The 144,179-nt window shown below is 44.4% G+C and overlaps 1 protein-coding gene across 1 annotated transcript; it reads right to left on the bottom strand.

The window, feature by feature from the left end:
* Positions 1 to 36,101: 36,101 nt before the first annotated feature.
* On the bottom strand, positions 36,102 to 137,365 carry LOC105490618 (coiled-coil domain containing 3). The gene is made up of 3 exons (XM_011756427.3): positions 136,848 to 137,365; positions 134,014 to 134,188; positions 36,102 to 38,137 (listed from the first exon to the last, which is right to left on the bottom strand). Exons 1-3 carry the CDS (start codon positions 137,219 to 137,221, stop codon positions 37,874 to 37,876), a joined length of 813 nt encoding a protein of 270 aa, XP_011754729.2. The 5' UTR covers positions 137,222 to 137,365; the 3' UTR covers positions 36,102 to 37,873.
* Between the last annotated feature and the right edge of the window lie 6,814 nt (positions 137,366 to 144,179).

The following is a 144,179-nucleotide window of genomic DNA, read 5'->3' as shown; positions in this document are numbered from 1 at the left end:
AAACTAAAGAGCTTCTATATGGCAAAAGAAACTACCATCAGAGTGAACAGGCAACCTACAGAATGGGAGAAAATTTTTACAATCTACCCATCTGACAAAGGGCTAATATCCAGAATCTACAAAGAACTTAAACAAATTTACAAGAAAAAAACAACTCCATCAAAAGGTGGGCAAAGGATATGAACAGACTCTTCTCAAAAGAAGACATTTATGCAGCCAACAGACACATAAAAAAATGCTCATCATCACTGGTCATCAGAGAAATGCAAATCAAAACTACAGTGAGATACCATCTCACACCAGTTAGAATGGCGATTATTAAAAAGTCGGGAAACAACAGATGCTGGAGAAGATGTGGAGAAATAGGAACACTTATACACTATTGTTGGGAGTGTAAACTAGTTCAACCATTGTGGAAGACAGTGTGGCAATTACTCAAGGATCTAAAACTAGAAATACCATTTGACCCAGTGATCCCATTACTGGGTATATACCCAAAGGATTATAAATCATGCTGCTATAAAGACACATACACACGTATGTTTACTGTGGCACTATTCACAATAGCAAAGACTTGGAACCAACCCAAATGTCCATCAATGATAGACTGGATTAAGAAAATGTCCTGGCTAACACGGTGAAACCCCGTCTCTACTAAAAATACAAAAAACTAGCCGGGCGAGGTGGCGGGTGCCTGTAGTCCCAGCTACTCGGGAGGCTGAGGCAGGAGAATGGCGGGAACCCGGGAGGTGGAGCTTGCAGTGAGCTGAGATCCGGCCACCACACTCCAGCCTGGGCGACAGAGCGAGACTCCGTCTCAAAAAAAAAAAAAAAAAAAAAAAAAAAAAAGAAAATGTGGCACATATATACCATGGAATACTATGCAGTCAGAAAAAAAGGATGAGTTCATGTCCTTTTGTAGGGACATGGATGAAGCTGGAAACCACCATTCTGAGCAAACTATCACAAGGACAGAAAACCAAACACCACATGTTCCCACTTATAGGTGGGCATTGAATGATGAGAGCACTTGGACCCAGGGCGGGGAACATCACACACTGGGGCCTGTCATGGGGTTGGGGACAGGGAGAGGGAAAGCATTAGGAGAAATACCTAATGTAAATGACGAGTTAATGGGTGCAGCAAACCAACATGGCACATGTATACCTATGTAACAAACCTGCATGTTGTGTACATGTAGCATAGAACTTAAAGTATAATAATAAATAAACAAATAAATAACCTATAAGGGAGTGGGCTATGCACTCCCTCAGGGTCTGAAGGCAGCATCTGAAGAAGGCATGTACCAGTCCCACATTTCCTTGCAGGCTGACGGTTCACCTTGGAAATTAATGACTTTTTAAAATTTATAAAATATGATTTTAAATTATTTACCATCAGGAAAGCTGAAATGAACAAAGGTTGACATCATATAACCCTGGCTTAAGGTCGCCAAATTTTAAGAACGTAGACTCATATAAATATGTAATTTATATACATAACAAGTAATTTTTTCACTGCTTCACAAGTTATTACAGGTAACCAGTAAGGAGAGTTGACCAGAATACTGCCAGCACTGCTACAGAATAAGATTTGGGGCCACGTTTGGTGAAAACTTATGGAGGCAGTTGAGTTGAACGGTAGACTGAGAAGTTTCTCATCCGCTATGTTTTTTATCATCTTGCAAAGTATTCATCAAAAACATTTCCCATAAGAAAAATGACTAGATAGCATCCTTAATTTTACCATCAAGGTAATGATTTTTTATTACACATCAAACAATGAAGAATATCAAACCCTTCAGATTTCTCACAACTAATTCTCTTTCTCAACTGTTGAGGCTTTTTCATTGCAGGGATTTTGTCATGTTTAGTGTTTTTAAAATACAGTTTTCCCTTGAAATTGTTGACAGCATGAAGCAGTGAAAACATATCTGCTTCAATAAGCGAATTTTGTGAGTCATATTTTTTAAAAATATGTTGTTAAATTTAACCAGTGATGTGTTGTTAAACCCACTCTCCAGAAAGAAAAAAGAAAAGAGAGAAAAAAAACAGAAAGTCCTGATTTGTTGTGTTTGCCAGTTTCTGTGGTGTAAATCCTCCCACTGTGGCTGATTTCAAGTGACCAAAGTAGCGTCACTAAATGCAGAGTTGGGAAGAGATGTGCATGGTTGATTCTCACAAGTTGGTATGAGCCAGGAAGAGCAGGATTCAGGACACCATGGATTTTAACTACACACGAAAAGATGCATGCAGTCTATATGTGAGGTCTCACAAATATGTAAAAAGAACACCCATGTTACTCCACCAAAGTCACGAAACAGAACATTACCTGCACCCCAGTAGTCCATTGCATGCCCCTTATAATCTTCTTCCCTGTTAACCACTTGTCACTTTTCTGCTATTCTTTTTATACTTTTTTTTTTCTTTTTTATCCCCTAAGTATGCATCCCTAAATGTTCTGATTTAATTTTGCCTGTCTTGAACTTTATATAAATGAAATCGGCCAGGCGTGGTGGCTCACACCTGTAATTCCAGCACTTTGGGAGGCTGAGGCAAGTGGATCACCTGAGGGCAGGAGTTCGAGACCAGCCTGGTCAACATGGTGAAACCCCGTCGCTACTAAAAATAGAAAAATTAACTGGGTGTGGTGATGGATGCCTGTAATCCCAGCTGCTCGGGAGACTGTCAGGAGAATCGCTTGCACCCGGCAGGTGGAGGTTGCAGTGAGCCAAGATTGTGCCATTGCACTCCAGCCTGGGCAACAAGAGTGAAACTCCATCTCAAAAAAACAAAAAACAAAACAAAAAAACAAAACAAGGAAATCATACTCTATTCTTTTTGTCGATTTTCTTTTTTTGTTTGAGACAGGATCTCACTCTGTCACCCAGGTTAGAGTACAGTGGCATGACCTTGGCTCACTGCAACCTCTTCCTCCTGGGCTCAAGCCATCCTCCCACCTCAGCCTCCCCAGTAGCTGGGACTACAGGCACGCACCACCACATCTGGCTAATTTTTTATTTTTAGTGGAGATGGAGTTTCACCATGTTGCCCAGACTAGTTTCAAACTCCTGAGTTCAAGCAATGTACCCACCTTGGCCTTCCAACGTGCTGAGATTATAGGCATGAGCCTCTTTTGTGTTTTATTTTGTTCGACATTATATTTGTAAGATGTATCCACACTGTTGCATCTAGTTATAGTTCATTATTATTTTTTTCTTTTTTTATTTTGAGACAGGGTCTCACTCTGTTGCCCAGCCTGGAGTTCAGTGACACAATCATGGCTCACTGCGGCCTCGGCCTCCTCAGTTCAAGCAATCCTCCTGCCTCAGCCTCCCAAATAGCTGGGACTACAGGCACATGCCACCATGTACAGCTAATGTTTTTGTATCTTTTGTAGAGGTGGGATTTTGCCATGTTGCCCAGGTTGGTCTTGAACTCTTGGGCTCAAGCGATCCGCCTGCCTTGGTCTCTCAAAGTGCTGGGATTATAGGTATGAGGCACTGCGGCTGGCCTAGCTCATTCATTTGTATTGCCACACAGTATTACAACACAAAAATACCCTCAGGGATGTGCTGGAGGCAGCTTATACAGACTCATGAGCATTGATTGTTAAATGTTCACAAATTTTGTAAGCTAGTTAATGTCATGTTGGCAGCTTGAAATTGGCCATGATGAGTGTATTTGCATCATGGAAATTAGCAAATGCTACAAATCAGGGCTTTTTCTCCCTGTTGTTAAACATCTGCCGGCATGCCACTGAATATACAATAATATATTTATCCATCCCACAGTAAATGGGCATTTGGTTTGTTTCCAGTTTTTGACTCTGAATATTCTCTTCCATGTATACTGGTAGACGTGTGCTCACATTTTTAGAGGACAGCATAGAGCCCAGAAGTGAAATTGTTAGGTCATGTGGTATGCCATGTTCAGTTTTAGTTGATAATGTCAAAGAATTTTCCAAAGTGTTGGTACCAATTTACATAGAGTCCTGGTTTTGTTGGAGAATTCTTATTACTCCTGTTATTCCTATTACACCCATGATACTGCTAGAGTTTCAAACTTGAGCCAGACGAATGGTTGTATACTTAGATATGATTATGGCTTTAAGTTGCATTTTCCTTTTTTTTTTTTTGAGATGGAGTCTCCCTCTGTCTCCCAGGCCAGGGGACAGTGGCACAATCTCGGCTCACTGCAACCTCCGCCTCCCAGGTTCAGGCGATTCTCCTGCCTCAGTCTCCCGAGTAGCTGGGATTACAGGCATGCGTTACCATACCCTAGTAGAGACGGGGGTTTCACCATGTTGGCCAGGCTGGTTTTGAACTCCTGACCTGAGGTGATCTGCCCGCCTCGGCCTCCCAAAGTGCTGGGATTACAGGCGTGAGCCACCGCGCCCGGCCGCATTTTCCTAATTTCTAATGAGGTTGAGCACCTTGCCTTATGTTGTTTGGCTCATTTGAATTTTTTCTTGTGTAAAGCACTTGTTCAAGTTTTTGCTGATTTTTTTTTTACTGTATTTTTCTTATTGGTTTTTCAGCGTTCTTTATATATTCCAGATATTCTAATATAAGTGTCTGGTGTTATACATTTCCCTCTATTTCTTTTTATCTCTTCCCTGAACAAAAAAATACGGTCTATGTTTAATGTGGGTACAATTGTACAGACTCTAGGTTTATTATGATCTTGTGTGTATGACTTTTGCTTGGCCCCATTTCACCTTCTCTGGAACCACTTTGTTTCTCTGATCCAGAGTTACAGTTTTAATATGAAGTGTAGAGATTCCTCCATTTCTCTGAGACTCAAAGGGGCATGGAGAAGAAGGGAAATTCGGCTTGGATTATGCATGGAGTCCTGTGCTCCAGTCCTTGTCCTGGCTCAGATTCATTCATTCATTTATTGAGACAGAGTCTTGCTCTGTCACCCAGGCTGGAGTGCAATGGTATAATCTCGGCTCACTGCAACCTCCGCCTCCTGGGTTCAAGTGAGTCTCCTGCCTCAGCCTCCTGAGTGGCTGGGATTATAGGCGCATGCCACTACACTTGGCTAATTTTTCTATTTTTAGTAGAAACGGGGTTTCACCATGTTGGTCAGGCTGGTCTCAAACTCCTGACCTCGTGAGCCACCCAACTCAGCCCCCCAAAGTGCTGGCATTACAGACATGAGTCACAGTGCCCAGCCAGCTCAGATACTTTTAAATGCCCTAGGCCTACTTTCTCTAGCCAGTCTAATTCGTTCTATTGGATTCTGGAAACTTTCTGAAAACCCAGCCCAGTGCCCTGGAAGACAGCAATCCTCATTGTACTTTCTGCAGATGGCTCATTACAGGGTAATGGCAAAAGGAAAGAAGCAAGAGATTGTTATATGATCAAAAGACATACCTCTCCCCTAAAGCTTTCATTTATTAACGAAATGGTACCACATTGTACTTATAGGAGAGGTTGTTCTTCATCTGAGATACCTGAAAGGTATCCTTGTCTGTAGAAACACACAAAATGAACAAAACAGGAAGACAGTATCTATGTAAAGCTTCTATAAAAAGAAAACAGAGGCCAGACATAGTGGCTCATGCCTATAATCCCAGCGCTTTGGGAGACCGCAGTGGGTGGATCGCCTGAGGTCAGGAGTTCGAGAACAGCCTGGCCAACATGGTGAAACCCCATCTCTACTAAAAATACAAAAATTCGCCGGGCATGGTGTTGGGTGCCTATAATCTCAGCTACTCGGGAGGCTGAGGCAGGAGAATCGCTTGAACCCGGGAGGTGGAGGTTGCAGTGAACCAAGTTCATGCCATTGTACTCCAGCCTAGGCAATAGAGCAAGACTCTAGTTCAAAAAAAAAAGAAAGAAAGAAAAAGAAAAAAGAAAAAGCCACTCTCATTTATGGCTAGTAGGAATCCAAAATGCACAGTTGCTATGGAGAGGAATTTGGCAATATCTAGCAAAAGTACACGTAGACTGCCCTTGACCTGGCAATTCCACCTCCCAAACAAAGTTCATGCCAGGAGTTTTGCATAAGGTACCACTGTTTGTTGAAAGACTGGAAAAAACAGGCCAGGCACAGTGGCTCACACCTGTAATCCCAGCACTTTGGGAGGCCGAGGCGGGTGGATCTCGAGGTCAGGAGATCGAGACCATCCTGGCTCACACAGGGGCTCGCACATCCCTTCTTTACTAAAAAATACAAAAAAATAGCTGGGCATGGTGGCAGGCGCCTGTAGTCCCAGCTACTTGGGAGGCTGAGGCAGGAGAATGGTGTGAACCTGGGAGGTGGAGCTTGCAGTGAGCCAAGATCGTGCCACTGTATTCCAGCCTGGGCAGGAGAGCGAGACTCCGTCTCAAAAAAAAAAAAAAAAAAAAAAAAGACTGGAAACAACCCAAATGCCCATCTATATAGAAGACTGGTTGAATACATTTTGGTTCAGAGTATTTTGCACTGATAAAAAAAAAAAAAAAAGAACAAGGAATATCTCTCTATATTTTTGTGGAGTGACCTCCAGGATATATAGTTAAGTTAAAAAGTAACGTGGTTATAAGTGTACGTACATTATGGAGGAAGAGAATACAAATACATGCTGTCTTACATTACAGAAAAGCAAAGATAGACCAGAAGCAACAGAAAAGTTAACCTACAGAGGAAGGAGGAAAGGAGGGGAAAAGTCATGAATAAAAGCTGGACTTCTGTGAATATATCTAATTTTATAGATTTGACATAATTATAAAAACCAGATGTAAAAATTTTAAAGTCATCTCTCAAAACTTAAAATGAAAACAAAAAGCCTACAAATGAAGAAAAAAAAAAAGCCTACAAATGAATTGGTGGTATAAAAACACAAAGAGGAATTATTCTATCCCAAGGTACTATAAACAGTTGACTGTCATCCCTATTGGGATATACCACGAAGACAAAAAATACTGCAAAATAAATCTTAAACATTTCTCAACAATCATATTGTTGATGATAGTGTTGATATCAGAGACTGTTACATATGTACTGTGGAAGAAAGCAAATTCTTATCTTGTGTCATTGGGAACTGGGATTTTTACTACCTGAGAAAGAATCAAAGAGGTTGAGTAAAAGATAGCTTGAATTTGAAATGGAAGTATTAATGCAAATTTAAGATGCATTTCATTTTTAAAAATTTGTGTATTTCCTACTCTTTCTTCAGACAAAGTCTATAAACAGTAATATAGCCAGTAGCAGTGAACACCGCCAGTGCTCAGACTATGGTATCTAAATGCTGTTTCTGAGTATGAAAAAACATAGTGTCTTAGAGAAAAAGTTGATTCCAGGAATTGTACTAAATGAGCCCAAATGTCTCCTCATAGAAGTTGTCGATAACTACTTGGGTTTTGTCAAAGGATTTAGAAGCTAAATTACCTCAAGGTAGATAAACAATTGATGGAGTTGGAGGTGGTTCTTTATAGAACTATTCTAATAGAATTAGCATATTAATATTTGAAGCCATAATTAAGAGACCTGAGCAATAATCATCAATGGCTGCTAACATCACAGAAAAGGAGATAAGCAGATGTTCTATCCTGCCTGATAAAAATCACAAATATGAAGTAATCTTATTTAAACATATGTCTGAATAAGCCTTTAGCTGCAAGAACCAATTTATATGAAATAAAGAGTCAGAGGGCTAGGATAAATTCTAATCTCTCCTAAGTAGTGAGTTTGGATATGGAGCAGGAGTCTATCTGGTCTTTCTGGAGGGAAGGGAAAGAAGAGAGAAGAAATTTAGGAGCTTAGCACAGGAGCTCTCTTTGCCAGTCTGTCTCTCACCTTCACCTCAGTCTTGTTACCATCAGAAGAGACATGAAAAGGGAGAAAATGGTAGTTGTGGTCAACTCTGTGGTCAGCAGTGTTTACAGTGGCAGGCTGTTTACAGCAGTGAAGAGGGATGCCTTCCCTTCTCCGTTTGCAGAGGCCAAGTGGGAAAGATTGAACTCTCAACAAAGAATAGTGTTCTTACTGCCAGAATGTGTTTTGCTGGCATAGCTAGGCCTGACAACCACTTACTCAGCTTATCCTATGACAGGCCTACCTAGTTGCTGGCTGCAGACTTCCCTTAGTCAAATCCTGCCTTCCATGGGCCTATGGATAGCAAAATCCCCCAGAACCAAGGACAAAATATCATTCCCACTGTCAGGATTTCTGGATTTCTTTCTTTTTTCTTTTTTCTTTTTTTTTTGAGATGGAGTTTCACCCTTGTTGCCCAGGCTGGAGTGCAATGGCGCCATCTTGGCTCACCACAACTTCCGCCTCCCTGCCTTAGTCTCCTGAGTAGCTGGGACTACCCTACCATGCCCAGCTAATTTTGTATTTTTAGTAGAAACGGTTTTTCACTGTGTTGCCCAGGCTGATCTCAAATTCCCAACCTTAGGTGATCCACCCGCCTCCGCCTCCCAAAGTGCTGGGATTACAGGCGTGAGTCACCGCGTCCAGCCCCCACTGTCAGATTTTTAATATTTCTCAGTGTTTTGCCCTTTCATGTTATTTAATTAATGTATTAGTCCATTCTCGCACTGCTATAAAGAAATATCTGAGACTGGGTAACTTACATGAAAAAAAGTTTCATTGACTAGCAGTTCTGCAGGCTATACAGGAAGCGTGGTAGCATCTGCTTCTGGGGAGGCCTCAGGAAACTTACAATCATGGCAGAAGGCAAAGTGGGAGCAGGCATTTTACATGGCAAGAGCAGGAAAAAGAGAGAGAGAGCAGGCAGGTGCTACAGACTTTTAAACAACTCACGAGCACTCACTATCATGAGAATGGCACCAAGGGGATGGTGCTAAACCATTCATGAGAAACCCCCCACCATGATCCACTCACCTCCCACCAGGCCCCATCTCCAGCACTGGGGATTACAATTTGACATGAGATTTGGGTGGAAACTCAGATCTAAACCATAGCAACTAATTTATTTATTTGAGACAGGGTCTTGCTCTGTCGCCCAGGCTGGAGTGCAGCGGTGCGATCATAGCTCACCGCAGCCTCCAACTCCTTGGCTCAAGTGATCCTCCCACCTTGGCTTCCCAAAGTGCTGGGATTATAAGTGTGAGTCACTGTGCTCAGCCTACACAACTGTTTTCAGCGGGGGTGGTTGTTAGGACATTGACTTGGCTGCTTTTTTCTTCCTAGAAATGAAAATAACAGTGTCTTGAATAAGGTAAAAGTTTATTCTTCTTTTATGTGAAAATCCAACTGCTAAAAGGAGTCCAGAAAGATAGGACAGCTCCCTTTCAGGAAGTCTTCTGAGGACCTAGGTTCTTCCTATTGTGTTGTTCCACCATCCCGATAATGATGCCCTCTCTACCTGCATGGTCAAGAAGAGCTCAACACCATCACCTCCAGCCAGTGAGAAGGGAAAATAAGTGACGGACAAACAGCTCCCATTTAAGCATCACTTGCACTCATCCCATTGGACAGAACTTAGTGTGCAGTCACACCTAGGTACAAGAAAGGCTGGCAATTGTAACCTACAGCTAGAGAGCTGAAACTTAAGGGGTTGTAAAAATACATGAAAGAAGGGGCTGGGTGTAGTGGTTCATGCCTGTATTCTCAGCTCTTTGGGAGGCGGAGGTGGGCAAATCACTCGAGGTCAGAAGTTTGAGACCGGCCTGGCCAACATGGTGAAACTCCGTCTCTACTAAAAATACAAAAATTAGCCAGGTGTGGTGGCATGTACCTGTAGTCCCAAGTTATTCAGGAGGCTGAGGAGGGAGAATTGCTTGAATCCAGGAGGTTGAGGTTGCAGTGAGCTGAGATCATGCCACTGCACTTCAGCCTGGGCCACAGGGTGAGACTTTGTCTCAAAAATAAATCAATAAATAAAATAAATGGGAGAAGGCAATAAGGTCTGTTGGGTGCTAACTAACAGTCTTTTCCGTAGCTCATCAGCCGAGTTGCCTGGGGACAACATTTGGAGATGATCAGAGAAGTGGACTGACTTCATCCTAACTCTCTCTCTCGTCTCATTTTCTCCCCTAAGTTTTCTCTCCTTTTCCTGTATCTGATCTTATCTGCTTCTCGGTTGCTGATGCTCCTTTGGGATAGCAGGTCTTTAGAGGTAGCTAGGGTCACTGTAAATATATACAATTTTTTTTTTTTTTTTTTTTTGTGAGACAGAGTCTCGCCCTGTTGCCAGGCTGGAGAGCAATGGCACTATCTCAGTTCACTGCAACCTCCGCCTCCCGGGTTCAAGCAATTCTCCTGCATCAGCCTCCTGAGTAGCTGGGACTACAGCACGTGCCACCATGCCGAGCTAATTTTTAATATATACAATTTGTATTTGTCAAGTCTACCTTAATTTTAAAAAGAAAGAAGGGAGAGAAGAAGGGAAGGAAGAGAGAAACATATAGCCAACGCACATTTTCTCAGAGCCCCCAGGTGAAGCATTCACCTTATAAAGTAGGAACCACAGAAAATCCAAGGATGTTCTTGAGGCAAATTCTAGCCCACTGTGTTTTGTGACCTTAGTCCTTTGGTTGCGTGGTGAGCATGGAGGACTCTCGTTTTTATTTTCCTGATATTTGGGTTTTGAACTTGGAAGATGAGACAGGAAGAAGGAAGAGAGGTTAGTGAATGAGACTGGCCCATCTTCTGTTAAAATCACCCAGGGAGCTTCAAGATACCACCATGGTTGAGAACCACTGGCGGAGCTTGCCAAGGAGACACTCTACATTTTGCATACCCAACTGCACATGCTAGTAGACAAGAAAGGCAAGAACCACCACAACCCATCAACCCATGGTGTCTCAGCTCAGGCAGCTCAGATGTACCTCACCCAGGCCCAGGAGCCATCTATAAATGCTTACACACGCTAAAGACCATTGAGGATATGAGACAGAAACCAGAATCTGGTGAGGTAATTCAGCTGCCTGGGAAGGAAATGAGTGCAGCGAATGGGATTCCTGTTTCAGTTGCTACATCTGGCCAGGATGTCTCTGTTCTCTCTTTTGAGCAGTTCTCATGTCCCTAGGGCCACCTCTCATGCCCATGTATCGTCACCAATGGAAAGGGAAGAGATGTGGAGAGTTGGAGCTGGTTTCCTGAGGGGCACCCATGTCTGCGTCATCTGTCACCTCTCTCGGGTGCCTGGCTCATTGCTAGCGGTGTCCCTCATCTTACGAAATAAATGGGGGAAGGACAGAACGTTGCTGTTTTAGGGCTCACTACAGTTTGGTCTGGTTGCTGTGACCGAACAGCTGAGCTCCTGTGAGGAGGAGGAAGGGCTGGTTGGGGGCCCTCAGAGCTCAGAGGACAGTGCAGGGCACTTCATTACGTCCCCACCATACAGCCTTCCAGAATGCACAGTGTCCACTTACATGGGCTCCCGGGAACCATTGCTTCCTTGTTTTCTCTCGCCTTCCTTCCTTTACACCCTTGCACCCTCCTGGTTGATTCTGGGTCTAGCTGGCCTTCATTCTTATGTCTGAGTCTGGGCCACCCATGCCTGGCTGTACCCTGGAAGGGCCATGGCTGGGCCTCAGGCAAGACGCCCCCTCAGGACCCAGCCCCTCGATTTCCAAGACTTTCTTCATGCTGCGTGATGTCAGGGATCACTGTGCCCATGCGATGGACGGGGCAGGACGGGGCAGGACGGAGCAAGGAAGGGACATGACGGAGACAGGAAGTAAAGGAGTAGAACATCATCCCGCCTCACACCCTCCCTGTGTGACAAAGGAGAGGGCCTGGGTGACAGCGGGGGGTGACATGCACCAGAGAGCCAGAGCCACCTGCAAGAGCATCACCGAGCACCCCGGGTGGAGCCGCAGGGGAGGGCTGCAGGCAGAGCACAGTCCTCTTCTGGGAATTCTTAGGAAAGTGGGTGCAATTCATGGACTTTCACAGAATTTTCCATTCTGGGAGATTCGTGGAAGAGAAGCGTATGTTATTTCCATTAAAGAACATCTCTGGGGGACTTCAAGGTACTCAAATTATAGATCCATTCTTCCATGAATAAAGCCACATTTAAAAAAACGTGCAGTAGGAGACACACATCTTTAAGGGAACCATTTTATAGAGTGAGTAATCCTGCATGAAGGCAGTCCCCTTTGGGGCAGTGAAGGGCGTGTTGAGAAGTGCAAACCTCTACAGATCCCACATCTGCCAAACAGCACGCTCCCAGTACAGAGCTTTCTCCCTTTCATGTCTGAGCAGTTTCCATTTGTTTGTTTGTTTTGAGATGGAGTCTCGCTCTGTTGCCCATGCTGGAGCACAGTGGCATGATCTCAGCTCACTGCAACCTCTGACTCCCAGGTTCCAGCTACTCTCATGCCTCAGTCTCCCTAGTAGCTGGGATTATAGGTGCCTGCCACCGCGTCCAACTAATTTTTGTATTTTTAGTAGAGATGGGGCTTCACCGTGTTGACCAGGCTGGTCTCGGACTCCTGACCTCAAGTGATCCACCTACCTCAGCCTCCCAAAGTGCTGGGATTATAGGCATGAGCCACCGCACCCGGCTGGTTTCCATTTGTTACGTCCATGCCCACTGCATATCTCATTTCAGTAAACATCGGCTCTGTTTTTGTGTCTGTGACCATTCGTTCATTTCCTCTTATTCTGAAAATGACCTTCTGTCTCCTTCCAGTTGCTTCCCTCCCAGGAGCCCAGGGCAGATCTCTGCTCGTGTGGCTTGTCTTCCAGTTACAATCTCCACTAAGGGGAGATTTTGTCTCTCTTTTACATAAAAATCTCCTCGAATCTATGACATGGGCAGGCTTCCATGCTGCTCAGAGTGTGGTCTGTGCCAAGAAATAAACACGGAAATTGAAGGTAAACATCTAGAAAGTTTTTAGCAATTCGACATTGCCACAACACCCAAGGGGGCGATTCTGAACATGACATGATATTGCCAGACACCAGCCCTGCTTCTGTAGTAGGGGACCTTGGAGCTGCTAAGGCAGCGTGGTGGCGACAATGGCTCCCGTGACATGCAGGTGACTGCACCATAGCTCGAGATGTAGGAGGTAGAACGGCCTTATGTCTTGGTTTGCCTGGGACGGTCCTCTTCATCACTATGGTCTCAGCATAATTGGATGATGATGCCCCCTTTCCACTCTTAGAAGTATCCCAGTTTGGCCGAGTGTGGTGGCTCACACCTGTAATCCCAGTGCTTTGGGAGGCAGAGGCGGGCAGATCACCTGAGGTCAGGGGTTCGAGACCAACCTGGCCAACATGGTGAAACCCTGTCTGTACTAAAAATACAAAAATTAACTGGACGCGGTGGTACATGCCTGTAATAACAGCTACTCGGGAGGCTGAAACAGGAGAATCACTTGAACCCAGGAGGCAGGTTGCAGTGAGGTGAGACTGAGCCATTGCACTCCAGTTTGGGCAACAAGAATCAAACTCCGTCTCAAAAAACAAACAAACCAACAAAACCATGATTCAGCCCACCAATGGCCTCAGGTTACTGTGTATACAAGGTGTTTGTGGAATAGTCCTGGTCTCCCACAATTTCAACTGATGTCCAGAGTTAAAGGGCTCTAAGTAAGTACCCCACCTTCTATAAAGTGTTGCTAAGCAAAGCCCCCAATGCTGAGGCTTTGATACAAAGTACCATTCCTGTACCTTCCCCTCAATCCTTTTGTTTTGTTTTGTTTTGTTTTTGAGATGGAGTCTCGCTCTGTCGCCAGGCTGGAATACAGTGGTGCGATCTTGGCTCACTGCAACCTCTGCCTCCTGGATTCAAGTGATTCTCCTGCCTCAGCCTCCCGAGTAGCTGGGATTACAGGCATGCACCACCACGCCCAGCTAATTTCTGTATTTTTATAGAGATGGGGTTTCACCATGTTGGCCAGGCTGGTCTCGATCCCCTGACCTCATAATCTGCCCACCTCAGTCTCCCAAAGTGCCGGGATTGCAGGTGTGAGCCACCACGCCTGGCCCCCCTTCATTTTTTTTGCATCAGAAGAGACATGAAAAGAGAGAAAATGGTAGTTGTGGTCAACTCCGTGGTCAGCAGTGTTTACAATGGCAGACTGCAGAGTTGAAGAGGGGTGCCTTCCCTTCTCCCTTTGCAGAGGCCAAGTGGGAAAGGCTGAGGAGCAAGAAAGGGAGACCAGCATTTCTATTTCTCAGTTGGGTTCCAGTTTGGGCACCTGCCTGTCGGCCATCTGCCCAGTAGGAAGCACTTCCTCGATAACCGTGCAGCCGTGCCCAACCCCAGTTCATGCGGCTCGACTGTGGATTTCTCTCTTTAGTATGAGGGGTACTTAGCAGAGTATTTTTTTTTTCAGATTTGACCTTTAACTGGCAAATTCTGGGTCAGGAAGAGCGCCCCTCAACATTTTTTGATGCCAATCCTTTCCCCCCGAATCTGCCACTAGTTACAGTAACTCAGCTTGGGAATCAAGGCTTTCCCACTTGAGCAATTGGAGGGATGCAGGGTCTGACAGGAGCCCAGAGGCCATTCAGAGGATGGGCAGCAACAGTGCCCTGGCTCCAAACAGGGCAGCCAGGTGCAAGGTGGGCACAGAGCTTAGCAGAGAAGGTGGGTTGGCAAGGCCAGGTGCGTGGCAGGAGTGGCAGGGAGCCTAGTGGGCTGTGGGGAGTAGAGGTAGTTCATGGCCAGCGTAGAGCTGAGAACATGGAGAAAGAACCGCAAACTCTTAATTTTTCTGTAGAACTAGGCTGGTGCTCAGAGCTGCTGGCAGCCTCAGCTGGAAATCTGTTTACCCAGAGAACGAATCATCAGATAAGCTTTGTGGTGGAAGAGAGCCATGATTCTCAGTCTAAATATTGCAATTAGAGGGAGAGGCAACGGGAATCCAATGGAACTTGTGTCCGGTGAAGCTCTAGTCAGCCTGAAGCAGTGACTTGGGTCTAAGGTGAAGCCTTATTTATGGAGAAGTGATCCCAGGCAGAAACAGCTATTGGCCAGAGTTTTGGAGAAACATGAGTTGACTCAGAATTAGGCCATGAACTGAGGTTATTATTTGCCTTTTTTTCCCCCCTTGATTTTTTGTTTTGGGTTTTATTTAAATTATGTTTGGTAGAAAGAGACTTACAAATAGGCAGATTCTTATTTTTCTTAACTTTATCATGTGAGTTCCATTAGGAGATATAGATGACTAAGTGGTATTGTGGTTTTTATGAACATATTAGGGTTCTCCAGAGAAACAGAACCAATAGCATCTATTTTATATATACACATACACACATATGTATGTGCATATATACACATGCATTTATATTGATTTTTTATTTTTTTGAGACAGGGTCTCATTCTGTTGCCCAGGCTGGAGTGCAGTGGCACCATCACAGCTCACTGCAACCTCAACCTCCCAGGCTCAAGTGAGCCTCCCACTTCAGCCTCCCGAGTAGCTGGGACCACAGGCATGTGCCATCATGCCCAGCTAATTTTTCTATTTTTTTGTAGAGGTCTCCCTGTGTTGTCCAGGCTGGTCTCAAACTCCTGAGCTCAAGCCATCCTCCTGCCTTGCCCTACCAACATGTTGAGATTCCAGGCATGAGCCACCATGCCTGGCCTATTTATATGTATTTATATATGTATATAATATGTAGAGCTTTACTGTGAAGTATTGCCATGCAATTATGAAGGCTAAGAGGACCCACAATCTGCCTTCTGCAAGTGGAGACCCAGGAAAGTCAGTGGCATAGCTCAGAAGCCTGAGAGCTAGAGACCTAGTGGTGTAGATTCAAATCCAGGTCTGAAAGTCTGAGAATGAGGAGCACCGAGGGAAGGAGATGACCCACCCTCCAGCTTCAGCAGCCAGGTAGAGAGCAGATTCCTTCTTCCTCTGCCTTTTTGTTCTGTTCAGGCCCTCCGTGGATTGGGTGATGCCCAGCCACGCTGGGGATCTGCTTATGAGTCCACCAAGCCAAAGGCACAGGAACATCCTCCCAGACACAACCAGAAGTAATGTCTAACCAGCTCTCTGGGCGCCCCGTGGCCAGCTTGACACATACAGTTCCCCATCACCGCGAATCATGGATTGGGAGCTGTGCTTTGCTGGCGAAGCAGCTCTCCGTGGGGAACAGTAAGCTCCGATGTATAGCGTTGGCTGATCTTTGTGGCATAAATGCTCCCACTTCAACTCATTTCAAGCTCTCCCACGAAGTCACTGAGCGGGGAATGGGCCGAGATACACACGATCAACTTTCCCAAGCCAGTACAAGCTGGCTCCAGCACTCCCCAGTGGGGACCAGACGTCTGAGACCAAACGAAACGTTTAGGCTCGCAGTTGTCACTACTGTCTTAGAGTCGGGTGGAAGGACAAATTCTGGGATTCTGTATTTTTGTGGTAGGTGTTTTTTTTAGTTTTTCTTTATTTTTTGCTTTTTGGGTTTTGTTTGTTTTGAGATGTAGTCTCACTCTGTTGCTCAGACTGGAATGCAGTGGCGCAATCTCAGCTCACTGCAACCTCCACCTCCCAAGTTCAAGCAATTCTCCTGCCTCAGCCTCCCAGGTAACTGGGATTACAAGCGTGCATCACCACGCTTGGCTAATTTTTGTAATGTTTTTTAGTAGAGACGAGGTTTCGCCATGTTGGCCAGACTGGTCTTGAAATCCTGACCTCAGGTGATCCACCCGCCTCAGCCTCCCAAAGTGCTGGGATTACAGGCGTGAACCACCATGCCTGGCCATATTTATTTATTTTTTGAGACAAAGTTTTGCGAGTTCACCCAGGCTGGAGTGCAGTGGCCTGATCGTGGCTCACTGTGAGGCAGGAGAATAAGGCCTGGAGGCAGGGAACTTAAGGGCAGCCAACCCATGCTGACTTCCTAGAACTAAATCAAAATGAAAGCACTTTAGCAACGACAGGAATGTGAATGTCTTTGTAACTTCACTTCATCCTCTCTATTTACATAGACCACACACACCAAGTAACATCCTCTCCATTTACAATAGGGTACATTCTGAGTAAATGAGTCTGTAGCTTCACTTCATTCTTGGTTACATGCCAGGTAACCAGTGGGAAACCTCTAGAGTGTTGAAACTCCAACAAGGTCTGTAACCGGGGCTCTGGAGCCCCTATACTTGGGCCACTCCCGTTCTATGGAATGTACTTTCGTTCTCAATAAATCCTTGTGCGTTTTGTCCCATTTTTTGTCAGAGATGCCGAGTACCTGGACACCTTCTACCGATTACAACTGCAACCTCTGCCTCCTGTGTTCAAGCGATTCTCCTGCCTCCGCCTTTTGAATAGCTGGGATTACAGGTGCGCGCTACCATGCCCAGCTAATTTTTGTAATTTTAGTAGAGCCAAGGTTTCACCATGTTGCCCAGGCTAGTCTTGAACTCCTGACCTCAAGAGAGCTGCCTGCCTTGGCTCCCCAAAGTGTTGAGATGACAGGTGTGAGTCACTGTGCCCGGCCAGTGTTGTAGAAGTTTTTTTTAACAACTACCTACTATCTCTCCTGGTTCTAATAGTAATTTTTTCCCAATCATCTAGGGAGTTGGAGAATTCAATCCAATCTCTCGTGGAAATTTACATCAATCTAACATTCCTCAATCTGGAAAAGATCTTATGAGTCTTCTACTTCAAACCATTCATTTCAAGATGTGGAAACTAAGGCTCAAAGAGATAAAGTGACTTATCCAAGATCCCAGGTAAAGTTTCCAAAGAAATCAGAACTAACATCTAGTTCTCCTGGTAAGTGTGTGTGTGTGTTTCTACTACAATTTGCTACTCCTCAAAGATGTAGAAACAGGGGCCCTGCCTCTGAACAATACATGAGAGGGAGCCCATATATTGTTCTGGATGGGTTAGAGGTGGACATCAGCCACCAATGTACAGTACATTATTACCCCTCTTTACTTTTGCTATGGTAAAGGGACAAGGAGTAGCAACCTGGGAGGAAGAGAAATTAGCTTTTGACCATAAACCTATAGCATTTGCCTCGAAATCAGTTTGAAGAAACCGTGACAGAACTCAACTCTGGAGCCCCAAGTATGCGTTCCTTGGATCCAAGGAAAATCATGCCTTCCACCAAGCTCTGTAAGAGGCAGAATTGCATGGCACTTTATAAATCGATAGGGGATTTTTGTTTGCTTGCTTGTTTGTTTGTTTCTTGGGAGCTAGAGGTGGTAGCAGGGTCAGCTGCAACAAGATGGTGGTGAAAAATAGCGAGTACAAGGGGAAAAAAGGAAGCTGCACATTTCTTCCCAAAATACAGAGGGTGCCTTGACCTTAAAGTCACCAGGGGCAGAGAGAACACCTCTCCCTGGCAGTTGATTTTGACTCAAAGTACAAAACAGCTGAAAGACGAGAGGCAACAACCGGCCATTGTTTGAATCTACAGACATTCAAGTGAAGTTTTGTCTCCTCTGCATTTTTACATAATGCTAAGAAAGGCTGGGATTATCAAAGATGGAAACTAAATGATCTCAGGATAGCCTCCTCACTGTTCTTTACAACACTAGCAGCATTCTTGCCCCTCAGTAGTGCTTACCCTGAGAAGCAACCATTTTCCATCCTTGATACTCAGCTCAGTGCAGCCCTGACAAGCTCTGAGGGCAGGAACCGATTTTGTTGGACCTTCTTGAGAACTATTGGCTGAGGAGTGTGGGAGCCTCTGTGGACTGTGTGGGGTTCGTGTTAACTTCGACAGTTGCTTATAATGGAGTCAGACTAGTTTTTTCATATCTAAATTGATTTCATTATTTTATATTCTCAAGTGGAGAATGAAGTTTGGGTAAAAGCAAGTCCTGGCTACATGTCGAACTCAATCATCAGCCTTTCTTCTCTCCGAGGCTCCTTTCTTTCCCACGCATGTGGTGAAGATGCATAGGTTAGTTTCAGTCTTTCCCAAGTGGCCTGTCAGCTGTGCTCCTGGAGTCTGTGGGCTCTCCCTTCCCTCCGGGATCCCACTTTACTGCCAGCTGGGTGCTAACACACCCTTTGATAGGATGGCATTCCCTGTCCCTGGTTCCAGTGGGGAGATGGGACTGCATTAGTAATTAAAAACTTAATTTGAATTAAAGTCTCCTTTTTAGTTTAATGTAGTTTGAATTAGGTTTTCTAACATTTGGAACCAAAGAATCTTGACTGAGTTCACTTCACTGCTATATATATTTAGCTTGTTTCTATCAACCCGGCAGGTATCTATTTCTCACGCGTGGCACACTCAATGTAATTTATTTCTTTTCACCCTCTAAGTGAGCTCTATGTGGATTTTTCCATGTTTCCACCTGTTCCCTAGTGGCTGCTACTAAAGGGTATGGATAATTAAATGAAATTTCATTGTAGGGGGTGAGATGGATTTTATAGTAATGTGCTAAATATGACTTTCCTCAGTGTCCAAGACAAAAATCATTTAAGAAGTGAAGCCTTCCCAGTAGATCCACTCAATGGCATATTCCAGTTCCTACCCGTTTTCCAAAGTGCTTCATCTCTACAATCTTCCAACACCATATGAACTCTCTACCCACCTAAAGTGTATCCTGCAGTGCCTCAGCCCCTAGAGACAGCTCCCCAAATAGTTGCTCTTATTAATATTCTACTCTGCAATTAGCTTGATGGCTTTGGAAGCAGACAGTTCAAGGTTCACAAACCTAGCTCCATCACTTACTAGTTATATGAATGAGGAGGAAGTTAGCCTTTCTGACCTGTATTTTCCTCATCTGTACAATGGGGCTCCATTTTTTATTGTAAAATACTTGCTCCAGGCCAGTTGTGAAGATTCAATAAGATAATAAAGAAAAAAACAAACAAACCCAGAACCTGGTGCAGACTAAATTATAGCCCAGGGCCTCACACTGGGGGGGCCCCCTCCACATGGGTCAAAGCCATTAGGTATAGTCCTGTGTTCATTTGACTGTTGTTAGTCAGTCAGAGTGCACCTTGTCCAGTGGTGCTGAACATCTTTTTAATAGCATTGGATTTAAACCATGCTGACCTTATTCTAGCCTTCAATTTCTTCACTCACAGTACCCTTTTAAGGAAAGAACAACTTGGCAGTATCAAATAAGACCAGCTGCCCTAAATTAAGATTTTAAACATTTAGTTTAGTTCTAGTTTGAAAAGGACCAAATGTCTCCCAAAAACTCTCTGATGTCTGGAGAAGTATTTTTATTTGGAAAGGGCACCATTTTGTTCTCTAAATGCCTTGAAGTTGGCTATTCATAAGATATTGCATTTTTAAATTAAATAATTAAAATCTAAGCTGTTTTCCAATTGCTCCTGATATGGTTTGGCTCTGTGTTCCCACCCAAATCTCACCTTGAACTGTACTCCCATAATTCCCACATGTTGTGGTAGTGACCTGGTGGGAGATAATTTGAATCTTGGGGGCGGTTTCCCCCATACTGTTCTTGTGGTAGTGAATAAGTCTCCCAAGATCTGATGGTTTTATCAGGGGTTTGTGCTTTTGCATCTTCCTCATTTTTCTATGGCCACCACCATGTAAGAAATGCTTTTCACCTCCCGGTATGATTCTGAGGTGTCCCCAGCCATGTGGAACTGTAAGTCCAATTAAACCTCTTTTTCTTCCCAGTCTTGGGTATATCTCTATCAGCATCAAGAAAAGAGACAAATACAGCTCCCTACGATTCCTTTTTAAGATGTGGTTTTCCCTGGGATGTCAAGCTCAGTTCTACTGAGGAAAACACATCTCCTGGGAGAAGAAATGGGTTTTTAGGGGTGTGCTCTTTCCACTTCTGCTATATTGTCTTTGCTTTTAGGGATAATTAAATCAATAAAAGACATTGCTAGCTGGGTGTGATGGCCCATGCCTGTAACCCCAGCACTTTAGAAGGTCAAGGTAGGATTACTTTGAGTCCAGGAGTTCTAGACCAGTCTGGGCAATATAGTGAGACCCTGTCTCTACCAAAAAAAAAAAAAAAAAAAGAAAAAAGAAAAATAGGCAGGTGTGATGTTGCATGCCCATAGTCCCAGCTACTTGGGAGGTTGAGAAAGGAGGATCACTTGAACCTGGGAGGTCCAGGCTGCAGTGAACTATGATTGTACCACTGATACCCCAGCCTTAACGATAGAGACCCTATCTCAAAACAAAACAAACAAAAGAAAAACATATTGCTTTTTGATTCTTGGGCGAAGGCCTATAAGTTAGAAACTTTCGTCCATCCTAGGTTCATTGGAAATGTCATGCAGAAATGATAGCTTGTAGAGAGGATGAAGAGGAGTGAAGGAGATCGATGAGTTTGGAATCAGCAAATGAGGCTCAAGTGACCTGAAGACCCTTACTGGGAGGGTCCCTGTATGAAATCAATGCCAGACACCATGGGCCGATCACCCACTAATGATCAAGCATGTGGGAAGTTCTTACCATTCATGACCTCATGGACCCTGACGCTTTTAGTCCCATTTCACAGATCCATTCCAGGGCTGTCTGACCCGAAAGCCTGGCCCTTTCTATTGTACTAGCCAACCTTTCTAGGACTGAGATGAGACAACTACAGTGCAGGTCTACTCGGAAAGTCACCACTTCTGCAAAAAAAGATCTCACATCTTCCCATATCACTCTGTACATCATTCTGATGGCTTTGGTAAACAGGGAGGAAGCTTTGGGTAATGGAATGAGCAAACCCTCAAGGCCCTGGGGGCAAGTCTCAGCTCTTTTTACTAGTTGCATGACCTTGTGATGATAATAGCTGAATAAACTGAACTGTGTACTCCCAAAATTTGTATTTTGAAGCCCTACCCGCAACGTGATGATATGGCAGGTAATTAGAGTCAAACGAGATGTAAAGGTAGATGCTAATGTAATGGCATTGGTGTCGTTATAAGAGGAGAAGATACCAGAGAGCTTGCTCTTTCTGCCCAGGCAGAGGGAAATGCCATGTGGATGCATAAGGAGAAGGTGGCTGTCTACAAGCCAGGAAGAGAGCCCTCACCAGAATTTGAATCTTCTAGCACGTTGATCTGGACTTCCAGGTTCCAGGACTGTGAGAAAATGAATTTCTGTTGTTTAAGCCACCCAGTCTGTGATATTTTGTAATAGCAGCTCAAGTAGACTCATACAGTGGTGAATACCATTCTAAGCACTTTAGAGACATCAACTATCCTAATGTATAACTATGAGGAAGATATTATCACCTGTATGTTACAAATGAGAAGCCAAAAGCTTAGCGAGGCCATATGCCTTAGGGGTGAAAAACAGTTTAGATAATACACAAAAAATACCAGCCCCAGCAGAAAGAGATCAGGATTGGCCCAGTGCCAAGGATGACAGAGATTGAATGCAAAGGGGAACAAGGAAAGTTTTGGGAGTGATGGAAATATTCTGTGTCTCATTGTATATCTTGGAGGTAGTCACATGGGTGTATATATTTGTCAAAACTTATTGAGCTATAGAGTTAAAATGGGTATATTTTACTGTATGTAATTTATGACCCAAAGATGATTGAAAATTTTTTAAAAAGTGGTTGTAGCCAAAAAGAAAGATAGGAACTAGAGTTAGAACATTTGTGTCTGAATTGAATTCCAGCTCCACCACGTATTATTTATGTGCTTTTGATCAAGTTATTAATCTCTCTGGGTCTCTCAGCCTTCAGTTTTTCATCTCTTAAATGGTAGTAGTGTTTTCTCAATATACATTTTAAGACTGTTATGAAAGCATTTCATACTATATTTTATTCATTTTTACATTCATCCAACAAGCATATAAAGAGCACATACTGTGAGTCAGGCACTGTTGTTATAGGCAGGACAGATGCACCATTCTGGGAAGTACAGCAGGAAACCAAACAGAAGGGGGACAGGAGACCAAGATAGGGGGACTGCTTGAGCCCAGGAGTTCGAGACCAGCCTGGGCAACAAAGTGAGACCCTGTCTCTATTAAAACACACACACACACACACACACACACACCCCTATGTATGTGTATGCATAAAACTGACAGGGACTCTGTGCCCATGGAGCTAATTTTCTTTTTTCTAAATAAGGGATTTATTAGCTTTTTTTAAAAAAAAAAAAAAAAAAAAAACCTTTTATTTTAGGTTCAGGGGTACATGTGTAGGTTTGTTATATTGGTAAACTCTGTCACAAGGGTTTGTTGAACATATTATTTCATCACCCAGGTACTAAGCCTTGTACCCAATAGTTATTTTTTCTATTTCTCTCCTTCCTCCCACCTCCACCCTTTGGTAGGCCCCTGTCTCTGTTGTTCCCCTCTGTGTATCCATGTGTTTTCATTATTTAGCTTCTACTTATAAGTAAGAATATGCAGTATTGGGTTTTCTGTTTCTGTGTTAGTTTGCTAAAGATAATGGCCTCCAGCTGTACCCGTGTTCCTGCAAAGGACATGATATTGTTCCTTTTATGGCTGCATAGTATTCCATGGAGCTAATTTTCTATAAAAGGAGAGGAAAGACCACAGACAAGTAAAATCACAATTGCAGGTAGAAATACAGTCTATGAATGAAATTAAACAAAGCCATGTTATTACCTAGGGAATATTTTGGAGAGAATGCACAGGGAAAGGCTTCCTGAACCTTCAGGGGGTGTCTGAACCAAGTTTTAAGGAAGGAGGAGGAGATCATGCAAGGATCTGAAAGAATGGGTCTCCAGGCAGAAGGAATAAGAAGTGCAAAGGCTGGAATGAGCTTGGGCAGTCAAAGAATAGAAAGCCCAGTATGACTGGAGAGGAGTGAGCCAGGCCGAGGGTTAAGGAACAGGAAGAATAGTTCGAAGTGGGTTTGTGATGAGCATGGATCAAAGGCTATGTTGTGGAAAATTCTTCATGGTGGGGACAACAATGGAAGCCAACAAACTTGTAGGATGTCACGACACTAGCACAGGCACCAGGGCTTGGACCAGGCTGGTGGTCTTAGAGAAGGAGCAAAGCACGTGGACTCTGGATACACGCTGGCGATTGGGTCAGCTGGGCATGCTGCTGTATTGAGGGAGGGGAATAAGAAAGAAAAGACTCAATAATGGCTCTGAGTGGTTTTAACTTCTACAACTGGGTAGATGTTGGTGCCCTCTGCCGAGGGAAGGAAGTGTGGAGCAGGAAGCCTAGCGCTCTGGTTTTGACTTGCTAAATTAGACACGCCTATTAGACAACCGCGTGGAGATGGCAGGTCTGCAGCTGGATATGAATCTGGAGCTCAGGGGCAAGTTCAAGGCTAGAGATGCAAGGAAATGCCTAGAGCAACATACAGCTTTTTGTTGTTACCTCTCCTTGCATTCACTCCAAGAACCACCACTTCCTCCTGTCACCTTCTAAAGTATATTTCATTCTCCCTAGATGCCTACAGGGGTGGGAGCTCAAGTGTGGGGGCAGGAAAGTGAGGTGAGCACAGAGGTGGTTCTCATGGTTCTCAGTAGACACGAGACACGATAGCCAGTCACTGCACTTCAATGAGTAGTCTCTTTCCTGAAGGATCATATATATTTGCAGGCTCCCTGTAAGGAGACAAGGTCTAGCTCTGTCACCTAGGCTCGAGTGCAATGGTGCAATCACAACTCACTGCAGCCTTGACCTTCTGGACTCAAGCGATTCCCCTGCCTCAGCCTCCCAAGTAGCTGGGACTGAGTCGTGTGGTGCATGCCACCATGCCTGGCTAATTTTTGTGTTTTTTGAATAAACAGAGTCTTGCTATGTTGCCCAGGCTGGTCCTGACCTCTTGGGCTCAAGCAATCTGCCCACCTTGGCCTTTCAAAGTGCTGGGATTACAGGTATGAGCCACCACTCCTGGCCAGTCCTTCTCATTTTAAAGACTACCTTCTGGTTGGGCACAGTGGCTCATGTCTGTAATCCCAGCACTTTGGGAGGCCAAGGCGGGCGGATCACTTGAGGTCAAGAGATTGAGACCATTCTGGCCAACATGTGAAACCCATCTCTACTAAAAATACAAAAAATTGACTGGGCACAGTGGCTCACGCCTGTAATCCCAGCACTTTGGGTGCCTGAGGTGGGCAGATCACAAAGTCAGGAGTTTGAGACCAGCCTGGACAACATGGTGAAACCCCGTCTCTACTAAAAATACAAAAATTAGCCAGGTGTGGTGGCGGGTGCCTGTAATCCCAGCTACTCAGGAGGCTGAGGCAGGAGAATTGCTTGAAATCAGAAGGCAGAGGTTACAGTGAGCCGAGATGGTGCTATTGTACTTCAGCCTAGTCAACAAAGCAAGACTCCATCTCAAAAAAAAAAAAAAGAAAGAAACACAAAAAATCAGCCAGGTGTGGTGGTGCGTGCCTGTAGTCATAGCTACTCGGGAGGCTGAGGCAGGAGGATCACTTGAACCTGGGAGGCAGAGGTTGCAGTGAGCCGAGATTGTGCCGCCCCACTCCAGCCTGGCAACAGAATGAGACTCCTTCTCAAAAAGCAAACAAACAAACAAACAAACAAAAAGACTACCTTCTAAGAAGCACCTTCTTGACCATCCTATCTAAAATGGGTCTTCTCCCTTAGCTTCCACTCCCATGGTGGCATTTCCTCACCCAGCACAATGTTGGTTTCATTGAAAGCAGTCATTTGTAATGATAATCACTAGTTCAAGTTCATTGTCTCTCTCCACCTTTGGAGAGAGGGTTTGACTCTATATTGGAAGGAGATGTACCTGTCGTGGCAATCCTTGTCAGCCAGAGCTAGCATAGTGCCTGTCACACCCTAGGTGCTCAATAAATGTCTGTTGAAGAACTTAATGAGCTATATGTGAGATATCATGGTTCAGAGTGCATTCATTGAAGCTCCAAGCATGGGCTGAAGCAGCCTTATTCCAGATCACCAGGCCCTTAGCCCAAGACCAGAAATGGGTTTTTAAAGATGGCACAGGGAGCAATTATCGGGGAGTGTGGAGACAAACAACATGGCAAATCTCCAAGCCCTGCCAGGCACTGGGCGCCATTTGCATTCATCACTGAGCACCACGGCATATGCAAGCTTGTTAGCAGGATCATGGGCCAGAGATGGATGGATCCACTCCAGCCTCCTGCTAAGCTCCTGAAACGAAATATTTTTGTTAGTGTTTTGAATTGTTCTCATGAGATGTCATGGCCGGCAAGCTGGAAAACCGTGTGGCTCTTTGCCAGTTGCCTAGTTTTAAATCTAGTCTTCCATGGAAAATGAAATTGAGAAAGAATTTAAGATTTCTAATTGGGATCTGTCCCCTGGAGGGGAGAAGGCTATTTTTATGTTCCAACCCAACACACTGGAGAGATCTGGGAATGCAGCCTGTATCCAACTTGTTTTTTATTTTTTTTTAATTTTTTTTGAGACAGAGTCTCTATTGCCCAGGCTGGAGTGCAGTGGCACAATCTCAGCTCACTGCAACCTCTGCTTTCTGGGTTCAAGCGATTCTCATCTCAGCCTCCTGAGTAGCTGGGATTGCAGGCATGCTTTACCACACCCAGCTAGTTTTTGTATTTTTAGTACAGATGGGGCTTCTCCATGTTGGCCAGGCTGGTCTGAAACTCCTGACCTCAAGTGATTCGCCAGCCTAGGCCTCCCAAAGTGCTGGGATTACAGGCGTGAACCACTGTGAGAGAGACTGGAATGAGAAGCTAAGCACTAGCTGTCCTCCAAAGAGGAAGCCGGAAACATCACCCAGGTCTCAGCTTCTCAGCAAGGTTTATCATCCAAATCTGTTCAGAGATAGGAAGAAGGGATTCAGTGGGTCCAGATAAGGAAGTAGGGCTGGGCATGGTGGCTCACACCTGTAATCCCAGCACTTGGGAGGCCAAGGCAGGAGGGCCACTTGAACCCAGGAGTTCAAAATCAGCTGGGGCAACAAAGTGAGACCCCATCTGTACAAAAAAGTAAAAAAATTAGCTGGGCCTGGTGGCCCATTGTTGTGGTCCCAGTCACTCATGTGGAAGATGTGGGAGAATCACTTGAACTCGGGAGGTCGAGGCTGCAGTGAGCTGAGATCGTGCCACTGCACTCCAGCCTGCACAAGAGAGTGAGATCCTATCGAAGGGAGGGGTGGGGAGGGGAGGATTCAGACATTTGTTATCTTGAAATAACAGCCTCTTTCTATGCTGAAGAGTATTAATTTATGCATGTGAAGTACCCAATAGGAAGGCATGAAGGCAAAGGAAAAACCTACATGATTTCCATTACTGGAGAAGAGGGCAGAGTTCATGAGTGAAGAGAAATCGTGATGAATGCAGGGAGATGCTAGAATTTGTGTCTCTTCTGAAATATTGTATATGCCTCTTAGTAAGGGAGAAACCTGTCTCTCCCTCACTAAATAGTGTGATAAAATGCTAGAAGGATCTGCTTGTATCAATCACAGTATCTTGGGAGAAAAGGGAGGGGTTAAATGTTTGCAACCCAAGGAAACAGGAAACAGGAACTAGTGGCTCCCCAAGCCCAAAACCTCAATGGTATTTGATTATTTAAGAGCTGGAAAACGCTGTGTATGACACATCACTCGGGCTTGTTGGCATTTGGTATCTGACACCAAAACGGTCAGGATGAGTTGAGGATCGGGCCCCTGCCTCAGAGATGTAGAACAGTTCTTTGTGAAATGCTGTCTGGTTACTTTCTGGGTACCCTGATTTGTGGGTGATAATGTTCCCTTTTCCCACCACCATCCAACCCTTGAAAGTCCCACTATAAAAGGAAAATGAAAAAGAGACCAATGGCATGGGTTGAAAAAGTGCAGCCACAACCGACAGGATTTTTAAAGCAGAAACAGGTTCTGTGCGATGCGAGTGAGCACTGTAGGAGAATCCTACCGTTCTTTCATATGCTTCCTGAGCCGGAAGCTTTCCCATTCTTCACGTTCCCCACCCCAATCTGGGTCCCTGCTCCGTGCCAGGGGGGCCATCGGCCACAGTGTGGAGGTGAGGAAGGGCTGCGGGAGCCCAAGCCCTTGCTTGCTGGGGTTCAGGGTGGGATGGAAATTCTACAGTGATGCCAGGACAAATATTCTACTCATCATCACTGATGCTCATGGTCAAAACAAGAAAAAGTTGTGGAAACAAAAATCATTTCTCTCAACATGATGTGTTACTTTCCTCTCTGAAGTGCCCCCTGGTGAATAGTTCTTGGCATCAGGCAGGCTGGGTGGATCTGAAAGGTCTGTGCCTCTGGGACACAGACAGGGCTACCTGGATGGACGCCGGGGAGGCCAGGCCAGCCCCTCCTTCCAGCTGATGCTTAGAAAAACTTTCCACGTGGCCTTGGGTTGGGTAACCCAGAGATCTGCGGCAGCCTGCCTCTTCCAAACTAAACACTCTGGTCTGAGTTGTTAACTCCAACTAAAGTAATGACCTTGGGGAACCCAAAGCAAAATCAAACTTATAAAGAAAACTGGTTTTAAACACAGGCCACAAACAACAGTGTGGCATTTAGGCAAAGCTATCCCTTGGAAGAGATCCACGCACTTGAGCAAGTATGAAAAAATCGGTGCCTTCCACGTATTTTCAGGGGCCATATTGGAAAGCAAGATAGATGTGAAGATGGATGGGTGGGTGGGTGGGTAAACGGACGGATGGATGGACGGATTGATTGATTGATTGATTTTAAATTTATTCTTGGGGAAATGAGTGCAGAGAAGCTAAGTCATCTCTAGGCATCATAGCGAAAGCACTTCTGAGGAAGAAGAATAAAAGTCAGCACTGTCCTTTAGCCTCTCACAGCAATGGCCTTCTTAAGAAACATTCTTTGTCACTGTAAATTTCCCCACTGAGCCCAGGTAGCCAGCAGAGAGGGTGCTATGACATGCCTATTTGTGTCCCCCTAAAATACCCATGTTGAAGCTCTACCCTGCAATGTGATGGTATTGAAGGTAATTAGGGAGGCAATTGAGTCATGAGAGTGGAGCCTCACGTTGGGGTTAGTTCCCTTAGCAGAAGAGACAGGAGGCCGGGCACAATGGCTCACGCCTGTATTCCCAGCACTTTGGGAGGCCAAGGTGGGCAGATCACGAGGTCAAGAGATCAAGACCATCCTGGCCAACACGATGAAACCCCATCTCTACTAAAAATACAAAAAAATTAGCTGGGCTTGGTGGGGGGTGCCTGTAGTCCCAGCTACTCGGGAGGCTGAGGCAGGAGAATTGTTTGAACCCAGGAGGCAGAGGTTGCAGTGAGCCGAGATTGCACCACTGCACTCCAGCCTGGCAACAAAGCAAGACTCTGCTCAAAAAAAAAAAGAAAGAAAGAAAGAAAGAAAGAAAGAAAGAAAGAAAGAAAGAAAGAAAGAAAAGAAAGAAAAACAGGAAAGAAACTGGTTCTTCTCTCTCTCTGCTCTCTGTCATGTGAAGACACAATGAGAAGATGCCATCTGCAAACCAGATTTGGACTTCCAGGCTCCAGAACTAAGAGAAATCAGTATTAGTTATTTAAGCCACCCAGTCTATGGTTATAGGCAGCCTGAACTAAAACAGAGGGCTATTTAAAGAAGGGATTTGAGTTTGGATTGGAGTTGGCCTGCAGAGCCCTTAGAATTCCTTTTTATCCTGGATTTCTCTGTGCTTTAATTGAGTCTCATACACTCTTTGTTGGATGTTGGACTACATCAGGGAGACCGTGGATGACTTACCAGTGCTTCTGTGATTCCCAGATACCTTGGGGGGTTGCCAATTGCCCCTCATAAAAATACCAAGCCCCTAGTGGTGGTGGAATAGAAATAGTGGAGACAGTGATAAAACTATGTTTGTGGGTATGTACTTGCCTCACCATAGGCTGTGCTTTTATAAGGTTAAGTTGAATTATGAAAGCCCAGGTGTGGCAGGCCAACTAAGCTGGCTCCCCTAGGTCCTCAGCTCCTGGTATTCATGTCCCTGTGACTTTCCTGCCCATTGGGCATGCATGGGACCTATGACTTGCTTCTGGTCAGCAGAATATTGCAAAAATGATGGCACGTCACTTCCTCGATGAGATTACCTAAGATTGTGACTTACATCTTGTTGTAGACTTTCTCTTTTGCCCTCTTAGTCTGCACACTTTGATGAAGCAAGCAGCCATGCTGGGGAGGCCCACTTAGCAAGGAACTGAAGGCAGCCAGCAGCCAGGGAGGAATTGAGGGCTTCAGTTCAACAACCTGCAAGAAACCAAATCCTGCCAGCCATCATGTGAGCATAGAAATGGATTCTTCTCAGTCGAGCCTTCAGATAAGACCCTAGCCCGGCCTGATATCTTGATTGCAGGCTTGTGACAGACCCTGATGCAGAGAACCCAGCTATGCCATGCCTAGATTCCTGAACCATAGAAACTGTGAGATAATAAATGTGTGTTGTTTTGAGCCGCTAAGTTTGCAGTAACTTGTTAAACAGCAATAGATCATTAACATATCAGTCTAGAGTGTTTGTATCAGTTTACTGATATTCAGAGCTACTCCAAGGGCCTTAACTTGTATCTTCTTATCAAGGGGACTCCCCAAATAATTTTTCCCAGAATAAAGTGTTTATTCCAAAGGGAAAGAACCTCTTTTACCCTTAGAGCAGTGATTTTTCAATCCTGGCTGCATAGTATCTTTATGCAGAAGGCAGTTTGTTTTGTAGTGCTTTGCTTCATTTTGTTTTTAATGTCTATGCTGGAGGCCCATTCAGGTAGGAAGGGGGAAGCTGGCAGGTGCCCTTTCATTTACAGCTCCCAGTTGTTCCGTTGGGCAGCCAGGGTTGAGAACCATTAGTTTAGAGTCACATTATGTAATTGTCTGGCACTTTTATAGTGGCAGTTTTGTCCCTGTTTCCAGCATCTAAAGGTCCAGAAATATTGAAGTCTACTCCCAGCATACCCAGCTACACAATAAAGACATGTTTTTAATAAAAGGACATTTCTCTGTCTGGTTTAAATATTCTCATTTTATTGGACAGGAAGAAATGAAATGTCAGGCCATTTAGTTCATGCCCAAGCATCTGGCAACTGGAGATTCATCTCGTAGGGGCAGAATAATGCAGCCAACTTGTGATCTTTCAAGGGAAGCAGGATTAGTTGGAAAAAACAGATAACAAAAATGTTTCACTTTAGTTCTCTTTTTTAGCCTCCTTTCTGAGCCCTTAGCAAAAGTGGAAGAAAGCTGCAGACAAGCTAATTACAGTTTTACCCCTTCGCTATGTGCAGCCTCTAGGGCCAAAGCCAATATGATCTGGAGACACGCAGGGAGTGGCAGCAGGAGGGCAAAGGGGGGAGAAAAGCAAGGGGTTTTCTAAAAAAAAAGAAAAAAGAAAAGTGTTTCTCCTTCCTTGGAGAAACATTTACTGGGACACCAAGAAGTGAATTTGCCATGTAGCCATCTTATTGTATAGTCGGTCATTCAAGGTGGGGAGCCAATGCTACTATTGGAGGATGTTTTGCATGATCTTATAGTCCAGGAGAGTTGGAAGCTAGAAAGAGTTGGAAGCTAAAAAAATCTTTAGATATAGAACAAACAGTTTTGAATCATAGCAGTTCAACAGCTAGAGGATTTAGCCATGAAACTATTCTGGTGTAGCAGTTTTCTTGAGGCCAGACACTGACGAGACCCTAGAACCCAAGGAGTGATTGTCATGGCCCCTGCTTTTGGCCAGGGCTGAGGCAAGATGTGAGGCTAGGATGCAGAGGAAGAGGAGGAAACCTGAGTGGTGAAGAATCCTTTGTCTCCTTCACTCCACACCTCCAGTTCTTACGATGCTGGCAGCCTTGGTACCTGATGCTACCATCTTCATCCCTTTATTCTTTCCTCGATGAGCATTTAGTTTGTGTCACAGTGTGCAGGCCATGAAGATCAGAAGTGAGTCAGCCACAAGCCCTGTCCTCATGGAGCTCAAAAATTATTGAGAGGAACAGACACAAGAGCTAATTGGAAAGAAATGTGGTCTAGAACAAAAGCGTGCCCCAAATGCTATAGAATTACAGAGGAAGGAGTCATTGATTTCAATTAGGGGGTTAGGGAAGACTTCACCAATCAAGGTTTCAGTGATACTCAGTTGTTGCACAATGGTATGAATATGTTTAACACTATTGAACTGCACTCTTCAAAATGGTTAAGATGGTAGTTTTATAGTGTATGCTTTTTTAAACCGCAATTTCACAAATTGATACTTAGCAAAACTTTCCAATTGGGCTTAGACTGGATAGCCCCCGTCTTCTCAATAGCTATCCACTTCTAAACTATAATATTTTAAAGAATTACAAAAGTTGCTTTGAGGAATGAGAACCATGATAGCATTTGGGCAAGATTTTTAAACTTGAGTAGGATTTTCTCAGATAGAGGTGGACAAAGAGAGGCCAAGCAAAAGGTAGAGAAAATGGTACAAGTAAAGATTGGTGCTGGGTAAGTTGCATCCAGTGAGGGTTTATATTGACGAAGGGAAAGCAGGAGGAACTGAGACAATGATTTCCTTTTATTAAGATAAAATTTGCATAAAAAATTCACCATTTTAACCGTTTTTAGGTGTATAATTAAGTGGTTTTCAGTATATTCACAGTGTTGTAAAATACTACTGCTATCTAATTCTAGAACATTTTATCACTCCAAAAGAGACCCTATACCCACTCCTCATTCATGTCCAGCACCTGGGAATTCCTAATCTACTCTCTGTCCCTTTCTTTTTCTCCTCTCCTTCTGGAACTCTCAATATGTGTATGTTGGTCCACTTGATAGCATCCTATACATCTCTTAGGCTCTGTTCATTTTTCTTCATTCCTTTTTATTTCTCTTTCTCAGCCTTGTTAATCTATACGTTCACTGATTATTCTGCTTGTTTGAATCTGCTGTTGAACCCCTTGAGTGAATTTTTCAGTTATTTGTACTTTTCAACTCCAGATTTTCCTTTGGATTCCTTTTTATAATTTCTATCTTTTTGCTAATATTCTCCATTTGGTAAAATATTATTCTCCTGGTTTATATTTTATTTACTCTTTATCTACTTTACCATTACTAACAAATTGAAGTTCCAGGGTTTTCTCTTGACCTTCCCTGACACAATAACCTTAACCCCACGGTTCAGAGAGCCAATGTGGGCATCTGCCCAATGCCAAGAATATCTATTCTGACTACTTACTCAGGAGCTGGGGAAAAGAGCCACAGAATGGGTTTACAGACTCGTGAAGCTTAATGTGAGGTGGATTTGTGCCTGAGCACCATTTACTCTCTGACCCCCATAAGCATCCCCTCTAACTGTTGTCTCAGTAAGAGCTCAGCACCAGTATCAATAATCTCTTGAAGGTTTTAGGATTTCCTTTGCTGTGGTGCACAGTTACACTGGTGAGCATCTGAAGCTCCCTTTCTAGTAAGTGTAGGAAGATCTATAGCATCCTGTAACATTACCACAATGCCTTTCTTCAAGGGTTCCTGACCTCCCTTTGATCAAGGGGCTCTATGAACTCTTAGGTCTTGGAACTGGTTGAAGGGCCATGACTTTCCCATACATGTAGGCTCAAGTCAGGCTTCTGTCTGCCAGATCTAGATTTCTCTTTTTTTGAGAGTCTTGCTTTGTCACCCAGGCAGGAGTACAGTGACGCAATCTCGGCTCACTGCAACCTCTGCCTCCCAGGTTCAAGTGATTCTCTTTTCTCAGCCTCCCAAGTAGCTGGGATTACGGGCACCCACCACCACGCCTGGATAATTTTTCATACTTTTTTTTAGTAGAGATGGGGTTTCACCATGTTGGCCAGGCTGGTCTCAAACTCCTGACCTCAAATGATCTAACTGCTTGAGCCTCCCAAAGTGCTGGGATTACAGGCGTGAGCCACCATGCCTGGCCTAGGTCTCCCTCCTTCTTTCCCACCCTCCCTCCCTCCCTTCCTTCCTTCTTTCCTTCCTTCCTTCCTTCCCTCCCTCCCTCCTTCCTTCCTTTTCCCTCCCTCCCTCCCTTCTGTCCTTTTCTTTTCTTGCCTTTCTTTCCTTCCTGCCTTTCTTTCTTCCCTTCCTTCTTTCCTTTCTTCTTTCTTTCCTTCTTTCTCTTTCTTTCTTTCCTTTCTTCCTTCTTTCTCTCTTTCTCTCTCCTTCCTTCCTTCTTTCATCTTCCTTTCCTTTCCTTTCTTTCTCTTCCTTCCTTTCTTCTTTATTTCCCTCCCTCATTTGCTCACTCTCTTTTGCTCTCTCTTCTTTCTTCTGTCTTTCTTTCTGGTATACAAATCAGTCCAGCCTTTCCTAGGAGGTCCATCTGTTTTTCAGTCCTAGGAACTCTATGATCAACCATTTGGATGACTTCCTTGGCCCTGCTTCCTATTACAATGACCACATCCACTTTGTCTCTGGAAGTTGAGCATGGCTACATGGTGTTTGTACCCTAGGACCCCATAATCCACACTGAGCTCAGAGACCCAAGTTAATGGCAGCATCTCCCACATTCATCTCTAAGCTTCCAAGTATGACTGCCTCTGTGCTTTTCAAGGATGCCGACACATGATACTTTCTAAAGTGAATGTGTTCCAGGTCTTCTCAGGTGTCAGGTTAGGAACTAGCTGACTGAGTTGCAACTTGAACCTTCCTGTCTCCCTAATCCTTTGGATCGTTTTGTCTAAATGATACCTAGCAACTTCTGGCATCTCATTTTCATTCAGCATAGGTTACCATTGAGTCCATAGTTCAAGTAACTGAGCAAGAACCACCTCCAGCTGCCTGAGTGAGCTAGTACATTGAATCCTGACACTATCAAACACACCCATATAAACAAATTCTGCACACTCTAAATTTAGGTTTCCCCTTGGCTAATCTAGGAAAGACACTAAGTATCCATTCCCACCATATAACCCTTAGGCTTTAACCACTATAAATTGGCAAAATCTAGAAATTACTTTGGTGTGTAAGCAGTTTTCTGAGTGTGACTTGGTGAATTTCCCTATGTCCAATTAATCTAATTATATATCTAGAGGTAAAGATGGAATGGTATCATGGGCAGGGCCAGTTTCACGGGCCTTTGACCATGCAGTCACACAAAGCATTGTGCTTCAGAGGGTCCCACACTTGGTTTAATGCTTTGCTGTTGCTTCCTTGAAATTCTCAATTTTTTAAATAACAGGCTGTGAATTGTCATTTTGCACTGGGGTCCTGCAAATCATGTAGCTGGTCCCGAGAGTGGAGCGTGAAGACAATTGGGCTCTTTACACACAGTAAGTATCTCAGGAAAGGCCATGTGCGGTCCTTAAGCAAGGTAAGGACAGCTTCATCAGACAGGGAGGGAGCTGCTGTTTCTGCTAGCAGGAAAGCCCAGTAGGGTTTATGAGTTGAGGGGAATTGGACTGAATATATCTATTAAGATTTTTGAGGTCCCCCTCATTTCAAGTGAGTTACTGAGATTTTTCTATGAGTTCTGGTAAGGCTATGACTTCAACCTAAGTTGCCCTACATCTGATGTTTGGCTTTGTTGGCTTTGTGGTTAAATAAATGGACTTTCTGGGGGTTTTGGCCATGGCTTAGGTCAAGAATTTTTTGTTTGTTTTGTTTTGTTTTCTTTTGAGATGGAGTCTCACTCTGTTGCCCAGGCTGGAGTGCAGTGGTACAATCTCGGCTCACTGCAGCTTCTGCCTCCCAGATTCAAGTGATTCTTCTGCCTTGGCCTCCTGAGTAGCTGGGACTACCTACCACCACGCCCTGTTAATTTCTGTATTTTTAACAGAGACAGGGTTTCACCATGTTGGCCAGGCTGGTCTCAAACTCCTGTAGGTCAAGAATTTAAACCCATGCTAGCTATGGCCCACATGCTGCTATCTTGATTTCTGGAAACTGCAGTTTGAAGATTCTAGACTCTACCTGGCTCTTGTTATGTGAGTTTGGAAGTCTCCTGGGCTCCTCGTACCACAAAGGGAAAGTAAACAATGGCCTGGATCTCGGAGATAGTGTCCAGACAGGCTGGCTACAGTGAGTCAAGGTCTGAGTAATTATTAGAGTGTGAAGCATAATATATTTCTACAATTAACAGATGACAAGGGCAGCAGAAGATGACAGTGCAGCAGATAACAGGGGTCTGGGGAGTCCCCTTTGGCAGCAGATCTCAGTGTACTTTTCTGAAGACATCGATTAATGTCGCTGCTTGTCCCTTGTGAGGAGCCAGGCAGGAGAACACTGCTTTTCTGCAGGTGTGTTGAGAAACGGAAACCTCAGGGCGAGATGGGGTGAGGCCACATCCAGACAGGGACAGCAGAGCAGGCTTGAATTCAGGCTCCTCAATGCCCCAGGTGTTACTCACAGGCATTTCCCCAGAGGATCTAAATCGCTTTTCCAGGCCAAAGCTGGAAATCCTGAAATCTCCCTGACCCAAAAGAAACACTCATCATCTCACTGTTGTGGTTGAAATCGCCGCTCGTATTTATTGCAAAAGCAGAACAGAATGCACCTGTAGGGGTGCAGCTTCCACGGTTCTCCAAGCACGGGCTGTACATCACCCTTAGGCTGACCGTTCCCTTGCAGGGGAGCAAAACTGCTTTGAGGAAATGTCCCCAGTAGGAATACACTAGAAGACGCACCTGCTATTACACCACGCTATGGAGAATACAGCTAATGAAGTGGTGGCAGAAGCTTGGCTGTGTGAGTGCCCTGGGGTAAAAGTCTCTCTTCTGTCCAGTCCAGAGCAGAGCAGAGACTTCTCCCCCTTGGATAGCAGCCTGCCACCAAGACTCAAGCGGCATAAGACTCATCTCGCCAGACTGGCTGTCAGAACAAGAAGCACCCAGCTTTCCTACAGGCGGAAGAGTGGAAATCTGCGAGTGCCTGTCGTTTCCGGTGTAGAGGACAGCATCACCAGGCCCTGCAGTGTCTGGGTGGTCTCTGGGGGACAGATCCTGATGAAGGGCCAGGAGCCTTTATCAGTGGAACAGCAGGGAAGGGCCCTTGTTGGGTTGAAAGGCCACCAGAAAAGGCCACTCAGCTGACTTCTTAATCACACAACCGGGACCTGCTCAAATGTGCCTGAGCCATAAGTATAGTGAATACTCTCATGTTTACTTATAGTACTGTCTTAAAAGTGTTCTTTCCGGAAAGGCGAAGAAGTGCTTCGGTGGTGTAAGGAACAGACATAAGGAGAAGTGCCCTGATGTACAGGTATTCCTATCGGAACAAGCAAGATTTTTGGGGGGAAAGTGTTTGTATAAAGAAGAGATTGGAATGGCTGGAATGAGCCCTTTGGGAGCCTGGCTGGGAGTGAGGTCACATCACCTGATCCCAATAGGTAAGGAGGTGTCTTTGCAGAAGTTCACAGCGTCTTGGGGCACCTCACTTTGAATTCAGAGACATTAGAAAACAATTACTGAGCAAACAAGAAGATAGCAGTGGCTGAGAGATTGCTCAGGTGCTCTCAATTTAGGAAGCAGTTTGATGACCCATGGCAGGCCGATCAAGGCAGTTGCCCCCGTGTTAACACGACCCATAGGTATCATCTTCATCTCGTCGTAGCTGGTGTTGGAAATCAGGTATAATTTATCTTGTTTAATTACCTGCTGCCCTGCTCCTAATTCAATTCCCTCCCCTGTGATGAGCTTATTAAGTCTTCACCTGCCTCCGCTGGAAGGAAAATGCTGGCTGGATAGGGAGGCCCTGCACGTGTTGATTTTCAGGCATCTCGGGTGCAAGGCCACCATCCCCTTCCAAAGATGTACAGTAAGGTGGCAGCAGGTTCGAGCACTAGCGTCAGCTCACTCATCAGGACTAGTGGTTGTCCTGGACTGGGGAGCTCAGAACCACCCTGATTTTCTTCTGAAATAAAGGCTAAGCACGTTGATGTTTTTTACACTAGAGATTCTAAAGTGTTCTCTCCCCAGTCAGGGTTCTTTCTAGGCCGCTCTGCAGGCGAGCACACAGCACTCAGGGATCCCGCTGCTTCTGGACTGCCAGGCACTGTGTCTGGGATCAGGCCAGGAAGGGGCAGCGCGTGGGGTCTGACGTTGAGGCCAGCACCCAAGGGGAAAGCAAGCCTTGCATTTTATCCATTTAGACTCTACCAAATGTGTGATTAAAAACAAAAACTCCTACAACTCTTGAAACAGCTGCATGTACAAAACCTCACTCATTCTCAATTACCGCCAGGATTGGCCCTGCACACCCGGCAGCCCCCGGGCCCATCACCCGCGCAGGTAGGGGGCGCGCACGGGCCCCCGGGCGTTGATGTGCGGCAGCGCGCCCGCCGCCAGCTTCTCACTGAGTTTCTGGTTCGCCAGCTCCAGGTGGCGGCCCTTCTTACGTGCCTGCCGCAAGGACCTCTTGACCTTTTTCACCCGCTCCCGGAGCTGTCGGTTGCGCTTCTCCAGGGTGGCCACTTTCTGCTGCAGTTTCTTGACGTGGTCCTCCTCCTCAAACAGGGCCTTCTGCACCGAGGAGCACATGAGCTGGAGGCAGAGAGCGTGCAGAGAAGAGGTGAGTCCCAGAAATTGTGCTGGGGGCAGGGGAGTCCCAGAAGCTTCCCCAAGTGCTGACAGCAACACAGACCCCGATTCCCCACCCCAGGATGGGGATAAACCCCCGGATGTCCTTGACGGTGACATTCCCTGCCTTCCACCCTGTGAATCCCGCCCTGGCCTCAAATATAGAGCCTCCGTTTTGCTTTCCATACTTGGCTTCCTTGGAAGATGTCGTTTTCAAAGGATATTCTGAATTTTTGTCATGCATAGCAAAAAGGAAAGAGCCCCGCTTTGGTAAAAGACCAAAACCAGAAATGCACAGAGAAGGTGGACAGTCCCGGGGATGGGGGAGGAATCAGGTGACCTAATTAACAAAGGCTCTGATCAATGCTGGCCTGTCCGACTGAAGGGAGGGGTTCCCTTCCGCAAAATGGGGCTCTGCTCCCTTCAGCTGGGCTGCCCAAGCACACAGAAGGTGGATAGTTCACAGGAAAGAAAACATCAATATCTCTTAAACGTATTAAAAGATGCTTAGCCCCACTCATAATAACATAAAAAAAAATGAAAGACACAGTGAATTACTCTTTCTCACATATTGGCAAAATTTCAGAGTCAGGATTTGGGAAAACAGGTGCTATCATACTGGGAGGAGAGGGTTGACTTCTATAAAAACCAATCTGGCTCTGTCAAAATAACTGCATATACCCTCTGATCTGGTAATTCTGGGACTCTCTCATATAAATACTCTCATATGTGCAAGCTGCCACATGTGCAAACATTATGGCATTACTAAAAGATTGGGAACAAAAATATCCATCAAGAGAGGTCTGGTTCATTAAATTATAGTGAATCTATACAATGCAAAGGTCTGCCTTTTTTTTTTTGTGTGTGTGTGTGTGTTTGTTTGTTTGTTTTGAGACGGAGTCTCGCTCTGTCGCCCAGGCTGGAGTGCAGTGGCGCAATCTCGGCTCACTGCAAGCTCCGCCTCCCGGGTTCACGCCATTCTCCTGCCTCAGCCTCCCGAGTAGCTGGGACTACAGGCGCCCACAACCGCGCCCGGCTAACTTTTTGTATTTTTAGTAGAGACGGGGTTTCACCGTGGTCTCGATCTCCTGACCTTGTGATCCGCCCGCCTCGGCCTCCCAAAGTGCTGGGATTACAGGCGTGAGCCACCACGCCCGGCCAGGTCTGCCGTTTTTAAAGGAATAAGACAGCTCCGTGTGAATGGTGGCGTAGCAATGTGTAAGTGGTGTTCATAGTGAAAAGCTGTGCAGAACAGTGTGTATAGTGTGATACCAAGAGTGTGAAATATGGCACCCGTCTGTGTCTGTTTAAATATGCATATACTAGCTCTGGAAGCATATGCAAGAAACGGGTAAGGATGGCCGTATCCAGGGAGCAGAGAGGACAGGAGTAAGAAGATTCATTTTCACTTTTGTACGTTTTGAATTTTGTATTTCATAGGTTTGGCTGTGTCCCCACCCAAATCTCATCCTGAATTGTAGCTCTTATCATCTCCATGTGTCATGGGAGGGACCCAGTGGGAAGTAATGAAATCGTGAAGGTGGGTTTTTCCTGTGCTGTTCTCGTGACAGTGAGTAAGTCTCACGAGATCGGATGGTTTTAGAAAGGGCAGTTCCCCTGAATGCTCTATTGGCTGCCATCATGTCAGGACATGACTTTGAGCCTATTCACCTTCCACCACGATTGTGAGACCTCCCTAGCCATGTGGAACTGTGAGTCCATTAAACCTTTGTAAGTTACCCAGTCTCAGGTAGGTCTTTATTAGCAGTGTGAGAACGGGTTAATACAGTAATAAGGCTGGCATTTCCTTTATATATGTGTGAACCTATATATAAAAAGAGGTATTCTCATCTCCAGTCTTTCTCCTCCCACCCATTTTACCTCATCAAAAGCTACATTCCCAAAGAAAGACTTGAGCCTCAACTTTCCTCTTGCTTAGAAATCTCCATCAAGTCGGGCCGGGTGCGGTGGCCTACACCTGTAATCCCAGCACTTTAGGAGGCTGAGGTGGGCAGATCACGAGGTCGGGAGATCAAGACCATCCTGGCTAACACGGTGAAACCCCGTCTCTACTAAAAATACAAAAAAAAAAAAAAAAAAAAAAAAAAAGCCAGGTGTGGTGGCAGATGCCTGTAGTCCCAGCTACTTGGGAGGCTAAGGCAGCAGAATGGCGTGAACCCGGGAGGTGGAGCTTACAGTGAACCGAGATTGCGCCACTGCACTCCAGCCTGGGTGACAGAGACTCCATCTTAAAAAAAATAAAAAATAAAATAAATAAATCTCCATCGAGCCCCACTATCTACACTGCAGTATGGTGGTGACTGGAGAAGAGCTCAGACCCTGAGGCCAGGCTGCTTTGGTTTCCAGTCCTGCCTCTTGCACTGACGAGTGACCTGAGACCTTGGGAAGCTTCCTAGGCTCAGAGTAGTGGACTCTGGGCTGCATTAGCCAGAACCCACTTCAGTACTAAAGGATTGATTTCCCCAGCTTCTTGGAGTGCTGCAGACTGATAGCCCTAAGCTGAGTCTCTCTCCAGAAACTGACCCTGGCCTAAGAGAGCTGCCCAAGGTCACAGCCCCTTCTTTAGAGCACCTGTATCCAATGACTGGTTGATACCGGTGTATGAAGACCAAGACCCCTCATCCCAACTTGGAAGATCTCTGAAGGGCAGTCCCCACTGCTGGGTGTCCTGGGGTAGGCTACAGCCTTTGTTGAGACTGGATCACAGGTCGATGTCTGCCTCCACCTGTTCTTGCTCTTTTCCTCCCCAGGTATTAATCCCAGGAGCATTCTTAAAAACACCACCTACACTTTTTTTTTTTTTTTTGAGACCGAGTCTTGCTCTGTCGCCAGGCTGGAGTGCAGTGGTGTGATCTTGGCTCACTGCAACCTCCACCTCACGGGTTCAAGCAATTCTCCTGCCTCAGCCTCCCAAGTAGTAGCTGAGACTACAGGCATAAGCCATCAGGCCCGGCTCATTTTTTTGGTATTTTTGGTAGAGACGTGGTTTCACCATGTTGGCCAGTATGGTCTCGATCTCCTAACCTCGTGATCTGCCTGCCTCAGCCTCCCAAAGTGCTGGGATTACAGGCGTGAGCCACTGTACCCGGCCCACCTGCACCTCTTATTCCAAAGCCTCCATCTCAGGGAACCTGGCCACTTGCAATGGGATGATCATGGTTGTTGGATTCCATGAGTTAACTTGAAAAATGTTTAGAACCATGCCCTGGTGCACAGTAAATGTTCACTAACTGTTAGCTGTGATGATAGGATAGAGTCAAATCTAAAGCCTTTACCTTTTGTGATTGGACCCGGCCAACATCTCCAGTCTTACTGTTCTTCCTTCTGTTCCCACATTTTAGACCCAAGACACACTGGGTCCCACCCAGCTCTTCCTCCAACACATCTGCTTTCTCATCCCCAGAGGCTCTTCCTTCTGCCTGGAGCGCTGTTCTCCCCAGCTCCGCCTGGCCATCTTGGAAGCCCTCTGTGGTCCCCTCTCGCGATGCTTTCCACCGGGTTTCCGTGTGTGTGTAATGTGTCCCCCTCTCCAGCCTCTAAGGCACGCTGTAGCTATTCACACCCACACACTAAGTACCTGGTGGCACTAGGAGAATGTGACTCAAGGGCCTTGACATTCACAAGTCACAAGCTCCTGAAGGCCTGGTTCACATTGATTTTTGCATCCTTGCTGCCCTGGCCATTTTAGGCCTACAGTTAAGAAAAAGGAGCCAAGTGGAATGTTCCAGTAATACCTGTCATTTAGTAAGAAACTCTGGGCTCCTGGGGAAGCTGCTGTTACAGGGGAGACCGTATGTGCAACACTGCCCTCTTCTGGCCAAAATGAGACCCCCCCCCCCTCAAAAAGATGGAAGGTGGGCATGGGAAATTCCTGGGAGAACTGACAGTATTTCTATTGTCTTGTGGATAGATATTAGCTATGTAACTTAGACTTTAATATGGCCAAGTACCAGGCTGAGCACTGTATATTGACACTCCCCCATTAAGTCATGAGTTTTCTACAAGTTATGGTAGATTCTTCAAGAACAAGACAAAAAAGTCCAGACAAAGTCCATGACAGCAAGAGTATTGGGGTTTTGGAAGGTTGCTTGCTCAAATTTTCAAAGAATAGAACCCAATAGTGGCTGTAACATAACATCAAAGAGGAGTTGAAGGCAGGCTCGATGACGGTCTTCAGAAGCTGCGTTTAAAAATCATGAAAAATAGAGGAGGATGCTGGGACTTGAGTGATCACGTGTTAAGAGTTCTAAGACACAACATTCTTCATAGTCAGCCCTCGACTATGGACACAGCTGTTCTCCAGGGGAGCAAGAGGATGAATTTCACCTCCAGCAAGACTTAGAGCCCAGACAAAAGGATGACCTTGACCCAGGCCGTAAAAACCAAGATGGAACAGAGGGACGCCTTGAAGTGCATCTGTGTGTGTATCTGGAGGGAGAGGATCACTGAGATGGGAATGATAAATACCCAAGCAAAGGTGAATGTGCAAAGGCAGATGGGATGAGTGGAGTTCCTTAGTGAACATGCCATTCTTTGGTCCTCATGGCCTCTAACATGGGTAGGGTTTGAGTAGGAGCAAAAGACATCAAAGGACTCTAGTAAGGTATCCGACGTGACCAACATAGCACAGCCATGACCCAGGAGAGCAGGCAGGTCTGTATCTCTGCAGCAAAGTGGGCCATGCCTCTGAGTAGGGGGAGCCTGTGTCATGTGAATTGTGGCTAACGCAAACCAAGCCACTGCCGATGGAGCGGATGAAGCCGGTGGAGCCCTCTGGCATCCCAACTATCACCTCAAAAGAAAATCCTGTGTTTAAGAAAGCAAGAATTTCTAGAGGAGAGCTGTGCTTTCCAAAATGTGTGTTTCTTTAAGAAATGCTCCTTTCTTTGGAATGCTTTCCAAATGAAATCCATCTCCTTTTAAAACTGCTTTAAAAAGAAAAAAAGGTCCAGACATGCTATTTGTTCATTTTACTTTGTGGTATTTTTTGGTAAACTGAGAAGAGCAGGGAAAGGCCAGGCCAAGCTGAAACAGGTACTGCCATATTTTCTTTGAAGAAGAACCAAAGAGAAAGTCCTACAGGGCAGCCCGAAGCAACAGACTCCTCACAGGCAGGCCCCGCTCAGGGCTGCAGCACTCAGCGCCTCCCAGGTGCTTGGGTACCTTCGGCATTCGCCTGTCCAGAGCTTTTCTCTGGAAGTTTCCATGTGGCCAACAGGATGCCTGCCTCAGGACAGATGGGAAGATTGCCCTGGGAGCCTGCTCTTTTATTTTCAAAAAGACAAACGTTAGGCTGGGATATCCATTCTTCCTTATCTGTCTAAAATAACAGTTTTTAAAACCATCAAAGCACACATTGATTGTAGAAAAACATTTTTTAAAAATATGGGAGTAACAAAAGGAAAATCAAAATCAATGATTCTATGGTACAGAGATAATCACTGTGGACATTGTAATCTATTTCTTCCTAGTATTGTTTCTATGGGTGTAAATAGGTAACTATTTCAAAGAAAACTGGAGTCTTGCTGTTATTCGGTTTTCTGTTCTAATTTTTTTTCCCCTTTTCATTTTATCATGACTGTTTTCCAGTCATCGGTCTGTACACTTCCCATGAGTATTTCATGGGAGCTGGAGGAGGGAGCATCTGATGGTTTCACCTGGCCACGAGGACTAAATCACCGGGCAAGACTGGCTCACTAGGCCGGGCGTGGCAGCTCATGCCTGTAATCCCAGCGCTTTGGCAGGCTAAGGTGGGAGGACTGCTTGAGCCCAGGAGTTTGAGACCAGCCTGGGAAACACAGGGAGACCCCCATCTCTAAAAAATAAAAATAAAAAATAGCCCGGCATGGTGGTGCTCGCCTGTGGTCCCAGCTACTTGGGAGGCTGAAGCTAGAGGATCACTTGAGCCTGGGAGTTAAGGCTGCTGTGAGCCATGATTGCACCACTACACTCCAGCCTAAGTTACAGAGCAAAACTGACTCAGGCTCACTAGTTATTAATCCCCCTCTATCCTTAGGACCACAGGCCATCGGGGAGGGGTGGCAAGATAGGTGCTTATGCATCCATGAGACTGAGCGGCCTTAACATGGCCTTTTTTGGTCACCTGTCTCCAGTTACGGGACAAATCCACGGAGAGCTCTTCACCCGGGTCTCTACCTGAAGTCTTCGTATAAGTTTTCTGGGTTCCCCGGGAAGCTCAGGTGTGACAAAGTTTCACAATCAACATCTTGAGCAGTTAAGGAATTATATCCAAGATACCATCTAGAATCACCTCTGTCATTTCCGAACGGTTTGGCTTCCATGTATTCATTCATTCTGGCAAGAAGCATTTATTCTGTGCCTGGTGCTGTATGATGCAGAAAGTCTTCCCCAGTTATTCTGCAATATAGCAAGTTTGTATCAAGCTAAACAAAAAGACAGTACGTTTTTAAAAAACTATCTCATGGCACCAGATAGACCAAAGAGTCACCAAGAGGATTCTTGCCTTTCACAGCTGCTTTTAATTTAAATAACCACCTATAAAGACAAGACAAAGTGTACTTTCTGAAATGTAAAAATATAAGGGAAGAACAGTCCAAAAGCAACAACACAGATGAATAGCTTGCCTTTTTAACACTTTGTTCCTGTTCTCGGGATTCAAAAATGAGAAGGAAGGAAAAAGAAAACCCAGAGCAGTGATCAGGAAACGCTGGCCTATGGGCCACATCTGGCCCCCTGCCTGTTTTTGTGAATAAAGTTTTATTAGAACATAGCTATACTCATCAGTTTATGTTTTGTTTGTGGCAGCTGTTGTGCTACAATGGCAGAATTGAGTAGCTGCAACAGCTGATTCCACAAAACCTAAAATCTGGCCCTTTACAAGGAAGAGATGCTGAATCTTAATCTCAAGAGCGGCTCAAGGCAAACGGAGGTGGGAATTGGATGGGTTTGGAGGGCAGCTCGTCTATAGGCAAAGAATGGATGAAGGGCAAAGGTACTGAAAAAAACACCTGGTGCCAGAGACTCCCAAGAACCTCACTGCCCACATCTCACCCCTTTCCCACCACGTTCAGACGCTGTTTGTGATGATGGCTTTGGCTGCCAGGTCATGGTTCAAGGTCTCCATGATCCTTGTTAAAGGTCCCATTGACTCCATCTCAATGTACTGCAGCCAATGTTTGCAACTGGCTCCAGGTGGAAATTAACAAACCAGCTCTTCCCAACACGACTGACCAACTGTTTCTAAAATGCATCCCTTGACATGGGACAGATGCGCCTAGAGCCTGCCCCTGTGCCCTGCTTGGGAACATCAACTCTCAGTGTGGAGAAGGGTCTGTAGGGTATTGCTGTGGTCCTGCAGTTGGTTAACTCTGAAAAGTTTACATGGCGCTGTGTTTTCTGACCCAGTGGAGGGCAGAGGCCAAGATTCCTTCATCATCTGCGTGATTCAGGGACTCTGGGGAGCTTGATGGGAAGCCACTGGGCCTCCACCCATGTCCTCCACAGTGTCTTTTGGCCTTTTCCATAAACAGGTTGGGAATGCAGCTTTGTTCCTCCATCCTTTAAAACCCTTTAGAGACAGAGATCTGTGAGGAGGTGGGTGGAGAGCCACGTCCATGCGGAACAGTTTCCTGAATGACTAGACAGGACCAGGCTGAAGGATGCCCAGAGCTGCTGAGAAAACTCCCAAAGCTGGGAAGTGACAGCAGGGCAGTTCTTCCGAGGACTGTCTGGAGGGACAACCTGAGATGCCTCTGGCTGCATGTGGCTTGGCAGCTCATTCTCTGCTCCACCCAAAGTCAAAAGAGCTGCGTCCCTGGTGCCAAGAGCCCAAACCAAGGGAACGCTCATGCCCAGGCTGTGGCTGGAGGGGAGGCAAATTAAGAGGAGGGTGGAGATGGATCAGGGAAGAGGTTGGGCAGGAGTTCTCTTTCCATGAGGCAGCACCCGGCCTAGCTGGGCCGGGCCATGGCAGCCTCTCTTGCGTCCGCTTCCTGATGCTGCTCAGGGAGGAGGCAGCCAGGCAGCATGGGTAGGAAGGGGTTTTGGAGTTAGGCAACTCTGGGACTGAATTCTGCCTTAAAGGATTCCACACTCCACGTACCCAGATACCTGTTAGAATCCACGGTTCAGGGAGCCCACTCAACCCCACCATCGGGCAGTGGGGTGTCCCTTAAGTCAATGAACCTGTCTTGGCTCAAGTCACCTCATGTGTACAATGGGCCTAATAATGCCTCTTCCCTAGAACTGCTCTGAAGATGAAATCAGATGATAAGGGTAAAGCACCTGATGTGGCACCTGGTGTAGGATGAAGGACACACGAAGCTTTTGTGATTGTTGTGTGCCTGAGCTTGACCTTTGCTGCTGGAACTCCTCTCTCACCATACTAGGTCCTCTTGAGTGTCTTATGATTTTTTGCATCTAATTCCTTCCACTAATCTCTGCTCACCCACAGCTCACACCTTAACCAAATGACGACATTCTACTTCTCCAAGTCTTGGTTCAAGAGTCACCTCCTCTGTGACGCCTCCCTGGTTCCTCCTGAAGTCTTCCTATAAGGAAGAGCCCTGTCATCTTTTCCTGGTTCCACTGTCAAGTTTATCACATAGGGCTCTAACTGTTGGCTAGCCTGACTCTCTCCCAGACTGAGTCCCTTGAACACAACGGCTCCATCTTTTCATTCTTGCATCTACACTTAGCATGCAGTAAGCACTTTTAATAAATGGATGAAGGGATGCAGGTTGAAATAGAAGCAAGTCATTTTCAATGACTCAAAAATGGACAACCAGTGAAGAAGCTGGAGCTACCTTTTAATGCTGGGGTTGGATTCACCATCATCCCTGTGAAGCTCCATTTCCCAGGAATAAAGTTAGTTTTGCCAGGTGTGGTGGCTCACACCTGTAATCCCAGCACTTTGGGAGGCTGAGGCGGGAGGATCACTTGAGGTCAGGAGTTTGAGACCAGCCTGGCCAACAATGGCAAAACCCCATCTCTACTAAAAATACAAAAATTAGGCAGGTGTGGTGGTGGGCACCTGTACTCCCAGCTATTCAGGAGGCTGAGGCAGGAGAATCGCTTGACCCGGGAGGAGGAGTTTGCAGTGAGCCGAGATCGCACCGCTGCACTCCAGCCTGGGCGACAGAGCAAGACTGTCTCAAAGAAAAAAGAAGAAAGTTAGTTTTGACCATTTGTTCTGGTAAGATCTGGGAGCTAGATTTAAGGAGCCCTGAACTTGGTGCATTTACCTTACTTTCTTTTCTGCCTGCCCCCACCTGCCCATCCCCTGCTGACTAGGTTATTTTGTACATCCCCATACGAAATCCCTTAAGAATTGCGGGACATGACGCAGATGAAAAAAGAAATCCATTTTGGGAGGGGAGATGCTAGATGATGGAAAACCTGGGTAAATGCAGGAGAAGGGATCACATTTCAGAAGCTGGGGCCAGGGCCAGCCCTGCTGAGAGTTGGATTGCAGTAGCAGCTGGATGTGGGAAGGGAGGGTGGGGGGGACAAGATCTTAAATGGCCAGGGGTTAAGTCCTGTTGATGGCCCATGATTAAAACCAGGAAACACTGAGCTGTCTTGGGTGAATTGCCTGCCATGAGAGGAAAGGGGGGTTTATTAGCTAAGTTCCACTACAGAGATCATAAAGCCATGTCTTCAGATAAATCTACTACAAAGGTTTCCCAAAGTGGAGTCTCCAGGACACTCATTTCATGAGATGTTTACATGGGGACCAAAAGGGTGGCTCTGGTTAAAAAAGGTTCAGGAATGCTGCATATTATGGCTTCCTCTCTAATGTAATGCTTAGGATCAGCTGTGCACATTGGTCCGGCATTAAACCTCCCTAACTTTGTTTTACCCCAAATCTCCTCGGCCTCTGGTGGAGATCTCCAACACGCAGCAAGAATAGACAACAAGAGTGAGTATCTAGGCTGCTCAGTTATGAGCAGCCTCCTGTGTTTCTCCCAGGGAGTTTTGCAAACATTTTCTCTTGTCTGTGATACAAAGAAGCCTGGGAAACACTAGGTCAAGGAATACTCTCTCAATCCTTTTTCTAGAACTAGCAAGGGCTAGAAGGGTACTGAAATCACCCTTGGCTAAGAACTGTGATTTTTTGTTTTTGTTTTAGAGACGGAGTTTCAGTCTTGCCCAGGCTGGAGTGCAGTGGTGCGATCTCGGCTCCCAGGTTCAAGCAATTCTCCTGCCTCAGCCTCCCAGGTAGCTGGGACTACAGGCGCCCGCCACCACACCTGGCTAATTTTTGTACTTTGAGTAGAGACGGTGTTTCACTATGTTGGCCAGGCTAGTCTCAAACTCCGGACCTCGTGATCCGTCTGCCTTGGCCTCCCAAAGTGCTAGGATTATAGGTGTGAGCCACTGGGCCTGGCCAGAACTGTGATTTCTTAATGCTGACCACTGTCCATGGTGAGTGCAGAGAAGGCGTCCAGGTGAAGTGGGAAGGAAGATGTTCTACTTTTTTTTTTTTGGTTCCCAGAAAATCCACATCACAGTGGCTGGGGCACTGGTCTAGGTGCAAGGCTCCATCTACCTGGTGTCCTTGGACACTCATGGTCCTGTGAGTTACAGCATCTGAAAGACATCTTCCAACCTTGGATGCCTCTGCTTGTTTGGTCAAAGCCTCCTTGGGGGCACCTCAGTCCTTAGCCAGTCACGGCCAGTTAATTCTCTCCCATGAAAACAGCAGGAGGGCTATGAGGGCACTACAGCCTGGCTGATGCAGGCTTCCTTTGGGAAGGAAGAGTGCCATTCATGGTCTCTGGAATCTTGGGTTTCTGTAAAGATAAAGAGGTGACCATCGGCCCTCTGATGTGTGCTTAGCTTCTGTGGCATCCCAGGCTACAGGGGAGGAAGGGCAAAAGGACCTCATGATGTCTTCTCCCCACCATCCCCAGCAGTTGACCGGTGGCTGCCAGTGGGGTACCTGGGGGCCGTGCTTTTTCCTGCCCCGACCATGGAGTGTGGGTATGCCAGCCCTGGCTGAGTGAGGTACACTGAGCCCCCCATCAGCGATTTAAGCTCCATGTCTTGAGTATTTGCTATTGCCCAAGGGAAGAATAGGTCATTGGTCCAGTCAAAGCTTACCCCTTGCTCTGTGGACCTCTGTGCTTGGTCCTGGAAGGGCTCTGAAGTCAGGCTCTCCCTTCCGACGTCAGAGCAAAGCAATGAGGCTGTGGAGAGTGGAAGGCTGAACCACGGACTGAGGCTGTGGAGAGTGGAAGGCTGAAGCTGAACCATGGACTAACAGTGCAGGGTACCAGGTCCCCCGAGGAGGGGGATCCTAGACAGGCACTGACCCAGAGCCAAAGCTGTCCTGCTCCCTCCCCATTGGTGCTGTCTACCTGACCCATCTCTAATCTAGTGCTGGTTTCCATGGGGTACTTTTCAGGGTCTAGGCTATTAGGTAATTAGGGGCCAGTCTCCAGCTCTTCAACTGAAAAAGGCAGTGAAAGGCCAGGCTCCACCTTCTTCCTGAGGGCTGGGGCGTGTGCCTGGTATCCTCAGTACTGGCTGAAAACCCCAAGGGCTCCTGGCCATCTGCCCTCCTGGGGAATGCGATGGGAATTTATGAGCTGTGATCGTGTTCGTGTTTACTTCTCAGAGACTGATGACTTGTCCACACAGCAACATCCAGGGCCTGCTTCAGCTAAGAGTCTGTTTATTTGGGAGAACTTATCAAACCCAGACACAGGTTTTTTTCTGCTACTGAACCAAGACAGGTGGCCCTAGAGCTGACTCTCCTTGGATTGGAAAGAGCCGGGGGTGCGATTTAGTAAGACCTTGCTTCAAATGTGGTTGTGCCGCTTGCTATGTAGCTGTTTTCCTTTTTAAAGCAGAGATACTAATAATGAGAAAAAGTATGGTGTATTTGGTATGCCTTAAAGCCATTCAATGTCGACTGCAGTTGTTGCTACATATTGCCAGACTCAGTCAATAACCATATGTCCCCAAATAAATTCTCAGTTAATATTTTATTTGGTAAAAATGTTATTGGAAAACCTATAAACAACAGATGACAAGCACAATGATACGTGTTTCTGCCAATTCAAGGATTGTCCTTCCTGGCTTGGTTACTGGCACAAGTCCTTGCAAACTTGCAAGTTTCAATAACTAGTCAGAGCAAAAAAAAAAAAAAAAAAAATTTTTTTTTGACACAGAGTCTTGCTCCGTTGCCCAGGCTAAAATATAGTGGCACGATCTTGGCTCACTGCAGCCTCCACCTCCCAGGTTCAAGCGATTCTTCTGCCTCAGCCTCCTGAGTAGCTGGGACTACAGGCGCCCGCCACCATCCCCGGCTAATTTTTTGTATTTTTAGTAGAGACGGGGTTTCACCATGTTGGCCAAGCTGGTCTCAAACTCCTGACCTCCAGTGATCGACCTGCCTCGGCCTCCCAAAGTGCTGGGGTTATGGGTGTGAGCCACAGAGCCCGGCCAAGGGCAAAATTTATATGTGGAAGGCAGCAGATTACAGAATCCTCCCCAGTGCATAGTTGCGGTCAGCCCCTGTGACATGAATATTATCTGTGAGAATTTTAAATATGTCTGAATTACTGTTCCATTCTATAAATGACCACAGTTATTTTTAGCAACTTCTTCAACAGTTTGCTGTTCCATGTTTCTGGAAGGCCATTCCATGACTCTGCAAGGCAGGTTCATTCTCATCCTGGTTCCTGTGTCACCTCCGCAGATATGTTCCCTTGTCACCCCATAAGTCACCTCTCCTAATGAGGCCATTTCATAACCCTTCTTCTCTTCAGTGGCTTATAACATTGTTGGATTTCCTTATGAATGGCTAATTTGTTCTTTCTTCCACTAGACTAAAAATCTCTTGTTTTTACTGCCATAGCCCTAGAGTCTAATACTGTGCCTGACACACAGTAAGTACTCAACAGAGTCACTGCCCAATGAAATAACACATTGTAAAACTAATGCATGCTAATGGTTTTTTTGAACATTATAAACTAATGAGAAATGGGAAAAAGTCACCTATAATCTCATCACTCAAAACTAGCATTTCTATTTTACTGGCATGATTTCTTAAACCTGGTTATAAACACTATATTTAACATTTTAAAAATATTTAAATTGACAAAATTTATATATATATTGAATGTGTACAACATGATCTGAAATATGTATACACTGAAATGGCTAATTAACAGATGTATTACCTTACCATTTTTTTTTTTGTGGTGAGAACACTTAAAATCTCCTTTTAACAATTTTCAAATACACATTGTATCATTATTAACTGTAGCCACCATGATGCCCATTAGATCTCTTGAAGTTATTCCTCGTAACTGAAACATTGTACCCTTTAACCAGCGTCTTCCAATATCTCCTTCCAAGTCTCTGGTAACCGCTATTCTACTTTTTGGTTCTTTTAGCTCATTTCTTTTCGATTCTACATTTAAATATTAATAAGATCCTATGTACTGGTGCCTGGCTTATTTCACTCAATATCCTCCAGTTTCATCCATTTTGTCACAAATGACAGTATATCCTTTTTTAAGGGTGCATAGTATTCCACTGAGTATATACACATCATGTTCTTTATCGATTCTTTCATTAACAGACACTTAGTTTGATTCCCTATCTCAACTATTGTAAATAATGCTTCAGTGAACATGGGAGTGTAGATATCTCTTCGACATACTGACTTTGGATGTATACCCAGTAGTGAGATTGCTGGATCATATAGTAGTTCTGTTCTTAATTTTTTGAGAAACCTCCATACAATTTTCCATAATTACTAATTTACATTCCCACCAAGTGCACAAGGGTTCCCTTTACTCCACATCCTCACCAACACTTGTCTTTTGTCTTTTTGATAATAGCCATTCTAACAGTTGTGAGATGATATCTCATATTCATTTTAATTTGCATGTCCCTGATTAGTGGTGTTGAACGTGTCTAAATATACCTGTTGGTCATTTGTATGTTGTCTAGAGGTCTATTTAGGTCCTTTGCCCATTTTTTAATCGGGTTATTGGCTTTCTTGCTGTTGGGTGTTTGGTTTCTTTTGGTTATTAACCCTTTATTAGATGTGTGGTGTGTAAGTATTTTCTTCCATTTTATAAGTTGTCTTTTCACTCTGTTGATCATTTCCTCTGCTGGACAGGAGCCTTTTACTTTGATGTGATCCTATTTGCATCTTTTCCCTTTAGTTGCTTATGCTTTTGTGGCCATACCCAAAAAATGTTTGCCCAGACCAGTGTCATGAAGCTCTGCCCCTGTGTTTTCTTCTGGTAGTTTACAGTTTCAGGTCTACGTTTAAGTCTTTAAACATTGAGTTGATTTTTGTATATGGTGTGAGATGAGGGCCTAATTTCATTCTCTGCACATGGATACTCAGTTTTTCCGGCACCATTTACTGAAGAGACTGTCCTCTCCCCGTTGCCTGTCTTGGCATCTCTGTTGAAAATCCGTTGAACATACACATGGATTTATTTCTTGGCACTCTATTCTGTTCCATTGGTAGATTTCTGTTTTTAGGCCAGTGCCATCCCACTTTGATTACTATTGCTGTATAGTATATTTTGAAATCAGATAGTACAGTGCTTCTTTTTTTCCCCTCAAGATTGCCTGGCTATTCAAGGTCTTTTGTGGCTCCATATGAATTTTATGATTCTATATCTGTGAAAAATTCCATTGAGATTTTGATGGGGATTGCATTGAATCTGTAGATCACTCTGGTAGTATAGACACTTTAACAATATTCTTCTAATCTATGAGCATGGGATATCTTCCCATTTATTTGTATCTTCAGTTTTTTCCATCAGTGTCTTACAGTTTTCAATGTACAGTGGTTTCACCATTTTGGTTAAGTTTATTCCTGAGTATGTTATTATTTTGTAACTATTGTAAATAGGATTGTTTTATTGATTTCTTTTCCAGATAATTCATTGTTAGTGCATATAAATACTACTGATTTTTGTGTGTTGATTTTGTATCCTCAGACTTTACTGAATTTGTTTATTAGCTCTAACAGTTTTGGGTGGACTCTTTGGGTTCTTTTTGTGTGTAAGATCATGCCATTACACACAGGGACAATTTGACTTCTTCCTTTCCAATTTGGATGCCCTTTATTTCCTTCTCTTGCCAAGCTGCTCTGCATAGGACTTCCAGTACTGTGTTGAATAGAAGTGGTGAGAGTGAACATCTTTGTCTTATTCCTGATCTTAGAAGAAAAAGCTTTCAACTATTCACCATTGAGTACGATGTTAGCTGTAGGTCTGTCTAACGTGGCCTTTATTGTGTTGAGACACATTCTTTCTATACCTAATTGGTTAAAATTTATCATTAAAGGAAGTCGAATTTTGTCAAATGTTTTTTCTGCATCTGTTGAAATAATAAGGTTTTTGTCCTTCATTCCATTAATGTGATGTATCTCATTTATAGATTAGTGTATGTTGAACCATGCTTGTATCCCTGGGATAAATGTCATTTGATAATGGCAAATGATCCTATTAATGTGCTGTTGGATTCAGTTTACTAGTATTTTCTTGAGAACTTTTGCATCTATGTTCATTAGAGATTTTTGGCTTGTAACAGGCTTTTTATAGTGTTTTTGTCTGCCTTTAGTACCAGAGTGATGCCACGTACAGTGAGTTTGGAAGTATTCCTTCTTCAGTTTTTTGGAAGAACTTGAGAAGAATCAGTATACTTCTTTAAATGTTTGGTAGAATTTAGTAGCAAAGCCATCAGATCCTGGGATTTTCTTTGATGAGAGACTTTTTACTGCCAATTCAATCCTCTTACTCATTATTGTTCTGTTCAAATTTTCTGTTTATTCATGATTTAATCATGGTAGGTTGTATGTGTCTAGGAATTTATCCATTTCTTGTAGGTTATCTAAATTGTTGGCATATGATCGTCTGTGGTAGTCTTTTTTAGTCATTTGTATCTCTGTGGTATCAGTGTAATTTCTCCTCTTTCATTTCTGATTTTATCTGAGGTTTTTTTGTTGTTGTTGTTTTTGTTTTGCCTTTGGGACAGTTTTGCTCTGTCACCCAGGCTGAAGTGCAGTGGCGTGACCTTGGCTCACTCACTGCAACCTCTGCCTCCTGAGTCATGTGATTCTCCTGCCTCAGCCTCCCAAGCAGCTGGGACTACAGGCATACACCACCATGCCTGGCTAATTTTTTATATTTTGTAGAGCTGGGGTTTTGCCATGTTGACCAGGCTGGTTTCAAACTCCTGGCCTCAAGTGATCCACCCACCTTGCCTTCCCAAAGCACTGGGATTACAGGTGTGCATGAGCCACCACGCCTGGCCTGAGTCGTCTTTTTTTTTACTTAGTCTAGCTAAAGGTTTGTCAATTTTGCCTTTTCAAAAAACCAACTCTTTATTTTGTTGATCTTCTGTATTATTTTTCTGCTCTCATTTATTATTATTTCCTTCCTTCTAACTTTGGGCTTAGTTTGTTCTTTTTGTAGTTCCTTGAGGTAACATTAGGTGTTTACTTTTTTGAGGCAGGCATTCATTGCTATAAACTTCCCTCTTAGAACTGCTTTTGCTGCATCCCATAAGTTTTGGTATGTTGTGTTTCCATTTTCATTTGTCTCATGACACTTTAAACATTTTTTAATTTTTTTCTTTGACCCATTGGTGTTTAGGAACATGTTGCTTAATTTCTACATATTTGGGAATTTCCCAAAATTCTTCCTGTTGTTGATTTCTGGTTTCAAAGGATTGTGGTTAAAAAAGATACTGGGTAGGATTTCAGAGTTTTTAAATTTATGATCTATCCTGGAGAATTCTCTGTGTGCACCTGAGAAAAATGTGCATTGTGCTGCTGTTGGATGGAATGTTCTATGTATGTCTAGTGGTCCATTCATTAAATGTCTTGTTTGGGTCATTTATTTTCCTGATTTGTTCAGTTGTTTTTCTGTATTTTGTAGGGTGGGGTGGGGTCACTGACCTTCCTTAAAACAATTATTTTGAATTCTTTGTCAGGTAGCTCATAAATCTCCATATCTTTAGTCAGTTACTGCTGCTTTATTTTGTTCCTTTGGTGAAGTCATTTTTCCATGATTGTTCTTGTGGGTATAAGTTGGTGTTTGCACATTTGAGGAAGTAGAGATTTATTTCAGTCTTTGTTTCAGAAAGCCCTTCACCAATAGCCTCTCCAGAGATTCTGGGCAGGCTGTCTTGTGTGGTCATGGGTGGGTTTGCTACTGGAGTCTTTGGGTAGGCTGGCCTGGTGCCTGGATCCACTAAGGTGAACCTGTTAACTGGGACTGTGGAAGCCAGCCTGAAGCCTAGGTCCACAGAAACTGACAAGGTATTATAGTGGACTTTGACCCTGGATCTGTAGGGGCTGGCCAGGCCCTGGGACAGACCTGGAGCCTCAGTCCATGAAGGCAACCCTTGCTCTTGGGACCATGGGTGCTGACCTGGCACCAGGGTCTGCTGGGTGGACCTGGGGCAGGTATGGAGCCTGGGTCCATGAGTGCTGAACTGGTACCTAGAACCATGGGGGCTGGTTTGGAACCTGGGTTCACAGTGGGTGGTCCTGGAGCCTGGGTCCTCAAGGACAGGCCTAGCACTCGAGTGTCCTGGGACAGGCCTAAACCCCTGGTCTGCTGGAGAATAGCGCTGCAGGGGCTGCCCTGGCACTGGGCAGGCTTGGAGACTGTCTTAAGATGCCAACCTGGGCTGGGCGCAATGGCTCACACCTGAAAGCCCAGCACTTTGGGAGGCCAAGGTGGGCAGATCACGAGGTCAGGCGACCGAGACCAGCCTGGCCAACATGGTGAAACCCCGTCTCTACTACAAATACAAAAAATTAGCTGGGCATGTTGGCGCATGCCTGTAATCCCAGCTACTCAGGAGACTGAGGCGGGAGAATCGCTTGAAACTGGGAGGCGGAGGTTGCCGTGAGCTGAGATCACGCCACTGCACTCCAGCCTGGGTGACAGAGAGAGACTCCATCTCAAAAAAAAAAAAAAAAAATTGCCAGGCTGGGGCCAGGGGTGCCAACCTGGTACTATGGTGGATTCAAAGCCTAGAGCCATGTGGACCAACCTGAGGCAGGAGAATCGCTTGAACCTGGGAGGCAGAGGTTGCAGTGAGCTGAGATTGTGCCACTGCACTCCAGCCTTGGTGAGAGAGAGCGAGTGACTCCATCTCAAAAAAAAAAAAAAATTTGCCAGCCTGGGGCCAGGGGTGCCAACCTGGTACTACGGTGGGCTCAAATCCTGGAGCTAAGTGGACCAACCTGGCTCAGATCTGGTCTGGAACCTGAAGTAAGCCTGAAGTCTGGGGCCACGACGACTGGCCTAGCACAAGGCTGGCCTGGAGGCTGGGTCTGTGGCTGCTGGCTTGCTGAGTAAGGCTACAGGGGCCTGTCTGGTGCTGGGGTGGACCTGAAGTCTGGAGCTATGAAAGCCATCTAAGTGCTGGAAGCAGTCCAGAGCTTGGGGCTAGTGGGTTGGGCCCGGAGACCAAGTCCATTGGGCAGGTCAGGTGCCAGAGCAGGCCTTTATGCGCAGTGCAAGGGTACCAGTCTGGAGTCTGGGGCTGTGAGGCCCTTGCATGGCACTGGGTTTTTCTGAGGCAGGCCCAGTGTAGGTCTGGGGCAAAGTCCAGAGCTCACTTCCCCTACCTTCCCCCAAGTGGAGAGGATCTCTCTCCATACTGTGCTGCTCGGGGTTGGGGAAGAGGTGATGGTGGAAATGTCCTTATTTCCATGCCACACTCAGATGCTGTAATCTCTCACCTGGTTTCCCTAGCTCTTGGGAAGGTGTTTTCATGTAGGGATAGTTGTGCAAACTGATTTTCTGCATGGGAGATGAGTGGTGAAGAGTCCTCTTTTGTCATCTTGCTGACATCCTATTTCTTGAAACGCAGTGTCTTTTAGTGAGAATTTTGCTTTCTAAAATGTACATGGTATAAAAACATTGCAACCCAAGTTTCATTATTCTAATGGCTGTAATAATTTCAGATGACTCTTTACCACAGTCCTTTTGTTGAGTCTGTGGGCTGTTACTGAATTTTGTACTTTTCTAAAGAATTTGACATGCCATCTTTTTCTTTATCAGGATTATTTCTTTAGGACTGACACTCAAAAGTGAAATTACTAGAACTTACGAACATTTCTTTGAATTATGGCTTTATGTTGCCAAATTGTTTTTTAAAAATGTCATACTGACTGAAGGTTTAATTTTTCAAATTTCTGAGTTTATCTAGAATCTAGTTGGGTATATGGTATGAAGGGAGTGTATAAAGCTTTTCCAAGTAACACTTCAATTATTCTCCCATATTTTATTAAATACGGGAGAATTTCCTACCCGTCTGTATTATTAGGATTCTTATGTATGCTAAGGTCTGATCGGACCCACCTTGTCCTGTTTAGCTATGGGTTAATAAGTACTCCAATGCCATATGACTTTTGTTAAATTAGTTTTATAATACATGATGTGATAGGATATTCCTTTTTCAAAAATTTCTTGGCCAACATTTTTTAAATACAGAAGGATTCTATAAAGATCTTCAAATATAGTATGAAACCTTTGCAGTTCCACACATGCTTTGAATGGATCAAACACTACAAACTTTATTAGACTGATCAGTTTCTATGCCCATTATTTTTCCTTAAAGACACTCTTGATTCCTTCTCTAATTCCTAATCAGAGAACAAAGTCATAAAATGTTATGCTTCATTCTGGATTTAACCTATAAAAGTCGCATTTTCCCTTCTTCTCATTACCTATCTAGAAAAATATGCACAGATGTTCAAAACAGGATGATCACTGAAAAAGTAGGAATGACTTTAAGGCCCATTCATAAGAGTACAGTTACATAAACTGCAGCCCATCCACCCTATGTAACACTATGTGCGATTAAAAAGATGGAAGGGGGAAGGCTTCCAACATATATTATCGAGTAGAAAAAAAAAGACACCAAGTTGGCCAACACTGTGGCTCACGCTTGTAATCCCAGCACTTTGGGAGGCCGAGGCAGGCAGATCATGAGGTCAGGAGATCAAGACCATCCTGGCTAACATGGTGAAACCCCTTCTCTACTAAAAAATATAAAAAATTAGCCAGGCGTGGTGGCGGGCGCCTGTAGTCCCACCTACTTGGGAGACTGAGGCAAGAGAATGGCGTGAACCCTGGAGGCGGAGCTTGCAGTGAGCTGAGATCGCACCACTGCACTCCAGCCTGGGTGACAGAGCAAGACCCGTCTCAAAAAAAAAAAAAAAAAAAAAAAAAAAAAAAAAAAAAAAAGACACCAAGTTCTAGCACCATTCCTATAGTCTGATACCACACAGTTTTTAAAATGCCCACATAATTATTTTTTAAGGGTCTATGTATATGTGTGTAAAGGCCTAGGCTGGAGGGGTCTTTACTGTTAGAGTGAAAAGGAAGCTGTATTTTTACTTGCAATGCTTACATTTTTACACAGATCATGTATTTGTACATGCTTTGCTTGTGTAACTAGAAATCAGTACTATTAGCCAGGCGCAGTGGCTCAGGCCTGTAATCCCAACACTTTGGGAGGCTAAGGCAGGCGGATCACTTGATGTCAGGAGTTTGCAACCAGCCTGGCCAACGTGGTGAAACCCTGTCTTTACTAAAACTACAAAAATCAGCTGGGTATGGTGTTTTGTGCCTGTAGTCCTAGCTACTTGGGAGGCTGAGGCAGGAGGATTTCTTGAACCAGGGAGGCAGGGTTTGCAGTGAGCTGAGATCATGCCACTGCACTTTCAGCCTGGGCGACAGAGTGAGACTCTATCTTAAAATAAAATAAAATAAAGAAAAAAAAAATGAGTACTATTTTAAGAGTCATGCTCTTTGAAGGGATTATCAGCTCCTGGGCTGTATTCCTCTTGCAGTCGCCTTGATTCCTTTGCGCCTTGCAGCTCCGTCCATGCTCAGCCAGACTTGTAGCCCTACAGAGTGTCCGGGGTGGGTGGCGGGCTGGGCGTTAGCCCGAGATGGCACGCAGCTCCCAGGGAGATGTGCTATGACTAAATCCTTGCCCTGCAGGGATCACAAAACTTGGCAGTTGCCATTTTAGGTAAGAAAAGCTATGCTTAGAAAAGAGAGAGGGGGTTTGACCAGGGACTTGGAGCCTGATCATGAGTGGAATTGAGGCTTCCCAGCCACCAGGCTCAAAATCCATCTAGTGGGCCCAGAAAGGTTCTCATCAGAAGGTTGTGTCCCATAAAAAAGGAGAAGCTGCTAAACATGCTAAGTGCATTAGTCTGTTTTCATGCTGTGGATAAAGACATACCTGAAACTGGGTAATTTGTAAAGAAAAAGAGGTTTAACGGACTCTCAGTTCCATGTGGCTGGGGAGGCCTCACAGCCATGGTGGAAGGTGAAAGGCACGTCTTACGTGGTGGCAGGCAAGACAGAATGAGAGCCAAGTCAAAGGAGAAATACCTTATGAAGTCATTGGATCTCATGAGACTTATTCACTACCAGGAGAACAGTATGGGGGGAACTGCCCCCATGATTCAATTATCTCCCACAACTCATGGGAATTATGGCAGCTACAATTTGAGATGAGCTTTGGGTGGGGACACAGCCAAACCATATCACTAAGGCTTTGGACATCAAATGTGGACAGTTCAGAGTTGGTTCATGGCTGTGGCAGGGAGCAGTTATTTACCCAGGGCAGGAAGTTTCCTTGACTGAGGACTTTATCTTCACTACATTCTGGTGAGGGAGAAAACATTCTTTGAGAATTTACTCTGTATTAGGTTGGCTCAAAAGTAATCGTGGTTTTTGCCATTACTTTTAATGGCAAACTCTAAAAAGTTTTAAAAACTTTACAATGTTACTAATACCAGGCACTGTGTTAGAAGTTTTGAACACATACCTTATTAGATTCTGACATTCCACCCATACGGGAGGTTGTACCATTCTCCCTGTTTCGTGGATGATAAAAGTGAAGCTCAGAGCACTGACGTCACTTGCCTAAGTCCCCATGACAAGTGATGGAGCTTGAATTGGAAATCAGAAGGTCTGTCTCAAAAGGTAGCACTCCCATGCTCATAACCTCCATGGTAGACTGACTACCTCTAGGAAAACTTGAGGTCTTCAAATAAGAAGATTTATTTCTCAAACCAGGGGCTCAGGGAGGGGGGCAGGCTTCAGCAGCCTTGACTCCCCCTAACCCTCAGCAGCATATGAGAACATTCTCTTTGCAGAACAACTGTCTTCCAACTACTCTCAAGAAAAACAGGGGCAAGCTACATATTATGATATTTGACTGGGACATCGTGGTTTTAGTTACCAAAATATGAAACAACCTTTCCAGCTGACTGCTTTCTCATCTTCTTCCATAATCCCTCTTTTGCGAGCAGTCTGGGGATTCAATTTAAAATGAATTAAGGAGGCAATTGAGGAAGGACGTCAGCCCGAGCTTTTAAAAACTCACAGTTAATGAACGTCAAATGCCATTCTAGTCTGCAAGAAAGCAACCTTTTGACTTGTAAACTTTATACATCCTCTGTGCTGTCATCCGTCCCCAAGGCTGGCTGTGTACGTCTGTGGGGAAGGTCAGCCCGGGGCCCAGAGCCGGCCTGTGCAACTTCAGCAGCCAACCGCCTCCCCGACTCGTCCCAATGGTGCCCTCTGATGAACTTCAACCTGGAAGCTCCGTCTCACTGCCAGACTTCTCTGACCAGTGGAAAAGCCAGGCCTTATCTTTTTCAACTTTTTCAAAGGATTTCTTAAAAATGGTAGCAAAATATACATAACATAAAATTTACCATGTTAACCATTTTAAGTGTACACTTTAGTGTTAAGTACAATTACATTGTTGTGCAACCAATCTCTAGAACTATTTATCTTGCACAACAATTTTTTTTGCATTGTAGTTTAGACCATAAAACTTATTGTAGCCTTTTTTTTTTTTTTTAGACAGGGTCTAACTCTGTCACCCAGCTGGAGTGCAATGGCCCAATCGTGGCTCACTATAGTCTTGAAACTTCTGGGTTCAAGTGATCCTCCTGCCTCAGCCTTCCGAGTAGCTGGGACTACAGGTGCGGGCCACCATGCCTAGCTAATTTTATGTAGAGATGGGTCTTGCCATGTTGCCTGGGCTGGTCTTGAACTCCTGTTCTCAACTCTCCTACCTCAGCCTTCCAAAGTGCTGGGATTACAGTCATGAGCCATTGTGCCTGACCGTATCTTAACTATTTCTAAGTGTACAATTCAGTAGCATTAAGGACATTCACATTATACAAACATTACCACGATGTATAGTCCAAGGTTTATCTCTGACTCTAATTCCTCTTATCCTCTGTTCAGCTTCTGCCTTTACAGACTGGCCTCCACTTCTCCAGATGGTTCTTTGCTCTCTTAAATGAGTGCTTGTTTGTGAATCCAGTCTACAGCGTAACCTGCCCATGCAGCACAGGCTCCCAAGTCACCTGCACTCGGACGGGCTGCTGCAGACCGGGGTGGGAGCTCCCATCTGTACCAGTTCCCAAAAACTCCTCCTAGCCCAGGCCCTGCGACCCACCCTCCCATCTGTGTCAGAAGATGCTTTGGAACCACATGCATGAGTTAGAATTGGCCCAGCACCTCCCTCGGCAGTTGACCCAACCCCCAGAAACCTATTCTCTCCTCCACAAAATGAGGCCACGGTTGTTAGGGTGGCTGTGAGAATTTAAGAAGAGGCTTATAAGGTCCCAGCACCTGGAAGGCCATCTTGGACATTAGCTGTCACATTCTATTCTAGACGACAACCTCCCCGTCCTTCCTCACTCCCTTCCTTCCCAGCCCTTCTTTCTGCAACATGCTCTTCTCCTTCCTGGACCCCTTCCCGCACTGCAGGAACCCAGGATGTTTATGTTATCCCCGGATGTGGTACACTGTAGGAATCTGGCTGTTTTTGGAACCTAACGAGCATCAATTTCTCACCTCTTCCCTTTGGCTGAGTCTGGCAGAAAATGCCCACTTAGATGTTGCATCTGATAGTATGGGATGTGCAGAAAGAGCTGCTTCCCCAAATGCCAATTTATAGCCTAGAAGAGGAGCCCGGGGCCTTCCAGACTCAGGAAAACATACTCTTGTTCTGACGCTTGCCAAATGTTCAGTATATAAACTTATGACATCCTTTCCTTCCCTCTCCCTTTGTGAGTGAGATAGAAGGCAATCCTTTGATGAACTGGAGTACATCACTTATTTTTAAAAGTCATTTGGGGGAAGACGACCATCTGGATGCTTAGAAAGCCTCACAACACAGGAAAGAAACTGGGTAGACAAAACCAGTTGGGCTTCCAGAGACTCCCCATGGACCCACCATCTGTAAGTTTAATCTTCCAGAAGGGAAAGGAATCTCTGGGTGCTGTTTGCCTGCTTGGGGAACACAGGTCAGCACACTTGGAGCATGTCATGTCTATGCTCAGAAACTTTCAAAGGCAACTGGAGGTCGCCATGAGATAGACGGTCATTATGTTTTCACAAATACCTGATTTACAGCCACCCTGAAATACTTGTTATTGCCTAAACATACCCCAAACATTACTTCTGAGTCTTTACTCCTGCTGCTTCCTCCTGGCATGCCCTCCTCACCAGTTTACGTAGCACCCTTGCATGGCCAATCTGATGCTACCTTCAAAAGCCACTCCTGGATCCCCTGACGGCCTGGAACCCCCCACCTCTGGCCTCCTGTGGCTCTTGGAACCTCCCTTTTTGCATTAATCCTGCAGCAGTTAGAATGGAAGCAATGATGTGATATTTTGTGATATGATACCTCGATGGGTCTTCCTTTGGCATATGTGTCACGGTCATTTATATCCTTTTTTTGTCCTCCATGCACCAGAAGGAGCTCTGTGAAGGCAGCATCTGTGTTTGACTCTGGTCTGTGTCCCTCCCTACCCTGTCTCCATACCTGGAACTGGGCAGGTACTCAGTAAATTTTAATCACCTACACTTCGCAAGTCAATAATGCTATTCTGAGCATAAAGGTTTCAGACAACGTCCTCTGTCATGTGTATCTTTGCAAATATCGATAAGGACATCTGAACTTGGCACTCCAACCCTGCGCCTCCACCCACTTAGGAAATGGCCACACTTTGCAATGAAGCCAGGAGTGAATGGAATTTCCCCTTTGGTGGATGAATGAAACACTAAGTTTGGTTGTGAATTTGTGAGCCCAGTTTTGTACCTTAAAGGAGACTGGCTTCAAATGCTATAGAATTGCCATGGTCTCAGTTTCTGCTTTAAGTACCTAGTATCATTAAAATAGTTTATGCAACCTTCTAAAGGAAGCTGAGTTTGGGGGGACCCTTCCCAATCTCCCTGAAATCTGTAAAGACTAAGAGCTGGACATTCTATAGTTGTAACTCTGTCTCTAAACCACTGAAACTTCTTCAGCTGCGTATGTCGAGGCCCTCTACGTAAGGCCCTTTGCTCTACAGTGTGCTTGAAGACATGGAGAGCATGGCACTGGTAGGTTGTAACCGCTTTTGAGCAGAAATGGCTCATTATGTTTTAGGAAATTGTGTGCTTGTGGGTTGAAGGAGAAATCCTAGAATGCTTTCTGAAGCAAATATGCGTTGCCAAAACAATTTATAACTGTGTTGCCATGGAAGCCAATATGTCACGTTTCACTCAGTCTAAGAATATCTAAACTCTAATGATTCTGAGAATAGATGAAGTGGAACAGCCAGGTGCGATCTCTACATGAGGCCCAGGGTTAACATCCATTTTCTAGTTCCTAATCCACTGTCTATGAATCTCTCAAAATCCACGACTTCTTCCTCTGAATGTCATTTGGGGAACATGGGCTCTCCAACTAGAGCATCTGTGAGGCAACTCCTCCTCTTCTCCCATCCAGGTAGTCACCAGGCCTGACCCTGCTTAGCTTCCAAGATCTGACGAGATCAGGCGCATTCAGGGTGACACGGCCGTAAGTGACTCCTTTTCTTTTGTCGTGTTCTGTGTGTACATAAATGCTTGTGAGACTCTCCAAATACGTGGTCAACTTGGGCCTCGTGAGTTTGAGAGACAGTGAAAAAAAGAATGGAAGAAAATAAAGTGAGAGCAGTTAGAGATTTTCTATGAAGACTTACAGCTGTGTGAAGTGAAATTGATGTGGCAGTGGTGAGAACCCGTGGGGAACAGGTGGAGACAGTGGATTTAACCTCAAGTTCCAGAAGCTCTGTGTGTTGAAGGAGAGGGGGCCACCAATACCCTACAGAGTAAAGGCACATTTCAGAGGCAGAGGTGTTCTGAATGAAGCCCAACTGGGGACCAAAACCTGTGGGTCAGACTGGTGGGCCTCCCTCAGGAAGTAGGCACGTGGGGAGTGGGGTCTGGAGAGAGGAATATGAAGGAGGGGTGCTGAGAAATCCAGCCAGTGGGAGAGCTGTTAAGGTCCCCAAACTGCTCTTACTCTTGACCTCTTTGGCTTATATTCAATAGGTAACCAAACTTAGTCAAAAAAAAAAAAAAAAATCAGGATCTCCTTTTCCCTCTTTAAAGTCCTTTGTGGGCCATTAATTTCAAAACTGACATCTCTTGAGTTGCATATTTCGAGGCCCTCTAAGTAACTTCTCCCCCAGCGAAGGCAAACCCTCCGCAACTCCCAGCAAGTGGCCAGGCTGCTTGAATGCCCTGTGGCGAGACACTCTGACCCTGCCTAGCATCCAAGTCACTTTTAAAACATGCACAACTGTCTATCCCAAAGGTAAACCCTCTGTGTATCTTAAAATATAACATACATGGTTTTAACTCCTGTCTCTGGAGTCACACAGAATAAATCCATCTCTTTTCCAAGGTGGCATGCCAAAGCTGTGCACACAGCCATTGTGTCTTCTCTAAGTCCTCTGTCCCCATGTAGTCATCCCTGGATCATTTCTCACATTACATTTTTCCCAAAACATCTAACTCCACATCTCACGAAATTCTCCAGTTCATCCTATTGTGATACCCAGGGCTGAACCCTGTGCTTAAGGGATGATCTGACCAGGATTGTTATAGCTCAAACTTTATGTATGAGGCAGAAAAGAACAGGCAGAGCAAAAACTGGGGTTTGCCACAAGCCCTGGGAGGCTTTATTGGGCCACAAAGGCAGAATTTGTAGGGGCAGTTGGGTACTTGAGACGCTATGCCCAAGAGGAGAGGCTGGGTAGGAGCAGAGGGACTGCTGGCTGTCTGCTGACCCAGCTGGCAGGAGTGCAGGACAGTGCTCAGTCCTGGGTCGGGACTAGAATACTGGAAAGAGTGAAAACAAGTGGATAGTCAGCAGCAGAAACCAAAGGATCCATGGAGGATGCTGGAGGACACAAGTAGAATGTGAAGACAGCTGGGATTTGGTCATAAAAAGCTGCTCTCTACTCCATGGACTGAGTTGTATGTCTGCTTGTGATCATCAACTCAGCTTAAGAAACTGACATAACCCAATTATATATATCTCATACAGGCCAAGAACTGTGGTTGAGCTAAACTTAAGAATGGCAGGCAATAGGGGCCTTAGCTATGAGGGCCAGAGACAAACAGGGCTGGCATGGTGCCCACGCTAGGGCGCCTTATTTATGATGTATTAGATTTGTGCCCCAGGGAGCACAAAGAATGGCATTTCCTAGATTTCTATATCTGTCCATATGGAGAGGGCCTGCTTTCCTTGCTGTGTATCCTGTTGTTCTACTGGGCAGGAAAAAAGGTCAAATAAGAGATGGGACAAATACAAAATATTAAGATGGTAGACTAAACAACTAAATATAAATGGACTAAACACTAGTAAGTGTACAGAGATCAAAGCAAGACTCAACTGTTTACATATACAGGCACAAATAGGTTGAAAGCAAAAGGACAGAAAAAGTTACATAGGTATATCATGTAAACACTAAACATAAGAAAGCTTGTAGGGCTATATTGATATCAGGCAAAGTAGACTTCAGAACAACATTAAGTATTACTAGAGAAAACAGGATATTTCATTGGAGGTCAACTCATGAAAACATTATAATCATAAATGTATATACCCCTAAAAACAGAAATACATAAACTCAGAGCATTTAGCACTGTGGGCATTAGAAAGATGAATAAAATAGTTATTACTCAAACGATTTCTATCTTGCAAAAAAAAGGGGGATGTTAACACTTTTAGAGTAGTATATTAGCAACCAAGAAAGAGGTCCCAAGATCCTGATATTTACCAGCTCCTGTTTTCCATCTCCCCCCACAAAAAGAAATTATTTTTAAAATGGAAATTTCCAAACACACATAAAAGTTGAGAGATGAGTGTAGTGAACCAATCACCAAGCCATTACTACAAGCATTCCTAGCATTTTTGCCTCTTATTTCATCTGCTGGCCCTTCCCCAACTATTTTTTGCTATAGCATTTTTAAGGAAATGTCAGATACCACCTGTAAATACTTTAGCATGCATCTCTCTAGCTGATAACATTTTTAAAAGCATAACCATAATACCATTACCTCACTTAATAATTGCTCAAAACTAGCTAATACTCAGTACAACTGCCTCACAGATTTCTTTTTTATAGTTTGTTCACATCATGATTCATATAAGATCCATATATTTCACTGATTGTTAAAGCTCCAGAGTCTCTTTTATAATATTTTTTGTTGTTTACTTAAGGCCACTGATTTCTTACAAGAAACTGGGTCATTTATGCCACAAATGGCAAAAAAAAAAAAAAAAAAAAATTTTGACTAAATGTCTCTTCTAGAAATAATTATGACCAATGTGAAAATAAAAAGCAATAATGTAGATGCTGAGGAGTGAATTATCTAATACACACTTTGTCCCAAAACACTCCAAAGGGATTGCATCTCATTTCCTAACAAATACACTGAACCTATTGGGGTTAATTTGAACCACATTAGAAGTCTCTGAATCCCATTAGAATCATCTGGAGCAGAAACTTTTTTCAATTCAATTTCAAGTGAAATTCAGTCTACATTTGAAAAGTACTAACAAGATGTATAAATTCTGTCAATCTCAAACTACATACACAGTCCAGAAATGGAATTGCAATGGAGAAAGGACTTCAGAGGCCCCCTGGGTAACAGATGAACATTGCCAAGTCATAAGTAATTATCTAATTTTCTTCTAACCTCAAGGCATGCTGGGGCATATGGGAGTTGTCAGGGAATGCAGGTGTGCACACCCAGGGCCTCAGCATGTTACAACACAGCCAAGGAAATGGCAAAGCAATGCTGTTCAAATAAAACTTAATGTAGACAGGCCCAGAGTTTAGAGGAGGTGATTATACCAACTGTGGCTGAAGGCATCTGAGGTTAGTCAGTCAATACTACAGGGAACCATTTCCCTCCAACTCTCACCCCCACCAAATTCAAACTTCATTCTTTCTTAAGCTTGGAAAGCCAGTATCTTGGGAAGAAAGGGTTCAAAAAGCCCCAGGCACAAGAGAGAAGAAATACAATCAACAATACAACAAAAAGAAAGAGAAAGCATGGGATGATTTCTTTTTCCCAGTAGTTTTCTGTTAAATTTCCCTCCAGCCTTTTTAGGAATTACAATACTTAACGCCCTCAATAGAATACATCAGCAGTTGGAGAAGTGAAGCAATACCAGCTCATGATCAGTGATCCATTTTCTTGTCTCTTGGCAGGGCTGCACTGAGCCACCAGAGTTGTCTCTTCAACAAGAGAGGTTTGATCATCTCAGTAACCTTCTTCTGGGACTCCTGTTAGACGTGTATATTTAATACCATCAGCTGAGTCGTAACATTCATCCAAGTCAACTGACCTCCCAGCCTGCCCACATTGCCTCCCTGCAGGAAGTGATTTTGCACACAGAAGCCCCTGGTGGGGTACAGTGGAGTGTGAAGTGTCTGTTCTGGGACCACAGTTCCATCCCTGGAGCAGCGATTGTAAAGCATCGTTCTCCTGTTCCAGTATCTCTCCAAAGACACTCAGGTCTGTGTCACAGGATCACCATCGTTAAAGGTATCTGTCGCTCTGTCTGGAAAGGTGTCTTTCCAGGGGAGGAAAGAGCCAGCTTTGGAGGCACCTGGTTGACTTCAACTAGAGGTAAGGATCTGGGCAACAGGGCTCACCAGACTGAAGGGATGAATTGAAAGTTCAGCAGGTGGCTCACACCTGTAATCCCAGCACTTTGGGAGGCTGAGGCGGGTAGATCACGAGGTCAGGAGATAGAGACCATCCTGACCAAGACGGTGAAATCCCTCCTCTACTAAAAATACAAAAATTAGCTGGGTGTGATGGCAGGCACCTGTAATCCCAGCTACTCGGGAGGCTAAGGCAGGAGAATTGCTTGAACCCAGGGGGCGGAGGTTGCAGTGAGCCGAGATCGTGCCATTGCACTCCAGCCTGCGTGACAGAGTGAGATTCCATCTCAAAAAAAAAAAAAAAAAAATTCAGAATAGACCCTCCTGCCTTCCTCTATTTTTGTGCCCTGTCATGTTAGAACCTCTGTCTTCTCTTTAAGTCACCAGAACAAGGTGCCAGGGCTGCATTCTCTCAGAGGCTGCAGGGACTCTGATGAGGGCCTTTCACAGAAGCAGCTTGTGAGTACTTAGCGAAATGGCTACCTCTGCCTCAATGGCTCTATCACTCATTCTGTGAAGCGCAACTCTTCCTTTTGATAGACAACACCCCACAAACCCAGATACGGGTTAGAGTCCACAGGGAATGGAGCTCACTCTGCCCCCTCTCTGCCACAGATTTTCTTTCTCACTCACTACCACATGCCACTGGCCTCTCCAGTCACCCCTCACCCTCCCTGCTTCCCCAGGCCCTTCCCCACAGGTCCAGCAGGTCCAACATATCCCAAAGCCGAGCGCATTGAAGACAATTCAATACCACTTGATTCTAAGCTGGTCACCTTTACTTCTTGAGACTATTTAAAAGGGGAGCTATGATGCTAGTTTAATGCAATGGTTGGGGTGGATGATCAAACAAATGGAAATGAGAGGTGTTTGAAAATGGTAAGATGCTGTATCAAAGCAAGCTAAGAAATCAAAGTGGGAGTGGGATAAGGTACTATTAATATAACAGAAGGCACAATCAGAGAAGAGTTAGAACTGGAAAAAATTTGCTGTTTTTGATCTGGCCGTTGAAATTTCTTTATGAGTAGATGAAAGTAAACAACATCAGAAAAAAGTCTACAAACAGAAAAATGATAGTTGTATTTTAGAATAACATTGCAGTTCATGCATCTATATGTGATAATGGGAGATGCTAGTTGGGGGTTTCCTCTGTTTTCCATAATTGCAGGGTTGAAGCAGAAGATCCTAATGTTCTCCAGCTCATGATCTAGGCACAATTTCAGCCAAATTATTTTCATCAAATAGGTTTCTAATCTTTATAAAAAGCTGTGCAGGACAAGAAATTGTACAGTTTCTCTAGGAAATGATGTATTATTTTTACATTTCTTTTCTATTTTGTGATAATAGGTCACTGACTTGCATTGTGCCCTCAAAAACATGTGTCAAAAAAGCATTTAGCAGACATTTAATAGTGATGAATATAATCAGATATTTTGAGGGACAGTGTCACCTAATTTCTGTTGACTCATATTCTGAACAATGGAAAACATTCTTTTCCCATGCTTGGAATGAGAGTTCCCCTTGATTTACAAATGTTTCTCCACGTTATTAGTAAGAGGTTTACGTGACTTAAGAATATGGGATGTCATTTTGGTCATTTTGAAACATGTGGGGCACAATAGTCTTCTTTGTGCAGCTAACAACTGTGCTAGCAAATAGTGGCTGCTTCCATTGGGTTAACAGCGGATACCACATTCTAGAGCACTGATTCTCAACTGCTGGCAATTCCATTGCCCTGGGGACAGGTGGCAGTGTTTGGAAATACCTTTGGTTGTGATGACTTGGGGAGCTATGCTACTAGGTCAGTGGGCAGAGACCAAGGATGCTACTAAACATCCCACAATGCATAGGACAGTCTCCCACGACAAAGAATCGCCCATTCCCAAATGTCAACGGTGCTGAAGTCAAGAAGCTAGGGTACCTGGAGCATAGAGCACAGGAGGGGCTTGGGAGATGTCTGTCCCAGGCTCTGGTCCAAATCTCACTTTTCACAGTGATGGTCACAAATTTACTTGGCCGGCTGTGGTGGCTCACACCTGTAATCCCAGCACTTTGGGAGGCCGAGACGGGAGGATCACCTGAGGTCAGGACTTTCAGACCAGCCTGGCCAACATGGCAAAACCCCGTATCTACTAAAAATACAAAAATTAGCTGGACATGGTGGCCTTTGTCTGTAATCCCAGCTACCTGGGAAGCTAAAGCAGGAGAATCACTTGAACCCAGGAGGCAGAGGTTGCAGCGAGCCGAGATCATGCCACTGCACTCCAGCCTGGGCCACAGAGTGAGACCCTGTCAAAGAAAAAAAAAAGAAAACTCTGACAAGTTTACTGTATTCACAAGACTTTAGGAATGGTGTCCACTCAAAATGCAGCAATAAACTTTTACTTTCTAATCAACTATTTACAATGTACAGCAGATGGGGTGGAATGGGACTCAACCTTCTTCTGGGGTTAATTCTTCCAAAACAGAGACTGGAGAGCTAAAAACTACATTTCCCAGACTTCCTTGTATTGACCCTTCTGAATGAATTTAGAGTCCATCCATCAGATGCTGAAGATCTGAAAGGTGCAAGTGGAGACCAGCTTTCTGCTGCACCAGCTATTGCTCCTCTGTTGTAGAAGCATTGGGTTTTTCTATAGCTGCTTTTGGCAGACGCCATGGCTCACCTAAAGGGCTGAATCAGTGGTGTTCTGAGAGTCATTCCTGCAGGTCACCTAAAGTTTTTTTCCTCTTGCCCTTCTGACAAGTTTGACTGACCAAACTTCTCTAATATTTTCTGCTGAAAATACTTAGACTCATTACTGTTTTCTGTAACAGAACTGTGGTAGATATAGCCAGAGATTCTAAACTGTCCACATTTCAAGAATTACGTCCTGTGTGTTTCCTCCATGCAGGGGTTCTGAATCTGGGGTCTCTACTACCCAAAGGACCTGTAAGTAAAATTCAGAAGATTTGTGGATTTAGGTGGGAAAATACTACTGTATATCTATCTATCTTTCTATCTATATAAACTGTTTTAGGTTCACAGCAAAACTGAATGGAAAATACAGATTTCTCATGTACCTCCTATTCCCACATATGTGCAACCTCCCCTACTATGGATGTCCTGACACTATTGAGTCTTCCTATCCATAAACATAGGCCGTATCTCCATTCGTTTAGTTCTTTAAAATCTTTGGAACATCACACACCGGGGCCTATCATGGGGAGGGGGGAGGGATTGCATTGGGAGTTATACCTGATGTAGATGACGAGTTGATGGGTGCAGCACAGCAACATGGCACAAGTATACATATGTAACAAACCTGCACGTTATGCACATGTACCCTAGAACTTAAAGTATAATAATAAAAAAAAATAAAAATAAATCTTTCTTCAGAGTTTTGTGGTTTTCCTCATGGAGATCTTGTAAATATTGTTAGATTATTCTTAAGTAATTCATTCTGGGGAGGTGCTAGTATAAATAATGTGTTTTTAATTTCAAATTCAAATTGTTCCTTGCTAGTAGTTTCTTGACCTATGATGGAGTTACAGTTTATGATGGTTTTATCAGAACATAAGTAAAAAATGCATTTAATATACCTAACATAGCATCATAGCTTAGCTGACCTTAAATGTGTTCAGAACACTTACACTGGTCTACAACTGGACAAGATCATCTAACACAAAGCCTATTTTATTAAAAAGTGTAGACTATCTCACATAATTTATTGAACATTGGAGTACAGTTTCCATTGAATGTGTATTGTTTCAACATCATAAAGTTGAACCATCATAAGTTGGGGACCATCCACAAGAAAGCAATTGACTTTTGTCTGTTACCTGCATATGCATGTAATCTTACTACAATTGCTTATTAGTGTCAGGAGTCTTGCTATTTGGGTGATAACAACCATGTTATCTACAAAGTTTTATATCCTCCTCCTCAATCTGTATTCCTTTGATTTCTTTTTCTTGTCTTGTATTAGCTACAATAGAACTTCCAATATGATGTTGAAAAGCAGTTCTGACAGAGACATCCTTGCCTTGTTCATGATCTTAGTGGGAAAGCTTCGGGCTTCTCACTATTAATTACAATGTTAGCTTTAGGTTTTTTTGTAGGTGTTCTTTATTAAGTTGAGACAGTTCCCCTCTACTCAGAGTTTGCTGAGAGTTTTCTCATTATGAACAGGTGTTAGATTTTGCTGAATGCTTTTTCTGCATCTGTTGACATGATCATGTGATTTTTCTTCTGTAGCTTATCATGATGGATTACACTAATTGATTTTTGAATGTTGAACTAGCTTTGCATTCCCAGTTTAAATATCGCTTGGCCATGATGCACCATTCTTTTTATGTACTGTGGATTTGATTTGCAAACAGAATCATGTTGATTTTTTTTCATCTAGGTTCATGAGATATGAGTCTATTGTTTTCTTGTAATGTCTTTGTCTGGTTTAGGTATTAGGGGAGTGCTGGCTTGTAGAATGAGTTAGGAGATATTCCCTCTACTTCTACCTTCTACGAATTGTAGGGAACTGGTACAATTTCTTTCTTGCATGTTCAGTAGCATTTACCAGTGAATCCATCTGGGTCTGGGGCTTTGAGTGTGGAAGGTTTAAATTATTGTTTCAATGTCTTTAATAGATATAGGTCTATTCAGATTCTCTTTCTTTTTACATGAGTTTTAACAAATTGTGCCTTTTAAAGAATTGGTCCATTTCGTTGAGGTTATGAGATTTGTGGGCATAGAGTTGTTCATAATATTCCTTTTTTTTTTTTTTTTTTTTTTTGAGACAGAATCTTGCTCTGTTGCTCAGAGCGACAGAGTGCAGTGGCATGATTTCGGTTCACTGCAATCTCTGCCTTCTGGGTTCAAGAGATTCTTGTGCCTCAACCACCAAAGCAGCTGGACTACAGACATGCACGACCATGCCAGGCTAATATTTTGTATTTTTAATAGAGACGGGTTTCATCACGTTAGCCAGGCTGGTCTCAAACTCCCAGCCTCAAGTGATCCACCCGACTCGGCCTCCCAAAGTGCTGGGATTACAGGCGTGAGCCACTGTGCCCAGCTGTAATATTCTTTTATTATCCTTTCAATGTCCATAGGATCTGTAGTGATGGCCCCTCTTTCATATTTGATAGTAAATAACATGTCTTTTTTTCTATAATTAACCTGGATAGAGGCTGATTTTATTGATCTTTTCAAAGAACCAGCTTTTTTATTTTCTGTTTTCAGTTTCATTGATTTCTGCTCTAATTTTTATTATTGCTTTTCTTTTGCTTAGTTTGAATTTAATTTGCTCTTTTTGTTATAGTTTCCAAAAGTGGAAGTTCAGGCCACTGATACTAGATCTTTCTTCTTTCCTAATATATGCATTTCATGCTATACCTTTTCTGTTAAGTTTTATTTTCACTACATCCCACAAATTCATAAGTTATATCTTCATTTTCCTTTAACTGAAAATGTTTTGAAATTTTTCATCATTTCTTCCTTGACCTATGTATTATTTAGAAATGCCTTGTACAGTCTCCAAGTATTTGGGACTTTTCAGATATATCTGTTACTGATTTCTAGTTTAATTCCATTGTCGTCTGAGAGCAGGTATTACATGATCTCTATTCTTTTTGATTTAAGATATGTTTTATGACCCAGAATGTGATCTATCTTGGTAAATGCTACATGTGAGCTTGAGAAGAAGATGCAGCCTGCTGTTGGTGGGTGAAGGAGTATGTAGGTGGCAATTATATCCAATTGACTGATGGTGCTTTTGGGTTCAAGTATGTCTTACTGATTTTCAGCCTACTGGATCTGTGAATTACTGATAGAGGGGTTTTGATGTCTCCAACTATGACAGTAAATGCATCTATTTTTCCTTGCAGTTCTATCAGTTTTTGCCTCGTATTTTGATGATCTGTTGATAGGCACATAACATTAAGAATCATTACGCCTTCTTGGAGTAGTAACCGCATTATTACGTAATGCTGCTCTTTATATCTGATACCTTTTCTTGCTCTGAAGTCTGCTCTATCTAAAAGTAATATAGCTACTCCTGCTTTCTTTTGATTAGTATTGACATGGTGTAGTTTTGTGCATCCCTTTATTTGAGACAAGGCCTTGCTCTGTTGCCCAGGCTGGTGTCAAACTCCTAGGTTCAATCTTCCCACCTCGGCCTCCCAAAGTGTTGGGATTACAGGCATCAGCCGCCATGCCCAGTCTCATTTTATTATGTTACCCACACTGGAGTGCATTGGTGCAGTCATGGCTCTATACCATTATGTAACAAACGCCTAGGCTCAAGCAGTCCTCCTAAGTAGCTGGGACTACAGATGTGTACCACCACACCTGGCTTTTTTCTTTAAGAGACAGGGTCTTGCTATGTGGCCCTTGCTGGTCTCAAGCAATCCTCCCACATCTGCCTCCCGAAGTGTTGGGATTGTAAGTGTGAGCCACCATGCCTGGCCTGTGTCTTTATATTTAAAGTGAGCTTTTTATAGACAACATATATTTGGGTCTTGTTTGAGACAGAGTTTTGCTCTGTCACCCAGGCTGGACTGCAGTGACGCAATTTCAGCTCACTGCAACCTCCATCTCCTGGGTCCAAGCGATTCCCCTGTCTCAGCCTCCCAAGTAACTGGGACTATAGGCATGAGCCACTATGCCTGGCCTTGTTTTTTGATCCATTATGGCAATCTGTCTTTTAATTGGTGCAGGTAGATGACTAAAATTTCAAAGTGACTATTGGTATAGTTGGATTAGTATTTCATATCGGTTACTGTTTTCTATTCATTACCCTTGTTCTCTGTTCCTATTTTTTACTTCCTTCTGTGGTTTTAACTTAATTGAGCATTTTATATGATTTCATTTTCTATTTCTTAGCATATCAATTATACGTCAACTCTTTTTTATTGGTTGTCCTAGAGTTTGCAGTATACACATACAACCAATCCAAGTACACTTTCAAATAACACTATACTGCTTCACAGGTAGTACAAGTACCTTATAATAACAAGATATTCCTAATTCCCCTGCTGTCCCTTGTATCATTGCTGTGATTCATTTCATAAGCATCTACATTGTCACTATTCTTTTGAACAAACTTGTCTTGAGTTACTCATTCTCAGATGCCCAAGTTTCTGACCTGTATAATTTTCCCCTCTCTGAACAACTTTAAACATTTCTTGCAATGCAGGTTTACGGGCCAATGGTGACCTCGGTTTTTGTTTATTTCTCCGTTTTTGAAGGTAATGTCACAGCGTACAGAACTGTAGGGTTGTTTTTTTCTCTCAGCACTTTAAATATTTTCCTCTCCTCTCTTCTTATATTTTTGCCTCTATATGTAAGCTGTTTTCTTTCAAGAATTTTTTTTTTCTTTTTGAAACAGGATCTTGCTGTATTGCCCAGGCTGGAGTGCAGTGGGTATGATCATGGCTCACTGCAGCCTCAGCCTCCCAAAGTGCTGGGATTACAGGGTGTTGAGCCACTGTGCCTGGCCACTTTCAAGATTTTATCTTTGATTGATTTTCTGAAGTTTGAACATGATATGCCTAGGTATAGGTTTTTGGCATTTAACTCCAGCAGGTCAGATTCTGGTTAAACAGTTTCTCCTAAGGTCTTCTAAGACCAGGCGCACAGAGGCTCATGACTGTAATCCCAGTGCTTTGGGAGGTGCCAAGGTGGGAGAATCTCTTTAGGCAGAGTTTGAGACGAACCTGGGCAACATACTGAGGCCCTCATCTGTACAAAAAAGTTTTTAAAACTATTAGCCAGATATGGTGGCACATACCTGTAGTCCCAGCTACTCAGGAGGCTGAGGTAGGATGGCATGAGCCCAGGAGTTTGAGGCCAAAGTGAGCTGTGATTGCACCTGTGAATAACTACTGCACTCCAGCCTGGGTGACCTAGTGAGATCCTGTCTCAACGAACTAAAGAAATAAAACTCAGAAAGCTAGGGCACATGTCAAAATGGTTCCATTTCTTTCCTCCTGGCAGCACGAGGGGACCTGTATGTCACATTCACTTGTAGGACCTGGTAGAGCTTCTGGAGGTAAAACTCACAAAAGCCTAAGTCTGGGGGCTGGCCCAATGGCTTGGACGTTTTTTGGTTTTTTTTTTTTTTTTTACCCTGAGAGCCTCCCACAGTTCTGCCTTTCCTACCCTGATACTGGTTCCCACAGGCATTTCTGCTCAGGGAAGTTACGACCCTGTATCCGCCCACTTGATTGATCTAAGAGGAGCTGATTTCTCAGCTTGCTCAGCCTATTTATTGTTAGGACAAAGTTGTGACTTCTAAGCCCCTTACAGGCTGCACTGGAAACTGGTGGTCTCTATTTATTTTCACTCATCTCCAACTTAGAGCATTTCCTTTTAGTATGTGTGTGGCTATCAAACCACCAAAGTACTAGCAGTACCTGAGATGTTGTCACCAGAAGACATCAGATATCATCACGTCACATTCTATCTCAATATAGTGTGTTTTTTGCTTTTTTTTTTTTGGTGAGACAGGGTCTCACTCTATTACCCAAGCTGGAGCGCAGGGGCGTGATTATAGCTCATTGCAGCCTCGACCTCCTGGGCTCAATCCATCTTCCCATCTCAGTCTCCCAAAGTGCTGGGATTGAAAAATATTCTGAAAAAGAGCCCATAAGCTTCCTCAGACTATCAAAGAGCTCTATGGCACAGAAAAGTTTAGTTGCATAGGGACACTGTGTGTGACTCAGAATAAGCTCATTCATAGCTTGTTGGTCTAGCTAAGAGAAAGCTGATGTCTTATGGAAAACATGTTCATTGTCCTGGCTCAGATGGAAGGCCACCACGGTCCCTTTACAAGAGTACTTTTCCAATGTCTGCCATCATTAAGCCACTATTTGGCACCGCATGGAAACTCGGAGGCAGTCTCCCTGTGTCTCAGTCATCACCCAAGATGTTGGTCCCTTTGGTCTTCCATCCTTGGCCCTTGTCCAATTTTCTGTGTTCATTCTTACGCCTTCAACCCAGCATCCTCCAAATTCCCCTCCCTCTGAAATCCCTGGAACTCTGCAGTATAGAAAAGAAGCCCCCCAAACATCTTCAACCTACATGGAATTCTCTCCATCTGCCTGCCTCCTTGAAACCTGGCTCCTTCCCAAAGACACAGCTTCCTTGGCCCTCAGCCTTTAGGGTTGGAAGGAGGGGTTAGCATTTTCCTCCCTGAGCAATGTTCCAAACGAACTTCCATCCACAGAGAGGAACGCTTCAGTTTTCTAATTGTATCACCATCTACACCTCTTCATTTGGTCACTGCTGGCTTTCTGATCACCAGCCCACATGTTCAATACTTTTAGCCCCCAGTCCTCTTGTCATTGTAGCAATGACATCAGTAACCACATGGAGAATGCATCCGGCACTGGCTGCCACACTTGGCTTTAGCTTTCTCCTGTGGCTATCCCCACTGCTATGTCATCAGCTGGAACTATTCCACCTTTAAACTTCTGCATGTCCTTTGGACCACAACCTTCTAGAGGCACTGCAGTATAGCATGAAAAACTTTGGCTCTGATGCCTAGGTTTGAATCCCAGCTTTGCCATGTACCTGCTAAGAGACCTTAGACAAGTTAATCATTCCATGCTTATAAGATGTGAATAAAAGTAGTCCTATCACAGAGAGTTAATTGAGTTAATGTGCAAAATACAGAATAGTGCTTGGCACACAGGCTTCCATTACTATCCTTCCTGATTGTTCATGCCTTTACTTCTTTGGTTCCTTGAACTCCTCCCACCCTCTCTTTTTCCCTCCAAAAGTACCTGTTTACTCCTGTCTTGGGCCTCCTTCCCTATCCAGCCACACTGTCTCCTATATAATGCCTGCTTAATAGATATTTGTATCATGAGTGAATGAATTAAGGACCCATAATTTCACCTGCATTCTGGTCCATAGCCTCAATCCCCTTGCCTTATCATCTTTTAAATAAACACACCCAATAAATATGCCAACCCCAGCTCTAACTCTAGCTCTACTGTCTCTGAGAGGCTGGCTGCATCCACTACAAATTCAGCATCTCCAACCTCAATTCTGCCCAGCCTTTATGTGCCTCAGGTCAGCTCTCTTTCCCAGTCCTTACAACAGTGACTTTCAGCCTTTAACGCTTTCCTATCACTTCTGTATTCACCCTTATCAATGACCTTGCTTCCTACTTTATAAAAAATGTATCTCTATCCTCTAGTGTTTCCAGGCCAGTGGACAAGTGTCCTTCTGAGTAAGGTAAATACCTACTCTGTGTTCCAACTTCTGTCCAATCCATCCAACCTGAAGCTTTTAAGCTGCATGAGAAGAAATCTTTATATTTTACAATAAATGTTAGTAGAGGCTGGGTGCAGTGGCTCGCGCCTGTAATCCCAGCACTTTGGGAAGACAAGGCAGACAGATCTCCAGAGTTTGAGACCATCCTGGGCAACATGGTGCAACCCCATCTCTACTGAAAATACAAAAATTAGGCAGAGTGGCATGCACCTGTAGTCCCAGCTACTTGGGAGGCTGAGGCGGGATGATCGTGCCACTGCATGATCATCGTGACAGAGCTAGATGCTGTCTCAAAAAAAAAAAAAAAAATTGTTAGTATTTAACAAATGGGAAGAGTGGATCAGTTCTGTTCAGATGAGATATCCTGGGAAGGCCAACCTCACATGGGGATTATGTAGAAAAATTATTGCCTGACATGACAGATTCTGATCAAATCATAGTAATTACCTAAAAGGGTGATGAAATCAAGGCCTGGTCAATCAGTTTAAGAGTAAGAGTAACAACAACAGCAGCAAAACCCTCTGCTTACAGCCAATGATTTAATAAAAATTTCAACCATTTTGCTAATTCACTTGGCTAATTCTAAGAATGTTCTGAATTTCAAGATTGTTAGGTGTGGGAATAGTTCAAAGGTCAGAGGCATTTAAAAATAGGATTGACCTGGTCAATAAAAATAGGATTGACCTGGTCAAGATGGATTAAATGCCCATTCTAGGACCTTAACCCATTCTAATTCAACTTCTGTGTTAACACATCTGACCTAAATGTCTAAAAAACATACTGTTTTTTTCCCTGACAAAGTGCAGAACCCCATTGGTGGATGTTTTTACATAGAAAAGAAAACAGCTTAAAATATATCGGACTATTTCAGTTACAGAAGCAACAACCCAAAAAGAAAAATAAGGCATCTGGAGAAAGAATCATGGAAATAATTGTGTGTGTGTGTGTTTTTTTTTTCCCTGAACGAAACCCCAGTTTACTGTTTCTCCTGGGAATGTGATTTTATAGTTGGGAAGTGAAATGTGGGCATGGTGGCTGCATTTCAAGTGTATATTACTGGTGCACAAGAGAATACAATGAAAAGATCAGCAAGAACCTCAAAGTCTATGGCCTTTTGAGAGTTATATTAGTAAGGGATGAGCTTCGATGTCTGCAGAAGTCACTTTAAGGGTTAGGGTGGTTCCCTAGTCAAAGGAATAAAATCAGGGAGGTCTGAAGTATAGTAGAAATAACACAGGATCTGGGGTCAGATACCCAAGTTTGAATCTTAACCACTAATTAGTTCCATGACTGTCCAATCACAACCTTGTAGAGCCTTACCTTCCAGAATAATCATATTTACTTCCTATACTGGTGGTACGGAAGCAGCTAAGTAATAAGTCAATTGTACATAAGAGGTGGGCAATTTACCCCTCTCTGTTGCCTTCTGCACATAAATTTAAATGAGGCAGAATTAAGTGAGAAAGAGCCTATAGCCTAACCCTCGGTGTTCCAAGTTCTGCAGAAGAAAACTGATCAACAGGGAAGAGCCTGACAAGATGCTGCAAAGGGGATCTGTGGACTTGACAAGGTTTACCCAGCACTGTCCAGGGACAGGAAAGGGAGGCACTGAATTTAGATCCCTGAGTAGGAATTGCTGATCTTTGAACTTGTGCTATTCTGTGGGTGTGTCAGACGTGTATGAACCAGAGTGACTCCATTTTGTGTAGAGGCTGGGTAAAATAAGGCTGAGACCTACTGGGTTGCATTCCCAGACAGTTCAAGCATTCTGAGTCACAGGATGAGATAGGTCAGCCCAAAATACATGTCATAAAGACTTTTGTGGTAAAGAAGCCGGCCAAAACCAACATGGCAATGCGAGTGACCTCTGGTGGTCCTCACTGCTACACTCCCACCAGCGCCATGACAGTTTACAAATGCCAAGGCCACATCAGGAAGTTACCATATAATAGTCTAAAAAGGGGAGGCATAAGTAATCCACCCCTTGTTTAGCATATTATCAAGAAGTAACCATAAAAATGGGCAACCAGCTGTCCCTAGGGCTGCTCTGCCAATGAAGTAGCCATTCTTTTATTGCTTTACTTTCTTTCACTTTACTCCATGGCCTTGCCTTGAATTCTTTCTTGCAGAAGATCTAAGAACCCTCTCTTGGGGTCTGGATCAGGACCCCTTTCTGGTAACATGTGGGCTTCGGAGGGCTACGTGCACATCTTGGCACTGAATACAAATGTTGCATGTATATTAGTGCATTTATCTGGGAGTCTGCATTCATCAGCAGACTCTCCAAGGACTCTGTGACCTAGAAAAGATTAAGATGACTGCACCAGATGCTGAAGGGAAGCTAAGACATACTAAATTACAGGAGCCCATGAGTCTGAGGTTGAGTTCCTACATAACTTAGTATAAAAACAAACTGGGTTGGGAAACCACTGATCTAGCCAAGTTAGTCTCCAAAATATGCCTCTTTGGCATAAGGATTATTTCTAGCTGGTTATTTTCAGACCCCTTTGTAATAGAAAATTCCATCTATTAAGGAAGGAGATCTCCATTTGTATGGGTGCCTTCCTCTCTGCACCAGGAATAGAAGGAGGACTAAGTAACTAAAGAATGGAGACAGCATTGAATCATCTACTTCAAAAGCCTTACTTTTGTTGAAGGTGGTTTTCCTGACCATCTTCTTAAATGGGCCTTTACCTATACCCTTCTTTGTTTAGGTAAATGATAGTAATTAATTAAGCCAGAAGTCTATGCTCTATGCCTTTGAGATGTCCATTTTCTATCTTGTTTTCTCTAGAACCTTATAGCTAGCCCTTTGAAATGGAAATTTAAAGGAGATGACTCATCAGAAGAAAGACATTTGGGCAAATGAAAATTCTTGTCTTTTCCACAAATATTAGTACAAAGCTTTGCTACCAGAGCAAGTAATCTTAACTTCTTCCATCTGCCAGAAACATAATTAGAATTCAGCTATTCTGTAAAGTAGTAAATTTTGTGGGTTTTGTATCTGGTACTGATACAGGAGCTAAAAAGAAATTGAGGCAGTTGGTGAGGGTAAGAGTCCTCGGCAAAGTTTCCCTTTTAATAAAAAGCAGCCCCAAAATCATTTATTCTCTAACAAAGAACAGCCTGAAAAACGAAGCTGCAGACATAGAAAAGCAAGCTGGAAGCTTGCATGGGTAAATGCCAGCAGCTGTGCCGATAGGAAGAGGCTACCTGGGGGTGAGGCATGTTCAATATGGATGCCCTAGCTTCCCTTTTGTTTTCTCTGTCAACCACATGTACAGTAATGAAGCAGGCAACGTGGCGCCGGCCAGGTAGAGACCCCATCTGCATAATAACAGATTAGCGTGGGATGGCCAGCCTCTTCCTGTACTATGTAAACGGACACCTGGTCCGACCAATCTTCTGGGCCCTGTGTAAATCAGACACCACCTCCCCAAGCTTGTCTATAAAACCCTGTGCACTTCGCCACAGACCAGAAGACCCTCTCTCTCTGTAGGAAGAGAGTTTTTCTCTTTCTCTCTATTAAACCTCCACTCTTAAGCTCACTTTTTATGTGTCCACATCCTTGATTTCCTTGGCATGAGAAGACGAATCTTGGGTATTTACCCTAGACAATGGTGCTGCTTCAATGGGAAGGGAGGGGTTTCACCCTCCTCCCTCAAGAGTTTACATACAACTGACCAGTGTTAACATTAAAACAGAGATCTTAAGACCGACAAAGCAGATTCTTTGTTATCTTACTGCTACAAAGTGACTCCAGTATAGTACCACATGACAGATGACAGGCCCTAGAGGAAATTATGTTACCCCGAAATATATTTATTTGACATATTCCAAAATGGCCCTACAAAGCTCTCTTACGGGGGAAACTTGTGTTCTATAGAGAATCTCCTTCCCTTACTAGAGTCTGATACCTTTAGGGTCCAATAAGACATTCACCATCTGTTCTCTCTGACGCCTGCTACCTGGAGCCTTCACCTATATGACAAGAACCTTGGCTTCCACAGCCCCCTTCTCTAAACACAAGCATTTTTTAACGCTGAATTCAATTCTTTAGGCAGAGCTTAACTCTTTCAACCAACTGCCAATCAGGAAATTTTTGAATCTCCCTCGGACCCGGAAGCCCCTGCTTTGAAATGTCCTGCCTTCCTGGGCCAAATCAATGTATTCATTTCATGTATTGATTTATGTCTTTGCCTGCAATGTCTGTCTCCTAAAATGTATAAACCAAACTGTAAACCACCCACTTTGGGCATATGTTCTCAGGACTTCCTGAGGCCATGGTTCTTAACTTTGGCAAAATAAACCCCTAAATGGATTGAAATCTGTCTCAGATACTTTCTGGTTTAGAAATATAATACAGACACATAACTTTTCCTACCTATGTTTACTAGTAAAATAAGCTCATATTACCTCTGTAGTACAAAATTTGTTAGCAAGAAAAATAAAGGTGACATATTTAATGTCTCATTTTCATGAGCAATCCAAGTATAACTGTTAAAAACAATGAATTAAATAGATGTAGGAAAAATATTCCCACATGAAAGGGGTCTTCCTTATACTAGAAGGTTTTAATATTCTTACCAAGGATGGACGTTGAGGCTGAGGAAAATGTGTACAAATGACTATTTCATTCTCAGGCCTAGCCAAAAATTCTAATAAGGATAGAGCTACAAGTTTTCCTCCCCTACAGCTTTTTATTAGAGACTAAAGATAGCTGAATCTGTTAGTAAACATGTTCTGTGTCACAATGAAAAAAATTATTCTATGAGGAAGCGCATGCTTCTAGAAATTATGATTCACAAATTTGTCAATCTACAGACAGCTGGTGTAACAGGGTTCACAACTGCTTGCTTCCTTTCACTGGAAATTAAGGTGACTTAGGGTAAGAATTCTAATTAGTATATAACGAAAATTACCAGAAATAATAAGGGAAACAACTGCATATGCAAGCATACAAAGAAGGGTAAGATGCATTTTTTTAAAGAAAATCTATGAGGTATGAGAATGTGTTTTGTTAAAGGCAAAAAGAGAGTAATCTTTGACATTGTTCCACAGTGAGAAAAAAGTATAGGGGAAAAAAAACCCTGAATGGATATAAGAAAACTGTAGGACGTTTGTAAAAGTAGAATCATGGGAAAGGAATTATATGTGTGATCAAGTTCCTAATATTTGCTAATATTTGAAAGGAATTAAGTTGTTTTTAAATTCTAACATGAATATCAAAACTATGCTGATACAAAACTAGAATGTGGTCGTCTGTGTTAAAACAGCAAGGTTTTCTTGGAGTTCTGGTCTGCTCTTAAAAGATAAAGAAAAACCTTTTGCCCTATCTTATTAAGTAATTGGTCTAGGAAATAAAGACTGTTTTATCAAGATAATCTCCTGTGCTTCATGTTGTCTTTGCCCTTCAATTAAGAAAATGGAATCCTTTCTAGTAAAAAGAACTAAGGTTGTTCCGTAACTATGTTCAAGTTATTTAAGATAACAAGATTGCCTTTGACTATCTGTTGGCTGAATGGGGGGCAGTATGTGTGTGATAGTTGTCGCCTTCTGCTGCACTTAGATAACAAACAGGCAACTTGGTTTAAACAAGTAGATTCTTCTGGCTAATTCTTTGGTTTGGTTGGTTCTAATTGGTTTGGTTCATGGGTACATTGGTTAAGGAACATATTTCAGTCTGTTAGTACTATCCTCCTGATAAGTCATCATAGTAGTATCTCCAGGGCACTGTATTCTCTCAAGAGTCTTAAATGCAGCCACCCATTCTGCCCCAAATGGCCTCACTCCATTTATAGCAGCAAAACCACAAAGGGAACATAACAAGTCATTCAACTCACTTGATGTCATAGCTTGTGAATTCCATACTGAAACCAAACAAGTCCACTATGATAGTGACAGGGAATAGCATCAGTGTCTAAGGTAGCATCAGTGTCAGTCTCGAGAGGCTGACCAAAAGGGGGAAATTGTTCAACTAGCAGAGGCCATTCACTTGAGGCTGTCTCTGTACTGTGAGTTTCTACATAACAAACTGTACCTTAACTTAGTATGTAAACAAACTGAAAACTAACTTAGGAGTATATTTTTTTTTGGTAACAAATAGCCAGGTCTCAGCAAATCACAGCCAGCCAACTGATCCAATCATGCCCAATAAGACAAATGCCCAACTGTGGCTAATCAGGTCATTTCTCTACTTTGCTTCCTGTTCAGCCTATAGCAGCTTGTGGTTCACACTACTAAGCAGAGCTCTCTGAACCTCTTCTGTTTCTGAGTGGTGCCCAATTCATGAATTGTTCTTTGCTTACATTCTATTAAATTTAATTTCTCTATAGTTTTTCACAGGTATTATATTTCACCATGCCCCAAGACTCAAAAACTCCATTTGCTATTGTAGCAGGAAAAGGTATTCTTTCATTCTGTCTTCTGCCTTTTCCCTCCTTTAATCAACATGCATTTTTTAATCAACATGCATTTTCCCCCCATTTGGGAATTATTACCTTATTTGGGGATGGATCAATTTGTATCATCTCATCCTGTACTACCTCAAAATTATACTTTCCTAAAGATCCTGTCACTACATTCAGCCCCCTCCACCACTAGCATAAGGGAGGATGGACGCCAAGAAGAAATAGAAAACCAAACAGAAACAGAAAAGCTGTCTTATTGCTGGTTTTTTGTTTTTTTCTATCTCCACAGTTTATTTTCGGTCAGCCAAAAATTCTGCCACCCACAGCTCTGTCTCCTTAGTTTTTGGAGTGCCTGATGTAGCTTCAAAGCAATGTAACATTCCCATTCTCATCTTTTGCTCACTTTTTGAGACAGGGTCTCGCTTGGTAGCCCAGGCTGGAGTGCGACGGCATGCTCTTGGCTCACTGCAACCTCTGCCTCCCAGGTTCAAGTGATTCTCCTGCCTCAGTCTCCCAAGTAGCTGAGATTACAGGTGCCCGCCACCATGCCTGGTTAATTTTTGTATTTTCAGTAGAGACATGGTTTCACCATGTTGGCCAGGCTGGTCTTGAACTCCTGACCTCCAGTGATCTGCCTGCCTTGGCCTCCCAAAGTGCTGAGATTACAGGCGTGGGTCACCACACCTGGCCTGTTCACTTCTCTACAACAAATATTTCATGAGCTTCCACCATGTGCCAGAGTGTTGGGTGCTAAAAATACATGAGGCACTGATACCGACTTTATCACCTCAGCTACAGGCCACCCTATCTTACCCATGGTGTTTTATATTTTCAAGTAGATTATATACTCCCTGTAGACAGGAATCTAGATCTTCTAATTATTTTGTGCCAGGCAACAGGAGCTGGACAAACAGGAGATACTCAGCACCTGACTGAGTAGAATACATTGCTAAGAGTTGGGCTTAGCAGTAACTCATACGTTGATAATTAAGTACCTCTTGTATGAAGAGATGAGTTAATGGATTTTCTTCCTTTACAGTCCTTACCAAGGGGTCAGGCATTGTGCTAAGCACAGCTTCCTGACAATCCTGTGCTGTGCCTGCTCTTATTAGCATCGTCCCCCAGCTCATAGATGGGGGAAACAGGCTCAGAAGACAGACCCACGATGTCTCACCTGTTAAGTGAAATTGGAAGATCCAATCTGTAAACACATGCAGCCTGACTCCAGAGCCCAGCTCTTGGTCCCTGATACAGTTCGACTCTGTGTCCCCACCCAAATCTCACCTTGAATTGTAATAATCCCCATGTGTTGTGGGAGGCAATTGAATCATGGGGTCAGGTTTTTTCCATGCTGTTCTCGTTACAGTAAGTCCCACGAGATCTGATGGTTTTATAAAGGGCAGTTCCCCTGCACACACTCTCTTGCCTGCCGCCACATAAGACGTGCCTTTGCTCTTCCTTCGTCTTCCACCGTAATTGTGAGGCCTCCCCAGGCACGTGGAACTGTGAGTCCATTAAACCTCTTTCCTTTATAAATGACCCAATCTTAGGTACGTCTTTATTAGCAGCATGAGAACAGACTAATACAGCCCATATACTAAACTGACTCTTAGGATATGGAGGAGACCAGGGCCTTTCTCTCAGGCATGTGTGATGTCATGGTGAAGAATTTGATGTGACTAAAGGCAGGCAGACAATGTGCACACACACAGGGGAGGGGCAACCTTTAGCTCCAGAACCCCATATGTTTTCTCTACCTTTGGGACTTTTCCTAGAGTTGAGAAAATTGATCTCTTTCTTCAACTCTAATGAGACAGTGACAGTCACTGTCAAATAGAGTTTGCCCTTCTTTAGACCCCTGGTCCAACACCTTAAATTACTAAAAGCACTAACAAACTAAAGACCAAAAGGGGTCAAAATTTAAGTCCTCATTTTTAAGGCAATTCTTTTATCTCATGACATTATGGGGATACCTACATAATGCTCTCAGTAACTGGGCCATGAAGGAACTGCAACATCAAAATTTTGGGGGCTCCTGGGAGCAAAGACTGCTGGTTAGCTAAATAGCAGAAGAGCCAGACACCACTGCCAGTGTTCCCTTTGTTTCCTCATTAGTAAACAGCCGCTAAGAGAACTCTAACGGGGCACATGGCTGCCTGGAATAAAGGCCACATATCCCAGCCTGCCTAGAACCAGGTGTGGCCACATGGGTAAGCTTCGGCTATGGGATGTAAGCAGAAGTGGTGTGCACAGCTTCAGTGAAGTGCTTCATAAAGGGAAAAGGCATGTCCTTCTCTTACTCTGTTTTCCTTCCTGCTGGCTGGCATGCAGACATGATGGCTGGAGCTGTCATCTTGGACCAGGAACTGAACTTAGCCACGGAGACTATGCTCAGTGGAGCAACCAGATGGAGGGATCTGACACTGTGGAGTTCCGTTCCAGCCTGGACTTCACACAAGAGAAATAAACATCTACCTGAGCCAGTATTATTTGGGTTTTCCAATACTAAAGCTGAACTGAATCCTAAAGAATACACACTACTTTCCCCAACAAGATATAAGACTGCCTTGCTTGCTTACCGAGAAACAATTTATAATCACAGCCTCACTTGCCTAAATCAATGTAAGTAATAGCCTGGCCTGGCTCTTTTCAGGAGATCCTATCAGATCCTGAAGCAAAAGACTATTCCAGTCTTAATACCAGTATATCTGGGTTGTCTGCCCAGAGCAAAGTGCAATCATGACTTCTAAGGAAGCAAATGGTAATGGGTGCAGAGACTGTCAAGAAATTAGGTGGTGAAATTAGGCTGAGGTCATCTCATCTAATGTATATTTGGTGACCGTGTAGACCCAGAGATACATACCTCAAAGCAGCAGGGAGAACAGATTAGGAGCTATGTGGTATCCATATCTGTGTGCTACTTTGGGTACACACACCTGTGTTCTCTCCTAGTTGGGGCCACCTGTCACATCCAAGCCCCTCATTGCCTCCTGTGCTCATCTCTGCTGTCTCTTCTCCATGCCTTCACTCTGGCCATGGCCCCAACCTCCCCTTCCCTTTCCTACATCTACTGTTCTCTTTTCTGATACTTTCTCTAAGATATAGGGGCCAACCCCATCTCCTTCTAAAAGCTTTCCTTGCCCAATCCAGACCACATGGATCCTTTTCTTGTCCCATCTCCTATAGAAGCTGTTATCTGTGCCCTGACTAACCCAAGGCCTTCCTCTGCCGGCTGGAGGTTAATAATTATTGAGTGCATGAATAACTACATAAGACCAATAAGGCCTCAGGTATAAGAGTTCAAGCTAACAGAAAACTCTCCAAAGTACCCTCTGGAAAGCAGTTTTAAGAGAAAGAGATTCAACCTAAATGGTCACCAGGATGCTCTTCCCAGGGGTTTGTTTCAATTGAAAATACAGGCACCACCCCGCTGGGATAAAAAAGCAAGAATCTGAAGAAAAGAATTCATCCACCGCCCCATCGGATTCTAGCCAGTGAGACTGAGCTCAGTTCAGATGCAAAGAGCAAAACGAGGCAAATTGTTCTCTACTGAAACAACACGAAATGCTTTCATATGTTGGGGTTGGTGACCCCAAAAACCTTGCACTTGGTTATTTTTTTATCCTTATCCTGGACTTGGACTTAATCTCCTGTATACCATTAGAACAGAGAGGGCAAAGGCAAACATTTCTAAAGTTGCTGCCTCCTCGCCCAGGTGAGAAACCCTTAGAAGCACCCACATACCACACAAGCTCAGACCTTTGGGGTTCTCTAGGGAAAGAGGTCGTGACACGATCACATATTCAGCACTGACAGACTCTGTGAGGAAGGTATGGGGGACTTGGGGGGTGGCTGCTCCCCCACCACATCTGACTCCATTTAATGCCCAACTGGAGTAATCATGACAGATCAGCCTGGGTCACCTTGAAGGGGGCTGAGTTGCAGTAGGGTATGTCTGACTAGTCTTCCTTGATAACACCAAGGTTGAGCTATCTCTGGCTCACTCTGTGCACAGTAGCTTGGGTTAGAAAAGGCCAAGCAGGAGCTAAGGCAATCAATCAGCAAGTATTCAGTGAGCACTGTGAGAAATAAAAAGAAGGTTAGGCCAGGCACAGTGGCTCTTGTCATTTAAGCACTTTGGAAGGAACACTTGGGCAACATAGAGAGACTCATCTCTACAAAAATAATTTTTTTTCAATTAGCCAGTGTGGTGGTGTGTACCTGTAGTCCCAGGTACTCGGGAGGCTGAAGCAGTAGGCCAAGGCTAGAGAGAGCTGTGATTGTACCACTGCACTCCAGCCTGGGTGACAAAGTGAAACCGTCTCAAAAAAAAAAAGTTTAAAACCCATTTAAGGAATGTTTGACCTAATGCAATGGCTCCTGATCTACAGAGCATGATCCAGTAGCAGTGGGCTGTGAAATCCATCCAGGAGGTCTCTACCAGCATTTGTAAATAAGGCAGGGTGGATAGGAAGTATCAGGCATCATTTATGCAATTTTGTGACACTCTGTGGCTCACACCTGTAATCCCAGTACTTTGGGAGGCTGAGGCAGGCGGATCATGAGATCACGAGATCAGGAGATAGAGACCATCCTGGCTAATACGGTGAAACCCTGTCTCTAACTTACATACAAAAAATTAGCTGGATGTGGTGACACACGCCTGTAGTCCCAGTTACTCGGGAGGGTGAGGCAGGAGAATCACTTGAACCCAGGAGGCAGGGATTGCAGTGAGCCGAGATCGCACCACAATACTCCAGCCTGGGCGACAGAATGAGACTTCATCTTAAAAAAAAAAAAAAAGTTGTTCTTGGTGTGTGCTACAGCCCAGAGCGTCGGGAAGTCACTGATTTCATATACAGTGGAAAGGGATAGCTGGTGTTCTTGTGAGAACTCCTCTTTTTGTGTCTCTTGTGCATTCACCTTCCAAGAAACTCAGTCCCTATCTGTACCATGTCTGGTTCAACCTTCTGGTATCTTCATCAAAGATGGCCACGAGTATACCTTTTGGACAGATAAGGAAATGAAGGTGCAGAATAGAAATGACTTCTTGTGGCCACCTAGAGAACATAGTCAAACCAATTGTGCCCAAATCAGGTGAGACCAGGAAACAGGTTCTCTGGTTCTCCCCAGACCACAGACATATTATCTAGCAGGCACCAGACAGAATGCGAGCTCAGCAGGGAGAAGGTTTTGTTTGTTCACTACTCCACCCTCAGTTCTTAGGATAGTTCCCGGTACAAAGTAGGCCCTCAATAAATATTAGCTCAATGAATCATTATAAGTTGATGATAGAATGAATTAGGACAATCCCCAAACTCAAAAATAATATTTTACGATCATGGACCCTGTATTGAACCCAACAAAGAAATCATGTTTCAATGAGGTGTAAATGAATATCCTCAGGTAGACTGAGACAACTAGTTACAAATAGAACCCAGAATATATTTCTCTCAAGCTTGAAATGTTTTGATGGTATCCCATCATCTAGAATAACTCTCAGACTAGCCCATGAGGTGTCTTCATAGCCGAGTTCACCTCTTACTTTCCAGTGGCACCTTCCTCCTCCTTGCCCCATTTTGAACTTCATCCTTTGGCATTAGTGAACGAATCCAAATTCTCCAGGTGCATGTGGCTATTTTATGACTTGGTGATACTGCACATTCAGTGTTCTCTGCCTGAGATTCCAGTCATTTTGGGAGCCCAGCAATTTATCACCTTCCTCCTTTAAGGCCCAGGCCAGGTGTGACCTCCAAGCCTTCCCTCACAAGATGCCCTTAACCTCGACCTCTGCTGAGTAAATGAAGTTCTCATCCAGATTACCACTGTACCATGTGCACATCCATGGTTTTATTTCTATCATCCTCTTGCAATTCATCTGGCTAGATGTTTTACTCTCTACCCTCCTTCAGATTTTGAGCTCCTCGAGGGCTACAGTTGATCATATTCAAAAAATATCAAAGGAAGGAAAGAAGGGAGGGGTAATTCACTCAGTCCTGTTGGACCCTGTATTAGTCTGTTTTCACACTGCTGATAAAGACATACCTGAGACTGGGTAATGTATACAGAAAAAGAAAAAAAAACCTTTAATGGACTTACAGTTCCACACAGCTGGGGAGGCCTCACAATTATGGCAGAAGGCAAGAGAGGAGCAAGTCATGTCTTACAAGGATGGCAGCAGGCAAAGAGCACTTGTGCAGGGAAACTCCCATTTTTAAAACCATCAGATCTCATGAGACTTATTCACTATCATGAGAACAGCACAGGAAAGACCTGCCCCTGTGATTCAATCACTTCCCACCAGGTCCCTCCCACAACACCTGGGAATTCAAGATGAGATTTGGGTAGGGACACAGCCAAACCCTATTAGACCCCCTCCCCCTCCATTAGCTCATCTCTTTATATCTCCAATACTACATCTGTAGGGATATACTGAGGAAATTAAACTAAATTAAAACATACACAGAATACAAGTATGATTAGAGGCAAAAGGAAAACAGAAGATCCGTGGTTGTGTTTGTACATGCATGCCACGGAGAAGTTATTAGTCTACTGCTCAGGCACACACTGTTTAAACATGGGCAGAGAAAACTCTGCTCTGAGTCTTACTGCTGCCTTGCTAGGGGGCCACCAGCTGGGAGGACAGCTTGCTCAGCTGTACCCTGAGGACCTGTGACTTTGGAAGAGCCACAGGGCGCCTCGAGGCACTCGGCCCCAGAGAATGCTCAAAAGCCTTGATCGTAAGAGAAAAAAACCTTCTGTGTAGGGAGAAGACGAGAACAACGTAAGTCTTTGGAAGCATCTAGAACAGGCACTGGCAAACTTTTTCAGTAAAGGCCAGATAATAAATATTTCAGCTTTGTGGGCCATCCCATCTCTGTTGCAACTACTCAACCATGACTCTGTAGCAAAAAGGCAGCCACAGACAAGGACAATTGCTAAACAACTGAGCATGGCTGTGATCCAACACCACCTTATTTGAAGCCACCAATTTGAATTTCATACCTTTTAATGCACAAAATATTCATTTTAACTATTAAAAAATTTTTAAAAGCACACTTAACCCAGAGGCCACACAAAAACAGGTACCAGGCCAGATTTAACTAGCTGATCAGATGTAACCACAGGCTCTAGTTTGCTGGCCTCTGATCTAGTGTGGAGAAGTTATGCTATGCAATGTCTACAGGTCGCTCAGAAAATAAATACTCTAGTAGTTTACCCAGAATGCCCATTGTCTGACCTAGCCCAAATTACTGGTTTGGATATATTAAATCCCAACACAGTGTTCATAAAAGACATTCACTCCAAATAGTTTTGATTTTGAATGATCCTGAATTTTCTTTCCATGATGTGGATTATCAAATTGTGTCTTTGTCCATTTGTGTTACTATAAAGGAACATCTGAGGCTGGGTGATTTATAAAGAAAAGAGGTTTAATTTGGCTCACAATCTGCAGGCTGTACAAGAAGCATGGCACCAGCATCTACTTCTCATAGGGCCTCAGGAAGCTTCCACTCATGGTGGAAAGTGAAGGGGAGCTGGCATCACATGGTGAGAGAGGAAGCAAGAGAGAAGGGAGGCAGCAGGCTCTTTTTAATAACCAGCTTTCATAAGAACTGATAGATAACTCATTCATTCCCACGAAGATGGCACCAAGCCATTCACAAGGGATCCACCCCCATGACCCAAACACCTCCCATTAGGCTGCACCTCCAACACTGGGGATCAAATTTCAACCTATGATTTGGAGGGGACAAACCAAACTATGGCAAATGGGATATAATACATATTATATAAAATAAACCCAGTTATAATCCAATCATTCAAAATGACTTCTCCATGAAAACATAAGGGACTCAGACAGTCACGATAGTTGTGAAACCCATAGGACTGCCATAATAGCCTTGCAAATACCCATTACCATCTGCCTCTCCATTTTTAGAATGTGGACTGTCCCACCTAAACATTACCAGTTGTCATTCACAGCCTAGCACTTCACACAATCATCACACACCACCCACAAGAGCAAACTGTTCAAGTTTTTTGTGATGAATAATCATTTATTTTTAAAATGCTTAGAACCACCTTATTGTTCAGATGTGTCTGGCATTTCGATTCCCTGGTATACCCAATGAAGTTATGAATCACACAAAATTGTTTACTTCCCTTTCCTTAAAGAAGTAAAGATCCCTTAAAACAGCGAGCTCCCCTGAGGCAAATGAAACATAGTGTAATTAACTTTTCAAGGACATATCTAAGTTGGGCAACCTGTAGTCTTTTGCTTAAGAAAACTCTCCTCACTCTCCAATTAGGATTTCACTCCTGATCCTACTCCAACACTTTAGAGTCTCGTTCCTGTGTGAAAATACAACCTTTCTTAGACAAATTCATTTCCAGGCCTGCCCACCGTTATTACAGGGCAGGGTGTTGGGATAGAGGAGAGGGAGGCAAATTCCAACTGAGCCCCAGGGATCATCTAGTTTGTAGCCAAGCCCACTTCATCATATTTTTTTTTTCTTTGAGAGACAGGGTCTTGCTGAGTCACTCAGGCTGGAGTGCAGTGGCAAAGTCACAGCTCACTGCAGCCTCAACCTCCTGTGCTCAAGTGATCCTTCCACCTCGACCTCCCAAGTGGCTGGAACTACAGGTGTGTGCCACCATGCCCAGCTAATGTTTGTTTGTGTTTTGTTGTTGTTTATTTATTTATTTTGAGACAGAGTCTCTCCCTGTCACCCAAGCTGGAGTGCAGTGGTGCGATCTCGGCTCACTGCAACCTCAGCCCCCGAAGTAACTGGGATTACAAGTGTGCGCCACCTGCCTGGCTAATTTTTATATTTTTAGTAGAGACAGGGTTTCACTATGTTGGCCAGGCTGGTCTCAAACGCCTGACCTCAAATGACCTGCCCACCTCAGCCTCCCAAAGTGCTGGGATTACAGACGTGAGCCACAGTGCCCAGCCCCAGCTAATTATTATTATTATTTTTTTTAATAGATAAGCTCTTGTTATGTTGCCCAGGCTGGTCTTGAACTCCTGGGCTCAGGTGATCCTCCCACCTCGGCCTCCCAAAATGCTGGGATTACAGGCATGAGCCACTGCACCCACCCACTTCATTCTTGTTTCAGTGACTTGTGACCACTGGGTTGCAGTCTTCCCAAACCATCAACCCTGCCCCAGCACAAGAAGAAATGCAGTTTCTTATCCCATCATTCTATGCCTTTCAAAGTAGGCTGGACTGTCCCTGAGGGAACTAGGCTAATTACACTCTTCAGAACCATCTACCTCTACCTAGCATTTCTATGGAGCAGGAAAATGGTGGGGACCAAGGTCAGAGTCCTCTCGCCGTCATGTCAAGGTCAGAGTCCTCTCGCCATCATGGCTGCGGTGTCATGTCAGCACACAGAGACCCAGCCGTAGACCTAATGGCTGCTCCCTGCCCCCTTCCTCCTACCCATGGAACCTCAATTGTGTTCACCCTCCTCATGCTATTGTGCCAAGAGAGGCCTTCCGCATCTCCAGGGGATGAAGCTTAATGAGTCTAGACTATATGATAATTAGGGAAATTGCATTTCTTTTGCCGGGAGCTTCTGTTGGCTAGGTTTATCCCAGGCAGGTAATGTAATCTGGCCAAGAGAATCACAAAGACTCTCTTCTAGACTAAACTTTAGTCAAGCTCCCCTGAGCCCTCTTCTTTAGCTAGGTCTCAGCCTTGGCTTAGAACAGCTACAACTTTTAGCACAAAGGATGTCACCTACTGCCTCCACCCCGCCCCCCACAAACTCACACAGACAGACTTGAACACACTCTCCTTGCAGCCTCAGGTCGTGTCCTTGGAATGATCCAGCCTCCCTTAAGTTCCAGTCTGAAAAAACTCGAGGCTGCCAACAGAATTTACCATTTGTTCTAGCCAACAACCCAACAGGCACCTGACCTCCCTTTTCACAAAGCATTTTTTGAAACAAAGCTAACTATAAATCCTTTCTCTGTATATGTATACAGAGAATACATATTTTTTGAGATGTATATGTACCTTTTACAATTTAGGAGTGTCTTTTTCAAAGACCTGAAAACTTCCTTTGAAATTAATCATCAGAAAGAGCAAGGGCTCTGTCTCTGAATCTCCACAGAAGGGTGGGAGCCTAACCTCCGAAGGGTCAGTTAGCAGACCCAGATGGCCTAAGCACACTGACCAACACCCCCCTGGCCACTTTGTGTAACTTTGTAAATTTCCACTTCCTAACTCAGGTCTCTGCAGGTTCCCCCTCTTCCTCCTTTTAAGACACCCAGTCACCTCTACAGGGGTCGGGGCTGAGCTTAGCTCTATACGGAAACCTCTCCTGTACCACAGTAACACTGAACGAAATCTGTCTTTACCAACCGTAACTCATGTCTCATTTTGTTTTTCTGTAACAGAAACAGAAAAGTCTGCTAAAGGTTGCTAGAATTTTTTCTGATTTAAAACAAAACGAAACAAAGAAAGCTGATGATATAGTTTGGATCTGTGTTCCTGCTCAAATCTCATGTGCAACTGCAATCCCCAGTTTTGGAGGTGAGACTGGATGGGAGGTGACAGGATCATGGGGGTGGATTTTTCACAAATGGTTTAGCACCATCCCCTTGGTGCCATCCTCATCATAGAGAGTTCTCTCAAGATCTGATTGTTTTAAGTGTGTGGCACCTCCCTCCTACCTCCCTCGTTCCTGCTCTGGCCATATGAGCCTGCACCCCTTTACCTTCTGCCATGATTGTAAGCTTCCTGAGACCTCCCCAGAAGCCAAGCAGATGCCAGCACCATACTTACTGAATAGTTTGTTGAACTGTGAGCCAATTAAACCTCTTTTTCTTTTCTTTTTTTTGTTTTTTTTTTTTTTTTTTTTTTTGAGAAGGAGCCTCGCTCTGTTGCCCAGGCTGGAGTGCAGTGGCATGATCTTGGCTCACTGTAACCTCTGCCTCCTGGGTTCGAGTGATTTTCCTGCCTCAGCCTCCCAAGTAGCTGGAACTACAGACACACACCACCACATCTGGCTAATTTTTGTATTTGTAGTAGAGACAGGGTTTCACCATGTTGGCCAGGCTCATCTCCAACTCCTGACCTCAGGTGATCCGCCCGCCTCGACCTCCTGAAGTGTTGGGATTACAGGTGTGAGCCACCGCGCCCAGCCCCAGCTTAACTTTTTTTTTTTTTTTTTTTTTTTTTTTGAGACGGAATCTCGCTCTGTCGCCCAGGCTGGAGTGCAGTGGCTGGATCTCAGCTCACTGAAAGCTCCGCCTCCCAGGTTTACGCCATTCTCCTGCCTCAGCCTCTCGAGTAGCTGGGACTACAGGCGCCGCCACCTCGCCCGGCTACCTTTTTTGTATTTTTTAGTAGAGATGAGGTTTCACCGCGTTAGCCAGGATGGTCTCGATTTCCTGACCCCGTGATCCGCCCATCTCGGCCTCCTAAAGTGCTGGGATTACAGGCTTGAGCCACCGCGCCGGGCCGCAAGGTGGCGATTTCTAGAACTTAAACCTCACACCATGAGGGCACAGACCTAAAAGCCAAGCCAGCAGCTGCAGGTGCCAAAAACCGCACGACCTGAGCCACTGATGATACCAAATGACTAATCCCAGACCCATGCCACCTGGGCTTCCTGTTACAGGAGATGATAAACCCCGTCCTGCTTAAGCTGCTTTGGGTACCATCTCGAAGCCAAACGCATCCTCCCTGATTCACCCCATAGGGTCAAGAGCAGCCCAGACGATGTGGCAAACGGCAGTAGTGCCTGAAGAGCAGGACTGGTCTTGACTCAATTGTACAGTCAGAAACTCAGCTCAAAACTTCCACGGATAAAAAGAGATCTATTGTTTTACATAGCTGGCAGGATGAGGCCCAATTCTGCCAGAGCTGGGGGGCAGGAGAGACCATGTGGCCACTGAAGCCCCTCTCCTCTCCTCTGTTTCCCCCAGCTGACATCAGCCTCATCCTCGGCAGGTTCATCCTGCACCCCTCCAGCCTGCCAACCCCCATAGGAACAGCAGGCCTCTTTCCCTATAGTTCCAGCAAAGGTCTCACTGCCTGGCTGAAGTCCCCCCACCTGTTCCTTGACCACTCACTGTGGCCAGGGGAGAAGAGCAGTTCTAATTGGCCAGTCCTAGGTCCTGGGGATGTGATCAACCTAGTGGGAATGGGTAACTAAAGAACAGTCAAGGTCCTCCATTGCCAAAAGCCAGAAGCTGACAAAAATAGCAGGTGTCGCCACATAGGGGGAATGAAGGATTAAATACTGGGCCCACGTCAGCAGATTCCTACCACTGCCCTAGTCCACTGCAGACCAGCAATGGCCTCCACTCCCAACTCACCCATCTTCATCATTTCACAAGCTACAGTGTTTTTTTTTTTTTGTTTTCTGGAGATGGCGCCTCACTCTGTCCCCCAGGCTGGAGTGTAGTGGTGAGATCTCAGCTCACTGCAACCTCTGCCTCCTGGGTTCAAGTGATTCTCCTGCCTCAGCCTCCCAAGTAGCTGGGATTATAGGGGCCCGCCACCATGCCCAGCTAATTTTTGTATTTTTAGTAGAGATGAGATTTCAACATGTTGGCCAGGCTGGTCCTGAACTCCTGGCCTCAGGTGATCCACCTGCCTTGGCCTCCCAAAGTGCTAAGATTATAGGCATGAGGCACCGTGCCCAACCTACGAGTTAAAAAGTTTAGAAATATACTTCATGATTCCTCAGCACAGTGCCTGGCTAATAGATACCCAACAAATACTAATTACCCAAATGCTCCTCTATTTGTGTAGTCAGGGGTCAGGGTGAGCTAAGGAGCAGTGTGGGAAACCACAGTTACAGACACAGCATCTCCTCTGCCAGGACCATCAGAGCTGGAATGGGCCTTACAAACCATTCCCTCCAAACTCTTTGGTGTACAGCCAAACAATCAGAGGCCTAGAGAAGGCAAGTAGCATGGCCTGGATCTCACGGCTGGTCAAAGCCAGAGCCCTCTTCCCAGCCCAGCACCTACCATTGCGTCCCATGGCACCCAGAACACTCACAAGTGAAGCCCAAGGAAAATAACAATTTTCTCTCCTGTGTAAAGGGTTTCCTGGCCAGGTACAGTGGCTCACACCTGTAATCCCAGCACTTTGGGAGGCTGAAGCAGGCGGATAATTTGAGGTCAAGAATTCAAGACCAGCCTGGCCAACATGGTGAAACCCTGTCTGTACTAAAAATACGAAAATTAGCCAGGCGTGGTGCCGCGTGCCTGTAATCCCAGCTACTTGGGAGGCCGAGGCAGGAGAAACACTTGAACCTGGGAGACAGAGGTTGCAGTGAGCCAAGAGCGCGCCACTGCACTCCAGCCTGGGCCACAGAGTGAGACTCCATTTCACACACACACACAAAAAAGAGGTTTTCTCAGCATAACTGTACTGTCCTTGAAAGCAAAAGCAATGAAAAGCATAGACAGACTTTTGAGTATCCTTTGTGTTTTTATCCTGTGGCTTTACAAAACTCTGGAGTCATTATTCCATTGACTTTGAGTGTGTCATGTGTGTTTGGGAGAGAAGCCAGGACAGGGACAGACGAAGGCGGGAGAGAGACGGTCTGAACCCTGGTACCCCTGAGGATGGAAATTCCCCAACCCTGGGTTCAAGGCTTATCTGCCTGTTGGCCACAGAAAGCAGCTGCCAGGCAGGGAGATTTATAAGGTGACATTCCAGCACTGAGCAGTGTTGGGTAAACAGACCGAAGCCCACGATGCTGGATGTGCCTCCAGTACTTTTGTACTGGGCTCTAGAAGCTTTCCCACCACAGTGACAAATTACGCAGAAACAAAACATGAGGTGGGGCAGGGTGCAGTCGGGAGAGGCGAGAAATGTGGAAGATGGCCAGAGAGCTCAAGGCTGCGGGACCCTCCCTTAGAGCCAAAGGTTGGGACAAGTCAACACAGATTCAGAATCGCTCGGCTGCCTGAGCGCCGCCTGCCAGGTCACGTGCTGGGGATTCTGCCCTGACACCCAGAATGGGCATTATCCCGACCGAACCAAGCAGGGTAACACCCGGGGAAGTGTCCCGTAGAATATAAAGCATTCTGCACCAACGTAGGGATGTTGTGGTGACCCTTAGGCTTTCTTCTCGGTTGGGATTCCTAGAATAGGGTCTCTCAGTGAGAGATAAAGTGGGCAAGAGGTAGAAGACCAGTGCCAACAACAGGGAAGAGACCAAGACATACGCCTTTCCCTTTGCAACTTGGATGGCCTCCGAGGTGTCGTCAGGGGGCACCACCTTCCAGAAACATCTCTGTGTGGTGCTGCCTGAGCACGGGCTGGGAATTCCACAGACATAAGTCCCAGCCCAGACTCTGCCAAGTTCAGTGGCTTGAGCAAGTGGCTTCAGCCCACCAGGTCTGAGAATGAGACCTGAACAGAATGAGATGAGAATCAGAACAGTATGCACATCACAGCGTTATTGTGAAAATCTAGCGTCCCAAGAGCCTGCCAAGTGGCCGCCACCTACTAAATCCACTCTTGCCAAGAATGTGACAGGAAAGAAAAAGGCAGGTGGGTCAACTCATTGCTGAAGACCAACATCTCCTTTAAAGCCAAATAATAATGGGATCCAAATAACATTTGGGGTGGAGGGAGAAAGCTTCCATTGGTCTTAAGTTGTCCTAGCCACAGTCTATGTCGCAGATCTATTTATAGACAGGGTCATTGTGAGCCTTTGCAAAGGATTTTGGCATCAACAATTTTTCCTGGAGGCTCTGGGCCCACTGCATGAAGCCACCTAGCTCCCCGTGGAAGTTTTTTCCTCTTAAGCTTGAAGCAAATCAGCACAGCTGGTACAGTCCGTTCAACTGACTTTCAAAGGAAGGCTTCACATGAGGAAGTTAATGGAGCTTAAGTGCATTTCATGGTGGGAACAGAGAGGGTCTCCCACCCCCAAGTAATTAGATGAAATCAGCACAATTTCCATTTCAACCCTTGGTTCCTGCTGATCAGCCCCTCATGAGGCTTCCAAGTAGCCAGCTGCAGGCTGAACTTAAAATATTCCATACATATGGAGAAATACCCTCTCTGACCTGTTTCTGAAATACCTCCTGACCTGTTATGTATAGGAGGAAATGTAAACCTCTGATAAGGAATAAAGGATTACTTGGACCCGTATATGCTAAGTGCCAAGCCAGACAGATGGGCAAACATCTGATTTTATGAGACTGATTGATTGTAAATAATGGAACATTGCTGTCTGAGAAGACTGAAAATAAATTTGATAAAAGGCCAAGAAGACTGAAAACAGAAACTGCTATCTTCATGCAGTGTAAGAGCTCCCAGATTCCTCCAGGCCTCCTTCGGCTTCTCTGAAATTGAAGGATTTGATATGACAAATTCTCCTGTCACATAGACGCCCTCCCTGAAAGGAATTTGCTTTGCATTCAAGAAAAATACGTAACGATCAGTAAACCTCCCAAGTCTCCTCAAGGCTGCAAGAATAAAACTGGATGCATTAATGAAGTGCCATTTTAAATTGGACTTTTGGCCAGGCCCAGTGGCTCATGCCTGTAATCCTAGCACTTTGGGAGGCCGAGGCAGGCGGATCACGAGGTCAAGAGATCGAGACCATGTTGGCCAACATGGTGAAACCTCGTCTCTGCTAAATATACAAAAATCAGCCGGGCGTGGTAGCGGATGCCTATGGTTCCAGCTACTCAGGAGGCTGAGGCAGGAGAATCACTTGAACCTGGGAGCTGGAGGTTGCAGTGAGCCAAGATCGCACCACTGCACTCCAGCCTGGTGACAGAGTGAGACTCTGTCTCAAAAACCAAAAATTTAAAAAAATAAAATAAAATGGGCTTTTACATTTCGAACCGCTTACAACTGACACTGTTACATTTAAAATGACACATCAAGGGGTCAGAGCAAAAAGCTAAGTCCTAAATGGTATAAAATGACATCAAATATTATAGGGATTTTTAAGTGTGAAAAACACTCAAAATGATTCAGAATACACAAGAGTAAAGTTTTTCCCCAGTAATGCATCAAACATAGACCAGGAAAGTTATTTTTAGTTATAGCTAAAAGCTTAGGAAGCCAATTTTCTTCCTTTCCTTCTTTTTGGCTAGGGTTGATAGAGCTTTTATATGGTTTCTTCCAAGCTTTATGTGTGTGTTTTCATAAAAAGATTTAAATTTACATACTTATATACACTATTTTCCACCTCCATTCTTCCCTCATCAAAAGTAATGGGATCTATGCTTTTTATTTGGTTAAGAGACCTTGGCTGTTTTAAAAATACGTCTGCAGTTAAACACCACTTTCAACTAGCGAAAGAAAATAGCTGTGGGAAAGAGAAGGCAATTGAGACTGGGTTTCATTAACACATTAGGCAATCGCATTTTTTCTTTATTTAGAAGGCTGCTTTACCTCTTCTCAAAATACAGACTATGACCAAACATAGGCCAACTGCTCACTCCATCTCCTCTTTGCTTCTGAGACCTCTTACCTTGTTGGCCTTTAAGATCCATCTTTCTTCCTCTAATTAAACAGTGCCATTATAGTGATCTTTTTCATTGGTATGGCACTGAGACTTATCAAATCCACATGTTAATCCCAGTAACAACAGCAAATACACACATAGCAATTCCCATGTGTTAAGCACTTTCTAAAGAGTTTCATATACACTAACTCATGAAATCATATGTTCTATCATCTATTCCTCACAATAATCCTATAGGGGTTAGTATGTAGGGTGCCTAAATCCTGCCTTCCTTCCTATTGGACTCCAGTTTTGTTTTCTGGGTTTTTTTTTTTTTTTTTGGAGACAGGGCCTCACTCTGTCACCCAGGCTGGAGTGCAATGGCATGATCTCGGCTCACTGCAACCTCCACCTCCCGGGTTCAAGTGATCCTCTGCCTCAGCCTCCCACGTAACTGGGACTACAGGCATGCACCACCCATGCCCAGCGAATTTTTTGTGTTTTTAGTAGAGATGGGGTTTCACCATGTTGTCCTGGCTGGTCTCGAACTTCTGATCTGAAAGTGATCCACCCAGCTCAGCCTCCCAAAGTGCTGGGATTACAGGCGTGAGCCACCAAGCCTGGCCTGAACTTCTGTTTTCTTAAAGTTGCACCATCTTTCACGTGGCTGTTACTCCAGGGCGGGATGTCCCAGGAGGCGAGTCATTATTGGTCTAAGCTAATTAAGCAGGCCTACAAGGTACAAGTCAGTGACACAACTCTGGCCAATGACATGTGAGAAAAACCTTGCTGATTGTGGAGAGGAAGAAGTTGGCTCATGAGAGTGACATTTTTCTGGCCGGGCGTGGGGGCTCATGCCTGTAATTCCAACACTTTGGGAGGGCGAGGCAAGCGGATCACTTGAGGTCGGGAGTTTGAGACCAGCCTGACCAACACGGAGAAACCCCGTCTCTATTAAAAATACAGAATTAGCCGGGCATGGTGGTGCACGCCTGTAATCCAAGCTACTCAGGAGGCTGAGGTGGGAGAATCGCTTGAACCCAGGAGGCGGAGGTTGCAGTGAGCTGAGATCACCCATTGCACTCCAGCCTGGACAACAAGAGTGAAAAAAAAAAAAAAAAAAAAAGAGAATGATGTTTTCTGTTGTTTATAAAAGCCACACCAAAATAATCTCTCCCTCTTTCAGATCTTGTTGGGTCTGGAGTTGACGCCTGGAACTGCTGCAGCCTTTTTGCAACCATGAAGGAATCTAGCCTTAGAACAATGGTATCACAAAGATGGAATGCCGAGCCAAGAGAATCACCAAGGGGGGACCCAGATCCCTGATTATCCCGTGCCTGGAGCTACGATCACCTCCGCTTTCTTGCCTCATGTGATAATACATTTCCTCACTGTTTGAAATTCGTTGAGTCCAGTTTTCTCTTACTTGTAGCAGAAGGCATTCTTAATAATATAATTGAGACTACTTTGCAGATGAAGAAAGAGACGAAGAGGGCAAATGACACCTACAGTCACACCACTGGTAAATATATTAAGAACATGCAGATATTAGGGACTAAAGTTTATACACAATTAAAAGGAGTGTATAGGAGTTTAGGACATGCCACCCCAAAATACGCTGCTTTGGTATATAGACTACTTTGAGCTGGAGGAACTTGAAAAACAGCACATGCAGAGAGTGGCTTTCTCTGGATTCCCTTTATCTGCCTAAAGACAGAACCTCCAAAAGGAGCTCAGTTGTCATCAGTACCCCCACCCCTGGGAGTTTCATCAACCAAGGAAAATTAACTCTTATCACAGGAGAGGAGACTGGAGGTGACATCACACCCAAGGTTTGTCACAAGCTATCACTTGTTCTAAGGGTCTATTCATCTTTCCCCAACATCATTTTCTTTCCCCTAAATTGCCTACATCCCCCCCTCCCTGCTTTCCCCAAAAAGAGGGTACATAAACCTTCTAAATCTCACTGTTTTAAGCGGTATTCCTTTTTTTCCTATGATGTCCCTGTGCACTTAATAAATTTGTGTACCCTTTCTCCTGTTAATCTGCCTGTTGTCAGTTTATTTCATAGACCCAGTTACTAAACCTTGGAAGTCAGAGGGAAAGTCTTCTCCCTCCTCCCTCCCAAAGGACTTCCAAACACATTTTATAAATTATATGTACATATACTGTCATAGTCACATATACACACCATGACTAAAGTTATGGTTCAGTTCACCAACTAGAGTTCAATATAAATTGCTGATTCCTACTCCCGATGATTGTTAGATTTTGAGTGTAATGTAAGAGAGATGTCACTCAGTGTCACGAGACACATAGAAAGGCAAATATATCTTTTTTCTTACACACTAATTTTTGACTATAATAGTGCATCTTTAAAAACCAAATGATTAGCCATGACATTCAAAGTATAAACAACTTGTTATTAATTTTTAACACTTCTTTTCTCATGTAATCATGAGCCATTAACTTCTGGATGCCAGCAGTTTGGAATTTTCTATCTACAAGGAGACATCATGCAAGACAGAATGCCAAGTTGGCTCAGCCCTAAAGAGAAGGCTTCATGACATACACACATTGTAAATGGCATGTGGAGAAGGCATCTGCACCAAAGTATGCAGAGAATAGGATTCAGAACACAGTTCACATTGAATGATAAATCATTGAGTCTTAGGAAAGTGAATAAGTTCATTTTTGATGACCACAAATCATTAAGTATCTCCAGCACAGAGTGAATCCTCCATCCCATGCATTTTCTTAGCTCCCCTTTGCAAGCCTTTCCCGAGATGTTTCCAAGACTGGGCCTCACTCTGTCACCGTCTGTGGACAATAAACCCCTGGCAGTAGTGTAAATAGGCTGCACTGAAGTCAAAGCCCACAGCCTCAGTTTCTAGTTTCTCGACCTTACTCAATTACCAGCCTTACTCATATTACCATATGAGTAAGGTCGAGAAACTAGAAACTGAGGGACTGTGGGCTTTGAATTCAGCAGAGCCCATTTACACTACTATCTATAGGAGGAATCTCCTTTCTGCAGCCTGCTAGTTTTTGTATAATGAGTCTTGCATTACAAGCATGCTCCTGGCTTCTCCCCAGACCCTCACACCCCTCTGGGAACAGGCAGGAATTCTGATTGCTGCATTTGCAAACAGGAACAAAGCATGCCTAGCTCTCCCCTTTTCCTCTTGGGAGCCAGCTGGCCATAGGGAGTTCCCGGTCACATCTGCTTCTTATCGAAGCAGAAAATTTTAGAGCATCAGACCCTCCAGACATGGGCTATGGTTTTCCAAAGCGACCTGTGCCTCCTAAGTCCATCTAACCCTGAGGTTGGGAATCATCCCTCTTGCCCACAGATGCAAGCCACATTGTATTATCTTCATCAGTTAAAAAAGGAAGCCTTTGACTCAGTTAAGTCAGAAAGTGGGTGAGGAAACCAATATTTATTGGGCTCCTTCAAATTCCAACGTGTTCTAAAATAAAGAGGTTTAACCATACCCTACTTTGTATAACACCTGACAACGTTCAAAGCACTTTCTCGTATCTTATCTCTTTGGGTCTCCTCAATGAACCTGGGAGGAAGGCAGGGTGTGGAAACAGAAACCCAGCTATTTTAAAGGAACTATCCAGGGTAACAGCCTGTATCATCTTCCGGATCTCTTTTGCTGGAGTCCCTTCATCTTCTGGGCTTCCTCCAGCTTTCTAAGGAGTGGAACAAACTAAGTGATTTACCCAGGGTGAGGCAGCTGTGAAACCATGCCCCTTCTCCACCTTCTCCCACAAAGAAGTTTTGCCTTTTTAAAGGCTGCTTCCATATGCTATGTGTTGACTTTTATGCCATTCACTAAATAGCAGAGGTCTTCCTATAGTGAAATGAGCCCGTAGCAGCTCCAAGAGGCGACTTCTGCACTAAATGAACAGACATCAGCATAAAGTAACGAAGAAATAAAGAATATATCATATTCTTTGAGTGGTGTTATAATCTCCCAGTAACTGACCACAAAGAAATCAAGATATGTGAACTGCCTGACAAAGAATTCAAAATAATTATTTTACATTCAATGAACTTCAAAAAATACAGAGAAATATCCCAATGAGTCAGGAAAATAATAAATCATCAAAATTAGAAATTTAATAGATATTAAGATCATTTTTTAAAAATCAAATTCTGGAGCTGAAAAATACAATTAATACAAAATTCAATAGAAAATGTCAACAGCAAAGTTGATCAAGGAGAAAAAATCTGTGAACTGAAAGACAGGTTATTTGAAAATATGCAGCCAGCAAAGAAAGGAAAAAAGTGAAAAGGGATGAAGAAAGTTTCAGGATTTATGGGACAACATCAAAAGAACAAAAATATTTGAGTTACAGGAATTAAGGAAAAAGAAGAGGGGGCGAAGGGGTAGGCAAGCTTAAACAATAGCAGAAAACATGTCAATTCTAGGGAAAAACACCAATATCCATGTAAAAGAAAGTCAAAGTTCTCCAATTAGATTCAATCCAAACAAGACTATCCCAAGACATATTATAATCACACTGTCAAATATAAAGATAGGCCGGGCGTGGTGGCTCACGCTTATAATCCCAGCACTTTGGGAGGCTGAGGCAGGTAGATCACAAGGTCAGGAGTTTGAGACCAGCCTGACCAACATAGTGAAACCCTGTCTCTACTAAAATTACAAAAATTAGCTGGGTGTGGTGGTGCGTGCCTGTAATCCCAGATACTCAAGAGACTGAGGTAGGAGAATCACTTGAACCTGGGAGGCAGAGGTTGCAGTGAGCCAAAATCGTATCACCGTATCCAGCCTAGGTGAAAGTGCATATATGTATATATACATGTATGTGTGTGTGTGTGTGTGTATATACACCTATATAAATCCCATATATATGTGTGTATATACACACACACACACACATATATACACACATATATGCACACATATACACACAGAGGATCCTAAAAGCAACAAGACAAAACAGGAAGACAAAATATAAAGGACTTCCAACAAGGCTAGTGGCAGATTTCTCAGTAGAAACCTTCTAAGCCGTGAAGAGTGGGATGATATATTCAAAGTATTGCAGGAAAAAACATGTCAACCAAGAACACCGTACCTAGCAAGGCTGTACTTTAGAAACGGAGAGAAAGACTTTTCCAAACAAACAAAAGTTTAGTAAGTTCATCACCAACAGACCTGTCTTACGAGAAAGGTTAAAGAGAGTTCTTCAAGCTGAAAGAAGATGCTAATGGGTAACAGGAAAATATATGAGAGTATAAAACTCATTTGTAAAAGTAAGTAGTCAAATTCAGAATAGTCTAATATTATAATGGTGGTATGTAACATTTATCTTTAGTATGAAGGTTAAAAGAAAACTATTTAAAATAATAGCTATAATTTTTAAGGGATATACAAGATGTAAACTGTGACATCAAAAACACAAAATGGGGAGGTGGATTAAAGGTATATAGAGTATTATCATGCAATCAAGGTTAAGTTATTTACAACTTAAAATAGCCCATTACAATATCTTTTATGTAAGCCTCAAGGCAATCACAAAGCAAAAATCTATGGTAGATACACAAAAGATAGAAAGTAAGGAATCAAAGCAAACCATGAGAGAAAATCATCTAATCATAAAGACAGCAAGAGAGGAAGAAAGGAACAAAGGAACAACCAAAAAACAATCAACAAAATGGCAGTAATACATCCTTACCTATCAATAATTACCTTGAGTGTAAATAGATTAAAATCTCCTATAAAAGACTGACTATACATCTGATAAGTTAATATCCAAAACATATAGGGAACTCAAACTACTCAATAGCATGAAAACAAGTCAATTAAAAAATGGGCAAAAGACCCGAATAGACATTTATCTAAAGATGACATACAAATGGCCCAAAGGGAAATGAGAAAATGCTCAACATTACGAATCATCAGGGAAAAGCAGATTAAAACCACAATGAACTGTCACCTCATACCTGTTAGAATGGCTATTATAAAAAAGACAAGCAATAAATGAGGATGAGGATGTGGAGAAAATAGAACCTTTGTACAGTTGGTGGGAATGTAAACTAGTATAGCCACTATAGAAAACAGTATAGAGTTTCCTCGGAAAATTAAAAATAGATTGGAAAGTATGTTCAATTATGGTAAACATAAAACAACACACACACAAATTAAAAATAGAATACCCAAGGTAACTTAGTACATAAGATTTAGAAGCTTATGTACCCAGTAGTAAACCCACTACTGGGTACATATCCAAAGGATATGATAATGTTATGTCAAAGAAGCCAACCTAAGTGTTTATTGACAAATGAATGGATAAAGAAAGTGTTTTTATATATAATATATATGGTAGGATACTATTCAGTCTTTACAAAAAAGAGGAAATCCTGTCATTTGTGACCACATGGATGAACCTGAAGGAAATTATGTTAAGTGAACTAAATCAGTCACAGAAAAGCAAACTACCACATGATCTCAGTTATATGTGGAATATAAAAAAGTCGAACTCATAGAAAAAGAGAATAAGACAAAAATAAAATATAACACTTCAAAGGGACTCAGTGTATGCCTATTTAATGAAGTCATTTTAATTTAAAACAGGATAGCCTGCAATGCTTTATCTCAAGTTAAATTAGTTTCTTGATGTATTTTGGCAGTATTTTTTCTAAAATATAGGTTTTTAGGGTTTTTTCATCAATGGTGGTCTCCAAGATGGTAAAAGTTACAGGAAGGGGCGAATCACAGTTTTTCCTGACAAAGGCTGAAGGATGAGGGGCTAGGGGAGATGTTGGTCACAGACGCAAAGTTTCAGTTACACCGAAGGAATGAGTTTACAAAATCTACTGCATATCATGGCAACTATAGTTAATAACACTATTATGGTGGTTCAGTATACAATAGTTCAACTTTACAATGGGTTCCCTGGGGTAGTAAATGTGTTTTCAACTTCTGGTGGGTTTATTGGTATATGACCCCATCGTAAGTTGAGGTACATCTGTAGTATATATTTGAAAATTGCTGAAAGAGTAGATCTTAAGGTTCTTACCACAAAAAAATAACTTTGTGAGGTAGTATATATGTTAATTAGCTTGATGTAGTCATTCTACAACATATACATATATTAAAAATCATACTGTACACAATAAACATATACAATTTCTACTTAAATAAATTAAAAGTCAGTCTGGGCTGGGTGTGGTGGCTCACGCCTATAATCTCACCACTTTGGGAGGCCGAGGCGAGGGGAATCACCTGGAGTTCAAGACTAACCTGGCCAACATGGTGAAACCCCATCTTTACCAAAAATACAAAAATTAGCTGGGCATGGTGGCACACGCCTGTCATCCCAGCTACTCAGGAGGTTGAGTGAGGCAGGAGAATCGCTTGAACCTGGGAGGTGGAGGTTGCAGTGAGCTGAGATCGCATCACTGCATTCCAGCCTGGGCAACAGAGCAAGACTCTGTCTCAAAAAAATAAAATAAAATAAATAAATAGTCAGTCTGCAAACGAATAACTAAGCAACTATAAAGCACTTCACAAAGTCCAGCCTATCATTAAACCCTTCTACTTCTCAGCGTTCATTTTTTAAATCTGGAATCTATCTACTTACAGATGAAATGTCAAGGCTTAAATATAAAGGTCTACAGAGTTACAGAATTTTGAAGGGAAGAAAAGCCTTTTACTGTTCATGTGAATCAGACCCCAAGCTGCCCAGGGTCCACAGAGTGCTGCCTCCCTCCCTATCCCCAGGGACTCACGTGCTGCATTTAACCATGAGTGTAACCCTGAGTAGCTGGAGCGAGCAGGAAAGGGGCCATCGTGGGCAGCTGAACCAATGCCTGGGCAGAATATGCAGGTGGCTTCTATCCTTTCTGAAAGGAATGAGGACATTTGCTTGCCTTAACAGGTCCTGCAGATTGGCCATAAGTTGGTCTTTGAGAACCTTAGATCTCTTACTCAGAGCATAGCTTCTCATTGTAGCCTACTGAAGATGGAGACGTGGAAAAGGAGGAACCGCGCTCTAGGTCCTAAATGGCCTCCTTGCCAGATCCAGTGTCCTCCTGGCATCCTGAATGTCAGCTCCAGGCACTGCTGCCCTGTTGTCCCCAGCAGTCTCTGTGCCTGGGTCCCCCCATGCCACAACCCCTGCTCGCCCGTGCTGTGACAGCGCCTTCGCTGTCTGCTGGGCTGTGTTCCCTCTTCTGCTCCCACCTGTGCCCAAGCCCCAAAGTTTTTTGTTTGTTTGTTTTTAAGGCAGAATCTCGTGCTGTTGCCCAGGCTGGAGTGCAGTGGTGCAATCTCAGCTCACTGCAACCTCCGCCTCCCAGGTTCAAGTGATTCTCCTTGCCTCAGCCTCCCGAATAGCTGGAATTACAGGTGCCTGCCACCAGGCCTGGCTAATTTTTCTGTATTTTTAGTAGAGACATGGTTTCACTATGTTGGCCAGGCTGGTCTCGAACTCCTGACCTCGTGATCTGCCCACCTCCGCCTCCTGAAGTGCTGTGATTACAGGCGTGAGCCACCGCGCCCAGCCTGAAGTTTTTGTCTTTACTCTCTGCTATCTCCTGCCTCCCTCAATGCTCCCCAATGCTATCTCCTGCCTCCCCCAATGCTTCAACCATCACCTCCTGTGCTGGGAGCCTGGACTTCTCTCCACCTCGCACGCCGCTGCCTGCAGGACAGTAACTCACTATCAAACCACCACCTCACGCCACACATAATCCAACCAAACACACAGCCACCCATGACCTCAAACTCAACCCCGCTCTCCAACCTCACTGGTTCCTGTGGGTTTCTTCATTTGTTTTCACTACAACATTTACAACCAAGCAGTCTCCAGCTTCCTCTTCCCCTCACCCTCAACTTCCAAAGCCACCTGGAGACAACTGCCTGTCCCTCATCCCTGCCATAGCCCCAGGCACGTCCTTGGGCTCCTGCCTCAGTTTCCAGCCTGGCATGGATTACAGGGGAAAGGAGTCACAATGAGACCTTCTCTAAAGGATGCAAGAACGAAATACTATAGCACAGTGCAAGGCACTGCACCCAGCCACGTGTCCCAGGTCCTGGGCCCAAGGACAGCAGCCGAGCCTACCAGTTAAATCACAGCTGAATGGAAGGGGAGGAGGCTAAGCAATGGGGGAAGGTCTGAGCAACGGAAACGGGTCGAGAGTCAGGCAACAGACTGACCTCATCCCTGAATTCCTGAAGGAGCTCCTTTGAGGAATGCCACTGGTCCTTGCCTGTCTGTTCAGGAAAATGTAAAGGAAGTCAACCATGTTTTTCCAGTGTGGAAGTCTCCCCCAAAACATCACACGCAGTGATTACTGGGTAAGTTCCCAGCACAACCCTGTCCATGATAAGGTGTAAGTTTCCTTTCACTCACTGCACTTGTTACCCATCTTCTACTGAACTTGGGCTTCCAGGTAAACCTGACCCAGGTTTTATATCCCCACAGCCTTACTTGGTTTTCCAGGTAAACCTGACCCAGGTTTTATATCCCTACGGTCTCCTGCATGACCCTGGATTTTCTTGCCACACAAGTAGTGTGATGCGGTTTTTTTTTTAAAAAATCATTTGAGCAGGCATTAGGAGACCTGGAATTTTTTTTCTCATCACAATCTCTGACCTTGACTGGGTCACTGACTTCCCTATTCTCATCCATCAAATGGGGAGAATGGCACCTATGGTTGTGAAGATCCAACAGCAAGAGAAGTACAAGCACCCCAAGAACCAGGTAGCGTTCCAGAGAGGCCCAGAGGTTCCAGAAAGGTCAAAGGTCATAGTCTATAGCCCCTTTCATGGTGGGAAATATGGGGTGATGGACCCAGCATTCCAAAATCTGCAATAACCTAGGCAACGTAATGGAATTTTCTGGATAGGAAAGGCCTGCTGGGTACAGCGAGAAAAACTCATCACATGCAGAAGACAGAGCCAGATGTGCGAACTTCCTGTCTGGAGTGTCCATCTGGGAGGGGCCGCTTTCTGAACCTGGCCAAGTTATCACCAACAGAGCACAGGCACGGGGCAGCCCGGTGCAGGCCAGAGGTTTCCGCTGTCCTGCCGGCAGGGGCTGACCTTATCCCCGTCCTGTTTTGCTCTCACGCTGTTTTCACAGTTATCTCCACGAGCAGAAGACGGGGCTGACTGCGGGTTGACTGTGATATTTAAGTGATCTCAATTAGATGGGGTTTTGAAATCATACATGTGGCTATTCTATCCACCTAACCTCAGCCTCCTGACAGCCTTCTGAAGGCAGGGGATGTGTGGGGTAGGGTGGAATATGAGGTGCTGGGAAGCAGAGGTGTGGGACACAGGACTGATTGAGTTCAAGTTCTGAGTCACCATGGGGCCAAGGGCTGAGCCCACAGCCAGGAAGACCCAGGCTGGGCTGTATCCTCCCTGGCCAACATGACACCCCCAGATCATTCATTCTTCCTTCGGTCTTCTTAGAGCACATGCACTGCCAAATCCTTCAATCCCAGCCTCAGACAAAGGTTTCATCACCAGATCTGGATCGCCTTTGGATTTCATGGCAGCACAGTCTCCCCAGTGATACATTCCTCCAGTTTCATCATTGAAAGGTACTAATATTTTTTGAGAACCCGCTAAGCATTAGAGGCTTAACAATGTCTGGGGTTCTACACATACACATTCCTAATTCCTTTGAGGTAGGCATGGTTATGCCCACCTCATATGTCACGTGACACATGAAGACCCGGAAACACTGAGGTTGGGAAACTTCCAGAGCCGAAACAGCTGGCAAAGCCAGGAGTCTCGTCCGTGCCTAACTCACGCTGCTCTGGTCACTAGGTGGGGTTTTCTGGCTCGTTCCATCCTAGGTTTACATCCGTGTTGTGGGCTCAGATCCTCCTTTACAACCTCTTCCCAAGCCCCTCACCTGGCTCCTTGCTCTAACAAATGTCCTCTGCGTAGGGCTCCGACGCCTCTGCCCATTTCACAACACTTAGCGAGGAAGGTGCTCACTCCTCCCTCCACCCAGGCATCCCCACTGCCCTCCCATGGAAACAAACCAAGATTCATTTGGAGTTTTGAACAGGCAGGAATCTTCCAGAGTTCTGCTCAGCCCTAACTCCACCTGCTGGCCATTCATTCCACCTTAGACAGGAGTAAGAACATGACGAGTTTCAGCAGCCTCTTTAGAGGAAACAAATCCAACTCACCTCACCCCCGGCTGTTTGTCAGTGAGAGGAAGGATGGGCAAATCAGTGCGGAACCACCCCTGCTCTGGTTCCAGGACTTGCAAGCCTGCCTTTGTGCAGGTGGCCAAGGCTGCAGCAGGGACTCTGGACAGAAAGTGGCCCACCTGCTGAGAATTAGGTGGGCCAGTCCGGCTAACGGTCATTTTTCTGTTGCCTAGCACCCTGTGTCACACGAAGAGGTAGCCCTGGCGTTTGACAGACAGAGGCACGGAGTGTTCAAATACTCGGCAACTTTCACAGAAAGGTCTCAAAGCATCTCACTCCTACTGTCCTTGAACCATATCAGCAAGGGTGACAGAGTGATCCCAATCCCAAACTGCAGGTGTAAAATTTCATCTCCCTTGGTTTCACTGAGTTGAAATGAGCCAGGCTGCAAATTCAGGACACAACCCAGCCAAGACCCTAGCTCCAAGACACACTGTTCTACACTGCATTGTACTCTCTTAAAGGCAGGAGATGCAAATCCCTGCAGAGGTGGGGTTTCTGCTGTTTGCCTCTAAGCCCCATGTCTTTCCAGATGGGACCCACACGTTGGAGTGATGCCATCTCTACCAGCTCACACCCTTGCTCGCTCTTCCCAGAATGACTAGCCCAGGCGGGGCTGAGACACAACCTCTGTGTGTCTCCGGAGACCCAGCCTTGGCCCTCTTTCCCCTAAGATGGGTGGACAGAGAGCTGGGCTTGGGCAGCAAGGAAGGGCAACCTGCGGTCAGGAAATGAGCATGTAGCTGTGTACACAAAAGCACTTTAGGGCCTGGTGGTTGAGCGTTCATTCATTCATTCACTCACACTCAGAGCATCTACTGAGCAATCACTACTGTGCTTTAGGCCCCAGGCTACAAAGATGAAGATGAAACGGTCCCTAATTTCTAAGAGCATCTGGTACAGTGAAGAAAGGTGTGTGTGTCGGGGGTGTGGGCAGAGGGCTGAGGAGCTGGGTGGCCAGGAGTTCTCCAGCAGAGACCTCTATCACACAAAGCTGAATCATCAAGGTAAGAATCCACAGCCACAACGGAAGGCAGCTTAGAGAATTGACTTATCTGATCCATGAACCTACTTTCACACACGGAATCGTGACACAAATGGATAAAAACAGATGTGCAGGCCTCTAAATAGGCCCTGTCCAATATGCAGAATCATTTAATTCTCGTTGAAAATCCAATAAGACTCAGGGAGAGGAATAAATCAGCAAAGCACAGGGGATTCTTGGGGCAGTGATGTGACTGTCTGATACTACAGTGTGGGTACCTGTCATTACACATTTGTCTAAACCCATCGAATGTACAACACCAAGAGTGAACCCTAAACTATGAACTCCGGGTGTTTTGTGTGTCAGTGTAAATTTAAATCTATTTTTTATAAACCAAACAATAGCACTAGATTATGGTATTCACAGGAGCAGTGGGCTCCCCAGTCCAAAGCTCAGAATGGTGTCCCCGGCTCGCAAGTGTCTGTCAGGCCAAGCGCAGGGGCTCACGCCTGTAATCCCAGCACTTTGGGAGGCCAAGGTGGGCAGATCACTTGAGGTCAGGAGTTTGAGACCAACCTCACCAACATGGTGAAACCCCATCTCTACCAAAAAAACAGAAAAAATGAGCTGGGTGTGGTGGCGAGCACCTGTAACTCCAGCTACTCGGGAGGCTGAGGCAGGAGAATCACTTGAACCTGGTAGGCGGAGGTTGCAGTGAGCTGAAATCATGCCACTGCATTCCAGCCTGGGCAACAGAACGAGACCTTGTTAGAAAGAAAGAAACTAAATAAATGGAAGAAAAGAAAAGAAGGAAGGAAACAAACGAAAAGAAATGAACGAAAAGAAAAGAAAGTGTCGTGTCTTTAAGATAGTAAGCAGTGCCCTCTAAATTTTCTCTTGGTGTCCCTAAGTGCCTGTGGACACCACTGTCCATAAACTTCTCAAAGGAAGAGAGCAAACCCCCGGATCCCATAAAGCTATTAACAGTAGCTGATTGCAAAGTTAACAACTGTGGCATCTAAAGTCAATTTCCTTGGACAGATCTCTCCAGAAGCATAAACCCCAGGCAAGAGAGAAACATATTTGCAACATGGAGTGGGGAGGGGCTGAAGAAATAACCCTCACAGAGTGTTTCAATTACTGATTCTTATGACACAAAATCCAAGCTTCACAGGACCTTTCCAATAGACTTTATAAGCAGTTTTCAAACCATAGGAAAGATTTATTGCCAACTTCATCAACCACGTTAATGTTTCATCATTAACAGATGCATATCAAGTTCCTCTTGTTTGTGAAAAGAATTGCATTTAAAAGGTAAGATTCATGTTCATTAGCGGTTTCAGATAGATACTCATAAAAGACATCCCTGGGATCCGCATAGGTCGAATGAATCTTCCTCCAGAACAACAGGAGAAAGGACCGGAACTCAGGCCCGGGCTTGCGCATGGATGGCGCACAGATGGTGTCAACGATGTGGTTTAAGGGACCACGTTCTGAGAGAGGACGGCAGTCAGAAAGAAAGTTGGACCACACCCGGGGAGCCAAGCGAGTCTCCAGACACGATGGCCACTATCTCCCTGAAAACTGGGGAGTCAACCCTTCTCTCCAGCCTCCGAATAAGGAATTTATTGCTTGGGAAAGAAAAGCTATTTTCCACACTTTTTTTTTTTTTTTTTTTTGAGATGGAATCTCACTCTATCATCCAGGCTGGAGTGCAGTGGCGCAATCTTGGCTCACCACAACCTCCACCTCCTGGGTTCAAGCGATTCTCCTGCCTCAGCCTCCCAAGTAGCTGGGACTATAGGCACATGCCACCACATCTGGCTAATTTTTTGCATTTAGTAGAGAGGGGGTTTCACCATGTTGGTCAGGCTGGTCTTAAACTCCTGACCTCAGGTGATCCACACCCCTCGGCCTCCCAAAGTGCTGGGACTACAGGCATGGGCCACCACGCCTGGCCATGTTTTCCACACTCTTGAAGTGCCTGTTCCAATCACATTTTCAGGTTAAGAGACGAAAGCTTTCAAATGTAAATGTTCATGGAGAGAGAATGAATTATGCTACTACTCTCCTTTCACACTTTAACTCGAATTATCCGATGGAATCAGCTTTGACTGTCTAGCAGAACCTTGGGGTTACATGACATGGTCAGGGGAGTATTCAGGAAGCAGAAGAAATCTGTGGGGCCTGGAGAATGGACCCAGAGAGAAAGACAGAGAAGGCCAGAGAAAGCAGAAAGGCAGGAGGCCAAACAGGGGTCTGCAGGGAGACCCAGAGAGGACGGCAGTCAGAAAGAAAGTTGGACCACACCCAGGGAGCCAGCCTAGTCTCCAGACATGATAACCATCATCTCCCTGAAAACTAGGGAGTCCACCCTTCTCTCCAGCCTCAGAATAAGGAAATGGAAAGAGGACCCTTTCCTTAGAGCAGGCAAGTAATTTAAAAGGACCTAACAAGTTACTATCTGGTACCACGTAAGAATGTTCTTCCTTCATTTTTTAATGCACATGCTGTTTTGTGAAAGTAAATAGAATCTCCGGACCCCACACTCCTTATGCCAAAGGGAAAGGCCATCTTGGGAACTGAGTCACGCAACACCGCCTTCCTTTTGTTCCCAAATGAGAGTTGTCATTTCACAACCCCGTGTCATCGCCTCATCCATAAGCCAGGCTCCCACAATGACAGAAGTTCACATATCTCCCCAGATGGCTTCCTCACAAATTGCTCACAAGGACATTCCTCGTGAGTCCCTAACTCTTTCCGGATACATATCCTTCTCTATAAACTAGCCCTAAAACTGAGTTCTGTTGAATCTCACCCTGACCATGTCAATTACTAACTTATCTTCACAGGAATAGGACAAGGACAAGACCGCAAATCATCCTTCCGTCTACACTCAGACAAATGCATCACTGACTTTTCACATGAAAGATGTAGATTTACTGAGTGTTAATCAGTAAGTGCTCGCTGCCTACCCTTGCTTTTTTTCCCCTCCTGCTTGTTCTTTCCCTTTCAAATACAGAAGTTCCCCAAACCCTCTGTTTTTGTTTTTGTTTTTGAGACAAAGTATCACTCTGTTGCCCAGGCTGGAGTGCAGTGGCATGATCACAGCTCACTGCAGCCTCGACCTCCTTGGCTCAAGCGATCCTCCCGCCTCAGCCTACAAAGTTTCTGGAACCACAGGCACACACCACCATGCCTGGCTAATTTTTATATTTTTAGTAGAGACAGGGTCTTGCTGTGTTTCCCATGCTGGTCTCGAACTCCTGGGCTCAAGTGATCCTCCTACCTTGGCCTCCCAAAGTACTAAAATTACAAGCATGAGTCACCACACCTGGCCCCCAAAACCCTCTTTGGAAAAGCACAGGTCAAACACACATGCTCTGGTGACTTGTGTTTTCCCTGGTGCATCCTCATACTTTGGCTAAGTGAACCGCTATTGACTGAGACACCTGCCTCAGTTGCTTTTTGGTTAACGATATGGATTGATTTCTGCACTTCAGCTGACCTTCAGTAGGACAGTTTTGCTTTACTACAAACCTGTGGCAAAGTGCACAGGCCTGTGCATTTTTGAAGCCCTATGCTAGTTTCTACTGATAGCTTAATAGTTTAATCATTGAAATGATGATTATTGAATTTAAGGTCAAAACAGCATCACTAGGCTATGTGCCAATAGTTGTAGCTATGGGTATGTCCTAATTTTCCTTGATTCTTTTGTGATGTTACACGAAGGGGTTGGACTAGACAACCTCCCGGGTCCCTTTCAGTCCTGACATTCTTCATCCTGTGCCTCTGCAAAGCAAACAGACTGGCCTCAAGTGCATCGGGTGATCTCTGGGGCCCCGAGTCCCTGGAAACTGCCAAAAGCATCTGGGTTTGCTTAGACCCCTGGGGGAAGCATGGCTCTGCCAGGTGTCACAGCTGATTTAACTAAAAGAAAGATGAGAACCAGCCAGGGGAACTGAAGCTTGACAGCGTCCCCGAGGGTCTGTCCAGTGAGAGCCAAAACAGCATGGGGAGGACAGGAGGAAATCTTCTCCAGCCCAAGATTCACAGGCTGCGCTTATTCTAACCGCAGCCATCAGTCCCCAGAAATGTCCCCACGGATCTATAAAACCTCCGTGCAAGCTGAGAAAGGGGAAAGCTGAATCTGCGGGTGTCAGTGATGGATGGGACGAGGCAGAAACACAGGGCAGACAGGGAGGAGGGGGTGGGGGAAGAAAGGAGGTAAGCAAAGATACTGTCCTCTTCCCCGGAGAAGTTTGCATGAGCTAAGATGTCCACCCGGGGAGCTCAGATAGTAGCAATCTTTCTGCTTCCAAGACAGAGCGGAGATAAATGATCATTTCATACTTAAAACCACAGCTTTATGGCCAGAGATCCCATGAGCCTGTCATTCTTCTGTGCATAGACCCTATAAAGACAGTCTACATATTCAGACCCCACATCCGCATGGGGACAAGACACTGAGAGAGGTTCAACGAAGCAAACAGCTGCAGGGGACTTTGGGAACAGAACTCAGAATCTTCCATCTCCTGGACTGCAAGACTCTCGGAACGCTTTCTCTCAAGCTTTGCTTCTAGTACTGTGGCACATTTCCATAACAACGACCCTAGCATCAGCTACCTCATGAGGCCAGACGAAGGCCGGCTTGAGGAGTCTCTCTTTGCGGGAGAGGAGACCCTTTATGGAAGATCAGACTTAAAAAAAAAAAAAAAAAAAGATAGGGCCTTGCTATGTTGCCCAGGCTGGTCTTGAACTCCTGGCCTCAAGCCATCCTCCTGCTTCAGCCTCCCAGAGTGCCAGGATTACAAATGTGAGCCACTGCATCTGGCCCAGGATTTTTTTTTTTTTTTTTTTTTTGAAATGTATTCTCACATTTGGCCAGACTGGAGTGCCGTGGCGGGATCTTGGTTCATGGCAACTGCCGCCTCCCAGGTTCAGGTGATTCTCCTACCTCAGCCTCCCGAGTAGGGTGGAATTACAGGCACCTGCCACCACACCCAGCTAATTTTGTATTTTTTAGTAGAGACGAGGTTTCACCACGTTGGCCAGGATGGTCTCAGAACTCCTGACCTCAGGTGATCTGCCCGCCTCGGCCTCCAAAAGTGCTGAGATTACAGGCATGAGCCACGGTGCTCAGCCCAGGATCCTTTCAGATCCACCTGAGGTATCATGTACTGAGGCTCTCTGGAAAGGCTTGGGGGACTGAAGAATAAACTTAGTTATACAAGAAAAGTGATAAAATTCAGGAAGAAATGAGGCCAGTGAAGCCCCTTCAACCAGGCAGGGTGAGAACTTTCTTCTGCTGACTTCTGACTTGTTGGCACAGGTGCTATTACTGAGGGCGTCTATGAAGCAGTCCATGGGAAGAGCCCCAGTTACTTACAGAGCTCTGACTTTAGTTACTGCCAAATTCTATCCCCTATGACTTATGATGGAGAAATGAGTTGTGGCAATACCACATGATTATCCATGAGTTAAAAATGAGAAGTGAGCAGCCAGGCACGGTGGCTCACGCCTGTAATCCCAGCACTTTGGGAGGCCGAGGCAGGCAGATCACAAGGTCAAGAGATCAAGACCATCTTGGCCAACATGGTGAAACCCTGTCTCTACTAAAAATACAAAAATTAGCCGGGCGTGGTGTAGCACGCGCCTGTAGTCCCAGTTACACAGGAGGCTGAGGCAGGAGAACTCAGGAGGTGGAGGTTACAGTGACCCAAGATCGTGCCACTGCACTCCAGCCTGGCAACAGAGCGAGACTCCATCTAAACAAAAAAAAAAAAAAAAAAAAACACAAAAAAATGAAGTGAGCTACCACCAATCAAAATCGACGGCCATGGTCACACGCTACAACATGGAGCACCCCTGAGGACATTCAGCTAAGTGAAATGAGCCAGTCATAGACACATACTGCATGATTCCACTTACATAAGGGATCTCAAGCAGTGAAACTCGCAGAAACAGACAGAATGGTACTTGCCAGGGGCTGGAGGGGTGAGGACTCAGTTGGGGAAAGGGAAACAGAATAGAGTTTCAGTCATGCAAGATGAAAAAGTTCTAGAAATCTCAATACCACAGTGTATACACAGTTAACAATACTGTAGATTTTGTTAAGAGTAGATTTCATATTACATGTTTTTAACTATAATTTAAAAAAAAAATCGGTCGGGTGCAGTGGCTCATGCCAGTTATCCCAACACTTTGGGAGGCCAAGGCGAGTGGATCACAAGATCAGGAGTTCGAGACCAGCCTGATCAACATGGTGAAATCCCATCTCTACTAAAAATACAAAAATTAGCTGGGCGTGGCAGCATGAGCCTGTAATCCCAGCTACTCAGGAGGCTGAGGCAGGAGAATCGCTTGAACCCAGGAGGCAGAGGTTGCAGTAAGCCAAGATCACGCCATTGCACTCCAGCGTGGGTGACAGAGCGAGATTTCCATCTCAAAAAAAAAAAAAAAAATCTATACCTCTAGGTGGCGCACAATGGCTCACGCCTGTAATCACCGCACTTTGGGTGGCCAAGGTGGGCGGATCACTTGAGGTCAGGAGTTTGAGACCAGCCTGGCCAACATCGAGAAACCTGTCTCCACTAAAAATACAAAAGTTAGCTGGGCATGGTGGCGGGTGCCTGTCATCCAAGCTACTCAGCAGGCTGAGGCACAAGAATTGCTTGAACCCAGAAGGCGGAGGTTTCAGTGAGCCAAGATTGTGCCACTGCACTCCACCCTGGGTGACTGCTGTCTCAAAAAATAAATAAATAAATTAGTGTGTATATGTGTGTGTGTGTGTGTGTGTGTGTGTGTGTGTATATATATATCTCGCTCTAAAAGTTTTGGGGTAGAATTAAAAAGAATGTATAGCTATGAGTTGCTTAACAGTTGTGTCTCTAATCCATCTTAACACTGATGCAAAGAAGAGCTTGAAAACGGCAGGGAGTGGTGGCTCATGCCTGTAATCCTAGAACTTTTGGGAAGCTGAGGCAAGCAGATCACTTGAGGTTAGAAGTTCGAGAACAGCCTGGGCAACATGGTGAAACCTCACCTCTACTAAACATACAAAAATTAGCAGGGTGGTGACGTGCATCTGTAGCCCTAGTTACTTAGGAGGCTGAGGCAGGAGGATCACTTGAGCCTGAGAGGTAGAGGTTGTAGTGAGCCAAGAGTGCACCACTGCACTCCCACCTGGCTTTTGGGTGTGAAACCCTGTCTCAAAAAAAAGACTTTGAAAACGTTTAACATACTATAAAGGGAATGTTTATAGTCATAGCTCTAATAAAAAGAAATGGCAAAAAAAAAAAAAAATTGGGCAAAAGATATGAACATTTTACCAAAGAGGCCAGAGAGATGGTAAATGTGCAGATGAAAAGATGATTGACATCATTTTAGCCATGTGGGAAATGCAAATTAAAACCACACTGAGGCTGGGTGCAGTGGCTCATGCCTGTAATCCCAGCACTTTGGGAGGCTCAGGTGGGCAGATCACTTGAGGTCAGGAGTTGGAGACCAGCCTGGTCAACACGGTGAAACCTTGTCTCTACTAAAAACACAAAAATTAGCTGGGCATGGTGGTGCATGCCTGCAATCTCAGCTACCTGGGAGACTGAGGTGGGAGAATCACTTGACCCCGGGAGGCGGAGGCTGCAATGAGCCAAGATTGCACTACTGCACTCTAGCCTGGGTGACAAAAAAACAAAAACAAAAACAAACAAAAACTCACAAACCCACAGTGAAAATACAGCACAAAGAATGGGAGAAAATGTGTACAAATCATACCTGTAATAAGGGTCTAGTATCCATAATAGGGAACTATTACAACTCAACAATAAAAAGATAACCTCATTAAAAAATGGGCAAAGGACTTAAATAGACATTTCTCTCAAGAGGACACTATACAAATGCCCAATAAGCACCGTAAAGACACTCATCATCATTAGTCGTTAGGGAAATGCCAATCAAAACCACAATGTGATACCACTTGACTCCCACTGGGATGACTAAAATCATTAATGTAGACAGTAACAACTACTAGTGAAGAAACTGCAACCCTCATACACCGCTGGTGGGCATGTAAAATGGTGCAGCTGCTTTGGAAAACAGTCTGGCTGCTCCTGCAAAGGCTAAACATAGTTACCATCGGACCCAGCAATTCCACTCCTAGTTATACACCCATGAAAAATGAAAGCAAAAACCTGTTCATAGCAGCATTATGTATAACAGGCAAGAGTGGAAACAAACCAAATGCCCAACTGCTGAACGAATAAACAAAATGTGCTAGTGCCATACCATGCAATATTATTCAGCCATAAAAAGAACAAAGTACTGATTCATACTACAGTACGAATGACGCTTGAAAACATTATGCTAAGTGAGACTAGCCTGAGACAGACAACTCTTACACAATAGTGTAAGATTTTATGTATATGAGATGTCCAGAGTAGGCAAAGCCATAGAGATAAAAAGAGACTAGCAATTGCTGGGGCTTGGATGAAGCGAAGAATTGAGATTGATCAGTAAAATGGATCTGGGGTTTCTTTCAGGGGTTATAAAATGTTCTGAAATTAAAAGTGGTGACGGTTACACATATATGCGGATATACTGAAAACCACTTAATTGTACAGTTAGAGACTCAACTGTTTAAGCTATTTGTAGCTATAGATTTTTTTACTCTACTCCAAAATTTTCAGAGCTATAGATTTTTTTTTTAATTATGGTAAAGAACAAATATGAAATCCACTCTCATCCAAGGTGAGTTTGTGGCATATAAATCATATCTTAATTTTTTAAAAAGCAAAACCTTAAAACCAGAATGAGATAGCATGATGCACCTATCAAAACAGCTAGAATAAGAAATAGTAATTACACTGAATGCTGGCAATGAGGCAGGGAACTGGATCCTTTATCCCCTGCTGGTAGAAATGTAAATGGTACAGGACCTTTGGGAAATAAATTTTGGAGTTTCTTTGAAAACTAAAAATGGACTTACCATGCAACCCAGCAATGGGACTCTTGGGCATTTATCACAAAGAAGTGAAAACTCATGCCCACACAACAATCTGTACGTGAATGTTCACCGCAACTTTATTCATAATAGCTAAAAACTGGAAGTTACCATAATGTCTTTCAGTGAGTGACTTGTAAAGCAATCAGCGGTGCATCTACACCATGGAATATGACTCAGCAATGAAAGGGAATCCAGTAACTTGGATTAACCTCAAGGAAATTATGTTGAATGAAAAAAGACAATCTCCAAAGGCACATATAGTATGACTGTGTGTACATAACACCCGAAATAAAATTATAGATATGGAGAAAAGATAAAGGGTTGCCAGAGTTTAGGGATGGGTGAGGGGAAGGGTGGCTTAAAAGGGGTAGCAGGAAGAAGCCACTTGGTGATGGGACAGTTCTGTATTTTAATTGTGGCAGGGATTACAGGAAGATACATGTGATAAAATTGCATTGAGTTTTACATGTATACATAAATGACTGCCTGTGTAACTATTAGGTTGGTGCAAAAAGTAATTGCGGTTTTTGCCATTAAAAGTACTTTTGTACATTTTACAGTAAGACACACGTAATAAACTTGCACAGAGTTTTACACATGTACACAAATGAGTGTCTGTGTCGTGATTTAATACTAACATCTGAATAAACTCTGCAGATTTCATCAATGTCATTGTCTGGTTTTGATACTGCACTACAGTTAAACAACATATTAACAGCAGGGCACAAGGGGTGAGGGGTGCCTGGGACCTGTCTGTACATTTCTTTGCAACTGCCTGTGAATTTAAGATTATTACAAAATAAAAAGAATTTTTTAAAAAAGTAATCCCTGTACCACAGGAAACTAAAAATATAACAATAATATAGCATCTGTCCCTGTTTAAGAGTAATAACTGTGTTTCAATAAAACTTTCATTTGATGGCAAAAAAAAAAAAAAAGAGAAAGAAAAAACCGTACACAGTATAGTCACAAATCCTGACCCCTCCTTGCTGGAGGGCAGTCTCCTTCCAGTGTGAGCTGCCTACACTCAAAAACAAGGCAGGAGCTCCCAGTGTGGGTCCACTGACCTGTGCACCCTCATCTGCCCTCCATTCCCTGGTATGCAGCTCTGTCCTCTGCTGTGTGCTGGCTCACCTCAGCGCCTGAACACATCCCTCCTCTGTCTAAATTCATCGTCTCTCGCCTCCACCAACTCCTCGCATTTCCTGTGGCCCAGCAGGAGTACCCATCTTTCATGTGGGTTAATTGTATCTTGTCACTTGACTTCAGAGACCAGGTCTAATTCTTCCACAACATTCTCCATAACCCATGACACAGTGCTAAGCATGTAGGAAGGATTTTCCTTGTGGATGGAATAAACGCCTGTCTGCCTCGAGATCTTATGGGATATACGGGGATATGAGAGCTGTAACATAACACCTCACACATAACCAGTACTCTGTCCTTATTAGTATGTTACCTTTTTATTATTACAGTGCTATGGATAAACCATAGTAGGTATATTATGACCAATTTTACAGATAAACTAAGTTCAGAATAGTCAAGTGACACCCAGTTAGAACCCAAAACTCTATTTTAAAACCTATCAAGGACCTGTCTATTCTTGCATCTATCGAGATGCAAATTTCTACCTTAAAACTATTTTCAGCTAGGTATGTTATTAATTAATTCAGGTACAAATATTCCCAAAGGAAGTGTAATATTTTGCAGCACAAAGCATGACATTGGCCAATACCCTGGGGGTGGTCGAAGTGCTGGACGAAGATGACACAGAGCAAATGTCTTAAAAAGTAGGGACAGCAGTGGTCTGTGATCAAAGACAAATTGGAAGAACACAGGCGAGCGCCCCTTCCAGACGTATCCCAGGATCCAGCCATTTCTTCCCAGAGCCACTGCTACCCACTAGTCCAAGCCTCTGGTCTTGCCTAGACAGTTCCAGTCATTTCCCAATTGGTCTGCCTGCTTCCGCTTTTGCCCCTCAGCAATCTGTGGTTCACTCAGCTGTCAGAGTGTTCCTTTTCTGAAAGGCTCATCAGATCTCACTACTCCGTTCAATGGCTCCCCAAAGCACAAAGATCTAATCTTCCCCCACTTGCTTAGAAATGTCCACATGATCCAGCCCACACTCACCTCTCCAAACCCAGCTTGTCCCATTCTCTCCCCACCACCAATGCTCATTCCTATTTTTCCACCCCTCAAGAAGGCCAAACTGTTTCCACCTTGGGCCCAGTTGCAATGGCTTCTTGGTCTGCCTGCCATGCTTTTCTGCCTCATCTTTGTATGGCTGGTTCTGTGTCCTTCAGATTTCAGTTTAAAAGTCATCTCTTCAACCTAAAGTGGCTTCCAGTTCCTATCATATTACCTTTTTTTTTTTTTTTTTGAGACAGAGTCTCACTCTTGTCACCCAGGCTAGAGTGCAGTGGTGCAATCTCAGCTCACTGCAATCTCTGCCTGCCTCCCAGGTTTAAGCAGTTCTCCTGCCTCCGCCTCCTGAGTAGCTGGGATTATAGGTATGTGCCACTACTCCTGGCTAATTTTTGTATTTTTGGTAGAGACAGAGTTTCACCATGTTGGGCAGGCTGGACTTGAACTCCTGACCTCAAGAGAGCTGCCCACCTCAGCCTCCCAAAGTGCCGGGATTACAGGCGTGAGCCACCACGCCCGGCCTACCCTCTTTTAATTATTGGTCAAACACCTATCATTATCTGATATTTTTCCTATGGACTGATACATTCACTGACGTAGTGACTGTCTCTCCCTCATCCCACTACCATGTAGGTTCAAGGAGGGCCTGGAGCTCTTTTCCCCTGTTCCCTTTTGTATTCCCAGTGACACACCATAGGTGTTTAGTAAATATATGTAGAATGAAGATACAAATGAATAAATTAAAAAGACCACTATCCTACCTACTTCACAGCTTTGGCTCTATTTGGCCAATCAAGTGGCCGAGTAATGACAATCAGAGTACATTAACAGCCTTCACCTAGAAAGCAGGGAATAGCATGATTCTAAATAGCTCAAAAGCTTTCTGAAAACAGTATATGCTTAGTCACCCTCCGAAGTCCAGATCGAGCCCACTCAATCCAGGGTCTCCTCAGTCTCAGCCCTGGAATCTTTACAAAGGTTTTCACAGTCACCTACAATCTGGCCGAACCCTGCCCATGCAGCTGTCCATTATTCAGCAGGGCTAGAAGCCAAACTCCTGAAATCATTCCAAGCTCAATGTTCACTCAAGGTCTCCCGAAATTCTGGGCTGCATACTACTGAGGTCACATACCTCCCTGCACTCAGACCATTAAATCCCCCATTCCTTAAGCCCTCAGCTTAGTCAATACCTCTCTTCTACCATTGTCCATCACTGACTTAGTCCAGAGCAGCAGTTCCCAAAGTCTGCAGAATCCTAAGGGGCCCCAGGACCCACTCATTCATTCATTCATTTTACTTACTTATTTATTTAGACAAAGTCTCACTCTGTTACCCAGGCTGGAGTGCAATGGCACGATCTCAGATCACTGCAACCTCCGACTCCCGGGTTCAAGCGACTCTCATGCCTCAGCCTCTTGAGTAGCTGGGATTATAGGAACGTGCCATCACACCTGGCTAATTTTTGTATTTTAGGTAGAGACAGGGTTTCACCATGTTGGCCGGGCTGGTCTCAAACTCCTGACCTCAAGCGATCGGCCCACCTCGGTCTCCCTAACTGTTGGGATTACAGGCATGAGCCACTGCACCTGGCCCCAGCACCCTTTTAGGCAGTCCATCAGATTAAAACTATTTTCAGAATACTACCAAGATGTTATTTGTCTTTTTCACTGTTGGTTATTTGCACTGCTGGTGCAACAGCAAGGTAAGTTAAACTGCCGGCCTCATAGCGCAAATCAAGACAGTGGGACCAGATGATTCTAGTAGTCATTGTATTCTTCAGTGCCAGGTGCAAGCAGAAAAAAAAAAAAAATGCCAGTTTAACAATGTCTCCACTGAAGCAGTAAAAATTATTAAATCCTGACCCTTGCGTACACATTGTTAATACACCCAAGTGTGAAGAAATGAAGTATACACATAAAGGCCCTCCGCATAGCAAAGTACGATGGTTGTTTCGAGTTCTGAGCTGAACTAGTGGCTTTCTTCATGAAACACTATTTTTACTTGAAACAACGAAATAAAGCGCCAACCATATTTATTCAGATTTGGGTATTTGGTAGACAATTTCTTGAAGGTGAATAACGTAAGCTTGCCACTTGAAAGAAAACAACGGACAGTATTGGTTGCCAGTGACTGAGTGTGAGCTCTCAAGCAAAAATTAGAATTTTAGGAAAGTTGCCACTATGAGTTGACAGTTTGCCAATACTTAGTCTTTCCCCCATCAGATCAACAGTGATATTAACAAATATGATTTTTATATCGTATAATTAAATCTCACCGCATTTGGAAGGTCTGCATAATGCGGTAAAACTACTATTTTCCAAACGGTCAGGGCATCATGTTATGAAATCACGCATGAGTAAGAAATCCATTCAAAGTACAAGATAGGCCAATGTATTTTCAGGTAGGAATACAGAAAGTTCATTGATGAGGTTTCAGATTCTACATTATAACAAATTTTTAAGATACCACCACTTTTGAGTTTGGGTGCAGTATCAAAGAAGAATCAAGAAACAGAGATCTACTTAACAGGTGCTCAAATACTTGTTGACCATAAGCTACCTCCCTCCATCTCTAAGGAATGAGTATCTTTGTTTTTGACCAAATGATCTGTTAAACTTGAGGATCTCAGCACACTTGTGGGGATACCTTTAAATTGTTTTAGAGCCCTTTCTGAAAAATGTGAATGAAATGAGTTCTGATTCTTTTTTCAGTCTATTTGGGGTTCAAATCTCACTTTAGAAACTACAGATCCTGTCCCATTCCTGTTTGCTTTTGATCATCAAAAAATAAATACTGTTCATTTCTTTGCCTCCGTGCTATATATTCCATCAAAGCTTGAACATATGTTTTTTTGTTTTGTTTTTTTTTGGTTTTTTTTTTCTTTGAGAGGGAGTCTTGCTCTGTTGCCCAGACTGGAGTGCAGTGGCACGATCTCAAATGACTGCAACCTCTGCCTCCCAGGTTCAAGTGATCCTCCTGCCTCAGCCTCCCAAGTAGCTGGGATTACAAGCACATGCCACCATGCCTGGCTAATTTTTGTATGTTTAGTAGAGACGGGGTTTCACCATGTTGTATCACCATGTTGGCCAGCCTGGTCTCAAACTCCTGACCTCAAGTGATCTGCCCGCCTCAGCCTCCAAAACTGCTGGGATTACAGGCTTGAACCACCAGTCCTGGCTTTGAACACACATTCTTAATGGAGACAGTCAGATAGAAACGTCAACGCCAGCACCAGTCAAGATGAAGCAAGCCAACCATACTCTGATTCCCACTGATTTTAACTGAAATCTCTGCATATAGTTTAAAAAAACCCAAAACCCTACCCGCCTGAACTCTGAACACTAAACAATTAGAAGCATGGGGGATCTGACCCAAAGGGGGCTGAATCATGGAGCTGTGTAGCAAAAACTCCAGGAGAAATCCCTTATTACGGACAAAGTCCTTCGTTTCTGTCTCTTTCTTATCTTTTTTTCTCACCCGGTCTAGCCCTCAGGCCATGCATATGGAAAGATCTCCCAGATCTACTCATGAATTAAGCAAGGTGTAGTGAAATGTACACAGTGTGCTGCCATTTGTGTCAAAGACGATGGTAATAACACGTATTTGGATTTAAAAACAAACAAACAAAAAAAACCTCCATTGAGGACCGGGTGCCGTGGCTCACACCTATAATCCCAGCAATTTGGGAGGCTGGGGTGGGTAGATGACTTGAGGTCAGGAGTTTGAGACCAGCCTGGCCAACACATGAAACACCATCTCTACTAAAAATACAAAAATCAGCTGGCCGTGGTGGCGGGTGCCTGTAGTCCCAGCTACTCAGGAGGCTGAGGTACGAGAATCGCTTGAACCAGGGAGGCGGAGGTTGCAGTGAGCTGAGACTGTGCCACTGCTCTGCAGCCTGGGCAGCAGACCAAGACTCTGTCTCAAAAGAAAAAAACAAAACAAAACAAAACAAAACAAAACAAACAAACAACTCCATTGAGATAAAGAAAATGTAGTTTATATATGTCATGCAATACTACTCAGCCATAAAAAGGAATGAAATAATGGCATTTGTGGAGATCTGGATGGAATTGGAGACCATTATTGTAAGTGAAGTAACTCAGGAATGGAAAACCAAACATTTTATATCCTCACTCATAAATGGGATCTAAGCTATGGAGATGCAAAGGCATAAGAATAAGAAAGGACCCTGGAGACTCAGTGGAAAGGGTAGGAGAGGGTGAGGGATAAAAGACTACACACTGGGTACAGTGTACACTGCTCAGGTGATGGGTGCACCAAAATCTCTGAAATTACCACTAAAGAATGTATGCATGCAACCAAACACCACCTGTTCCCTAGAACTGATTGAAATAATAATTTTTAAAACACCACTGACTGTTTATACAAGAAACTAATCACAATGGCTACTTATTTGGAGGGTGTGTGGGGACTGTGTGGATGGGTGTCAGAGAGAGTAGAGAACCCACATGAGTGTGTTATCTGTTAACAGTTCAATACACTATATTTTTAAACGCCATCCTTGCACAGAACCCAATCAATTCTGTTGAATGAAAAAAGTACGCAAGATAGCTTCCCTTCCATCTGTTCCCATCTCCAGCACAAACCCGTCACTACTGATGTTGGCACTCCTCCATGGGATGTTTCAGGACCCCCTGGACAGCAGCAGGCAGCTCTTCAAACTTTTTTTTTAATGTGGTTTTTAAAACAATACTTGAGAATAATCAGCTTCCAGTAACGAGCGCTTGCATCACTCTAGAAAAGTGTTTTCAAAAGTATGTTCTAATTAGGTCCTTAGAACACCCTGAGACAGTTTATCTGTTCCAGGCTCTATTTTATAGAAGGGAAAACTGAAGTTGTGGGAAGTTAGGGGATCTGCCCATGGTCATTCCTCCAGAAATGGCAGAGCCGATTGAGATCTTCTGATTACAAGTTGACAGTCCTTCCAAGGCAGCTTAGAGAAGGGTAACACCCCTATCGTCCTTCCCAACGCCAAAAGAAGAAAGAAGAAAATGATAGCAAGACCTCCGCAGATTTTCTTTCAATCCCATGACATTTTGTGACAGACTGATATAAGTATGGGTCAGTCTGGGTCTTGGTCCTAGGGGACAGTACCAGCAGAGAGGGAAAAGTATCCAAATTCTGTTCTGACTGTTGCACTTGTCCAGCAAGAGAGAAATGAGGAAGGAAAAATGTCCTTGGCTGGTGTGGAGAGAGCTCTGCCAGTAAATCTGGCGGATGTTCCAACGTGCCAAAGATATCCCCCCAAGTCCTATTAACACCATGACACTGAACCAGAGGCGGTGAACACGTACTAACACTGCTGACATCTTGGCAGCTTTTGAAAGAAAGATCCTGTTGCTATTTACTAATGCGTGGGTGGGATATTTGAAGATGGAGAGGTGCTGGAAAGGAAGCAGAGTGTGGGAGGACTTTGCTCCCAAAGACTGAGTTGAATGTTGCTCTGCATATGCTTTGCAAAAGTTTCCCTCCATTAGCTTTTCCTCCTCTTCCATCTCCTACCCTCCAAATCGACTCTAGAGTCCCAGATCCTCCAACAGAGAGAAAGCGAGAACTATCAGCGAAGAGAATGAAACGTGCCCTTCATAACTACAGTCTGGATCCACTGTCCAAGCTGAATGGAAGCTTAAAGAACAGCAGCATCAACAGCATCTAGAGGCAGGGTGTGGTGGCTTACGCCTGTAATCCCAGAACTTTAGGAGACCAAGGCAGGAGGATCACTTGAGGCTGGGAGATCGAGACCAGCCTGGCCAACATGGTGAAACCCCATCTCTACAAAAAATATAAAAATTAGCTGGGCATGGTGGTGGGTGCCTGTAATCCCAGCTACTTGGGAGGCTGAGGCAGGAGAATTGCTTGAACCCGGGAGGTGGGGGTTGCTGTGAGCCAAGATCACGCCACTGCACTCCAGCCTGGGCTACAGAGTGAGACTCCATCTCAAAAGAAAAAAAAAAAAAAAGAAGGCGGCACAAGTAGTAGTCAATAACTCACAACTATTTTAATTACTCTAGGGTATGTAAAAATATTTTAGGGAGCATCACAAAACTTTAAAAAGTCAATTTAATTTTAATTTCAAATTTTAAACTAATGGGCTAATTTTTCTTGTTTTGCTTTGTTTTGAGACAGAGTCTTGGTCTGCTGCCCAGACTGGAGTGCACTGGCACGATCTTGGCTCACTGCAACTTCTGCCTCCCAAGATCAAACGATTCTCCTACCTCAACATCCCAAGTAGCTGGGATTACAGGCACGTACCACCATCCTCAGCTAATTTTTGTATTTTTAGTAGAGACAGAGTTTCACCATGTTGGCCAGGCTGGTCTCGAACTCCTGACCTCAGGTAATGGGCCCGCCTCAGCCTCCCAATGTGCTGGGATCACAGGCGTGAGCCACTGCAATCAGCCCATAATGGGCTAATTTTATGTAGCTTTGATGTGATCCCTTTCAAGGTGGATAGGGAATAAAAATGGCATAAGCAAAGGTCTGGAAACGTGCAGGGTCCCCCAGGTTGAGCTAAATTCTGCTCCACAGCAGCTCAGCAAAGTGAAATAATTCTCTTCCTCGCCTCAAGTTTCCACTTTTCCTCCAAGCCTGGAACGCTCCCACACTTTGTTATCTAAGAGGCCAGGGTGATTCAAGGGAAAGGGGAAAGGAATTCTCCCCCAAGATCTACATCTGATCAACAGAAATGGATCTGCCTTCACCCTGAAACAATTCTCCACGGTCCTATTGTTCTTTGTTTTTCCCAAATGATGGAAAAATCTGATTCCAGAAAAATGTTAGTAGCTAGATGATGTGACCATAGTGCTAAAAAGTTATGTGGCTTAAGATTTTAAGGGCTAACCTATTCGAGTATTTTCAGAATAACATCTCTGGACATAAATCTATAACATAGTCATATAAGCAAAGCTCCCACAAGATGGAGAACAAAAGGGACAAGCCTAAAAAGGTTTCACTTGGAAAAAATTAAGTATGACTCAGGCTTGGGATACTCAGGCTTAGACTTGCTGTGTCCAACTCAACATGGAGTAGACAACAGTAAAGATTAAGAAGGGGAAAAGGAAGAATAAAAACAGGTGCTTGGAGCCACACTGGGGGCAAAATACTTGACAAACGTTGAGAAAGTTCTGGCAAACTATCAGGAAGGGGTTAGAAAAGTCTAGACTACTGTCAGTAGTGTAGAGCTGAGGAATGTTTGTTTGTTTGCTTGAGACGGAGTCTCGCTCTGTCGCCCAGGCTGGAGTGCAATGGTGTGATCTTAGCTCACTGCAACCTCTGCATCCCGGGTTCAAGCGATTTTTCTGCCTCAGCCTCCCGAGTAGCTGGGATTAGAGGCACGCACCACTTTACCCGGCTAATTTTTGTACTTTGAGTAGAGACGGGGTTTTGCCATGTTGGCCAGGCTGGTCTCGAACTCCTAACGAGTAGCTGGGATTAGAGGCACGCACCACCTTACCCGGCTAATTTTTGTATTTTTAGTAGAGACGGGGTTTTGCCATGTTGGCCAGGCTGGTGTCGAACTCCTAACCTCAGGTGATCCCCCCACTTCAGCCTCCCAAACTGCTGGGATTACAGGCATATGTCAAAGAAGAATAAATCATTTCCCGTAGTCGGACGTACCTTCCCTTTACAGGAACAGCTTCTGTGCAAGAGCATGAAGAAGGCCTCCAGGGTCCAGGGAGCCCTGGGCAAAGCTCCCTTTGAATCCTGTCCTTTGTAGACATGGATGCAACTGGAGGCCATTATCCTAAGCAAATTAATGCAGGAACAGAAACCCAAATACTGCATGTTCTCACTTATAATGGGAGCTAAACATTGAGTACACATGGACACAAAGAAGGCAACAATAGACACCGGGGCCTACTTGAGGGTGGAGGGTGGCAGGAGGGTGAGGATGGAAAACTACCTCTCAGGTACTGTGCTCACTACCTGAGTGATGAAACGATTGGCATCCCAAATCCCAGCGGCACGTGATTTACCCACATCACACACCTACACACATAGCCCCTGAACCTAAAATAAAAGTTGGAAGGAAAACAAAATAAAAAGGACACTAGGGATTGGGAAGAGCAAGGCAGCTACCCTAAGCCATCCCATCAGACAAGAGAAAGACACTTCCCTCAAACTTTTCTTGATGGGTAGAAAGAAGGGAGTTTCTTAACATGTGCAAACGGGTTCATTAATGCAAAAAAAAAACCCAAAAAAAGTCCTTATTCCATGTGATACCCACATCAGAACTCTCTCCAGCAGTATGTCACATTACCCTAAAAATGTCTTCCATCAGGGGGACTGGAAGAGATGGGTCACTGCCCCAGAGGCCTAGACTGGCCTGCCCCCCACTATCACCCCAACTTGGTTGTGGCAATGCCATTGCTTTGGAAGAGTGATGATCATCAAAATTTTCCTCCAACTCTGGCATTTGGCCCAGAGCAGAAGACTCTCTTATATTTTCATTCCCAAAATGATCCCAACCCTTAAGATGCCGACCCTTACATTTTGCAACCACCTTGGCCATCCTGCACCTCTATGTCTTACCAACTGCGGTTAAGAATCACAGGAGTGGTAGCTGTGATAGCAATTTCATTTCATTTCCCTCAGCACTTTTCCTTTCCTCTGAGACAATTCCTTAGAGCCCTACGCTGTCGATAACAATCACACAGTCAGGAACAGTCGTAACAGCTCACAGGCACTGAGCACTTACTCTTTCGAGCATTATGCTAACGGATTTACATAATTATAGTTTTTACACATTTAAATCATATTGCATTAGCCCTCTGACATAGATCGGGGTGTCCAATCTTTTGGCTTCCCCGGGCCCCATTGGAAGAATTGTCTTGAGTCACACACAAAATATACTAACACTAACGATAGCTGATAAGCAAAAAAAAAAAAAATTGCAAAAAAATCTCGTAATGTTCTAAGAAAGTTTACACATTTGTGTTGGGTCACATTCAAACTGTCCTGGGCTGCAGGTTGGACAAGCCTGATATAGACACTACTATTGTCCCCGGTCTGTAGAAGAGGAAACTAAGGCTCAGCATGCCAATCTTCATCTCATCCTGTTCTCATACTTTGGGAAGAACTCCTTATCCAACAGTAAAGCTTCAGGGATCCAAAGTTTAGGAACGGTCTTTTTTAACAGCTGGGAGGCAAGAAAGGATAGTAGGAGAGAGAGAGGGTATACAATAATGCTCTCTGGTCTGGGCTTTTGGAAGAGTATTCTTGACTCCTTTGGTCACAAAATTCACACAAGGTGTAGCTACGCTATTGTTTTGCTGTGGCACAGGATTTAGCTGATTCTTACCCTATTGTCTTCCTGGATTTCCCAGTCACTGGAGAAAGTCGCCAGCTGCTGCCCTTGGGAACAGTTTGAAAACTGGAAAAGGCTAGAAAACATCCTTCTGTTCTCTTGAGTGTCCGGGAAGATGGCATCTTGGAAATTGACTCCGTGAGGCAAGAGGTTATAATTTTCATCCATCCTAATGGAGAAGAGGGAAAAAAAGGCAGACATGTAGACTCGACAGTCAAGGGTGTACCAACTTTAATCAAGAGTCACAGACAACTGCGATGGGCTTGCCAGTTTCACATCAATGTCTGGCGTGGCTCTCATTAGAGGAGTTACTACTTCTAATTATTTCTTTGTCTCACACTACATCAGTCTATCCTTAAGGTTTTCAAAAAGACGACTTTGAGCAAAGTATGGAGAAAAGTATTTGTGTGGTGCCTGTTTGTCTATTTGTGTTGTCTTCCAAGTCCCCCAAGGGGTCTTCCTTCTCAAAGAGGGTTCCTTATTTCCTGGTGAAAAAAAGGCCAGCTGTAATGACCTATGTTCTGTCTTTGCTATTCATCTTCTATATGACATGAAACAAATGTCTTAACTCCTCTAAGCCTCAGTATTCTAATCTGTAAAAAGAATATAGTACTGGCTGGGTGCGGTGGCTCACGCCTGTAACCCCAGCACTTTGGGAGGCCAAAGTGGGTGGATCACCTGAGGTAAGGAGTTCGAGACAAGCCTGGCCAACATGGTGAAACCCTGTCACTACTAAAAATACAAAAATTAGCTGGGCATGGTGGCACACTGTTGTAATCCCAGTTACTCAGGAGGCTGAGGCAGGAGAATCACTTGAACCTGGGAGGCGGAGGTTGCAGTGAGCAGAGATTGCACCATTGCACTCCAGCCTGGGTGACAAGAGTGAGATGCCATCTCAAAAAAATAGCACCTACTTGTTTGATGATGTCATAAGCATTGCATCAAAAACTAAGTAAATGAAGCACTTGGTACAAAGTAAATGCAGTATACATATTAGTGAACATATTTAAAGGCCTAGCATAAATCAATTAGAATGATTCTTTAAAAAGTCACAAAAAGAAAGAGATGAAAGTTACACTCCAGTCTAAAAAAAACAACATGTATGGCTCACCAGCAAGTCTCCACTGCCACCCTCACCCCTGACAGTGACCAGAGGTCCAGTCTCCTCTCAGTAGGTCCCAGAATAACAGAGGAGGAATGATTTGTATGTAGTTGTTAACACACTCCAAGGCAAGACAGCCCTGTGAAATGCGAATGTCAGACTACTGTCTGACTTTGTATTTCTTTCCTAACTTTTGTAAACATGGTAGAGTAAAAAAGATGAGAATTGGCTGAGCACCACGGAACCACTGGACAAACTGTATTTCATGATAAAAATTTCTTTAAAAAGCCTGTTCAAATACTTGGGCTCTTTTTTCTTTGGAGAACAGAGTTCTGGTTTTGAATAGTTTTATAGATGGTATCTCAGTATTTTTCCTAATTAAAAACATGAAACCCTAAGTTTCTCTGTATCGAGAAGGGCACTCTCTCAGCCCCACTAGCTTTATTTAGAAACTACACTTCTCTGAAATATATATAGAGAGAAAAAAACTTAATCTAGCTGAACCACTCAAGCCAACACAACGCAAGACATGTTTTTTAAACTTAGATATTCTGGCTTCAATATGGAAAACATGTGTTGCCATGCACTTACAAACACCACTTCGTAGAACTGTTTTCTTTCTCAGAGAAATGCGAGCTAAAAGTGAATCTGCAGACCCACATCAGCCTCATTCCAAATATCCTTAGTGCTACTTCCCAGACTGGCAAAACTGGAACTACCACTGATCACCACAACAGTGGATTAATTCTCTATCTTGATAGATAGGTTAGATTCCATTTTGATGTTTTTCTCAGTTGTTTTATATCACTCTCCAAATTCAGTTGAAGCCAGTCAAAGAATTTAGGGTTCTACCTGGTGCTCTCTATTCAAATTTCAGAAGAATTCAGTAGTCAATGAGAATTGACTGAGTTCTTAGGCAGATGCATTCCATCTTGACCACAGGCCAATGTTCATGGAACTTTAGAGGATTCCAGTGGTCTAGAATCAGAGAGGATCTCCTGCCTGGTTGACCTCTCCACCCCTCAAAGCATTGCTACCCAGGATTTTACCTGCAGCAGAACCCCCTACCCCCAATAAACCTTTGCTATTTCAAATAACCTGGCAGCTGACATGAGATAATGAAGCAATCCTGGGCTACATTCCACACTATCACATCTTGGCATTTGAGCAAGTGGGGAAGAGGGGAGAGTGGACAGCTGGTCAACCGCTAACCTGCACCAGGTGCTTTGCATGAGTTACGTTTTTCGCTCAACCAGCCCTGCCTCTCATTTTACACAGGTGAGGCTATGGAAGTTCTTGAGAAGGTATCAAGAAATGGGCTCAGAATCACGATTAGGAAAGGCAGAGCCAAAATGCCAGCCACAGACTGATTTCAAAGATTGTTCTTCTCACCGTCCCAATCTACTCCCATTGAGGCCAGTTTAAAGATGCGAGTCAAAGGGACTGTTGGAGAGCGCTTTGAGCTTTTGCCTGCAATGCTCTTCTGTGTACAAGGCACAGAAAGCTTTCCTATCTTTTAAACCGCCTTTACCAGGGGTAGCCAGGGTGTCTGTAGAGACGTCAGACGGAGCAAGAGAGATCCAAGGAGGCAAGGGGTAGGCGCCCCAGGGGCATTCTCATTTGGCACCGACAGGCTGCCCTGGGAGTTACCGGCCTGGCTCCAGATAACGGCGACCTCGGGAGGTGGCGCAAAGGGAGAGAGAGGTGGCGGCGCCGCCGGGCTCACCTGAGGAAGAAGAAATAGGAGTAGTCCTGGACCACGGTGTGGGAGTGGCACGAGAAGTAGCCCAGGCCGGTGAGGTTGAGCCTGGAGCCGGCGGGCACCTCCAGCATGCTGCCCCACGCCTGGTCGCACAGCATCTCGACCTCGGCCGAGTAGAAGAGGCCCCCCTGGCCGGCGTGGTACTGCCAGGGCAGGTGGTTGTAGAGGCCGGGCGCCTCGGGGTGCAGCGCCAGCACCCTGGCGTACACAATGGTCTCGGCCAGCTCGGCGCGGCAGCCCTCGCTCAGGGGCCTCCACTCGGAGGGCAGCTGGCAGGCGCGCGCGGGCGCTGGGGGACCCGCCAGGCAGAGCGCGGCGAGCAGCAGCTGGCGCAGCATGCCGGGCCCTCCCGGGGCGCACGGGGCGGCGGCGGGGAGCCCGGGGAGCCCGCCGGCCCGGGAAGGGCAGCCCTGGGCGCTCGGCTGCTCGCGCCGCTCCTGGGAGCTGGGCGCACCGCTGTCTCCGCCGCGGGGCTCGGCATGCCCGGCCCTGGCGCGCCACGCTTTAAAAGGGTCCGGGGGACAGGACGCGCCGGGCGCCCGCCTCCCGCCCTGCCCCCTGCGGCTGGGGCGTGGGCGGGGGAGGGGCGGGGACTCGGGCGGGTCCCGGCGCTGGCTGGGGCGGGGACGCCTGGATCCAGCTAGCCCTGACTCGGGGACAGCGGCCCAGCCCTCTCCTGGCGCCCCACTATGGAAGGGGTCCGAGTTTGCCAGGCGTAAAGCCTGTTTGTAAACGCAAGGCATTCATAAAAGAATGACTCTTAATTTGCACGATTACTAAGTTTTTACATTTTCTCTGCATTTCAGAGTGAAAATACGTAGAAACCAAATCTGACTTTATCTTCCCAGAGATTAACTAGGAAATTCAGTGTGGGCTGAAAAGGTTTTTTAGTTCTCGTGCTCTCTCAGATTTGCTTATTATTTAATGAAGATCTTAGAAAAGCTTTGATAAAAGATTCCAAAAAGCAATCATTTGGCTCTGATTTTCTTAAAACTAGATGGTTTCCATAATCCCTGCTTCCATTTTCTCAACACTATACACCCGAGAAATACATTCAGAAGTAGATTCCAAACACCTTTTCACATCAGTGAGTGATTTTGAGGATACTCAAAACTCCACAGTTCCATCTTTATCTCTAAATGCAACAGGTTTCTTGTTTCGTTTTGTTGTTTTTTCTTGAGACAAGGTCTCCGTCTGTCACCCAGGCTGGAGTAGTGACTTGATCAGGGCTCACTGCAGCCTCAACCTCCCCTGGGCTCAGGGGATCCTCCCAGGTCAGTCTCCCAAGTAGCAGGGAATACAGGCACACCACCACCCCAGATGATTTTTTTTTCTTCAGTAGAGACAGGCTATGTTGCTCAGGCTGGTCTCAAACTTCTGGGCTCAATCGATCCTCCCACCTCAGCCTCCCAAAGTGCTGAGATTTCAGGCATCAGCCACCACATCCAGCCTGAATATTTAAATTATGCAATTTCATAATGCTATTAGTCTCCCAGGGCTGCCATAATAAAATACTCTAGACTGGTGGCTTAAATAACAGACCTTAATTTCTCAGAGTTCTGAAGGCAGGAAGTCCAAGATTAAAGTGCCAGGGTTGGTTACTGGTGAGGCCTCTCTTCCTGGCTTACAGACAGCCACCTTCTCACTGTGTCCTCACGTGGCCTTCTCTCTGTGTGTGATGGAGAAAGAGTGAGCCCTGGTCTCCTCCTCTTCTAACAAGGTCACCAGTCCTATTGGGTTATCACCCCACCCTTACATCCTCATTTAATTACCTGCCTGAAGACCCTATTTCCAAATACAGTCACATTAGGGAGTTAGCACTTCAACATATGAATTTGGAGGTGGGAGGGAGACACTATTCAGTCTATATGAGCTGTTTAGCAGGTGTTCTGCAGGTTTGCTAGAGAAAGAGAGCAGGGATCCCAAATGGTTTATATTCCGGGCAGGCAGACTCACAGCACACATTGCCAAGTTATAATAAGAATTGCTAAACTTTAGTCATTGTTGACCATGGGCCAAGTACTGTTGTAAGGACTGTACATATGTCATTTTAATTAATTCTCCAAACAACATTCTGAATTAGATATAACTATTATCCTCATTTTACAGATAAGGAAACAGGCACAGGGAGGTTAACTGACACCAAAGATCACAAAGCTACAAGATGACCAAGCCAGGATTAAGCCCCCAGCATTTGGACTCCAGAGTCCATGTACTTAACACAACACTAGAATAGGGCCAAATATAGGAAATGCTCTAAAGACACAGGTCGGCCCTTTAACCAGAATATACACAGAGCAAATCAAGATTAAAACCTTAGCAGAATCACCAACCATGGCTCAAAGAGTGTGCAACTGACCTAACATTCATTTTGTATCACCCAGAATCCCTGCTCTATTTTAGTCCTATACTGTAACTTATGTAGATAAGATAGTAAGAAAGTTTTTATTATTAATTGCATCTTCAAGTGCCTTGAAGACCTGGAAAAGATTTGTCTGCCTCTAAAAGACTGTAAGGCCCTGTCTTTTCTTTCCACATAGGTGAGCAAATAAATAAAAATCAGCAAACATGGCTGTTTTTTCTCTTCTTGTATAAACTTGACAGAATCAAAACTCTTCCAGTACTTCCCAGAATGTATTTTGCAGAAGTGAGTACCTGCAAGAAATCGTCCTCGTGGATTCAGCAGACACATGGCTCATGCTTTTCTCCTCTGTAAGATCTGGCAGAGTGCCTCGCTGATTGGGTTTCTCTTCCTGATCGAGCCACTGCAGCGTACCCTAGTGAGCAGTTCCCCTCTGGGGACCAAGACTTCCAAACAAGCTGAGCTCAAGGTAGCCAGGAGGGGAACAAACCTTCTATGAGTGAATTATTGGGTTTAATAGTGACATGAGCCACTTCCATCTCTTGATTCCAAGACCCGTGTGTCCTGGCTGTGGGGTGGATAGTACCACATATGTTCTGTTTCAAAGCACACACAGTAAGTACACTTTGAGATGGACTCCATCATTTCAGCGTGGTGACTCCCGACTGACGCTATAATTAAGTCTTCACTAAGCTGTTACACCTTTCAGAATTTGTCCAGTTTCTTCCAGGTGATGGGACATGTGGTAAAACCAGTTAATTCTATGGCCTTGAGACCACTGCTGCACTTCACTGCTGTGGAAGAAGCAATGCTATGGGAATCATTGATCAGAAACATCATTATGGGAAATTCCATGATAGTGGATAAGGTGCCCAGTGAGTCCATAGATGGTGCTACTGGCAGAAGCATTATTGCAAGGAAGGCGTATCCATGTCCAGAATGTGTCTATTTCAGTGAGGACAAATCTCTGACCCCTACCCCCCACCCCAAGATGGAAAAGGTCCGATGGAATCAACCTGCCACCAGGTGGCTGACTAGTTCCCCAGGTGAATGGTGCCACATTAGGGGATCCATGCTGGCCTCTATTGTTGACATATTAGGCTCTCAGCAGTAGTGTCAGCCAGGCCAGCTGTGGTAAGAGGAAGTCCACATTGTTGAGGCAATGAATACCCTCTGTCTCTACCACGATGGCCACTCTGTTTATGGGCTCATTGAGTAAGCACTAGAGTGGGCAAGAAAAGAGACTGACAGACATCCACTGAGTACATCAATTTCCCACCTAATCACTAAGAACTTCCCCTCCAGTGAATGCACTTTGGTCGTCATTCACATGGGTCACAAATATCTTCACAGTTGGTAACCGTTATGAGATGTCCATTCATTCACCTCTTCCCAAGATGTCCTTGTCATCAATCTTCTGATCCTATTTCTTTCAAGTCCCTAACCATCCAACCAAACCACTAGCAATCGCCCACGAATCAGTGTCCATGTGTACTACCATCTCTCAGTCTAGACATAGCATACAATGAAATCTGCTGCTCAAAGTTATATCCACTGGGAGAATTTTTCTTCACCAGTGTCCTTCAGGATCACCCCTGAGTGAAACTGAGTAATATCTGTGTGTAATACAGAAAAAACTGTAAACCAGTCTTGTTATTTCTTCCTCATTCAACTGGAATATCTTCAAGAGACTATAAACCATATGAATGGAAGAGGCAACATACCTTCAGAGTCAAAGGAATCTAAGCCACTTGCCCATGCAACTTGCTTGTACCATCTGGACCTGCCCAACCCCACTCTGTTGGATACCATTTCCATTTGATGGTAGATTGCTGCTGTGCACACATGGCCTTATGTCTAGGAAGGTCATGCAACACCCAGTTCATGATGAGAAGTTCATATTACATAATCACCCAGCATACCATGGTTAGGCATTCAGTGTCTTCCAAGGCCTAATAGCAAGCGAGATGCTATTTTTCAAAAGGCAAACAGCCATATCCAGAATATGGCATAGGTGTGCACTAAAACCCTAGAGTTTGGTGCTGTCATTTTCCTTTTGGTGCTTGCTAAAGACTCCATACAACATTCCCATTTGTCATAAGTACTTTATCACTGGACCTTCTAGATAATAAGGCTCAAGTGATACAATGGCTTGTACACAGCCTGAACTTGCTGCAGAGACTTCTCAGAACTTGCTCAATACCACTTGAAACTGGCAGCCTTACAGATAACTCTATAGATGAATCTAAAAAGCACATTTACATGTGGCATATGTTCCCTCCTAAATACAAAAAGGCTGAACACATATTTTTCCTCTTTTCCCATTGTAGGTCATCCAAGGACCAGCAACTTTCCTTTTGCCTTGGAGGAGTGACAATTGAGCCCCCAGAAACTATGCTGAGGTGGCAGGCCCCTGAATTTTTGTGGGGCCTATCTCCCACCTTATATCTTACCAAGGCCTCTAAAGTATATGGTGTTTTGTGAACATCAGATCCATTCATCATAATGTCATCCATGAGGTAATCCAATGTGATGTTTTGTGGAATGTCAAGACAATCAAAATCTCCTCAGAATAAACGTGATAGAGAGCAGAACTGACATAGCCTGAGGCAAAACTGAAAGTATACTGTTAGCCCTAATAGGTAAATGCAAGCTGTTGCTGGCAATCCTTGCAAATCAGTGAGGAGAAAAAGGCAGGTCAGTAGCTACAAAGCAAATGCCGGAAGACATATCAATTTGCCCCAGGAAAGATACTACATCTAGGACAGCAGCTGGAATTTTAGTTACCACCTCATTAAGTTCATAGTAGTCCTCACTCACTCTTTAAGACCCGTGTGAGTTTTGCACAGACCAACTGATTAATTCAGTGGAGATGTGATAACTATCGCCACTTCTTTCAAGTCTTTGATGATAGCATGGATTTTTGCAATCCCCTCAGGGATGCAATATTGCTTCTGATTTATTCTCTTGGTAGAAATGAAAGTTCTAGGAGCTTCTGTTTAGCCCTTCTGACAATAAAAGCCATCACTCATGGGTCAGAGAGAAAATGTGGGGGTTTGTCAGTTGTCAACTTTGGTCCCTTTGGAAAAGTCTTAGAGGAGGATTTATGGTGTGTGCACGTGGCAGTGGTGCAGGGTCCTTCCTCAAGGGCACCTGGCATACCTTTCAGTCAAAAGGCTCTGTGTCTATACATTTACTTATGTCTAAAAGCTGTGTAAGGGGCTTCAGTTCCTCTCTGTGGGAATTCAATTCAGGTTTTCAGCTACCACAGTTTTTGCTGTTATGTAGATCAAGCACTGCACTAGCAGGCTGCCCACATATTTACTTTCAAGAGACATCATGATCAACTATCCACTGTCAAAGATCTCTGCCAATCAAAACATTCCGATTACTTGTATGCTCCCACTAACCTTTATGGTAGAGGTACTTACCTTCCCTTTGGCAGTTAAGTGCTGCTGCTTGACCCCTGCTACTTCAGAATTCCATCATTCCTTTGAAATCTGGGAACCCTTTTCAAGGGCATCATTCTATACTAGAGTCATAACTTTTCTAGAAAGAGGAGAAACCACAGAGATGTTCGAGGATGCACTACTCCCTTAATTAATAATAATGAATTATTATTATAATTAATTAAGTAAGTAATGATAATTAATATTTCTCATCACCATCATGAAGGAGATACCTCTGGGTCATCTTGCGGAATGTGGTTGGCAAGTGGCTGTGCAGGTCACACATCGGGCATTCAGTTCAACCTTCCTAAGCCTTTGGATTCCCTCCTCTACATTGTTTCAGGAAAGCTCTGGCATCTCAACCTCACTGAATAGAGGCCACCATTGAATTCCTTCAAATTTTAGTCAACCAATCAAGTAAGCTATTAGAGTCACCTCTAGAAGTATATTAAATTTGTACTCTCAAATGCATCAAAACAATAAATTTTGCCAAAACTAGTATTATATTCTGCCCACTTTGGTTCTGCCTGGAGTCTGCTGATATATATATATTTAGGTAGTCTTGAAATTTTTTTAATGTCTGGGGTCTTTCCTCCTGGATCATAGTGTGTACCTGTCTCCCGGGACATGCTGAGCTTTTACCTTCGTTATACCACTGCTTGAACTCAATTATGACTACAATTGCCTTATAAAAGACACTTTTGAAGCAATAATGGAGCTACACCCTCTTGAAGATAGACTAAGTACTGTCAAATATGTCCTTTCTTCCTAAAATAATTTTTTAAAATCCCAATACAAAATAGTGGAAAAATGTTTAGTTATGTAAAAAAATGTTCTAAGTTAGTCATGAAAAATAAATGAGTTCTTCCTCTTTCTTCTTTTCTTCCTATCTCTTCCTGAAAAACTCAGCTCTAAAAGTCTTTAGCTGGGGCCAAGCAAGTTAGTTCTCCAAGCTGGGCAGGATAAGAGATGGAAGAGACATGCAAGATAGGAGGAGCTTCTGTCTGGGGCTTCCCACTGCAGGTATGAGCCACAAGGGGTGAGGAGGGCATCAATGTAGGGGAGTGGCCCACTACAGGGTGTCAGAGCTCAAGAAGGGTTAAGGAGAGTCCCTGCATAGGAAGAGCCTGTCGTGGGGGTACTGTCAGGATACCCTGTCATGGGGTTGACCATGTGAGAGGGCAGCCTTTGCAGAGACTCAGTGTCTAGGCAAAGAGGGGCCTCCTAGGCATGCAGCCCAACAGGGGTTTCAGAAGCCAACGGGGTAACATCCACAAGGATGTCAGTGCATGAGCAAGTACAGGGGACTCCTATGTGAAAGGGCATGACCCAGTTCAGAGAATCAGAGCATGGTTAGGGTGAGATGAGTGTCCATGCAGAAGGGCAACCCAAGCCAGGGAGTCAGAGGCCAAGCAGGGTAATGAGGATGTCCACGTTGGGGAAGGCAGCAGCAGTGCAGTGAATGCCAGACTCCAAGTGTGATGT

This window comes from Macaca nemestrina, chromosome 9 (assembly GCF_043159975.1).
Source record: "Macaca nemestrina isolate mMacNem1 chromosome 9, mMacNem.hap1, whole genome shotgun sequence".
Lineage (NCBI taxonomy): Eukaryota > Metazoa > Chordata > Mammalia > Primates > Cercopithecidae > Macaca > Macaca nemestrina.
Note: the sequence above shows the minus strand (reverse complement) of the source record. Positions and strands in the feature narration are given on the sequence as shown.

What these genes read in the sequence shown, in the direction of transcription:
- LOC105490618 (XM_011756427.3), bottom strand. Translation starts at nt 137,221, where the DNA reads ATGCTGCGCCAGCTGCTGCTCGCCGCGCTCTGCCTGGCGGGTCCCCCA. An exon ending in TCCTATTTCTTCTTCCTCAG is followed by an intron (nt 134,189 to 136,847) that starts GTGAGCCCGGCG and finishes CTTCTCCATTAG; the next exon opens with GATGGATGAAAATTATAACC. An exon ending in AAATCCAGGAAGACAATAGG is followed by an intron (nt 38,138 to 134,013) that starts GTAAGAATCAGC and finishes CTCTGCCTCCAG; the next exon opens with CTCATGTGCTCCTCGGTGCA.